The 144179-nt window shown below is 35.8% G+C and overlaps 2 pseudogenes; one reads left to right on the top strand and one right to left on the bottom strand.

Annotated features, from left to right (window-relative positions):
- Window positions 1-44940: 44940 nt before the first annotated feature.
- On the bottom strand, window positions 44941-45373 carry LOC102162395 (small ribosomal subunit protein uS15 pseudogene; annotated as a pseudogene).
- A 1-nt stretch (window position 45374) lies between these two features.
- LOC100519046 (pyruvate dehydrogenase E1 component subunit alpha, somatic form, mitochondrial pseudogene) lies at window positions 45375-92984 on the top strand (annotated as a pseudogene).
- Window positions 92985-144179: the final 51195 nt, after the last annotated feature.

Below are 144179 nucleotides of genomic sequence, written 5' to 3'. Positions count from 1 at the left end.
TGCCTATGTTCTCTTCTAGGAGTTTGATGGTGTCCTGTCGTATATTTAAGTCTTTCAGCCATTTTGAGTTTATTTTTGTGCATGGTGTGAGGGTGTGTTCTAGTTTCACTGCTTTGCAGGCAGCTGTCCAGGTTTCCCAGCAATGCTTGCTGAATAGACTTTCTTTTTCCCATTTGATGTTCTTGCCTCCCTTGTCACAGATTAATTGACCATAGGTGTCAGGGTTTATTTCCGGGTTCTCTATTCTGTTCCATTGGTCTGTCTGTCTGTTTTGATACCAGTACCACACTGTTTTGAGGACTGTGGCTTTGTAGTATTTCTTGAAGTCTGGGAGAGTTATGCCTCCTGCTTGGTTTTTGCTTCTCAGGATTGCTTCGGCGATTCTGGGTCTTTTGTGGTTCCATATAAATGTTTGGATTGTTTGTTCTAGTTCTGTGAAAAATGTCATGGGTAATTTGATAGGGATTGCATTGACTCTGTAGATTGCTTTGGGTAGTATGGCCATTTTTACAATATTGATTTTCCCAATCCAGGAACAGGGAATATCTTTCCATTTCTTTACATCTTCTTTGATTTCTTTGATTAAAGTTTTATAGTTCTCGGCATATAGGTCCTTTACCTCCTTGGTCAGGTGTATTCCGAGGTATTTGATTTTGTGAGGTACAATTTTAAAAGGTATCGTATTTTTGTATTCCTTTTCTAATGCTTCATTGCTGGTATACAGAAATGCAACTGACTTCTGAATGTTAATCTTATATCCTGCTACTTTGCTGAATTTATTAATCAGTTCAAGGAGTTTTGGGGTTGAGTCCTTAGGGTTTTCTCTGTATAGTATCATGTCGTCTGCATACAGTGACAGTTTGATCTCTTCTCTTCCTAGATGGATGCCTTTTATTTCTTTTGTTTTTCTAATTGCTGTGGCTAGGACTTCCAAAACTATGTTGAAGAGCAGTGGTGAGAGTGAGCATCCCTGTCTTGTTCCAGATTTGAGTGAGAAGGCTTTCAGTTTTTCCCCATTGAGTATTATATTTGCTGTGGGCTTATCATAAATGGCTTTGATTATGTTCAGGAATGTTCCCTCTATACCCACTTCGGCAAGGGTCTTGATCATGAATGGATGTTGGACTTTGTCAAATACTTTTTCTGCATCTATTGAGGTGATCATACGATTTTTGACTTTTTTTTTTTTGTTAATATGGTGTATGATGCTGATTGATTTGCGTATGTTGAACCACCCTTGTGAACCTGGGATGAACCCAACCTGGTCATGGTGTATGATTTTTTTTGATATGTTGTTGGATTCAGTTGGATAAGATTTTGTTGAGAATTTTTGCATCTCTATTAATCAAAGATATTGGCCAATAGTTTTCTTTTTTGGTGGTATCTCTGTCTGGTTTTGGAATGAGGGTGATGGTGGCCTCATAGAATGTCTTTGGGAGTATTCCTTCTTCTTCAACCTTTTTAAAGTGTTTAAGGAGGATGGGCACCAATTCCTCTTTATATGTTTGATAAAATTCTCCTGTGAAGCCATCTGGTCCTGGACTTTTATTTGTAGGGAGTGTTTTTATGACCTCTTCAATTTCATTTCTAGTGATCGGTCTGTTCAGTTGGTCTGTTTCTGCTTGATTCAGTTTTGGCAGGCTGTAAGATTCTAGAAAGTTGTCCATTTCTTCCAGATTGTCAAACTTGTTGGCATATGGTTGTTCATAGTATTCTCTTATGGTTTTTTGTATTTCTGCAGTATCCGTTGTGATTTCTCCTTTTTCATTTATAATTTTGTTTATTGAGGTTCTTTCTCTCCTCTTTTTAGTGAGTCTGGCCAGGGGTTTGTCAATTTTGTTTACCTTTTCAAAGAACCAGCTCTTGGTTTTATTAATTTCCTCTATTGTCTTTTGAGTCTCTATTTTATTGATTTCTTCTTTGATCTTTATAATTTCCTTCCTTCTGTTGCCTTTAGGTCTTTTTTGTTCTTCTTTTTCTAATTCGTTTAGGTGGAGGGTTAAGTGGTCAATTTGGGATTTTTCTTCTTTTTTGAGAAAGGCCTGTATTGCTATAAATTTCCCTCTGAGCACTGCTTTTGCAGCATCCCATTGATTTTGAGAGGTTGTGTCTTTATTATCATTTGTCTCAAGGTATTTTTTAATTTCCTTCTTGATTTCCTCATTGACCCATTGGTTTTTTAGTAGCATATTGTTTTGTCTCCATGTAGTAGGTTTTTTCTCATTTCTTTTCTCATGGTTTACTTCTAATTTCATGGCATTGTGGTCAGAGAAGATACTTGAGATAATTTCTACGCTGCTAAATTTATTGAGATTCGCTTTGTGTCCCAATATGTGGTCGATTCTTGAGAATGTTCCATGAGCATTTGAGAAGAATGTGTATTCTGCTTTTTTTGGATGTAGTGTCCTGAAGATATCAATTAAGTCTAACTTTTCTATTGTTTCCTTCAAGATCTTTGTGGCTTTATTGGTTTTCTGTCTAGCGGATATGTCCTTTGGTGTGAGAGGGGTAATAAATCTCCTACTATGATTGTATTCCCATCAATTTCTCCCTTTATGTCTGTTAATATTTGTTGTATGTATCTGGGTGCTCCTGTATTTGGGGCATATATGTTGACTATAGTAACAACCTCTCCTTGGATGGATCTCTTAATCATTAAAAGTGTCCTTCTTTGTCTTTCTTTATGTCTTTTGTTTTAAAGTCTATTTTGTCTGATATGAGTGTTGCAACTACTGCTTTCCTGTCATGTCTATTGGCATGAAATATTTTTCCCCACCCCTTCACTTTTAATCATATGTGTCCTCTGTCCTAAGATGAGTTTCTTGTAGGCAGCGTATTGAAGGTTTTTGTCTTTTTATCCACTCAGCCCCTCTGCGTCTTTTGATTGGCACATTCAGTCCATTGACATTTAAGGTGATAATTAATAGATGATTATTTACTGCCATTTTGAACCTCATGTTCCAGTTGATTCTATGGTTCTCCCTTTCTTCCTTTCTTTTTTTGGTTGGATGGTCTCCATTTATTTTCTGCTTGAGTGTTTATTTTTTCATTTTTTGCAAATGCAAGGTTTGGTTTTGGCTTGTGGTTGCTCTGTCTTCTAAGTATATTAACCCCTTCCCATAATTGTGTGTTTTAGCCTGATGGTCCTGTAAGTTCAAACACTTCATTATTATATTAAAATTAAGAAGAGAAACAAATAAACAAAAAGGGTCTATTTATTTCCTAACATCCTTTGCCCACATTTTATGATTTTGATGACTCTTCTTTTTTTCTTTTTAATTTTATTTTGTTTGAAACATGTTCATGATTAAATCTGTATGCTGGCTTATTTGAGTGACTGCTCTCTGATTGTGGTTTCCTCAGTCCTAGTTCTTCCTCTTCCTTTTTTTTTTTTTTTCTTTTTCCTCCCTTTCTTTCCTCCCTCTCTTTTTGGTTTAGAGAAGCCCTTTCAGTATTTCTTTTAGAATGGGTTTTTGTATTGCTGCATTCTTTTAGCTTTGGTTTGTTGGAGAAAATTTTTATTTCCCCTTCTATTTTAAATGATATTCTTGCTGGATAGAGTATTCTAGGTTGCATATTTTTTCCTTTTAGCACTTTAAATATCTCTTGCCATTCCCTCCTGGCCTGTAGTGTTTCTGTAGAGAAATCAGCTGATAATCTTATGGGGGTTCCCTTGTAGGTAACATTCTGCTTTTCTCTTGCTGCCATTAGGATCCTCTCTTTATCATTAACTTTTGCCATTTTTATTATAATATGTCTTGGGGTGGGTCTATTTGGGTTCAACTTGTTTGGGGCGCTCTGTGCTTCCTGAATCTTGAACCCAGTACCCTTTAGATTTGGGAAATTTCCAGTGATAATGTCTTCAAATATATTTTCCATCCCCTTATCTCTTTCTACTCCTCTGGAATTCCTATTATGTGTAGATTGGCCCACTTTATATTATCCCATAGGTCTTTTATATTGCTTTCTTGTTTTTTCATTTGGTTTTCTGTCTGCTGACCTGATTGGATGATTTCCAGTGTTCTATCTTCGACATCACTGATTCATTCTTATGCATTATTCCTTCTGGTTTTTACTGCCCTTATTTCAGTTTGTATCTCTGCAAATGAACTTTCTGGTTTTTCTTGGCTCCTCCTTATATTTTCTAGTTCCTTTCTGAGGGTATCTGCATTGCTGATCATATCTTCTCTTAATTCCTTCAGTATTTCTCTTTTGAACTCCAGGTCTGTCTGACTGCAGACATCTGTTTCATTGGTGACTGCTTTAGGTGAGTTCTCCTGTTGGTTTGACTGGGGGTGGTTTCTGAGCTTTTTCATCTTGCTTGTTGTTTTCTTTTTCCTGGTGGAGTTGTACTCTCCGTGGCCGGGCAGTGTTTGCCTTGTCACTGCTGTGGAATGTTTCCTGAGGGCTGACATTGTTGGTCAGTCTTTTTTGATGCAGTGTAGCTTTTCTGCAGGGTAGGTGGGGCTGGCAGGGTCTCTCTGAAGCAAAGGAGGACTTCCTGAGGGCAGACAGGATTGGTCGGTCCACACCACGATGGGAGGAGATTTCACTTGGCCGGGCAGAGCTTGCTCTGATGTTTTTGGGCTGTGGGGATCTTGCAGGGGCCTAGCAGTGCTGGGCAGCTGTTCCACAGGAGTGCAGCCCCCCCCCCACTCCAGGGCTGGACCAGCTATCTGGGTCACTGAGAACCCAAGAGGCTCCTTACCAGGGCAGCCTGACTCAGAAAGACTGTCTGAGAAGGTAGGCAGATCTTTTCAGGGCCCAGCCATGCTTGTTCTAGCTTTTCTGGGCTGTGGTGGCTCTTGCAGGGGGCTGGTGGTGCTGGGCAGGTGTTCTGTGGGAGTGCAGCACCCCCTAAGGGCTGGAGCAGCTAGCTGGGCCACTGTAAACCCAAGAGGCTCTTCCCCAGGGCATCCCAACTTGCAAGGACTGCCTGAGAAAGTAGGTAGATCTTTTCATGGCCTGGCCAAGCTTGTTCTAGCTTTTCTGGGCTGCAGGCCTTTTCCTGAGGGCTGGTGGTGTTTGGTGCTGCTCCACGGGGGTGTAGCCCCTCCAAAGGGCAAGCAGGCCAGGGCAGGGACAGCCCCTGTGGTGATAGGTTTCTGGAAATTGTTGAGGCCATCCCTCCCTGATGGCAGGCAGCCCCAGGTCTGGCATGTGCATAAGGGGTGGCATGGGGGATGCACTGGGAAGCACAGCTTTCTGATAGCTGGCAGGCCAGTAAGCTTGCTGTGGTGTGGGGAGTATTCTATGGGGCCCACCCCTTCTTTATTCCCCTCCCCAACAATGGCACAATCCCCAACCAGCTCTTCTCCCAGGTTCCCTCTGATGTGGCTTTCCACTTCCCCACCCTTAGCGTATTGCTCCCTCCCCCAGTGATGCTCTGCTTTCTAGTCTCCTAGGAAGTCTCTGCCCTGTCAAACTTGACAGTCTGGTTCCTAGACCTCCCAAGCAGTCTCTGCTCCACCTCCCCCACTCCTTTCCTGGGGACTAACCTCCAGAGCTGAGGTCTTGGTGCCCAGCCCCCTCCCAAGAGTCTCAGTTTTTGGTGGCTGTGCACGTAGGTCAGATGATCTGTTTGGTTCTCGCTCTGCATTTAGGAACTTCGACTTACTGCTACACTCTTCTCTGCATCTGGAGATTCCTCCAGTACAGTTGATCTTTCCGTCGAGTAGGTAACGTTCCAGGGTGTGGGATCACTTTCTCTTCCACAGTTCCCTTTTGGGAGCACCCGTCCAGCTCGAATTCACCTTCTCTTACTCTCCTCTTTTCTCTTGTTTCACCTAGTAATGTCATGAGAGTCTTGCCATTATTGGAGTTTAGGTTCTTTTATTTATTTATTTATTTATTTATTTTGTTCACACTGTGGTTTAGGTTCTTCTACCAACGATTGATTGCTGTTCTGTGTGAGTCGTTTATCCTGTAGATGTTTTTTTTTTTTTTTTTTTTTTTTTGCGTTTGTGGGAGAGGGCAAGAGTGTCCCCATAGTCTTCTGCCATCTTGCCTCCAAGCTGCTCTATTTTTTTCAATCCATTGTCATTAGGCAACATTTTGATCAATTATTAATTTCCTTACATAATTCAAATAAGCTGCCCTAAAGATGTGATGATTGCAGTAATTGATATTTTTGAAATTAGATTTACCTTTCATAAATAAATCTTGTAAGATTTATTTATTTACAAAATAAGTTTACTTTGTAAATAAATAAGGTTTATTTATTTACAGAATATATTTTGTATTTATTTACAAAAAAACTCCCAATCTTTTGGAAGTTTAGTTAGCATCAACCCATATTGGCTTGAGAGGTAAAAAAAATCAAATTGTATAAAATTTCAGTTACTGGACTTTTTTTTACCTTTTTTTTTTTTTTTTTCTACTATACAGCCTGGTGACCAATTTGCACATCAAAGTATACATTCTTTTTTTCTTACATTAACATGTTCCATCATAAGTGACTGGACATATTTCCCAGTGCTACACAATAGGGTCTTATTGCTAATCCATTCCAAAGGCAATAGTCTGCATCTACTAACCTCAAGCTCTGAGTCCATTCCACTCTGTCCCCTTCCCACCCCCACCCAGCAACCACAAGCCTGTTCTCCAAGTCTATGATTTTCTTTTCTGTGGAAAGGTCCACTTGTGTCTTATATTACATTCCAGGTACAAGTGATATCATATGGTATTTGTATTTCTCTTTCTGACTTAACTTCACTCAGGATGAGTCTTTAGTTCCATCCATATTGCTGCAAATGGCATTATTTTGTTGTTTTTTATGGCTGAGTGGTATTCCATTGTGTATATATACCACTTCTTCCTAATCAAATCAGGTATCAGTGGACAGTTGGGTTGTTTCCATGTCTTGGCCTTGTGAATAGTGGTGCAATGAACATGCGGGTGCCCGTCTTTTTCAAGGAACTTTTTGTCCAGATATATGCCCAAGAGTGGGATTTCTGAGTCATAGGGTAGTTCTATGTATAGATTTCTAAGGTATCTCCATACTGATCTTCATTGTGGTTGTGCCAGCTTATATTCCCACCAATAGTACAGGAGAGTTCCCTTTTCTCCACACCCCCTCCAGCATTTGTTATTTTTGGACTTATTTTTGGCCATTCTGACTGGTGTGACGTGGTATCTCATGGTAGTTTTGATTTGCATTTCTCTAATAATCAGTGATGTTGAGCATTGTTTCAAGTGCTTGTTGGCCATCTGTATATCTTCCTTGGAGAACAGTCTATTTAGGTCTTTTGCCCATTTTTCCATTGGGTTGTTGGCCTTTTTCCTGTGAGTCATATAAGTTGCTTATATATTCTAGAGATTAAGCCCTTGTCCATTGCATCATTTGAAACTGTTTTCTCCCATTCTGTAAGTTGTCTTTTTGATTTCTTTTTGGTTTCCTTTGCCATGAAAAAAGCTTGTCAGTTTTATTAGGTCCCGTTGGTTTGTTTTTGTTTTATTTCTACTGCCTAGGGAGACTGCCCTGAGAAAAACTTTGTAAGGTTGATGTCAGAGAATGTTTTGCCTATGTTCTCTTCCAGGAGTTTGATGGTGTCTTGTCTTGTATTTAAGTCTTTCAGCCATTTTGAGTTTATTTTTGAGCATGGTGTGAGGGTGTGTTCTAGTTTCATTGTTTTGCATGCAACTGTCCAGGTTTCCCAATACCTGCTGAAGAGACTATCTTTATCCCATTTTATGTTTTTACCTCCTTTCTCAAAGTTGATTTGACCAAAGGTGTCTGGGTTTATTCTGTCCCATTTGTCTGTATGTCCATTTTGGTAGTAGTACCACACTGTCTTGCTGACTATGGCTTTGTAATATTGCCTGAAGTCTGGTAGACTGATGCCTCCTGCTTGGTTTTTGTTCCTCAGGATTGCTTTAGCGATTCTTGGTCTTTTGTGGTTCCATATAAATTTTTGGATTGTTTGTTCTGAAAAATGTCATGGGTAATTTGATAGGGACTGCACTGAATCTGTAGATTGCTTTGGGTAGTATGGTCATTTTTACAATATCAGTTTTTCCAACCCAGGAGCATGGGATATCTTTCCATTTCTTTACATCTTCTTTAATTTCCTTGATTAATGTTTTACAGTTCTTAGCATATACGTCCTTTACCTCCTTGGTCAGGAGTATTCCCAGGTATTTGATTTTTGGGGGTGAAATTTTAAAAGGTATTGTACTTTTGTATTCCTTTTCTAACATTTCACTGTTGGTATACAGATATGTGAGTGATTTCTGAACGTTAGTCTTATATCCTGCTACTTTGCTGAATTTGTGGATCAGTTCAAGTAGTTTTTGGGTTGAGTCCTTAGGGTTTGTATATATAGTATTGTGTCATCTGCACACAGTGACAGTTTTACCTCTTTTCTTCCTATTTGGATGCCTTTCATTTCTTTTGTTTGTCTGATGGCTGTGGCTAGGATTCCAGTACTATGTTGAATAGCAGTGGTGAGAGTGGGTATCCTTGTTTTCCAGATTTTAGTGAGAAGGCTTTAAGCTTTTCTCCATTGAATATTATATTTGCTGTGGGTTTGTAGTAAAAGAATTTGATTATGTTAAGGTATGTTCCATCAATACCCACTTTGGTAAGAGTTTTTATCATGCATGGATGTTGGACTTTGTCAAATGCTTCTTCTGCATCTCTTGAGATGATCATGTGGTTTTTTACTTATCATTTGTTAATGTGGTGTATGATGTTGATTGATTTACTTATGTTGAACCATCCTTGTGAGTCTGGGGTGAATCCCACCTGGTCATCGGGTACAATCTTTTTATGTTGTTGGATTTTGTTGGCTAAAATTTTGTTGAGAATTTTTGTGTCTAAATTCATCAAAGATATTGGCTTATAGTTTTCTTTTTTGGTGGTAGTGTTGTCTGGTTTTGGAATTAGGGTGATGGAAATATCATAGATTGTTTTGGGAGTCTTCCTTCTTCTTCAACCTTTTGAAAAAGTTTAAGGAGGATAGATATAAGTTCCTCTTTGTATGTTTGGTAGAATTTGCTTGTGAAGCCATTTGGTCCTGGACTTTTATTTGTAAGGAGTGTTTTTATGCCATATTCAATTTCATTTCTAGGTATCGGTCTGTTCAGTTGCTCTATTTCTTCTTGATCCAGTTTTAACAGGCTGTAAATCTCTAGAAAGTTGTCCATTTCTTCTAGTTCATCAAGTTTGATGGCATACAATTGTTGACAGTATTCTCTCATGGTTTTTGGTAATTCTGCAGTATCTGTTGTGACCTCTCCTTTTGCATTTCTTATTTTGTTTATTTGGTTTTTTTTCTCCTCTTCTTGTTGAGTCTAGCCAGAGGTCTGTCAATTTTGTTTACTTTTTCAAAGAACCAGCTCTTGGTTTTATTGATTTTTGTCTATTGTTTTTTGAAAATCTATTTTTTTCCTCTTTGATTTTTATGATTTCCTACCTTCTGCTGAGTTTAGGTTTTGTTTGTTATTCTTTTTCTAATTCATATAGATGGACGGTTAAGTTGTTGATGTGAGATTTTTCTTTTTTTTTTTTGAGGATGATCTGTATTGCTATGAATTTCCCTCTGATCACTGCTCTTGTGGCATCCCATATATTTTGAATTGTTGTGTCTTCATTATCATTTGTCTTGAGTTTTTTTTTAAATTTCCTTCTTGATTTCCTCTTTGACACATTGTTTTTTTTGTTAGCATGTTGTTTAGTCTCCACGTAGTAGGTTTTTTTCTCCTTTCTTTTCCTGTGGTTGTGTTCTAGTTTCATGCCATTGTGGTCAGAGAAGATACCTGAAATAATTTCTATACTCTGAAATATATTGAGGTTAGCTTTGTGCCCCAGTATGTGATCAATTCTTGAGAATGTTCCATGTGCACTTGAGAAGAATGTGTATTCTGATGTTTTTGGATGTAATGTCCTGAAAATGTCCATTAAGTCTATTTTTCTATTGTGCCATTTAGGATCTCTCTTGCCTTATTGATTTTCTGTCTAGAAGATCTGTCCGTTGATGTGAGTGTGTTGTTAAAATCTCCTAATATGAGTGTATTCCCATTAATTTCTCCTTTTATGTCTGTTACTACTTGTTGGAGGTATCTGGGTGCTCCAATATTAGGGGCATATATATTGACAATTGTAATATCCTCTCCTTGAGTGGGTCCTTTAACCATTAAATAGTGTCCTTCTTTGACTTTCTTTATGGCCTTCATTTTAAAGTCTATCTTGTCTGATATGAGTACTGCAACTCCTGGCTACTCCTAGTTGCAGGTCCCTGGGAAGTGGTAATAAGCTATAGGCAGATCTTCAAGGTGACCACAGCATTTGGCTGTAGTAGCAGCAGGGTGTGTGAGTTCCCCAGGGAATGAGAGCAATAAGAGATTGTGTTTGATTGCAGTGCCCTCTCTGAGGTGATTGGAACCACAGGTAGTGCCAATTTAGGGACTCCTAGTGGTAGTGGGACCTGACTATGTCTAGAATCAGTGATAGCTCTGGTGGTTTGCCCCCACCACCTTTAGACCATTCATGAAGCAACCCATCTCACTTAGCCCACATAGGAGGTGCTGAACATTCTGCTGCTAGTTTCAGGATCCTGGGAAATGATAGAGATCAGGCATGTGGCTACTGCCTGGAATGTCTGGCAGTGGCAGCAGCAGGGAGGTTGTGTACCCAGGAGTGTGAGAGCACCAACAGGTGGTGTTTGGTCACAGTGCCCTCCTCTGTGGTGCCCTTGAGGTGAATGGGGCTGCAAATGGTGTTTGTTCACAGATACCTAGTTGTGGCAAGCCACTCCCACCTCTGGAGCCAGAGACAACTGCAGTGGTTTGTCCCCACCTCCTGTAGACCATTCCAGAAGCATCTCATCCTGCTTAGCCCCCACAGAAGGTGCTGCAAAAGCTGCTTCTAGTTATAGATTCCTGGGAGTGGACAGATATCAAGCATCTGGGCACTGCCCATAGTGTCTGGCAGTGGAAGCAGCAAGGCAGGTGTGCTCCCAGGGGAATGAGACCTACAACAGGTGGTGTTCTGTCACAATGTCATTCTCTGCGGTGCCCTCTGAGGTGGTTGGGGCTTCAACTGATTTTTGTTTATGTTTCCCCAGTGGTGGTGGGCCACACTCACCTCTGGAATCAGGGATAACTGGAGGTTTGCCCCCACCACCTGCAGACCACACAAGAACACCCTGTCCCACTGAGCCCATGAAGGAAGTGCTGCACCAGCTGCTCCAAGTTGTAATGTCTTGGGTAGGGACAGTGACCAAGTGACTGGGTGCCACTCAGAGCATTTGGCAGTGGTAGCTGCAGGGCAGGTGTGGTCCCAGGGAAGTGAGAGCAACAGCATATGGTGTTTGTTTGCATTTCCCTCTTTTTTTCTTTTTTTGCCAACCCCTGAGGTGATTGGGGTCACAGGTGGAGCCCACTGACATTTCCCCAGTGGTAGCAAACCATGCCTCTGTCTGGCCTCTGAGATGACTGCTGCAATCTGTCCATGCCACCTGTAGATCGTGCAAGAAGCACCACACTTAGCCCCCTGATTCCCTTAGCCCACACAAGAGTTCCCCGGCCACCAGTAGCCTGCACAAGAAGCAGCAATCTCCCCTAAACAAGCAAGAGGCTTCTCACTGCCTGTAGCCTGCACTAAAGCAGCCCTGAGCTCTGAGACCCCGAGGGCATGTGCATGCTCCAGAGCAGGGTGTTTACTGTGGCAGTCTGTCCCTCCTGCTCTCCCCTTCCAACAATGGTGCCTTGCCTATGCTGTGGGTCCAGACATTCTCCTGGGTTCCTTCTGCCATGGTGTTCCCCTCCCCAGCCCATGGCATACCACTCCTCTGCCCATGGTGCACAATGTTCCTTAGCCCCTTAGGCTGTCTCCACACCATCAACTCAAGTCCTCCCCAGGGCTGATCTCCAGAGCCTAAGTCTCAGTGCAAGTCTCAGCCCACAGCCCCCCTCCAAGCATCTCAGGCTGTGGTGTCTGGGCTGGTGGTGCAGATGATCGGTACAGCTCTCACTCTGCTTTGCTGTTCTCCATACAGCTGCTGTGCTTTTCTGGGTGACTTTGATGTCCCTCTGAATTGGCTGATCTTTCTGTCAGTTAGGTGGCTTTCCAGGATATGGGTTCCTTTTCTCCGTCACAGCTCCCTCTTGGGAATGCTAGTCCTGTCCTGATTCCTTTGTTCTCTCTCTTTTTCTTTTGTCCTACCCAGTTATGTCAAGAGTTTCTTGTGCTTTTTGGAGGTTTAAGTTCTTCTGACAGCATTCAGTTGATGTTCTGTATGAGTCATGTTATGTGTAGAAGTGTTTTTTTGATGTGTTTGTGGGAGAAGTTGAGTGCGACCCCTTATTCTTCCACCATCTTACTCTGATTCTTAGTTTTTAAGGGACCCCCACACTGTTCTCCTTCGTGGATATAACAATTTATATTCAAACCAACAATGTAGAAGCATTCCCTTTTCTCTACACTATCTCCAGGATTTACTATTTGTAGCCATTTGGGGGTTCGCCAGTCTGACCAGTGTGAGACAATACCTCATTGTAGTTTTTGATTTGTATTTCTTAAATAATTAGCAATGCTGAGCATATTTTCTGGTGCCTGTTGGCCATCAGCATATCTTCTAAAGAGAAATGTCTAGTTATGTCTTCTACTAATTTTTGATTGAATTTAGAGAGAGAGAGAGCTGTATGAGCTGTTTGTTTGGGGTTTTTTTGAAAATTAATACCTTATTAGCCACATTAATTGCAAATATTTTCTCCCATTTATACATTGCCTTTCTGTTTTGTTTATGTTTTTCTTTGATATGCAAAAGCTCTTAGGTTCAATTAGATCCCATTCATTTATTTTTACTTTTATTTTCATTACTTTGAGAGGTGGGTATAAAAACATATTGCAGTGATTTATGTCAAAGTTGTTCTGCCTATGTTTTTCTCTAGGAGTTTTATAATATCTAGTCTTACATTTAGGTCCTTAATCAATTTTGAGATTATTTTGTATATGATAATAGATAATGTTCTAACTTCATTCCTTCAACATGTAGCTGTCCTCTTTTCCAAACACACTACTTATTGAAGATACTGTCTTTCTTCCTTTGTATATTCTTGCCTACATTGTTGTAGATTAATTTACCATAGTGTGTGGGTTTATTTGGGGGCTATATCCTATTCCATTTACCTGGGTGACTATTTTTGGTCTAGTACCATACTCTTTTGATTACTATAGCTTTGTAGTACAGTTTGAAGTCAGGATGCCTGATTTATCCAGCTTAATTCTTATTTCTCAAGATTGTGTTGGCTGTTCAGGATCTTTTGTGTTTCCATACAAATTTAAAATTCTTTGTTTTATTTCTGTGGAACAAAAGTGGTAATTTAAAAGAAATTGAATTGGGTCTACATATTGTCTTGAGTAAAATACAGTTACTTAAACAATATTGACTCTTCCAATCCAAGAACACAGTTTATTTTTCCATCTATTTATGTTGTCTTCAGTTTCCTTCATCAATATCTCACAGTTTAAAGGTATAGGCTTTTTGCTTCTTTAGGCAGGTTTATGCCTCAGTATTTTATTCCTTTTGGTGTCCATGTTCAAAAAGCTCAGAGAGCCCCATACAGGATTAACCCAAAGAGGAACATGCCAAGACACATAGTAATCAAACTGACAAAAAGTGTCAAGGGAAAATCAACAAGCAACATACAAGGGAATCCTCATAAGACTACCAGCTGTTTTTTTTCAGTAGAAACTCTGAAGGTCAGAAGGAAGTGGAAAAATATCCTTAAAAATCTCTACCCAACAAGGCTTTCCTTTGGATTTGATGGAGACATCAAAAGCTTTACAGACAAGCAAAATCTAAAGGAATTCAGCACCACAAAACCAGCTTTACAACAAATGCTAAAGGAACTTATCTAGGCAGAAAAGAAAAGTTAAAAACTAGAAACAAGGAAATTATAAAATGTGGGAGCTCACCAATAAAGGCAAACATATCAAATGCAGGAAGTCATTCACCCACATATATGGTATCAAAACATGTAATTGTGAGAAGAGGAAAGTAAAAATGAAATATATTTTAGATTAAGAGATTAGCAATTTACAGCAACCATCTACACACACACACACACACACACACACACACCCCTACCTCATGGTAACTGCAAACCAAAAACCTACAGTATATATACACACAAAAAAGAAAGAAGGAATCCAAACACAACACTAACAATACTCATCAAATTATAAGAGAAAAGAACAAAAGAAGGGGAAAAAAAAGACCTAGAAAAATTAACCCAAAACAAAACAATGGCAATAAGAATATACATATTGATAACTATCTTAAATGTAAATGGAATAAATGATCCAATCAAGACATAGCCTGGCTGAATGGATTAAAAAATATACCAATATCCATATATATGCTGACTACAAGAATCCCACTTCAGATTAGGTTACTTGAAAATAGTTCCAACCTTACATAGGATTAGAGTAAATCTTTAGTTTGGGGCTAATTTTATTCAACTAATGAGGAAATCACATTCTGAGAATTCTCCCCTATTGCTCATGATTAACATCACATTCTCATGTTAGTGAAACATAAAGTATTAATTGCTCTGTTTGAACTCTGTTTGAAACTTTTTTCTAAACATGCTTCATGTGGTTCTTTTTCTAACCTCAAGTATTTCCCACAAACCCCTATGTTGATCAGTACTCAGAGCATACTCAAGTGGTAATCTATAAGGACCTCTGAAGCTCTCTTTCTGTACAGCTTACTTCTTACAAATATTCCTTTCTAAAAACTCTAGTTTTCTTGGTCTCCACAGGCACTAGGTTTCTTCTCAACTCAGGGTGACAGGCAGAACTGCCTGGGTTCCACTATTGCCACTGCCAGGATAGTCTCTTTAAGCAGTTAGTGGTGACAGTTTTAGGGCTTATTTGCTTATTTTCACTTTCTCAGCATTGACTGTTTTGCACTGCCTCAAGTCCAATATCTGAAACTATTGATATTTGTTTCCACATCTGCACTTCTTTGTTACTCTATCTTGACTTGAAGAGTTAGTTCTTTAAATAAGAAATTTTTACATCATCCTGAAATGTAATAAGTATCTGTTTTGAGAACAAATATTTTTATAATGTTCAATACTTTCATATGCATTTCTGTTTAGGGTGCATTACTCTACAAGGTCAAACACAGGCAAGGTCTCTCTCTCTCTCTCTATCTCTCTCTCTCCCTCTCCACTCCCTGAATGCTTGTTGCATGGCCAACCCAAGCTTGGACACACTTGGATGCAGTTCTGAAGGTATTTCTAATCTAAATCACAGCTTGGTTCACTGTGGATTGATGACCCTGGGCTGCCAGAAGTACTTTATTCAGAGTGTCTGTCTTCTCTTAAATTTTTCCCTAAACTTAGGGGCTTAGATCCAAGAGGTAGACACAAATGGGCATGAGAGAGTAAATCTTCGGATACACCACTATGCTAATAGGACTGTGAACAGTGGTGGGCTGACTTACTGCATACCCTACACTTGTAAATCCAACTGGATTGGCTGTTGGAATTGGAGTAAGTGAAAGAACTGCTGCCCTGAAAGGATCCTTAGCTATCCTTTTCCAGATTACTTCCCCACTCCAATGACTTGTTTGAGAAGATTTGGCACAACTTCTTCAAAGAAAACCCTGAGTGCAGGAATGGTGGCAGTGTCTCCAGAAGTGGTTTAAGCCTGAACCTCAAGAGGCCTTGGCCTGGCCCTTTTCTGGTCCTGTCCCATTCTTAGAATTTTCTTACCTTTTCTTGGCCTTATCTCTGTTCCTGTCATCCTTTTCAGAGCTTCCTTCTCCCACCCACTCTCCTGTACTCCTACTAGCTATGGGTCAGGCTGGGCTATAGTAGCCTCCTCCTTTAGGCCCTTCCTTAAAAGGAACAATATAGGCTGGAAGTTTGATGGGACATTTAGGCTGCAGGACCTTATGTCTGTGCCTTGCACATTGAGTTGTAGGCCCCCTCCGCTGCTCTGATCTGCTTTTCCCTGCCTATGGGCAGCAGGATCTGGGAGTGCCAAGGTGACCCAACCTCTCCTGCCTTTAGGGATGATGGGGCTATGATGTGGGTTGCCAGGCACTTTCTCAGCAAGTATATACCCACGTCTTTCCATGGTAGAGCTGTTGGTGACAATCCTGGCCTCTAGTCCCATGATGGTGCCTCTGATAAAATGACAGTTGACCTTAATTATTTTTTCCTTTTTAAAATGGAAAATAGGAGTTCCCATTGTGGCTCAGTGGGTTGAGAACCTGACTAGTATCCATGAGGTTGTGTGTTTGATTCCTGGCCTTGCTCAGTGGGTTAAGTATCCAGCATTGCTACAGACTGTGGCACAGATCACAGATGCAGCTTGGATCTGGCATTGCTGAGGCTGTGGAGTAGGCCTGAAGCTTCAGCTCCAATTTAACCCCTAGCCTGGGAACTTCCATGTGTCATAGGTATGGTCATAAAAATGAAAAAAAAAAGGCAAATAAATAAAGATATATTCTGGCCAAAAATGGTCAACTTGTTTTATCCTAAAGAAAGTTTCATGGTATTTCTTACTTGATAGGGGAAGTCTTAGAATCATCATAAAGCATAGCGTCAAATTACAATAAACTCAAAAAATCTATGTCCCAACTGTGAAATATATTAGATTTATTTGTCTTTTTTTTTTTGGTTCATATTAGGTGGTATATGGAATTTTCTGGGCCAGAGATCAAATCCAAGCCTCAGCTGCACCCTATGCCACAACTGAGGCAATGCTGAATCCTTAACCCACTGCACCACAGCAGGAACTCCTTTCATGCAGTATTAATCCTATCAGACTAGATCTACTTTGCTGAATTAATATTGCTAATTTTAATGTTTTTTAAAATTTTTGCTTGTATAAATTTTCTTTGATAGTAATAAAAATTTAAATCACAGTAACTTTTTTTATTTATATTTATTTCTTTTTCTGCTGTACAGCTTGGGGACCAAGTTATACAGACATGTACACATATTTTTCCTCCTATTGTTGTCTTGCAATGTAAGTATCTAGATGTAGTTCTCAATGCTACACAGCAGGATCTCATTGTAAATCATTCCAAGAGCAATAGTTTGCATCAATTTAAGTCCAAGCTCCCGATCCCTCCCACTCTCTCCCTCTCCCTGCAGGCAGCCACAAGTCTATTCTCCAAGTCAATAATTTTCCTTTCTGTGGAGATGTTCATTTGTGCTGGATATTAGATGCCAGTTATAAGTAATATCATATGGTATTTGTCTTTCTCATTCTGACTTACTTCACTCAGGATGAGAGTAGTTCCATCCAAGTTGCTGCAAGTGACATTATTTTGTTTTCTTTTTTTATGGCTGAGTAGTATTCCATTGTGTATATATACCACTTCTTCCTAATCCAGTCATCTGTCAATGGATATTTGTGTTGTTTCCATGTCTTGGATATTGTGAATAGAGCTGCAATGAACATGTGGGTGCATGTGTCTTTTTTAAGGAAAGTTTTGTCCGGATATATGCCCAAGAGTGGAACTGCTGGGTCATATAGTAGTTCTATGTATATTTTCCTAGGGTACCTCCATACTGTTCTCCATAGTGGTGATACCAGTTTATATTCCCACCAGCAGTGCATGAGTGTTCCCTTTTTGCCCACACCTCTCCAGCATTTATTATTTGTGGTCTTATTAATGATGGCCATTCTGACTGGTGTGAGATGGTATCTTGTGGTAGTTTTAATTTGCATTTCGGTAATAATCGGTGATGTTGAGCATTGTTTCATGTGCTTGTTGGCCATCTGTATATATTCCTTGGAGAAATGTCTATTCAGGTTTTCTGGCCATTTTTCCATTGGGTTGTTTGCCTTTTTTCTGCTGAGTTGTATAAGTTGCTTGTATATTCTAGAGTTTAATCCCTTGTCAGTTGCATCATTAGACACTATTTTCTCCCATTCTGTAAGCTGTCTTTTTGATTTCTTCTTGGTTTCCTTTGCTGTGCAAAAGCTTGTCAGTTTGGTTAGGTCCCATTGGTTTATTTTTGCTTTTATTTCTGCTGCTTTGGGTGACTGACCTGATTAAATATTCATAAGGTTGATATCAGATAATGTTTTGCCTATGTTCTCTTCCAGGAGTTTAATGGTGTCTTGTCTTATATTTAAGTCTTTTAGCCATTTTGAGTTTATTTTGGTGCATGGTGTGAGGGTGTGTTCTAGTTTTATTGATTTGCATGCATCTGTCCATTTTCCCGGCAATTCTTGCTGAATAGACTTTCTTTTTACCATATTATGCTCTTGCCTCCTTTGTGAAGATTAATTGACCATAGGTTCTCTATTCTGCTCCATTGGTCTATCTATTTGTTTTGGTACCAGTACCACACTGTTTTTATTTCTGGGGTTTGTAATATTGCTTGAAGTCTGGAAGAATTGTGCCTCCTGCTTGGTTTTTGTTTCTCAGGATTGCTTTGGCTTTTCACAGTAACTTTATACTTATATTTATATTTGTACTTAAGACACAGCATTCAATTAAACACCATGGACAATAGTAATTTATTATTATTGTCATTATTAATATTATTTCTATTAAAGTGGTTTTAGTTATGCATATTTGAGAAATATAGTGCAGTAGGAAACTAACTGGTGTCTGGAGCAGTGTTGAAGTTGACTACAGTCCTACTGGAGTTTATGTCAGAAGACTTAAGATGTAGACAACCTAAGAGACTATAGCATAGAAGTTTTTCAGTTATTAGTATTCATAAGAATCACCAGAGCCAAGTCCCTGGTTTCAGTGTTTCTGATTTAACAGGGTGAGATCCAAGGATATATACTTTTAAATTGCTTCCCAGGTGAAGCTGATGCAGTGGGTCTGGGAATTACACTGTGAGACACTCTAGTCCAAAAAATCAAGAACAATGAAATGGGGATTTAGAATAGGATTGAATATAGTGATATAGAAGTAAATAGAAAGATCACCTGACCCAAATTCACAAAGAAGAACAGCTTCCATGGGGAGTTAATTTGAAGAATGTTTAGGAGATGGAGAGGCAAAATATCATGGTCTTTACAAGAAATGCTATAGTGATAGAGAGGCATGGCATTAGTAGAGGCAAACATGAAATACTTAGGAAATCAGAAAATCATTAAATATAGCTGGAGATTCATAAACATAATCTGATTAAATACTACACAAGGAGAGTGCTAACAGAGAGAGCAGCATTATTACAGATGAATCACACCCTATATTCAGCTGCTATCCAATGAGGAGTGTGAGTTCCTTATTTAGATTCCTTTTGAATGGTGACCATATCCTTTAATAGGTACTTAGATATCCTTTTATGAAAATATTCAATTTTGCTATAACCTGAAATTATTTAAATTTTATATGTGTACATAGAGTCATTAATTACAGTCATAATCTTTTAAAACCAATGTTACTTATTTTTTTAAATAATCATTTTCTAATGATTGTAATGTAATGGTTAAAGTTTTTAGGATATCACACCCAAATGTATTCTAATCCTTTAGGTCATAACCTACATAATATGTATTTATTTGATCAATAAAATTTTGCCAAAATTTGTTATATACTGTAACCAGGGGAGAGATTTAAAAAGTCTTCACACCCGTTCATATGGTATCATTTTCCATTCCTTCTCTACAGTAATGGCATGTCTAATGCTTGCAGTTGTACCATTGTTGAATTTTAGATTCCTCTAGTTCTAGAGACAACTGTGTCTTAGACATGACAACACAGGATTTTCCCAGCACAGGCTTTCATGTATCATTAAGCAACACTCCTTATTCAGCCCCATTGAGAGGGCACAATATTGTTCCTCCATTCTTGGCATGAATGAAAGTTAATCGTAACAATTAAAAGGGCTCACTCTTGAGTAATGCTCTTTATCTTTTTTTAATTTCAGAGATTCTTAAAATTAGTTGAATGTTTTTATCATAAGATTCTGTAATCAATGGTTGAGCAACAGCATTTTTATATCTTTTAATACTGATTTATCTTTAGACCTCATTCAAATACAAGTCTCAGGACCTGCGGATAGGGTCCAGGTCTAAATGAGAGATGTTATTCAACAGAACCCAAATTATCCTTTTAGTTTGTGTACTTCTAATTTTGGTATGGGGTAAGTAAAAAATAATAATCTATTTCTAGAGTTCTATTGTGGCTCAGTGGAAACAAATATGACTAACATCCATGAGGAGGTAGGTTCTATCCCTGGCCTTGCTCAGTGAGTTAAGGATCTGGCATTGCAGTCAGCTGTGGTGTAGGTCACAGATGTGGCTTGGATATGCCATTGCTATGGCTGTGGCAGAGGACAGGAGCTATAGCTCCAATTTGACCCATAGCCTGGGAACCTCCATATGCTGTAGGTGTGGCCCTAAAAAGACACACATGCACAAAAAGGCAATCTGCTAGTTTCTTACAAAACTGAAAATACTTTTATGATCCAGAAATCATGCACCTTGAGGGGTTGAAAAATTGTGTTTACCCTCCAAAAAATAATAACCAATTTCTCACTTTTGAAGAGATACTTCTGTCCATTATAATTGTCCAACATTTCACAGACTCAGCTGGATCTTGAATGTCATCTGATTAAATCATCCAGTCTTAATTTTTTACTTGGGTGACTACTGTCCTATCTTCCTGTCTCTCTAAGGAAGCAATTATCACTATATTCTCAACTTGATGCATCAATGAATTCTAATGATTTTATAGTCTAAGTACAGTGTGACAAATATCTCTTTTGGAGAATCATGAAAATGTACTGAAGCATATTAATGTGGATAATGTTTGGCTATATTACAAAAAATAATGGGTACGAAGGGGCTAGTCAAATTTATTGGACATATCAATAACTGTTATATTTTTTAAATCATATCTCTTCCAGAAAGATTTCTTAGTAGCTTCCCAGTAACCTTACTGTCAATCTCTATGGAGCTACTGCCTGTGTATCTACCAGATGGAATTGAGAAGTAGTCACTGGAAATCAATATAGTCACTTTTCTTAATCAGAGGAATAATCTCTAATTGTCTTCTCAGAATTCAACATTTATTGATATTTATTAGAGAAGAGGACTAAGGAAATTTCAAAGGTTTCTAAATGCTCAATTTTAATCAAGAGTAAATTTGGCTCACCCCCAATTTAAAAAACTGATAGGTTCAGGAATTCCCTGGTGGTGCAGTGGGTTAAAGATATGGTGTTGCCACTGTAGTGGCTCAGGTCGCTGCTATGGTGCAAACTGTGTCCCTGGCCCAGGAACTTCCACAAGACGATGGCCTGGCTAAAAATAAAAATTAAAAAATATAAATAAAGGTAGGTTCAGATCTCACCATTTTCACACAATACTACCTCAATTATATTTTAACACATGGTGACAAAAACAAAGCTTATTCTCCTTTCATAGTTTTTAATCTTCTACCTGGCTCCCCTCACATTTTACGTTTGTGCCATTGGAAGGGCCTCTCTATCTCTAACAGACAAGAAAATTCATGTCTTTTAGTTAATCATGTTCAAATTACCTCCTGTATAGTCAAGGAGAAATATCTATTATTTTATAAGTAAATAACATTTCTACTTGAGTAGCAACAACAACAGAGGCATCAGAAGGTTTTCCAGTAACTAGAAGAATAGGTAATATTTACTTTCTTTTTAGTTTCTCTCTTTATCCTACCATTACCATTTTGTTCTTGTATTTTATTTACCAGAGCTCTTGCATAACTGGAAACTAGTGTAACTAATTTTGCCTTTATTTGATGCTCCTTGTTTCACATTTTAACCAATTCCTAGGTCTATGTTATTCAAATTTTATTAATATATCCCAACAAATCCTCTATATTTGCCCACATCTAAGCTCTGCAGAGATGATGCATAGACAGATAACCTAGAAACAAAATATCATGTTTTTTATATCTTTGTTTTTGACAAAAAGTAAATTAGTAATTTTGATTCATGAGTCTGAAATAAATCCCATTGCTGTAACCAATGTATATGATCACAAATTGTTAAATTGTAAAAATGAATGAAAGACAAAAATGTGAGAAGAAAGGGAGGAAGAAAAGAGGGAAGAAAGGAAAGAGAGAAAATAAAAATGGAAAGAAGGAGGGAGAGAAGGAAGGAAAGAAGAAGAAAGGAAGAGAAGGAAAAAATCCCAAGTTTTAAAAACATTGAGCTTTCTTGTTGATTATTGGGGGATACAGTCCCATCAGTTCTGGTAGATGATAATTACATATAACTCCTTAAATTTCCCATTTCCTGCACTGGAACGCATTTTGGACTTGAGGTACTACAACCACTTCTGATTCCTGACTCTCAAATGGCAATATCTCTGGACAAGTTTCACCATAAATCCCTTAGAGAAAGAATCAGAACTGGAAGTATTTGACTGTAATTCAACAGCTCTGAGGTAGAAGCTGGTTCTTTCCTTAGCAATCTTTTATTCAGCTCTGACAATTTCATGCCAACATGAAAACGGTGGTTTGCATTTATGTTAACATGTAAGAACAGAACTTAAAAGTTATCCCCCAAACTCTATCCCCACTGCTTATCAGAGGTGCTCTATCATCAGTTACTAACCAGTCTAAACAGGTACACAACATCCTTGACCTACCTTGTAACATTGTACTGTTTGCCTTCATTATTCAGTAATGAAATACTGAATATTTCTCTCCCTCTCATATCTGAGGTTTACTTAGGTTTGCTATTGAAGAAAGTTCTTGCTAATTCACTATTTTATGATGAACAGAAAGAATGTATATTTGAACTTTCAACTTATTTGCATATTTGTGTGAAGATTTTAAAATTGCTAAAATTATCAATTCATTAATAATATAACCAAAAATAATTTAGTTTGTTTAATAAGCAGTTAAAAGTAAGCAAATTGATTTTTAGTTGCAAGTTTAACTATTTGGAAAAAAAATGATGATAAGGACTATACCTGCTTTTTATGTTGTGTATGTGGTAATTATAAAAACAATTCATTACAGATGCACTTTTATTACGCAAGTGGCCTGCACTCTTCATAAAATTTAATATCGCAAAAGTAACAGCTGAAGCATTTGTCTAGATTTCAAGAGATTAAAGTCCCATGAAAACTGAAAGCAACTCACATTTATATCTTGGATCCCAGATTTTAAAATATCTATAAAGAACACTTTGGTGACCATCATCAAAATTTTAATATTGATTTTCTACTACAAAATAATTAATATTTAATGATTAGTATTATTTTAACCAAGATGATTTTAACATTTCCTTTAGTTTGACTAAAGTTTAGATGGGCCTCTCCCTGCCTCTAGGTCCTGCCCAATCTCTTGCACCAAGTCCATAGAGACTCCATATGGCTGAACCAAAAAAATCCCTCCCCTTCTTTTCTTTAGAGGATTTCCTTTAGACAACTTGTCTTTGCAAATTCTTTCTTATCTTCTTTGAATTGTAGATATTTTTTATTTTATTTTATTTTATTTTAGTTGTGCCCATGGCATGTGGAGGTTCTGGGGTCAGGGCTCAAACCTGTGCCATAGCAGCAACCCAAGACACAGCAGCACATCACTGGATTCTTAATCTGCTGATCCACCAGGAAATACCCAAGATGTAAATATTATTTAAATCTCTCATCAGTTTTAAAATGAGGACTAATCTTCTCATGGACTTTTGTGCCATCTCTTTCAAATTCTCTCATCAAGGAAGTTAGATCTCCTCTCTTCCAGTCTCTGTGAGAAAGTAGAAGCCAAACCTTGGTGGGCATCTTACTTCAAGCTATAAAACTGTGTCCTCTGATGAAGATAAGAGAAACTTTCCCTTTTTTGGTAAGGCTAATTAACAGAGAAGGCCTACCCTAGATCTTAAAAACTCTCCAGTTCTTTATTTTATTAGAGTTGAATTCAGATTGTGTTCTGGTTTCTCTCCACTATTCCAAAATCCTTGAATAATGTTTTTCTTACCATATTTATTTTTGGCTGTTGCAACTTTTGGTTTGATAGTATTAATGATAAATTTTCTGAGGTTGGTAATTGTATTATGATTATATAGGAATGTATCGTTGTTATTGAGATAGCTGTCTGGTAGTAAAATATCAAATAATATCCAATAATCCAATGGTTTAGCAAAATGATGTGTGTGTGTGTGAGTGTGTGTGTGTGTGTGTGTGTGTATAAATTTTTTTTTTTTTTTTTTTTTTTGGCTGCATGTGGAAGTTCCCAGGCCACAGATTGAACTGGCACCACAGCAGTGAACAGAGCCACTGCAGTGATGACACCAGATCCTTAATGCACTGTGCCACAAGGGAACTCAATTTTTGTTTGTTTTGCATAAGTCTTAATATAACTATTAATACATGATGAGCAAGCACGAGAGAAAGGGAGGGTAAAATAAATAGAGATGGAAAGAGAGGGCAAGGGGAGGGGGGCTAGTTACTGATCATAAGGTGAGGAATAAATGGAGTGTTAGCAGGCTTTATGGGACAGGCTTTTCAACCTACTATCACATCTGCTATACTGATTCTTAGGACATAATTCACTTTACCCATTATTAATTATAAGAAATTTTTTGTTTTTATTTAGGAGCTGTTTTTTGTTTTTTTATGATAGAAAAAATAAGCTGATTAAAAAACTTCCATCAAGCTATTATAGTATATGATTATGTTACCCTTAATTTATACCTTAGGGTTATTAACATTTCCAATAAATTTTTAGAATAAACACAATGGATTTGGTTTTCTGGTCATATCATATATCGTTATTGAAATCTGGACCAGAGTATATGTCAATTAATGTGAGAGATATTAGAGGTAAATTTTCATTTGTGAAATAACGTTGTTCAAGGAAAATGACTGGGATTCACTGTTCTTGTTTTTATGGGTTTCACAGTTTTATGGGACCCACTCCTGTTATATGAATGAGTTACAAGAAAATTGGGACTCAGATCAAGATGACAGAGGAGTAAGACATTTTTCCTACAGAAACCAAAAAAAAAAAAAAACCAAAAACTAAAAAACTACACGTAGAATGATGTGGCACAGAACATCTACTGAACACTGGCAGAAGACCTTAAACTTCCAAAAAGGGCAATAAACCCTGCACTTAACTAAGTAGAGTAACAGGGGGAAAAAAGAAAGAGATGAATGAATCAGTATGAAACCAGCACTCCTAAGAGGGATCTGTGAAAGAGGAAGGAATCTGGTAGGGCACAGTCCCAGAGGGGGAACCTCAAAGCCTCAGAGAAAAGTATAGCATCCAGGCTGAGAAGGACAAAGCAGAAAGAGAGCCACATAGACTATCATTAACTACCAGCCTCTGTTAGCACAGCCTGACAACACACAAGTGGGTGTTGGGAGCTGAAACTCAGGCTCTGGATATCAGTTCTGGGGAAAGGACTGAAGTTAGTTGTGTGGGACAGCATGGGGGGCTAAGGAGAGGTGTGTCATGATCTGGGGAAGAGAGTGCCACAGCTGAGGGAACACAGGAGGAGGCTTTGTCCAAGGAGAAGCAAGGCATCATGTTTGGGAAGGGCAAGAGGGAGGAGTGGGCTGCCATAGGCATATCTTTCTCTGCACACACACAGGCTCTTGGGTGGCAGGGTACCTCTTGCATAGGCTCTCGGTGGCAGGGCAACTTTTGTGTGGGCTATAGGCAGTGCAGGTAAGACACCATGGGCATCTCTGACTCCAGAGTTGGATGTGTCCTGCCACCAATAGAGGTCCATTAAAAGGCACCACCTATGTACCCAGTCATTTCTGTGGTCACCACAGAGGAAGGCACTGCATCTGAGTGCCACTTGTTGGCCTTACACCCTTGGGAACACACATTCCCTGCTGTTGGCATTGCCAAAAGCTCTGGGCACTGCTAACACCTCCCTGAGGGTCACTGCCACTTCCCAGGACCCTAAAACCTGGAGCATCTTGTGCCACCTCCCAACAGGTCCTTGCTATTTTCAAGGGACTAGCAAACAAGCACTGACTACTAGCCCTACCCATTGTCTCAATCTTCATGGAAGCAAGCACAGGCCTTAAATGGCACACTGTCTATCAAGGGGATAACAGCCTGCACACACAGAGGAAAATTACAGAAAGCATCCAAACCAAAAGGAGCCCTCAAGCCAAAAAAATAAAATTAAACCTCCAAAACTACCCAGGGGCACTCTTACATAAATAAAGACCTCCAAGACTACAGTTGTTGTCTTCCCTAAACTCACAGAATAAGAAAAATGAAGAAGCTCAGAATCCATTCCCAGTTAAAAGGAAAGGAGAATTCCCCTCAAGGAGGAAACGATGAACCAGACCACTGCAGTCGAACAGACACCAAGTTCAAAAAGGAGATAGTGAAAATTCTGAAGGAATTAAGCTCAAACATGAAGGAATTAATACTGGATATGTAAAGTAATGCAGTTACGTTAGAAAGTAACTAGAAAATATAAGGAGGAGTCAAGAAAAAATAGAAAATTCATTTAAGAGAGCCAAGCTGAGTTAAAGGCACTAAAGCAGACTATTGCCTTTGGAGTGGATTAGCATTGAGATCCTGCTGTGTAGCACTGGTAACTATGTCTGGTCATTTATGATGTAGCACAATAATGTGAGAAAAAAGAATGTATTCATGTATGTATAACTGGGTCACTGTTGGGAGACATGTTTCTACAATCTTTTCTTAGCTTCTTTGCTTCTATTTTCTATGCTGAGTAACTCATCCTGTCCTGTTTTACTTTACCCCATATTCCCGCTTGAAAAATAGTCACCGTGCTGTTAAATAACTTAAGCTTAAGAACAAAGACCAAAAGGCATAAGTTATTCATGTGGTCAGCTGAATGAGGACATGTGTTGGTCTAGGCATGGCGGACCTGTGCAGATCGGCACGCCATTTGCACAGCATGATATGTCCTGGTAAAATAAAGAAAGAGGAACCTCATGGCCCCAGGGGGTTTATGAGCAGTTGTTAGCAGAATATGCATCAGCAAGGAGTATGAGGTGCAAACCTAGACATGCTGGGTTGCTGCAGATAGGCATGCTATTTGTGGAAGCACAAATGATGATTCTCTAGAAGCTATGCATAGATAGCTGACACCAAGCTTCCTCAATGCTAATGATTGTTAAATGCGTAAAGGTCAGAATAAAAGCTTAACTATCTACCAGCTATGTGACTTTTAAAATAATAAAAGATCTTTTTAAAATAATAAAAGAACTATATCCTGTACCTACAAGCCCTTCCTCACTTGATGTAATCCTAAAGAGCACAATAAAGGCAGTATGGTTTCTTGAGGCAGTGCTTTTAGTCCCTGAGACCTTGAGTCCCCCAGCTCCTACCTTTAATTAAGATAAATGTCTCTGTATCTTGTTTTATGTTAACTTTTTCTTAAATTTCACAGCACCTGTTCTTCAGCCCTCACCTGCTGAGCTGGTCTCAGCAGGTCACCATGCTGAACAGCAGAAAATTGAGAGAACACTGTAAACCAGCTATAATGGAAAAAAATGAAAATCATTATATATATATATATATATATATATAATGATTTTCATTTTTTTTATATATATATATATAATGATATATATATATAATGATATATATATATATATAATGATTTTCATTTTTTTTTATATATATATATATAATGATATATATATATATATAAAAAGGCACAGAAGAACAGAATAAATAATGCAGAGGAATGGATAAGTGACTTGGAAGATATAATAATGGAAATCACCCAATCAGGAGAGTAGACAGAGAACCAAATGAAAAAATTTAACAGCAATATAAGAGATCTATGGGATAATATAAAGGGGGCCAATCTGTGCATATTAGGGATTCCAGGAAGAGAAGAAAAAGAAAAGGGAATTGAAAACATATTTGAAGAAACTATGCCTGAAAACTTTCCAAATCTAAAAGAAACATATCAAGATACAGGAAGCACAGAGGACCCCAAGCAAGGTGAACCCAAACAGACACACACCAAGATAGACTGTAATAAAAATGGTAAATTTAAAGATAAGGAGGGGATTCTAAAGGCAACAAAAGAAAAACAAAGAGTTAGTTATAACAGAACCCCAATAAGGGTATCAACTGATTTCTCTACAGAAACAATGAAGGCCAGCAGAGAGTGGCAATATACACTCACAGTTATAAAAGGGAAAAATGTGAAGAATAGCAAACTCTACCTAGCAGGAATTTCCTTTAAAATAGAAGGAGAAAAGAAGGAGAAATGAGTTTCCCCAACAAACAAATCTAAAAGATTACAGCAATACTAAAGCCATTTTAAAAGAAATACTGAAAGTTCTCCTCTAAATAGGAAAGAAGTAAGAAAGTATAGGATTGAAGTAATCACATAAGTAAGCCAGAATACAAATCTAAATGAAAAATTAAAAACAAAAACAAAACTGGGTGTACTTGTCCTGGCTCAGCAATAATGAACATGACTAGTATTCATGAGTACATGGGTTTCATCCCTGGCATCACTCACTGGATTAAAGATCCAGTGTGGCTATGGTGTACTCCAGCAGCTACAGCTCCAATTTGACCCATAGCCTGGGATCTTCTATATGCTGCAAGTGTGACCTAAAGAGACCAAAAAAAAAAAAAAAAACAGAAAGAAAAAAGAAAAATAAAAAGATTTGTAAAAGTGATGATAAACTCGAGGAACAGAAAAAGGATAAACAAAAATATGTAAAAAAAAAAAAAAAAAAGACATCAAAACCATAAATCATGAGGAAGGAAAGTGAGAAAAATCAAGAAAAATTTAAACTTTCTTTTTAAAATGTGTTTGAGCCTTTATCGTTCAGCAAAGATATAGGAAGGGGTTAGCATACTTGAAAAAGAGGGCAGCTACAAATCAACACCAAACAATACATTCACAAGAACTAAAAAGAAGAGGACACAAGCATAAAAAAAGGAAATCATCTAGCAAAAAAAAAAAAAAAAAAAAAAAAGGAGAAAAGGAGAACAGCATCAACTGGACAACAAGGTTTAAAATGGCAATGAATACATCAGTGAATAATTACCATAAATTTCAATGGACTGAATTCTCCAATCAAAAGACATAGAGTGGCAGACTGGGTAAAAATAAATAAATAAATAAAATTAAATTAAATAAAGAAAAAACTAGAATCTACATTGTGCTGCCTAAAAGAAACTCGCATTAAGCAAAGGACACATATAAATTGAAAGTGATGGGATGGAGAAAGATTGTTCATGTGAATGGAAAAGACAGAAAAGCAAGAGTAGCAATACTCATAGCAGAAAAATAGACTTAAAGCAAAGCCCATAAAGAAAGACAAAGAAGGACACTATTTAATGATAAAAGGATCCATTCATGAAAAGAATGCAACATGTGTCAATATATATGCCCCTAATATAGAAGCACACACAACAGATACCAACAGATATAAAAGGAGAGATTGATGGGAATACAATAATAGTAAGAGACTTTAGCACCCAATTCACACAACAGACAGATCCTCTAGACACAAATCAATAAGGCAACAGAGATCCTAAATGATATAATAGAACAGTTAGACCTGATAGATATTTTCAGGATATTACATCCAGTAAAATCAGAATATAAATTCCTTTTAAGTGTACCTGTAACATTCTCAAGGATTGACCACAGACTGAGGCACAAAACTAACTTCAACAAATTTAAGAGGATAGAAATTATTTCAAGCATTTTCTCTGACCACAATGGCATAAAAATAGGAACAAATTACTGGAAAAGAAATGAGAAAAAACTGACTACATGGAGACTAAACAACATGATACTTAAAAAAAAATGGGTCAACAAGGAAATCAAAAAGGAAATTTAAAAAATAATCTCCAAAGAAATGATACTGAAAGCACAACAATTCAAAAATCTATGGGATGCCATAAAAACAGTTCTTAGTGGGAAGTTCATACTGAACTTTCTCAAAAAATAAGAAAAATCTCAAATCAACAACTTAAACTACTACCTGAAAGAATGAGAAAAAAGAATGAACAAAACCTAAAATTAGCAGAAGGAAGGAAATCATAAAGATTAGAGAAGAAATCAATAATATAGAGATTTGAAAATAATAGAAAATAATAAAACCAAGATCATGTTCTCTGAAAGGGTAAACAAAATTGATAAACCTCTGGCCAGACTCACCCAGAAAAGGATAGAAAGAACTCAAATAAGTAAAATACGAAATGAAAAAGGAGAAATTTCAGATATTGCATTTAGAGTGGATAAACAACGAGATTCTGCTCTATAGCACAAGGAATTATGTCTAGTCACTTGTGATGGAATAAGATGGAGGATAATACAAGAAAAAGATATTGTGTGTGTGTGTGTATACATAATTTGTACATATATATGTATATGACTGAGTCATTTAGCTATATAGCAGTAATTGACAGAGCATTGTAAATCAACTATAAAAATAACTTAAAAATAAAAAAACAATTTAAATTAAAAAATGAAAATTATAGGCCAATATCTTTGATGAATATGGATGCAAAAATTCACAAAAAATTTTAGCCAACTGAATTCAGCCACACATAAAAATGATCATACACCATGACCAAGTGGGTTTCATCCCAAGTTCACAAGGGTGATTAAACATTTGCAAATCAAACATCATATACCACATTAAAAAAAGAAAAGTAAAAAATCACATAATCAGGAGTTCCCATCGTGGCACAGTGGTTAACGAATCCAACTAGGAACCATGAGGTTGCGGGTTCAGCCCCTGGCCTTGCTCAGTGGGTTAGGGATCTGGCGTTGCCGTGAGTTGTGGTATAGGTTGCAGACACATCTCAGATCCCATGTTGCTGTGGCTCTGGCGTAGGCTGGTGGCTACAGCTCTGATTCGACCCCTAGCCTGGGAAACTCCATATGCCATGGGAGCGGCCCAAGAAAAGGCAAAAAGACAAAAAAAAAAAAAAAATCACATAATCATCTCAATAGATTCAGAAAAAGCATTTGATAAATTCCAAAATTCATTCATGATAAAAACTCTTACCAAAGTGGGTATAGAGGGAACATAACATAATAAAAGCCGTTTATGACAAACCCATAGCCAATGTAACACTCAATGGAGAAAAGCTGAAAGCCTTCCTGCTAAGATCTAGAACAAGACAAAGAATGCTCACTCTCACCACTTTTATTCAACATAGCATTGGAAATCCTAGCCGCAATAATCAGACAAACAAAAGAAATAAAATATATCCATACTGGAAGACAAGAGCTAAAATTGTAACTCTATGCCAATGACAGGATACTATATGTAGGAAACCTTAAAGCCTCCACACAAAAACTAGTGGAACTAGTCAATGAGTTCAGCAAAGTAGCAGGATATAAGATTAACATTCAGAAATCAGTTGTGGTTCTGTATATCAACAATGAGATATTAGAAAAGGAATATTAAAAATACAATACTTTTTAAAGAAAATGCCCCAAAATTAAATAACTAGGAAGAAACCCGACTTGTGGTTGCTATGTGGGAGAGAGAGGGGGACTGACTGGGATGGAACTGGAGTTTGGTTTTAATAAATGCAAACTGTTCCATTTAGAATGCATAGACAATGAGCTTCTGGTCTAAAGCACAGGGAACTATATCCAATCACTTGTGATGGAACATGATGAAACATAATATGATAAAAAGAGTACATATAGTCTGTGTCACTTTTCTGTAGAGCAGAAACTGAGAGAACAATGTAAATCAACCATAATGGAAACGATAAGGAAATTGGAAAGCAGAATATCTAATACCATTTGAAAACAGGGCTCATGTCTAAATCTTATTATTCCTGGCTTTTCCTCTCATTCACAGAGGACACTGTATATTGACCTGATTTGTGATCCCAGATAAAGTGTAGGACGTTCACTAACCTTTCAAAAGTGAGTCTAATGCATTGTTGCCAGGATTTAGGATATGACTTACTTTTTTTTTTCTCCTTTTATTTTATTTTCCCACTGTACAGCAAGGGGATCAAGTTATCCTTACATGTATACATTACACCCCCACCCTTTGTTCTGCTGCAATATGAGTATCTAGACATAGTTCTCAATGCTACTCAGCAGGATCTCCTTGTAAATCTATTCTAAGTTGTGTCTGATAAGCCCAAGCTCCCCATCCCTCCCACTCCCTTCCTCTCCCATCAGGCAGCCACAAGTCTATTCTCCAAGTCCATGATTTTCTTTTCTGTGGAGATGTTCATTTGTGCTGGATATTAGATTCCAGTTATAAGTGATATCATATGGTATTTATCTTTCTCTTTATGACATTTCACTCAGTATGAGATTCTCTAGCTCCATCCATGTTGCTGCAAATGGCATTATGTCATTCTTTTTTTATGGCTGAGTCCTAATCCAATCATCTGTCGATGGACATTTGGGTTGTTTCCATGTCCTGGCTATTGTGAATAGCGCTGCAATGAACATGCAGGTGCATGTGTCTCTTTTAAGTAGAGTTTTTTCCAGATAGGTGCCCAAGAGTGGGATTGTGGGGGTCATATGGAAGTTCTATGTATAGATTTCTAAGGTATCTCCAAACTGTTCTCCATAGTGGCTGTACCAGTTTACATTCCCACCAACAGTGCAGGAGGGCTCCCTTTTTCCACACCCTTTCTAGAACTTGTTATTTGTGGACTTCTTAATGATGGCCATTCTGACTGGTGTGAGGTGGTATCTTGTGGTAGTTTTGATTTGCATTTCTCTTATGATCAGCGATGTTGAGCATTTTCTCATGTGTTTGCTGGCCATCTGTACATCTTCCTTGGAGAAATGTCTATTCAGGTCTTTTGCCCATTTTTCCGTTGATTGATTGGCTTTTCTGCTGTTGGGTTATATAAGTTGCTTACATATTCTAGAGATTAAGCCCTTGTCGGTTGCATTATTTGAAACTATCTTCACCCTTTATGAATGTTGTCTTTTTGTTTTCTTTTTGGTTTCCTTTGCTGTGCAAAAGCTTGTCAGTTTTATTAGGTCCCATTGTTTTATTTTTGCTCTTATTTCTATTGCTTTGGGAGAGACTGACCTGAGAAATTATACACTTTTTTTTTTTTTTTTTTTTTTTGCCATTTCTTGGGCCATTCCCGCGGCATATGGACGTTCCCAGGCGAGGGGTCGAATCAGAGTTGTAGCCACCGGCCTACAGCAGAGCAACAGCAACACGGGATCCAAGGCGCGTCTGTGACCTACATCATAGCTCATGGCAATGCCGGATCATTAACCCACTGAGCAAGGGCAGGGATCTAACCCACAACCTCATGGCTCCTAGTCGGATTCGTTAACCACTGGGCCACGATGGGAACTCCTATTCACTTTTTTTTTTTTTTTTTTTTTTGTCTTTTTGCCATTTCTTTGGGCCACTCCCGTGGCATATGCAGGTTCCCAGGCTAGGGGTCGAATCGGAGCTGTAGCCCCCGGCCTACGCCAGAGCCACAGCAACGCAGGATCCGAGCCGCGTCTGCAACCTACACCACAGCTCACGGCAAGGCCGGATCATTAACCCACTGAGCAAGGGCAGGGACCGAACCCGCAACTTCATGGTTCCTAGTCGGATTCGTTAACCACTGCGCCATGACGGGAACTCCCTATTCACTTTTATTCTCACATACTACATGTAGGGATACCCTTTGTATTGTCTACCACTAAATTTGCCAAAAGAACTTGATGATTGTGAGCCACCATGAGATTGACTTTCATTAGTTTGCAACAGTAATTCATAGGACTACTGGGAGTATTGAAAGACAAAATGTATACACTGCTCATAATATTACCTATTGCATTTTAATAGTCAATAAATTTCCTATATGATTTTTTATACTACAATATGTTCTAGTTAACAGAAAACATCTTGATATTTATGAAAAAATTTGTAATAGTCCTGTCATCAAACAAAAGTTTCAGTAATATACATTATCTGTTAGAATTACTGCAACGAACAGAATTCTCCCAGATAATTCAAATGAAAAGACTTACAGATTTCTGGGCAATATCAGGAAAAGACTAAATGGATGATAAAGTATCTAGATAAAAGCACCCTTGTGATGAAATTCTAGCACTCGAATCTGTAGTGTAAGGGAGAAAAACAGTGTTATAAGACTGTACTGAGAAACGTCTTGGAAGAGCTATAGCCCTGAAGGAAAATAACTATTGTCTGAGATATTATGCAAACATCAGAGGAGAATAGGGAATAAATGGCTGTCCTACCCCTCCCCTGTCCTCTGATCTCCCATGAGTAACTTTGATCACCTCAATACAACAGGAACCAGAGGGTAATGGAGCCCAGATGATACAGGTCAGAGAGCTCATTCTTCAAGACCTCCAAGCAAGACAAAGAAAGATGGATAATAAAGGTGTAAAGGAGTCCACATAATTTTTTTTATCATATGCAAATTATAGCAAACAATATTAAAAATTCTAAACAGATGATAAATTATATAAACTATTCTCCATTTTTTTTGTTTGTTTAATGATAACATACATAAAACTAGTATGACTGACATTGTTTTGTGATTCTTGGTTAGTTGAAACCTCAACCCAAACTCTTATGCACCTCATAACTGTAAATAGTGTTTTCATGCACCAAGGCTCTAAATTTCTATGACTATAGAAACGTCTTCACTATTATAAACTTTTTTTTTTGCTTCAGTTTCCCATTTTACAATGTCTGGTATTTTTCTACCTAAAGCAAACGAGTTCTCATTTGATAAGTGATAAAAATAAATGTTCCATTTGCCACTGCATTATGATAAGTTGACAAAAGTTCTTTATGGCTATTTTCAGGTACCATTTCTGCATCAAGGACATTTTTCTTCTTTCACCCCAGTATGAGAGCAATCAGAATGCTCTGGAAATGTAGTAAGCTTTATACTTCTATTTTTTCTGATACTTAACCTATAGGAGTTAGTATTTTACATAGATTTGTATTGGTTACACAGAAATAAAAAGTAGTGCATTTAGGGAAGGGACATTAGCCACAGATAGAGCATCCCAACAAATGCACATGTATTCTGTACTGAATCTTGCTAACAATACTTTTAGTGTATGTTTTAAGCATTATAGTGTAATGCACCAGTTTGAGTATGATTAAATGTTAGAAAAGGCAAGAAGTAGAAAACCTTTCAATATTAAAATAATGTAATATATATTTTCATTGTAAAGAAAAAAATAAAATATAGACCCCTAGCACATCAGTTTCCACCCCTGAAAATAATGATCATGGCTATTAGAAAGTTGTAAAGAAACATATTCTAAATGCCTGCATGATACAAATAGAAACACTTTTATTGGATAGACTTGTTGATATTGTTAGTCCTCCAAATTTACTCTTTTTTTAAGAATATGAATTGGTTATTCTAGGACCTTTACTTTTATGTAGGGATTTTTGAATCAGTTTTTCAATTCCTGCAAAAATTTCTGCTGGATTTTGATGGAAGTGTGACTGTAAAGATAAATTTGAGAAAAACTGACATTTTAAAAATATCATGTCATCTGTCACTTATTTAGGTCTTGATTTTCTTTTAGCAGTATTTAGCTATTTTACAATGTGAAAACTGATACAAGTGGTTTTCAAATTGCCATTGTTTTCTATTTGTCTCATTTGTTGTTTTTTCCCCTTTTCACTTTCTCTGTCTCTTTCTGGATTGAGTGATACTTAGAATAAACTTTTACCTTCATGAAATATCATCTGTAACTTTATTTTGTTATTTTAGAAGTTGCTGTAGTGTTTACACGTCTTTAACTTATCATTGGTTTCCTTTGAAGTGTAGCATTATATCACATCACTATAGTATAAGAGAATTTGTATGCTGCAATAGATAACTAACTGCTTATTCACAGGTGACATGTTAGCTGAAGCTTGACAGATAAATAGGATTTCAATAGGTAGAAATGACAGGATTTAACTAGTGCAGAAAAAATGATATGAATAAATGAAGGCAATAAACTACAGGACACATTTTGGAGAAAATCAATGGCTATATGGAACTCTAGTTGTAGGTACAGGAGTTAAATTAGATCTGCACAGACTTTATATAAACCCTGAAATTTTCTTTGTGAAGTAGCTACCAATTTTATATACCCTTTGTAATTTTCTCATAAAATCTGAGGACCAATAAAAGCACAATAGAGTTATTTCAAACTTCTAACTGCTTAAATTCTGTAAAATTTTGAGTTTATAAATTTTTTAAAAAATTAACCTTTTTTCTCCTCAAATATACATTTTACTTCAAATGTCAAATATAACAAATTAAATATATACATATATCAGTATAAATATTTAAATGAATATTTTAATTAAAACATAATCCCAAATTTGCATTGTCAAGAGTGAATTGTTAACATTCAAATAATTTCCTTGAAAATTATGAACACTGAAAAGTCAACAAATATATAACAAAATGTGAAAAGCATAGCCTATATTTTGTTTGAAAGGAGTTGTTAACATTGTGTTAGCATTAAAGAAGTGACCATCCTAGTAAAAAAGTGGTTCTCAAAAGTAGTTCCGGGACCACTCAAGAATTAAGAGACAGATGTCAGTTAAAAGTAAGAGTACTTTAGAAGCAAAGCGTGTTTTTGGTTTTATGACACAAAGTTGCAAAACCATGTCCTACAATAATAATGTCTACATTTCACACAAAATTAAAGACCCTGATATCAGCAAAGTTGTAATTATTTTTATCCTCAATGGTTTGAAATACAAATCTCTTAAAATTATAGTGATCTTTTAGGCTCTCAGTTGTATTCTTCTGGGCTGTTTTAATTGTTGTTGTTGTTATGTTATATGATTTATTTCTTTATTTACTTTTAGAATCAAAGAAAATCTCTTTCCTAAGTCTTGACAGAGATCATAACATCTTAGGAAACTCAAAATTGACAAAAATATATATTTACATTTATAATATATATATTATACTTATATTTATAAGATAAAATTTTGCTAATTTTATTTTTATTCTGTTTTATAAACCAATAATATCTACTATTGAAATATATTAAACAGATATATTCCATTATTACTTCTGGTAAAATAAATATTTGATATGGTCAGTGTATATTAATTATATGAATCTATCTTATTGAGTATAACAGAAAGCTGGCTACTGGTATGACATAAAACTCCAATTTCACAGCTAGAAAAGAGGCTCTGTCCACAATTCAAATGTGAGAAAGAGATGAAAGTCATGAGTTACTTGCCTAATTTTTTCATTCTTCATTAGAAGTTATTTTGATTGGATTAAAACACGATTTTTTTTAAGTCAGCGAAATCTTTATTGTCATCTCTCTATTTAGCCATGCAAAATCTGAGGCTAAGTAAAAGAAAGGAGTATGAGTTTTATTTTCCCTGTTACTCTAAAGTGTCTTTTACTAGGGACCATGTGGTCCTTGGGCTCTGAATAGACTTTATGATAATTATTATTCTTGCAAATTTATATGCATGAATGCAGTATTGAAGCAACAATGAAAAACTAAATTTATATGAAAGATGGCAATTATTTATCTGATCTGAAGTTGAATTAAATACATTTTCAAAATCATGGGGCTAAAATTGAACTCTAAATCATCATGTGGATATATCTATTTGAATATGTTTTGATTTTATATAAATTAAAGATTTATAAAATAAAAAATGGCATCCTACATAGTTTAATCTTAATACAAAAATTGCAAATAACACATATTAATGGGATTTTCCCTTAGATTCACAGACAATTTAAAACATTCTAAGCAGAATTGGATTGGCCCTACAAAAATGTTGAAAAATTCCCAAGATGGCAACTCACTGAAGTGACCCAGGACAGAATATTGCTGCTTCCTTTCTCATTCCACAAAACTGAAAAGAAAAAGGAAATATATTTCATATGTAATTAGTTAATTGCCCAGTCTTAATTTTCAAGTGTGTTAACTTTAGTATAATTTTAAATAAAATTATACTTAAATTTAATTAAATCAAACACATTTTTATCAGTGAAGCCTCAAAGGAAAAGAAATTTTAAAAGAGGAAATAAAAATAGTAAATATAATTTAAAATAAAAAAGTAAACCATAGCTATAAAATTCCTAACTTATATGTAATTTTATTTACTACTTTTTTTTTTTCCCAGGCTAGGGTTTGAATCATACATACGGCTGTGGGCTTACACTACAGCCATAGCAATGTGGGATCTGAGCCACTTCTGTGACACTTCTGACACACTTCTGTGTGGATCCTACACAGTTTTCCACATAGGCAGCTGGCTCTGATATTTCCCCAATGCAATTTTTTTCTACTGTACAGGACCAGTTACACATACATGTACACATTCTATTTTTGCACATTATCATGCTCCATCATAAGTGACTAGACATAGTTCCCAGTGCTACACAGCAGGATCTCATTGCTAATCATTATTGTGCATTTTAAATACTCATTTTGAAAATCTCTACCCAAGCTGAATTGCCAGCATAGGCAGATTAAGTTACCTCCAATTATACATTATTGTTTTTGTTAACGTTTTGCAACAATATTTAGGGAGGCATATATAGGATTATAGCTGAAATGTCTATGTTGCCAAAAATCAATTATGATTTTATGTATGGGTTTTGAGAGTGCAGTTAAATTAAGATGACTCTGGAGAAATGGAAGGATTCCATGTATCATAATGAAATTACATTTTGAGCCTGCTTGTCTTAGATGTACTTCCTCAACTGTGGCAAAATCATCAAGAAAATAGTATCCTATTGACCTTTTGGAAGCCAGCCAAAAAACCTTAATCTGGTTCATTTTCATTCAAGTCAAATCTTCCACTTGCAAAAGTATGTGAACTAATGGAAATGGTATACTTCTCTATTCAATTAATAAGCTCATTTCATAAATAGGTAACCTCATTTTATATTGACTGATATGTTTTTTTTTGCTTATTTAGGGAATATTTTATTACAAATTTACTATTATGAAATCACAGTTCTATTTGACATCAGTATATATATATATATCAGGTCCATTTTAAGTGAGGAATAGATATATCTAAAGTGTTACACTAAAGTCAAGTCATACGAACATAAAAATCACATAAAAAACATAAAAGTTTAAAAATAAAATGAGGTATTTAAAAAACTCAATAATAAAAGTAAAAAAGAAGCTGGCAAAAAATAGAAGAAAAATGCTGCTGAAATAATCTATTTCTATTTTACTTTAAAATAAAAATATCAGTAGACTTTGTTATTCTAGCACCTGTAAGGGCGGCCGAAAGGACGAGACCCAAGTTCAGGCATAAAAGACTTTATTAACAGGGTATACTGGGGCTGACTCACAAAAGGAGGTCAGCAGTCAGCCATTTGAGGAGGGAGGTTATATGTTGGTGCCAAGAAAGGAGGTCTCTGTGCAGAAGCTGATTGGCCATTTCTTATGTAAAATAGGGTGAAAGGAACAGACCAATCTGTGTACTTTCAACAAACTATGTAAATAGGGTGAAAAAGAAACAGACCAATCGGCTTGGGAGAATTGTTAGTGGGATATGATCAGAGGTTTAGACACTCCTGGGTATGGGTCACATGATTTTATGTCTTAGTTATGTTTCTCCAGAGTGAGCACTCTAAGGTGAGAGCCTAGAGCTAAGTCTTGTTTTTCCCGGGAGGAACCTGTTGCACTCTTAATCCCTTCTCCTTTTATAGTCAATAAGTAATATGAACCTAAATGGAAATGATTTCACAGCTATAATTTATTATACAAATCTCTTGCAACATTAGGACTAGATTGAAGTGCATGATATTGTAACTGTTGATATTTCTACTGGAGAGAATACACTATGACAGTGTTTCACTGCTTCTTTGAAGAAGTGGATGTTGGCTATATTCTTAGGTTTTATCTTTTCATATTATGGCAGGACAGTAAAGATTTACTCTTCACAGTTTTTTTTTGTTTTTTTTTTAAGATCTTACTACATTTGAGTCAAAGTTAATAAGAAAAATAAACCATTCTATTAATTGGTTTATTAGTCATTGTTATACATTAGGAAGTATCCTAAGAGAAAGTAAAGAGTTCAAGTAAAGGTCATATTTGGTTGACCTAGCAAAGAAACAGGTTTAATCTAATTAAATAAATACATGATACATAGGCCTAAAAAGAAATTCTATAATCAAAAGAAAAAACTCTCTTCTATTAAATTTTAAATTAGGGAATGATGTTTTTTAAGAGACTGATCACATGCTTCATTAAGTCAGGTATGTATAATCCTTCCACTGATTATATTTAATGGTTTCCCATGGATTGCTCCAAAATTTGAGCTGAATCTTTGAAAATTGCTCACTATGCATCCAGTAATTTAGTTATGCTGTCAATTCCTCTTTCTCTAGCAGAATATTGAGAATTATGAAAGTTGCTTCTCAGAGAAACAGTTTTCTTAAATTGCTTTATTTAATAGAATCCCTTGAATTCCTCAGTGGAAAAAATATTTAGTTGATAACTATTTGAATCATATTTATTTCATCTTGAAGTTTACAAGTACTTCTAAGTTGCTGAAATTTAAAATGGTAGGATATCTGATAATCTCAGATCTTGAACTGAAAATGCAACATGAAAACACTTTTAGTGGATGAAGAACCAAGACAATGACATTTTAAGCACAGAAAATTTGAGTTGATAATCTTTTCAAAGTCAATATTGTGTTTTATATATAAGTAAAATGAAGTTAATTTTTGTAGCATGTTAATATGCAATTAGAGTAAATATACTAGCATAATAAATGTTTTACTTCTAATGTAGAAAATAATTCCTCAATGAAATATAGGTGCACATGTATATGCATACTTTTTTTCATGCGCTATAAAACTTTAATGTATATTAAAATTAAATACCTATGACTTCATAGCTTTTGTATTATATGATCAGAAAACAAAAGAAGTTCATAAATGAGATCAAGATTTATAAGTAGTTGTTTCTTTCAGAACAGAACACTTCAGTTAGAACTATACGGTAAGAAACCACTGGATCCTTTGCTGGGAAACAGTCCATTATTGATATTTAGCTAACATTGAGCATCTTGAAATTCCCATGTAATGTTTATCCCAACACAGGTGGACCATCTGATGAAAGTGGTAAAGGTACTTTTTTGGGCAGAGTCTGGGCTAATAAATACTTTGAAATAATAAATTACCAAACCTTGTCTATTGAACATCAATAGGCAAAGTATGGTAAGTGAAGAAATAAATGCACTAAATTATGAATTGTCTCATATTTTTCTTAACCCATTTCCCAACCGGTTCTTAAGGGTATTCTCACCCAGTTATATTTTTACATTTTGAATAACATTGCCATACACTGGGACTCTGAAAATTTAGCCATGTGTTCCTTCATCTCTAATAACTCCAGAATTGTACTTTAGAGCACTTAACAAACAACCAAAAATGATTTCAGTAAAAACACCTCTCTCCATCTCTCTAAGTTAGTGAAAGCTGAGCTACCTTCTGCTGGCACCACATAATGTGCATTGCAATGGAAGGCATTACAAGACCACGCAGATGCATTTACCTTATTCTTTTCAGGAAATCCTCCAATCATCTATTTAAAAACTCCTCAATCGCTGCAGATCATCCACATGTGAGAAAGCCCCTCTACCAGCCCTGCAGTGCACACATGCAGTGCAGGCCACTCCCACCCTGGCGACCTCTGTGCTGGCCACGACTCTTTTCTTGTCTTGGTCCTACTTTCAGCCACTCGTCCATCCTGCAACAGCCAGCTGGGTCTCTGGTAGCATGTGCAGCTGGGTCTGCAAAGATACCTGCCATAAGGAGATGCAGCTCTTCCAAATGGTGGCTGAGAGGGTCTTTGGGCCCTCTGCTGGAAGAAGCTGCTGCCCCTGGAGGAGCAGTGCAGCTTGCCAGAGTTCCATGCACCAGCAGTGGAGGATTCTGATCTGACCAAAGCCCAAGCTACTCAAATTGGGCCAGTACTATATGAGCAAAACGACCTTCAAAGGACACCCGAAGAAGAAAGGCATCCTAGAGATGTGTTTCCAGCCGAGCACAACAGACTCCCTCCTCATCACCAAACACAGCCTTACCAGAGGATGCACTGACGTGCTTGGTCCTGGGCCTCTGGCACCTCCCTCAACATCTTCTGATACAGATTCCCCAACAGGTTCATGTGCAGCCAGCTGCTCAACCCAATCCTGTCTGGAAAGAAATAGCACTTTGGGAGTGTTTATGACTTTGTGGAGGTCCTGGAGTGGTTTCCCAGGTGTGTGGACCCTCTCCTCCTGCTCTCTGATACTCTTAAAATGGACAGCTCTGAAGAGTTCTCAGAATACGTCAAGGCCCAGAGGGCAAAAATGCATTGTGCTGAAGTTCCAGGCCTTGAAGTACAAGTGCTGGACATGATGGACTATATGCTGGTGAACAATATTTCCCAGAAGGAGTTTGTGGTGCCTGGCCTGGGTGTGAAGGGCTGTGCCTCGTATGGCTCCAAGAAAAGGCATTTGGGGCTTTATTGTGCCAAGGAGGGGCGATGAGGAAGCTGATGATGTTGAGTGGGTAGTGGACCAGGAAAAGCCCACCTACTTTGAGATGCAGTCACCTCTCAATAGTCATATGTTGAGCTAAGTAGGAGATGGTCAAATCCATGCTTCACAGTGCTGAGGAAGGTCTGGAAGCTGGGAAACCAGCTGTTGGATGATGAGGAATTAGGCCTGAACAGCCACCTTGCCAATGTCAAGCTCAAGGGCCACATGGTACCTTGCCAACCTGCCCCCTCTCGTGATCTCCTCCTGCAAATGGATGCTTGGCTGACCCAACCAGCCCCAGTGGCCCTGCACTTCTTGTCTTCTCAGCATCCAGCCAGGCAGAGACTGAGGAGGGGAAGGGTCCCCAGTTTTCATAGTCCATAATGAAGTTTCCTTAGCTTTTGAAAAGGTAAGGAAAAAAAACTTTCTTTTTTCTTTTGCATGAGTATGAAATAATATCTACCTACTCCTCACTTGAAATTAGTTTACTATGAGCCAGGTACTCTATTAAGCACTTTAATATGTGTCATACCATTTCATAATTACTAAAGTTCAACGAGAAAAGTTACCTCAAATGACTGTTATAGAATTTTGAATCTCAGTAAGCCATGATTACTTTCTAAAGAGTGTGCAGCTAATACATGATAGAACTAAAATTTAAAACTGAAATTCAGGTGTCTTGATTTCCAAAACAATGTTTTCTTTTTTGAGTTTCAGTTGTAATATACAAGTTCAGGAAATATAATCTCCCCAGTCTACTTATCTAAAAACTATCATTACCTCCATAATTAAGGCTTTTCTTATCAAGCCATCTAAACAGTCTCCTTTTACCTTAATCAATATTTGCTCACAGATGTGTTTTCTATAGTTAGTTTTGCTGTTTGGAATTTCATGTAATCATGTTTTCTTATGCCTGCTTCTTTCATACAACATAATGTTCTTGAAGATTTTTGTGTAGCTGCATGAATCACGGTTGATACTTTTTTTTATTGCTGAAAAGAATAACACTGCATAAGTATTCCTCCATCTGTTTATCTAGTCTCTTGTCTATTGATATTTGGGTTGCTTCCAAGTTTGGGCTACTATAGATCATTGGTTATCTAGGGCTAAAGATGACTGAGTTTGATTGCAAGGGGTCATTAGGGAACATTCAGGGTGATGACATTAGTTATGCAACTGTGCATTTTAATGTGTGTAAATTATATCTCAATAAACTTAATAGAAAGTCTCTTCACTGTATGGAAGTGTTACTGAATGCAAGTCCTGGTGCTTGACCCACAGTGAAACCAAGCAATACTGAAACTTTGGAGTTTGGATCAGAGAAATGTTTATTATAGGGAATGCGAGGAGACTGGTGCCTTGTGCCCCCCTCCCAAAACAAAAGCCCTAAACACCCTTAGGGACTTCAGCAAAACATATTTAACAGCAAGGTGAAGGGGTGAGGTTGGTTATTGCCAACTTCTTGGTGCAGGAAGGCTTTGACCATCTAGGTCAGGTCATGATGTTCCTATATACCTCCAACAAAACAAAATGTTATTCTCTGCCAACTTTTTAATCTCTGTGCTAATGGAAAAGTGTTATACCCTTGAAGCTCAGAGCCTTGAGAATGGGCTATTTTGTATAATTCAGGCTATAGGCAACATTCTTAACTTGTATCAAAAGCAAGAAAATACAAAGGTTAAAGTCAAAGAAACAGATCCAATATGGAGTAAGATTTATTCTTCACTATTACAGAAGAATGAGGTGTAAACACAAATATGATCACCTCACCACCTTTCTTCAAGCACTTCAGTGATTTCCTGTATTCTTTAGGAAAATATCAAGCTTCATGAAATTTATGCATAGATCTGATTATTCCAAAATTGACTATTTTACTCTCTTTTTTTTATTACTCAATGGATTTTATTACATTTATAGTTGTACAACAATCACCACAACCAAATTTTATAGCATTTCCATCCCAAACCCCAGTGCATCCCCCACCCCAGCATTTGAAATGTTTTACTTCTAATGCAGAAAATAATTCCTCAATGAAATATATGTGTACATGTATACACATACTTCTGTGTACTAAAAACATTGTTTCCAGCTAAACACCAGCCTGACCTTATTATTCATGGTTGATGTCATTCTCATTATTTGGCACCCATGTTGTTCTGGTTGTTGTAGCTTTGTTTTTGTTTGTTTGTTTCATTTAATTTTTATGGCCACACCTGCAGCATATGGAAGTTCCCAGACAGAGATCAAATCGGAGCTGCAGCTGAGGCCTATGCCCCAGCCATGGCAACACCAAATCTAAGCCAATCTGCAATCTACACCACAGTTTGTAGCAATACCAGATCCTTAATCCACTGACCAAAGCCAGGGATAGGACCTGCATCTTCACAGAGACAATGTCAGTTCCTTAATGTGCTGAGCCAAAATGGGAACTCAATTTAGTATGTTGTAAATATAACCTTGTGTTAGGTGAAATAACACAGACAAAGATAAATATTGTATGGTCTCATTTATTTATTTATTAAACAATGATTTTATTGTTTGAGTACAATAAAAGTTTATGCAGTCAGGGCAGAGGCTATGGATGACTCGTATTTCCAATTTGGGGCAAGTACTCGTTCGGTCTTATAATATCAAGCCAACAGGTGAATACTGCTCTCAATCAGAATCAGATGGAATTTAGCATCTTTATCCTTTCTGTTCCTCTCAAGATGCTTTTGAATAGCAACAGCTTTCTCAATTAAATGGTGGAGATCCTCAGGAAGATTAGCAAGTCCTTTGGACTTAAGAATCCTCAAGATTGCCTGTCACAACACCGTGTCAGTCTCTCAGGATCACACCAATCTGTGAGGGGGTCAGGTCCTTCTTGGCCAGTTTGTAGATCTACTCCTTCACATCATCAGAGGTCAGCTTCAGCCAGGTGGGGATGCTGCGGCGATAGGGCAGAGCCAACTGGGACAGGCCCTTCCTGGGAGTATACATGTGACTCATGATGGCGGCGGTCAGGCAGCCTGTATGTTCTCATTTATAAGTAGAATCTAAAACAAAGAGTGGAACTCACAGAAACAGTGGAAAAGTGGTTGCCAGGGGCTAGGGATTAGGGGAAATAGGAAGAGGTTGGTAACAGGATACAAATTTTAAATTTTAATATTACTACTGCTGGAGGATATAGTATATAACATGATGGCTATAGTTAATAACATTGTATTTTAAAATTGAAACTGTGCTAAGAGGAGTTCCCGTCGTGGCGCAGTGGTTAACGAATCTGACTAGGAACCATGAGGTTGCGGGTTTGATCCCTGCCCTTGCTCAGTGGGTTAACGATCTGTTTGCCGTGAGCTGTGGTGTAGGTTGCAGACGCGGCTTGGATCCTACGTTGCTGTGGCTCTGGCATAGGCTGGCGGCCACAGCTCCAATTAGACCCCTAGCCTGGGAACCTCCATATGCCATGGGAGCCGCCCAAGAAATAGCAAAAAAAGACAAAAAAAAAAAAAAAAAAAAAAGAAATTGTGCTAAGAGAGTAGAACTCAAAAGTTCTCACCCACACACAGAAAAGATAAATGTGTGAATAGGAGAGATCCTTTTAAAAGGTATACATATATCAAATAATTACATTTTTTACTTTAAATATCTTTTTTCAGCTTTTTTTTTACTAAGGTATAGTTGATCATTATGATCAAGTTGGTTTTATCTGGGGATATAACATTTTAAAAGCTATCAATGTGACTACTATAATAATAGACTATAAAATAAAATACATGTCATCATCTTAGTATACCCCCCAAAAAATACATTTGCAAAGTCAAACATATATTCGTTCTAAGTACTCTCAGCAAACTAAAGATTGAAAGGTACTCACTCAATCTGATAAAAGTTATTTCTGAAAAGTTTCCGTATAATATTAAAGCAAGGATATAAAGGCCAGGATATCTACTCCTACCACTTCTATTCAGCATTTAATTGGAAGTCTTAGCCATTACAGTTGGGCAGCAACAATAAATAAAATATATATGGTTAGGGACAACAGACTTGTAGTTGACAAGGTGGGAGGGAGAGGGAATGGAATGGACTGGGAGTTTGGGGTTAATAAATGCAAACTGTTACATTTGGAATGGATAAGCAATGAGGTTATCCCTACTGTATAGTGCAGGGAGCTATATCCAATCTCTTGTGATAGATCATGATGGAAGAAAATATAGAGAAAGAATGTACACATCTCCCCAGTTATATATGAATGTATGTGTGTATATATATATATGACTTTGTTCCACAGCAAAAATTGGCACAATATTGTAAATCAACTATACTTTAATAAAAAAGCAAAGTGAAATAAAATAAAATCTATCCTTCTGCTGTAGGGAAGGTTAAAAAAAAAAACAAAATCAAACTATCACTTAAGATTCATCAATAATGCTTAAGAATCATATATACAAAAAAGTACAAAACATTATGAAGAAATAATAAAGATGACATCTTGGAGAGAGATACTGTGTTTAGGAATTGGAAAACTCAATCAGTTAAGATGTCAATTCTGTCCTAATTTTTATATAGATTCAATGAAGTCACATTCAAAATTCAATGAAAATAAAATATTGAAAAAATAGTTAAAAGGAAGAACAGAGTTGGATATCTAAAATACTTGATATCAATGCTTTTTAAAGCTACTGGAATCAAGATAGTGTGGTTTTAGCATAAGGGCCAATATTTAGTAAATGAAACAGGATATAAAATCCATAAATAGACCCACATTTATATAGTTAAGTGAATACAAGGTAATTCAAAGGGGAAATAATAGCGTTTTCAGCAAATCAAAATTTTAAAAATCACATTTATTAAGAAAAAAGATTGCCAGTTTTTTACACTGCAAGTCATTTATCTAATCTATTTTCTAGAACAATGTAAATATTGCTTACAATATTTACAATGTGTAAGACTGCTTACATATCTTAAATTTGGTAGGTCAATAAAGTTAGGGTGAAATCTTTTTTTGATGCAACAGAAAAATAAGTAAAAATTAAATACTTTAACACAATATTTGGTATTGACGAATCACTAATATCAGTTTCACATATGAAGGACAGCACAGACTGTTTTTTTAAAAAAAGTCTTCAATGTCATAGTATTTGAGATAAAAATATTTTGGATATTAAATGTTTCCTTTTTGCTTAAAATAATATAATACAATCACTGTCAAACTATGACCTTTGTTCATTTTTGGTTGGGATAAAGTGACCACTTAATCCATGACACAAGTTATATATATCATACTTCTGTCAAACTGAAACTGTCAAACCTTATAAACTTAGGTTTATAAGATTTCATGTTTATAATCTACAATACACACTGACTAAGCAGTCAGTCCCTCACAGTTTTTAAGAAAAATATCTACATTTGTCCATCTAGATGTCAGAATCTTATACCATTGTTTGTTTTTTAATAAAAAAAAGAATACGCACATTTATACTGTGAAGTCATTCAGAAAATACTCTTAAAATAAACTGTATAAGGACAGTTTAGCCATTCAACAAAGTCAAGGTCCTTTAGTTCTTCCTCAAGGACTATAAATATTCTGAGCCACATCCTTGGAGCTGTGTTTCAGGTGCTGAAGCACCCACAAGGTGGAAGAAGTCAACCCTATGCTGTCTGCCCGCATGTAGACCCCAGACTAGCTGGAACCAGAAGGTTGATGACCCTGACTCCCAACCACCTCACCACCAACCAACCAGTCAGGAAAATGTCCATGAGTTAATCACATCCTGCTCCTTCAACATTATAAGACTCCTCATTACCGCCTCCAAGTGGGAGCATAGTCCTTGAGGCACTAGCCTGCTACATTCCCTCTTGGCCTGGAAGTTAAAGCTACTTTTTCTGTTTCCTCCAGCTCTGCCTCCAAGTTTCTATTTGGCATCAGTGTACAGAGGCAGCTTATATTTCAGTAACATGACTGCTCTGGAGACTAACACATCTGTACTGGATTCTGGAACAGAAAGATGATTTTAATGGAAGAACGGGTAAGATTCAAACTAATGGAAATGTTCTGTATTACGATTTCTTTGGTGGTTACATCATTATATACACTGTCAAAACTAATCGAATTGTGCCCTTAAACTTGATGAAACTCTCTATGTCAAACTCTTGATGTATACTTCAATAAAATTGAATAAAAATTTTAAATACTCATTATTTTAAGGATAAGGAATACTTTGAGACTGAGATTTTTTAAATTTAGTAGTAAAAATCAAATAACAGAGTAATGTTGATTAAGTGATTAGATTATAATTAACTTAAAATATTTTCTAATATTAAAACTAGTAATTAAAAAATAGTAATTAATAAAATTAACACTTTTTACCAACAGCTAAGCCAGGCTTATGGAGACATATTTATTTGCTTATGTTTTATAATCAAAGAGGAATGATGTTATTAGGGAAAAAGGCCAAGAATACTATGGATTAGTTTGAAGAGAGAGTATTAATGTGTCTTTATCACAGGCACTGTGATAATATTTCTTTTTTCTTTTTCACCATGAAAGAGAAAAAGGGAAAAGGGTTATGTATCAAGGCTGAGAGCACACACATTCATGGCTGAGGGTATGAATATCCTATGCCTATGTTCACTGCCTCCCCAATTCAGCACAAATACATGCATTATGTGTACCAAGGTGTCCACAAGTTAGAGGCCACAAGTTATATTATAGTATAAGAACTTGACCTTGTTTAAGATACCAATACTAACTAATGGGATGCATATTAAATTCATAAATAATTTTCAAAAACATCTTTCTCCAACAAAAGCAGAGAAGACATATGTAAGTGCATTTTCACTGAAGAAAGTATCACAGGGTGACTCACAAAACACTAATTATGACATATGACCAAAATAAGTTAACTAAAAGGCAAGTTTCACTTTTTTTCCCTTGGATTTTGCTATTTATCAAGAGATGAATAGCTAAATAAGTTGTGGCATAAAGATGTAAGGGAAAAACTAATTCAAAGTCAACAGAAACTCAAAAAACAATGTAAAGCAAGTTACAATTTAGTTGATGGTTTCAGGTTTATTTGATGTATATTAAAACATGGGAAAATTGAAATAATAAACTATCTACATGTGGTATGTAAATGAGATAAAAATTTAATAAAATGAATGAATGATGGGCTTAAAATTTAAGTAAAGTATCAATTCCAGTGAGCAAGTGAAGTAAACATAGGGAAGAGCTTCCCTGAAAAATTCAGATTCTATTCTTTTTTGTTTGTTTGTTTGTTTGTTTGTTTTGGTCTACTTTCTATTTGTCTGCAGGATGGTTTCATCAAAGGCTAAAGGTGGAAATCTACATATTTATTTTTAATCTTCAAATTTATGTAGTTCTTTAATTAATGATATTGTTCGTAGGTTATAAATAGAAAAGTCACCAATCAATGTGTCTTTATATTGTTTATCTTTATTATTTTAAAAATTATATCTGTGTTAGCTACTGAGAATTAAGTTCTGACTTAGCTGAGTTTTCTTTCTTTTTTCCTTTCCCTCTCTCTCTGCCTCCCTCCACCTCACTCTCCCTGTCTCTGCAATAACGCACTGCATTTTATGGAAGAGCGATTTCAAATCAAAACCACTATGAGGTACCACCTCACACTGGTCAGAACGGCCATCATTAACAAGTTAACAAATAACAAATGCCAGAGAGAGTGTAAAGAAAAGGGTACCCTCCTGCACTGTTGATGGGAATGTAAATTGGTATAACCACTATGGAAAGCAGTATGGCGGTACCTCAGAAAATTAAATATAGGACTACCATATGGCCCAGCAATCCACTTTTGGGCATATATCTGGACAAAACTTTCCTTTAAAAAGATACATGCACCCCTATGTTCACTGCAGCAGTATTCACAATAGCATGACATGGAAACAACCTAAATGTCCAATGACAGATGAATGGATTAAGAAGATGTGGTATATATGCATAATGGAATACTACTCAGCCATCAAAAAAATAAATAACAACATTTGCAGCACCATGGATGGAACTAAAGACCCTCATACTAAGTGAAGTAAATCATAAAAAGAAAGACAAATACCATATATCACTTATATCTGGAATCAAATGTATGGCACAAATGAACCTTTCTACAGAAAAGAAACTCATGGACTTGGAGGACAGATTTATGGTTGTCGGGGGGGGGGGAGTGGGATGGACTGGGAGTTTGGGGTTAATAGATGCAAACTATTGTATTTGGAGCAGATAAGCAATGATATCCTACTGTATAACACAGGGAACTATATCTAGACACTTGTGATGGAACATGAGGGAGGATAATGTGAGAAAAAGACATACATATATATATATGTATGACTGGGTCACTTTGCTGTACAGTAGAAATTTACAGAACACTGAAAATCAGCTCTAGTGGAAAAAATTAAAATAATAAAAAATAAAATAAAAAATTAAAAAAAATTGCAACCTCTTGCAGGAGGCGAATCCCTTTTATCTGGTTTCCAGTAAACTATAGCTTGTATATATTCCTTCCAGCCATCAATTAAACTACCCAGGATAAGAATGTTTTCTTCTACTTTTTCTCATTAGTATTTTTGCTATATTTCTGATAGAGAGGTTTGTAAAGCACTTTCTTTTCTTGTCAACTTCCATTTCAAAGGGTACAGGGTAGCTAGAATAAGATAACAAAATTTATAATAAAAAATAAATGCAGAGACAGCAGGAAACCAAATAAATAATTTCTAGGACAGGAAAGGATACAACATTCAACTTTTGTCAAAGCAAAACAACAAATATTATGAAACACAAGTCCTCTGTATGACAATGACATTGGAATTCATTCTAATTAAAGTTCTCATGGGGCAATGATTTTGGAGTTAAGAGTTCTGCTGGAGGGCTTTAGTCAGTCCTTAGGATGGTTCCAGAGAACAATTGCCATTTAATACCGATGCTACTGGCAGGAAGAATTCACCATAAAGCCCAAAGAACTGATCTGAAACTTCCCAGTTACTCTCCAGCAAAGAAAATAGAGGTCTTTTCTGTTTCCTGTTTAAGGTTGGAGGTGAACCTTGAAAATAAAGTGGGAAGTTGCTGGAGTCTTGTTTTCCCTCAACACTTTTCCCCAGAACCAGTTCTAGATCTGAATGTAAGGACTGATAGAGAAAATTCAGTTAAAAGTTGAAGGACATATTTGGTTTTGATTGTTCTTGATCAATGTGTTTTTAATCTGACTTGTTCTATTAAATAATTTGAAACATCAGTCAAACTCAGAAAAAGAAATTCACCATGCTAGCTTTGATTCAGATGTTTAAATCACAAGAATAAAAATTCCAAGATATTTTCATGTTTCAATATATTATGATTTTTTTCTAGGTCCTTAGAAATTCTCATTTCTTTTTGCTATATCCACTCGTAATTCTCTGCAGCATGTCTCTTTGCTAGGATCAATTAATGGATTGAGAACAGTATTTCAGCGATTGACTACAGAGCTCTTTGTGTGCAAAACAAAGAAATTCAGAACACCTGTAAAAGAAAGGATTTTTCTCAGCGTCTTAGGACCCACAAATAACCTTGAGGACCAGGGAGTTTAGTTTGTCCTAGAATGGCTTTTGAATTGCTGAAACTACAAAATAAAAACAAAAGTGAGTAAACATTGCCACCCAGTGTTCAATTCGAGGTACTGTATAGATTACACCAGCTATCAGGGATTTTTCTTTGTGTTTTTTCACTACGTTCAAGGTTAAGTTTTTAATCATTTATATCCTGAAAAACCCTGTTCCCTTATTCTGAAAACCTACTTTAAGGCAGTCAATTTGTCTATTTCAATCAAACATTCTTTTCAACATTTCAGTTGGCCCTGTCTCTCAGAATAGCGAGAACACGTGCAATGTTCTATTCAGAATTCTCAGTTTTTTATAGAACAATGGATAAAAAATTATGTATGTGTATGTATCAGTGTGCATTTCCCCTAAAATAATGTGCTATATTTTTTCATCTAGAAATAGAAATAACTACATGTTTATTTTTAGATGACCATTATTTTTAGTTTCCATTACTCAGTATGCATCTATACGAAAGAATTTTAAAAGTAAACTAAGATGCCTCAATGTTTATGTTCTATGATAAAAGTAAACACACACATGCTCAATGGCAATTTCAAACAAACAACACATTTCAGATTCTGAAATGTTAACCCTAGTTACTGACCTCATAATAAACTCAGACATGTAAAGAAATTATACCAAAAGTTACATTGCTTGTGATGATCATTTAGATTCTTTTGCCTGAAATAATATTCTAATTTTAAGGCTATATTGTAGGTATCTATAAAAGGAAAATATGAGTGAAGCAGACTTGGAAAGAGATCACTGAATTTTGAAATATTTATTAGAAAGGAATATGGAGAAAGACATGAGAGAAAACATGTCCTTAGGAGAAAAAGACTGGTGCAATGGGGAAAGGAAAAACTATTTCTGAAATTAAAAATTGCCTAAATTCCAAATGGTGATGTATCTCTTCATTTTCTTCTTTTTAAACCATTTAAATCTCAGTATGTTTCAATACCATATCTTCTTTCATGCTCTACTTTCTTAAGAATAGTTGAGAAAGAGTTAAAAGCACACACACACCCCAAAAAACCCCTCCAACTTCTTTTTATTTATAGACACATTCAAAGAGACTTTTTTTTGTGTGAATAAATTCCTTACTTTACTACCATCATGTCATGTTAAACTGCTTATTTAATTTAAATAAGACATACTTTCAGTTCTTTTGCATTGTGACTAAATATTGTTTATTGATAAGATTCATATTATTTTTCCCTGCCTGTGAGAACTTGAATTGGAAAAGCTACATATTTCAAAGTCTGAGAACTTATTTTTGGTCCAAAGTAGCCAGATAGTTCATATCCAATGAAAATTGCATAATCCAGAAATTTAAAAAAATCTTTAAATTACATTTTGAAAAATGAATAGCAATTATATGATGGTACACAGATACATTTATCATTAAAATTTTTTGTGAGAAGGAAAACAACATAACCTTAATGTCCAAGATTACCATTAAAATTTCATTTTTAATGAAAATTTCAGAAATTGTACATTTGTGTATGGTTCATAAAATGTTCCACACCTGTTCAGAAGTAAGTCTGTAAAATTCAGTTCAAGAATTTCGTTCTCAACTCCTGGCAGCAGGAACTTTCCAAAGTCTCCACAGCCCAGCCAGCTCCAAACACAGGGACTCTGGGCTCTGGAGAAGAATGCCTCAAAGAGACTTTTTAAAGTAAATGGTACTTTTGTAATAGAAGTATTATAATCAGTTAGGAGAGAAAAGCCCAAGGACTTAAATTGAGATAGAGCTAGTACCTATTTATTGAACAAGATGAAGAAAAGGAATAGTTGGGAGTGAAGAGAATTCTGTGAGATAAATGAGGAAAACCAAGTTGAGCGGAAAGTAAACTAGGAAAAGAAATAGTGTTAGTAATGCTATTTAAAACAAAGATCATTGACATTCATATTTTCACTATTTAGAATGTATCAGTCAGAAAGAAAAATCTTTTGCGTTGTCACTAGGGAGGAGGAAAATGAATAGGCAATATATTGAGCAGAGAACAACCACTATAAATATTTAGCCAAAAAAGCTTGGAAAATAAAAATACTTTTGATGAGTTCCCATGGTGGCTCAATGGTAAAAAAAACCAACTAGTATCCATGGGGACAATGGTTTGATCCCTGGCCTTGCACAATGGGTTAAGGATCTGGTGCTACCATGAACTGTGGTTTAGATCACAGACATGGGTCAGATCTGGTGTTGCTGTGGTGTAGGCTGGTGGCTGCATCTCCAATCTGACCCCTAGCCTGGGAACTTTGATATACCATGGGTATGGCCCTAAAAAAAAAGAAAAAACACTCTTGAGCAGTACTCTTCTCAATACTAGAGAGTTAAGGTTTTAAGAACAGCTGCTCTATCTTGCTTTTAGTCCAAATAAATGATATTTTTGAGTTCTTAATAAAAGAGAGATGTCATGGTATTTTAACTTTTCCTATATGTTATATTCTTTATTGGTTATAAATTAATCACTTTATAAGTAATAGCTTATAAAACTATAATTACCTCATATATGTGAAAGGTCAATGTATGTAGTAATTAGGGAGAAATTTAGTCTTTTCCTCAGAATTTCACTTCAGTTTTATCATCTCAAAATAATGGAAAAAGTGAAAAAAAAATATTTGCATATTTGAAAACAAATTTATGCAGGGGAGGCTAAAACTATCAGTTCAAATAAAGTTTTCAATTTCATAAATTTCACCTGGATATGTTTATATTCCCATTGCTTCAGGAAGAATTACCAACAATAAATGTAGAGGATTATATTCTTATATAACCACCCAAATTTAAAAAAAAAAATCCAATTTGATAAATATTTCCTTAGATTCTTCAAAAATGAAAGTAGATATTGATTGCCTATGCTTTATCATTAAAAGAAAAACTAGTTCATAGTAAGTATAAACAAACCTATGTCTTTTTTGATGGGATTTCCAAAATTAAGACACTAAGACATTTATCATCCAGAGCTTTTGTATTTGTAAAGTAAATATACAGCTAGATATGCATATATAAACATAAGGATTTTTATTTTTTACTACATTTTGTAATTAAAAAAAAATTCAGGTTTGTGAGGAGACAACATTCTTTATGAGCTCAAATGATAAAGAACCAACAATTATAGAATTTTCTATTGAATTCCACCTCCAGAGAAATGTTCCTCACCTTCTCTTATCAGATATTGGGCCCAAAATTATTATACTCCAAGTCTGCATCTTAATGGGGGGGGGGTAACTCACCCAAGAAGCTAACCTAAAAATGAGTTACCTAGAATGAAATTCCCAAAATGATTCCCACAGCCAATGGAGTTCATAAGCCCACAAAGCAAGAAGCCCTTGAGGTTATAATGAGTCTTTTGGTTGTTTACCCATCTAGAGACATGTCAGACTCATCACTTGGGGGTTGAAAATTAATTATAAATGACATTTGCCGCAGAATTGAAACTGAAAAGCAGGACGGTATTATGGTGCTGAGACAGTGATTTATTTTCGTGTCATAGAAATTTACCTCTCCATCTTTTTATGGTATAAGCTAAATACTTTTTATTGAAGAATGTAAATGGATGTCACTCTCTACACTTAATGCTAAAAGAGTGAAAAGACCACAAAGTTGGTTCTTTCCCTTTCCTCCTTTTGTCCTTCTTCTTGCACATTAAAATGGAAAATAAGAGGGCTTGCTGTATTTTGGGGTGTATCTCAGAGAACAGCTGGAGGCTCCTCAGAAAAACTCAAAAAGTGCAGTAAGGTAATTTTAAAAAATTTGGCCCATTGCTTTTGTATTTTATGAAGTGTGAAACAATGAAATCAGTGAGAAGGATAAGATTCTTCTTCCTAAAACTTAGCCTTTTAAATTTGAGGTTTACAAAATAAGATTTAATTTACTTATTTTCCATTATGAATGCTCAAAATTTAAAAAAATCCAATATATGTCTTTTAATATATCTAAACTACATCATACTCTTATACCTATCAGACAAACACAGATTTCCTTGTGATGGGAGGAGAAGGCCATAGTACTTTAACCTTTAGATAGGTTTTTACACTGGTTCATTTGTCTCCTTCCAGGTGTGGGTGCTCTCTCTCCAAGTGGTTTTGTGGTGACTGAATGTAGTACAAGGTTTTCAGAGTCTTTGACAATATATTCAACCTTGTAATATTAGCTGGGGAGAGATATATGTGCCTCTGTAGCAAAAACAGTTATTAACTTTATATTTCATGAAACATGATATGTTAGTTCTGGATGTGATTAGCACATAAGCTACCTCAACCCATATGTTTGAAATTTTTCATATTTGTAAATTATACAAACACTGGTCTTTGATGTGACAAGTGCATATCCGACTCTGCATGCATAGTTTAACATGCATGCAAATTGGGCAGTAAATTTCTTTAAGATGTCGAATCCTTCCCTAGACTTAAGCAATTCTTCTCTATTGGTAGTGATAAGGTGTTGTGGCCAGATATATACAAACATTCTACAGAGTGGGTTTAGATTTAGCTCTCACTGACCTGTCCTGAAAATGTGAGAAGGCTACAAAGTAATTTAAGCTATGTACAGTTGAGTACTTGCTTAGCTCAGAATAACATTCCATAAAGAGTTTCCTGTGGAATACCAGATCTATGGGATGCTTAGAGAGGTTATATGAAATGTAGTTCTCTGGTGAAGCGCACTTGAAAAACTAGGATAAACAAAGCTAAATTTTTTTCTTTACTGCAGGATTGCTCAGAACTCTGGATTTGTGGGTTGTGATTCTTCATATGTGGGACATTAGGGAGGCTCCATTTCCTAAACTTCCTTAGTTCTGACACCTTTCTTCATAGAAGTCTAATAGAGCTAATGAAATGCAAATAATTAGACTCAATCACAGAGAAAACACTGAAGAGGATTTCCTTATGTTTTATTATTAACACGGTGTTTCGGTACATTTACTGTAGTTTTGTTTTGTGTTGGAGGTCTATTAACCAAATAACAGGATAAGTTTTTAAAAAACTAAAAAAGTATTTAACTCTAGAGCAAAATAAATCACTATCTCTAATATTCACTCTGATTCACTTTATAATTCATTGCTTGTCTTAAGTAATTGTTATTTGGTAATGTGCATCTGTGTAAAATATACGGATGAAGGGATATACGGGTAGCCTATTCAAGGACTGCATAGTGAAACTTTTTCAAGTACATGTAGGGCTAGATGGTGTACGTTTTGTACTGTAAACTCTTCTCATCTGGCATAATGGAATAATTTTTAGTCATTTCTAAAAGATTTGATTTTTTCTTTATAGGTATTTTCTTATTGAATCATAATCAGTGTATTCTAAGGATTTTAATGAAATGTAAGGACATTTAAAATCCAAATCCAGTGCTACACAGCAGGATCTCATTGCTAATCCATGTCCAGTCACTTATGATGGAGGCTGATAATGTGAGAAAAAAGAACATATACATGTATGTGTAACTGGGTCACCATGCTGTACAGTAGCAAATTGACAGAACACTGTAAACCAGCTATAATGGAAAAAATAAAAATCATTATATTAAAGAAATCCAAAACCATGGTAATTCAAAGCAAATCACAATTACTTTGACAACTGTTTCCATTATTGAAATGTCTGCAAGTCTATTCTTCACAAGTAGTTTTTTTTTCCAGCTATTTAAGGCAAAATACTGGGCCTCCGGAGCTACAGGATGAAGGATATGCATTTTGGTTACTTCCAAATTATAAGAATATTGGGATCTCATATGTAGTAAACACACTCAGTTGCAACAGAAAAAAGAGAAAAAAAGTAAAAAGCATAGTATTTATTTTAGAATGCATGTAGCTAAATTCCAAAAACAAATTTTGGATACCACTGAATGCAGTAGGTAACACAATGCTTTTTAACTGTTATGAAAAAGACATTCACCAATGAGAGATTTTTATTTAGTACTAAAGTTAATCTTGAATAAGCAGAGATGATTAAGATAAGTTACACACACACACAATTTTATACTAAATTCTGTAAGTATAAAAGCTGAAGATGATGCACACCTGACACTTAAAGTTCCATGGGCCATGTATTAATGGAAAAGAAGGAAAAAATAAAAGAAAATTAAATGGAAGGATATGATAGTAGAACAAATGCATGGATCCCTAGGAGACATACTTTTAAGAGGTACATGTGATTTTCAGACACTAAGTGAAACTCCAAATCCATATTGATTAATATTGTTTACTACTTTTCCTAAAAGCTTAAAAGTTTTGTAGTGTATCAAATAATTGAGACAAAATATCTTCAAATTTTTAAGAAATTCAATGACCAAGTCTCTCAGAACTATAAATTCCTTACAACTCTCTCTTATGCTCTTGAATAATTTAAAAATGTAGAACACGTGAAATAATTTGTGTATGACTACAAATACAAATACTTAATACTCTACTAGGAATATTGTCAGAATTTTATTTAAAAGAGACACTAATATCAAATTATAGAAGAATACATGGAAAAAATTTTTCACATCTTTATCTTTGTTTAAAGAGCTTAATATTGGGCTTGTTAAATGATTAAAGTGAATTTTCCAACCCAGGACATGGAATATCTTTCCATTTCTTTACATCTTCTTTAATTTCCTTGATTAATATTTTCTAGTTCTCGTCATATAAGTCCTTTACCTCCTTGGTCAGGTGTATTCCCAGGTATTTCATATTTGGGGGTACAATTTTAAAAGGTATTGTATTTTTGTATTCCTTTTCTAATATTTCATTGTTAGTATACAGAAATGTGACTAATTTCTGAATGTTAATCTTATATCCTGCTACTTTGCTGAATTTGTGGATCAATAGAAGTAGTTTTTGGGTTGAGTCTTTAGGGTTTTCTGTATGTAGTATCATGTCATCTGCATATAGTGACAGTTTTACATCTTTTCTCCCTATTTAGATGCTTTTTATTTCTTTTGTTTGATGGCTGTGGCTAGGACTTCCAATACTATGTTGAATAACAGCGGTGAGAGTTGGCAACCTTGTCTTCTTCTAGATTTTAGTGGGAAGGCTTTCAGCTTTTTTCCATTGAATATTATATTTGCTGTGGGTTTGTGGAAAATGGCCTTTATTATGTTAATGTATGTTCCGTCTTTACCCCCTTTGGTAAAAGTTTTCATCGTGCATGGATATTGGACTTTGTCAAATGCTTCTTCTGCATCTATTGTGAGGATCATGTAGTTTTTTTAGTTTTCTTTTGTTAATGTGGGGTATAACTTGATTGATTTGGCGTCATAGAATATCTTTGGGACTGTTCCTTCTTCTTCAAACTTTTCAAAACGTTTAAGGAAGATGGGTATAAATTCATGTTTGCATGTTTGGTAGAATTCACTTGTGAAGCCATCTGGTCCTGGATTTTATTTGTAGGGAGTGTTTTTATGACATTTTAATTTCATTTCCAGTGATCTGTCTGTTCAGTTGATTTATTTCTTCTTGATTTAGTTTTGGCAGTTTTTAAGTCTCTAGAAAGATTTCCATTCTTCTAGGTTGTCAAATTTGTTGGCATACAATTATTGATAGTATTCCCTCATGGTTTTTTGTATTTCTCTAGTACCCCTTGTGACTTCTCCTTTTCCATTTCTTACTTTGTTTATTTGGGTTTTTTTTTTTCCTCTCCTCTTCTTTTTTTATTTTTTATAGTTAATTTAATTTAATTTAATTTTTAATGGATACATGTTTTTATTATATATATATGTTTATTTTTTATTAATCAGTGACTTTATTTCATTTATAGTTGTACAATGATCTTCAAATTCGAATTTTATAGGATTTCCATCCCAAACCCCCAGTGTATCTCCCCATCCCCCAAACTGTCCTCTTTGGAAACCATAAGTTTTTCAAAGTCTGTGAGTCAGTAGCTGTTCTGAAAAAAGTTCATTGCGTCCTTTTTTCAGATTCCACATGTCAGTGATAGCATTTGATGCTGGTGTCTCATTGTCTGACTGACTTCACTTAGGATGATAACTTCTAGGTCCATCCATGTTGCTAAATATGCTTGTATTTCATTCTTTTTAATGGCTAAGTAATTTTCCATTGTGTGTATGTTCCACATCTTCTTGATTCACTCCTTTGTCGATGGACATTTAGGTTGTTTCCATGTCTTGGCTATTGCAAATAGTGCTGCAATGAGCATTGGAGTACATGTGTCTTTGCCAGTCATGGTTGTCTCTGGATAGATGCCAAGGAGTGGGATTGCTGGATCAAATGGGAGTTCTATTGTTAGTTTTCTGAGGAATTTCCATACTGTTTTCCACAGTGGTTGTACCAATTTACAATCCCACCAACAGTGTAATAGGGTCCCATTTTCTCCACACCCACTCCAGCACTTACTGTTTGTAGACTTTTTGATGATGGCCAGCCTGGCTGGTGTAAGGTGGTAACTCATAGTGGTTTTGAGTTACATTTCTCTAATAATGAATGATGTTGAACATCTTTTCATGTATTTTTTGGCCATCTGTATGTCTTCTTTGAAGAATTGTCTGTTTAGATCTTCTGCCAATTTTCTGATGGGGTTATTTGTTTTTTGGTATTGAGTGGTACGAGGTATTTATAAATTTTGGAGATTAATCCCTTGTCAGTTGATTCATTTGTAAAGATTTTCTCCCATTATGTGTGTTGTCTTTTCATTTTGTTTAGGGTTTCCTTTGCTGTGCAGAAACTTTTAAGTTATTTAAGTCCCATTTGTTTATATTTGTTTTTACTGTCATGACTCTAAGAGGTGGATCTGAGAAGATGTTGCTGCCATTTATATTGGAGTTTTTGGCCTATGTTTTTCTCTAAGAGTTTTATAGTGTCTGGTCTTAGGTCTCTAATCCACTTAGAGTTTATTTTTGTGTATGGTGTTAGGGAGTGTTCTAATTTCATTCTTTTCCATGTGGCTGTCCAGTTTTCCCAGCACCACTTATTGAACAGGCTGTCTTTTCTCCATTATATATTCTTGCCTCCTCTGTCATAGATAAGTTGGTTGTAGGTGCATGAGTTTAGTTCTGGGCTTTCTATCCTGTTCCACTGATCTATATTTCTGTCTTTGTGCCAGTACCGTATAGTTTTGATGACTGTTACTGGGTAGTATAGTCTGAAGTCAGGAAGCCAGATTCCTCCAGCTGCATTTTTCTTTTTCAGGATGTCTTTGGCTATTCTGGGTCTTCTGTGCTTCCAAACAAACTTTAAAATATTTTGTTCAAGTTCTGTGAAAAATGTCCTTGGTAATTTGATAGGGATTGCATTGAATCTATAGATTGCCTTAGGTAGTATAGTCATTCTGCTAATATTGATTCTTCCTATTCAGGAGCATGATATGTCTTTCCATGTATTTGTGTCATCTTGGATTTCTTTCATCAGTGTCTTATAGTTTTCAGAGTATAGGTGTTTTGTCTTTTTAGGTAGGTTTACTCATAGGTATTTTATTCTTTTGGAAGAGATGATAAATGGGATTGTGTCCCTAATTTCTCTTTCTGATCTTTTGTTGTTAGTATATAGAAATGCCATCGATTTCTGTGTATTAATTTTGTATCCTGTGACTTTGCCAAAAATCATTGATGAGCTCTAATGGTTTTCTGGCAGAATTTTTAGGATTCTCAAATTATAATATCATGTCATCTGAAAATAGTGATAGTTATGCTTCTTCCTTTCCAATTTGGATTCTTTTATTTCCTTTACTTCTCTGATTGCTGTGGCTAGGACTTCCAAAACTATGTCGAATAGTAGTGGTGAGAGCAGACATCCTTGTCTTGTTCCTGATCTCAGCGGGAATTCTTTCAGCTTTTCACCATTGAGCATGATGTTAGCTTGAAGTTTGTCATATATGGCCATTATTATGTTGAGGTAGATTCCCTCTATGCCTACTTTCTGAAGGGTTTTGATCAGAAATGATGTTGCATTTTGTAAAGGCTCTTTCTGCATCTGTTGAGAGGATTATATGGTTTTAATTCTTTGGTTTGTTAATGTGGTGTATCACAATGATTGATGTGTGGTATTTAAGATTCCTGCATTCCTGGGATAAACCCCACTTGATCATGATGTACAATCCTTTTAATGTATTGTTGGATGTGGTTTACTAGTATTTTGTTGAGGATTTTTGCATCTTTGTTCATCAGTGAAATTGGCCTGTAGTTTTCTTTTTTTGTGGTATATTTGTCTGGTTTTGGTACCAGGGTGATGGTGGACCCATAGAATGAGTTTGGGAGTGTCCCTTCCTCTGCAATTTTTTGGATCAGTTTCATAAGGATAGGTGTTAGCTCTCATATAAATGTTTGATAGAATTCACCTGTGAAGCCATCTGGTCCTGGACTTTTGTTTGTTGGAAGTTTTTTAATCACAGTTTCAATTTCAGTACTTGTAATTGGTATAGTTATCGTTTCTATTTCACCTTGGTTTAGTCTTTGAAGATTGTACTTTTCTAAGAATTTGTCCATTTCTTCTAGGTTTTCCATTTTTTTGGCATATAGTTGCATAGACTGGTCTCTTGTGATTCTTTGCATTTCTGTGATGTCCATTGTAATTTCTCCCTTTAAATTTCATTTCATTGATTTGAGTCCTCTCTCTTTTTTTCTTGAGAAGTCTGGCTAAGTGTTTATCAATTTTGTTGATCTTTTCCAAGAAGCAGCTTTTAATTTCATTGATCTTTTCTAAGGTTTTCTTCATTTCTATTTCATTGATTTCTGCTTTGATCATCATGATTTCTTTCCTTCTACTAACTTTAGGTCTTGTCTGTTCTTCTCTCTCTAGCTGCTTTAGAGGGGAACTTAGCTGGTTTATTTGAGCTTTTTCTTGTTTCCTGAGGTGGGCTTGTTTTGCTATAAACTTTCCTCTTAGAAAGGCTTTTTTTGCATCCCATAGGATTTGGAGTGTCATGTCTTTGTTGCCATTTGCTTCTAGGTATTTGTTAATTTCCTCATGGATTTCTTCAGTGATCCATTGGTTGTTTAGTAGCATGTTGTTGAGTCTGCATGTGTTTGTGTTTTTTGCAGATTTTTTCTGGTTGTGGATTTCCAGTTGTATCACATTGTGGTCAGAAAACATGCTTGATATGATTTTAGTTTTCTTAAAGTTACCAAGGTTTGATTTGTAGTCCAGGATGTGATCAATCTCAGAGAATGTTCCACGTACACCTGAGAAGATTGTGTATTCTTTTTCTTTTGGATGGAAAGTCCTATAAATATTTATTAAGTCCATCTGGTCTAATGCTTCATTCAGGGCCTGTGTTTCCTTATTGATTTTCTTTCTGGATGATCTGTCCTTTGCTATAAGTTGGGTGTTAAAGTCCCCCACTATTATTGTGTTATTGTCCTTTTAAGGTTGTTAGCAGTTGCCTTATAAATTGTGGTGAATCTATGTTGGGTGTGTGGATATTTAAAATTGTTATATAGTCTTCTTGGAGTGATACTTTCATCATTAGGCAGTGACCTTACTTGTCCCTTAAAAATTTCTTCATTTTAAAGTCTATTTTGTCTGTTATGAGTATTGCTACTTCAGCTTTCTTTTGATTCCTGTTTGCATGAAATATTTTCTTCCATCCTCTCACTTTTAATTTGTATGTGTCCCAAGAAGTGAAGTGAGTCTCTTGAAGACAGCATATATAGGGAACTTGTTTTTGTATCCATTCAGCCCGTCTACGTTTTTGGTGAGGAATTTAGTCCATTAACATTTAAGGTAATTTTTGAAATGTATGTTCTTATTGCCATTTTATTAATTGTGTTAGATTTGTTTTTGTTGCTCTTTTCTCTTCCCTTCTTCTCTTGTTCTACCCTCTTCTGGTTTGATGACTATCTTTAATGTTATATTTCAGTTGATTTTTCTTATTTGTGTATCAGTTGTAGATTTTTGGATTGCAGTTATTTTAAAGATTTGATATGAGTATATATATATATATATATGAGTGTGTGTATATATATATATATATATATATATATATTTATACACAAGATTGTTTTTAGTTGTTGGTCTCTTAATTGCAAGTGCATCTCCAGTGTCCTGCATTTGTACCCTCCTCTTCTCACCATATGTGATTTTGGTGGCATAATTGTGCATGGATAATTTCATACCTGTAATGTATATATACCTTTCCTGGTGATCCTTGTCCTTTTTGTTATTTTTGTTTTTGCTTGCTGCCTTTTATTTTCTGTCTAGAGAAGTTCTTTTAGCATTTGTTGTAAAGCTGGCTTAGTGTTGCTGAATTCTCTTAGCTTTTGCTTATCTGTGAAGCTTTTGATTTCTCCTTCAAATCTGAATGAGAGCCTTCCTGGGTTAAGTAGTCTTGGTTGGAGGTTTTTTCCTTTCTTCATCTTAAGTGTATCATGCCACTCCCTTCTGGCCTGCAGCATTTCTGCTGAAAAATGTGTGGAAATCCTTATTCGGGTCCCCTTGTATGTTATTTGTTTCTTTTCCCTAGCTGCTTTCAATATTTTCTCTATGTCTTTAGTTTTGGCACTTTGATTAAAATGTGTCCTGGGGTATTACTCCTTGGGTTTATTTTATATGGTACTCATTGCACTTCCTGGATTTGAGTGAGTGGTTTCTTTCCTATGTTAGGGAAGTTTTCAGCTATTATCTCTTTGAATATTTTGTCCCTTTCTCTCTCTCTTCTCCTTCTTGCACCCCTATAATACAGATCTTGGTGTGTTTAATGTTGTCCCAGAGTTCTCTGAGGCTCTCTTCACTTGTTTTCAATATTTTTTCTCTTTTCTGTTCCACATCCATGATTTCCACTTATCTGTACTCCACCTTGCTTTGTCATTCTTCTGCCTCGTGTATTCTGCTGTTGGCTGCTTCTAATGAGTTTTTTTATTTCAGTTATTGTATTTTGCATCTCTTCTTGCTTAAGTTTTATATCTTGTATCTCTTTGCTCAGTGTTTCCTGTAAGTTATCCATCTTTACCTCCAGTTTATTTCCAATGTCTTTCATCATCTTCTGTATCAATAGTCTAAAGTCTTTTTGCTGGAGGCTGAGAATCTTCTAATCACTTAGCTGTTTTTCTAGGGTTTTTTTCTTTCTCCCTCATCTGAGATATAGTTCTCTGTCTTAATTTTTGTAGGTTTTTGGTGTGGTGACCTTTTTACCAATAATAGAGTAGTAGCCTCTCTTACTTCTGGTGTCTGCCCCCCTTGTGTCTGAAGTTGGTACAGGGGCTTGCTGTAGGCTTCCCGATGGGAGGTAATGATGCCTGCCCACTGGTAGGTTGAGGTGATTCCTATCCCTCTAGTGGGTGGGGCTTTGTGTCTAGGTGAGACTAAAGTTGACTGTGTGCCTGGAGGTCCTTATAGGCAGCTAGTTTACTGATGGGTGGGGCTGTGATACCACCTGGATTGTCATGTGGCCTGGGGCTTCTCACTGCTGATGGGTGGGGCCAGATTTTCCCAAAATAGCCACTTCCAGAGAAAGGCAAGCTGCTGAATAGTCCCAAGAGTTTTGCTTCCAATATCCTTTCCCTATAATATGCCACATTTATCCCTTTTTTTTCCCAGGAGGTCCTCTAAGAACTGCAGTCAGGTTTTACCCAGATTCCTATGGAGACTTTGCTTTGCCCTGGTACCCAGTGCATGTGAAACTTTGTGTGTGCCTTTTAAGAATGGCATCTCCATTTCCCCCAGTCCCATGGAGCTCTTGCACACCAGTCCCACTGGCCTCAATGCCAGATGCTCCAGGGGCTCTTTCTCCCAGAATCAGATCCCCATACTTGGGAGTTTGATGTGGGTCTCAGAACTCTCACTCCTGTTGTGTTTCTCTGTAATATGGTTTCTTTCCAGTCTGTGGGGCCTTCCACCTGGAAGGTATGGGGTTGCTTATATCATGTAATTGCCCCTCCTACCTCTTGATGTGGCCTCCTCTTTGTCATCTGGAGTAGGATATCTTTTTGAAAGTTTCTGGTCCATTTGGTTGAAGATTGCTCAGCATTTGGTTGTAAATTTTACTGTTTTTAGGAGAGAAGTTGAACTCCAGTCCTTCTATTCTGCCATCTTAGTCCCATCTTTCACCTCTCTCCTCTTCTTGGTGAGTCTAGCGAGAGGTTTGTCAATTTTGTTTACTTTTTAAAAGAACCAGCTCTTGGTTTTATTGATTTTGTCTATTGTTTTTTGAATCTCTCTTCTATTGATTTCCTCTTTGATCTTTATATTTTCCTTCTTATTGCTGACTTTAGGTTTTGTTTGTTCTTTTTCCAATTCATTTAGCTGGTGGTTTAAGTTGCCGATTTGAAATTTTTCTTCTTTTTTGAGGATGACCTGTATTGCTATGAACTTCCCTCTGAGTACTGCTTTTGCAGCATCCCAAAGATTTTGATTTTTTGTGTCTCCATTATCATTTGTCTTGAGGTTTTTTTTTTTTAAATTTCCTTCTTGATTTCCTCTTTGACCCATTGTTTTTTTGTTAGCATGTTGTTTAGTCTCCATGTACTAAGTTTTTTTCTCCTTTCTTTTCATGTGGTTGTGTTCTAGTTTCATGTGATTATGGTTAGAGAAGATATCTGAAATAATTTCCATACTCTGAAGTATGTTGAGGTTACCTTTGTGCCCCAGTATGTGATCAATTCTTGAGAATGTTCCATGTGCACTTGAGAAGAATGTGTATTCTGATTTTTTTTTTTTTTTTTTGGTTGTAGTGTCCTGAAAATGCCCATTAAGTCTATATTTTCTATTATGTCCTTAAGGATCTCTGTTGCCTTATTGCTTTTCTGTCTAGAGGATCTGTCCATTGATGTGAGTAGGGTATTAAAATCTCCCAATACGATTGTATTCCCATCCATTTCTCCTTTTATGTCTGTTAATATTTGTTGGAGGTATCTGGATGGTCCTATATTATGGGCATATATATTGATGATTGTAATATCCTCTCTTTGAATGGATCCTTCAACCATTAGTGTCCTTCTTTTTCTTTCTTTATGGCTTTTGTTTTAAAGTCTATTTGTCTGCTATGAGTATTGCAATTCCTGCTTTCCCCTCTTGTCAATTGGCATGAAATATCTTTTCCCATCCCTTCACTTTCAATCAAGCCCTAAGGTGCGTCTTTTGTAGACAGCAGATTGAACGTTTTTGCCTTTTCATCCAGTCTGCAACTCTCTGTCTTTTGACTGGAGCATAGTTTTTCTATGTTTCTCTTTTCTTCTTTTAGTTGGATAGTTTCCATTTATTTTATGCTTCAGTACTTTTCTTTTCAGTTTTCATGAATGTAAAGTTTGGTTTTGATTTGTGCTGGCCCTGTTTTTTAAGTATGTTAACCCCTTCCTATATCCGCTTGCTTTAGCTTGAAAATCAGATAGGTTCAAACACATCATTAAAGTAAAAAAATAATATATATATTTTTCCTTCCCTTACTCACATTGTATATTGTGATTTTTTTTTTTTTTAACATCATGTTTAGATTTATATGCTGGCTTGTATAATTGACTGCTTTCCAATTCTGGTTTCCTCCATCCTAATTCCTCCTTTTTTTTTTTTTTTTTTTTTTTTTTAATTTAGAGAAGCCCTATTAGTATTTCTTTTAGAATGGGTTTTGTATTGCTGTACTCTTTTAGCTTTTGTTTGTTGGAGAAATTCTTTATTTCCCCTTCTATTTTAAATGATGTTCTTGCTGGATAGAGTGTTCTTGGTTGCAGATTTTTACTTTTCAGCACTTTAAATATATCTTGCCACGCCCTTCTGGCCTGTAGTGTTTCTGTAGAGAAATCAGCTGATAGCCTTATTGGGACTCCCTTATAATTAATGCCTTGCTTTTCTCTTGCTGCCTTTAGAATCCTCTCTTTCTCTTTACCTTTTACCATTTTTATTATAATTTGCCTTTGTGTGGGCCTGTTTGGGTTCAACTTGTTTGGGGCCCTCTGTGCTTCCTGTATCTTGCTATCAGTCTCCTTTAGATTTGGAAAGTTTTCAGCCATAATTTCTTCAAATATATGGGAAATCACTTTTCCTTTTTCTTCTCCTTCTGGAATTCCTCTTATGCATAGATTGGCCCACTTTATATTATCCCACATGTCTCTTATACTTCTTTCATGTTTTTTCATTTGTTTTTCTGTCTGCCATCCTAATTGGTGATTCCCATTGTTCTATCTTTCACATCACTAATTCTTTCCTCTGCATCATTCATTCTGGTCTTTATTGCCTTTAGCTCAGTTTGTATCACTGCAAATGAATTTTCTAGTTTTTCTTGGCTCCTTCTTATGTTTTCGAGTTCCTTTCTGAGGGAATCTGCATTACTGTTCATATCCTTTCTTAACTCCTTCAATATTTTCATTATGTCCCTTTTGAACTCAAAGTCTGTCAGACTTCAGATGTCTGTTTCATTGTTGACTGCTTTAAGTGAATTCTCCTGTTGTTTTAACTGGGAATGGTTTCTGAGTTTCTTCATCTTGCTTGTGTGTTTTTTTTTTTTTTTCCTGTGAATTTGGGGAAGCCAAACTGTAGTCTTGTAGGCTACTTCTATGCAAGAATACCCCTTTGCATTTTTTGGGGGGGTTACTATTTATTTTTGGTGTGGGAATTTGAATTTTTCCTGTCTCTTTTTTGGTGTGAGCAGGCTGTTATTCCAAGGATGCTCAGTGTGTTTTCAGGGAGAAGGAGACAATGGGTAGGGTGAGCATGCAGTGCCTGCTTGTTGGGCTCTCAACAGAAGCAAATACCTCTAGGAGGTTGGCACAGGCTACTCCTATTTGCAGGGCCCTGAAAATGGTAAAGAACTCTAAGAAGATCTGCAAGGTGACCAGAGCATTTGGCAGTAGCAGCAGCAGGATTCATGAGTTCCTATGGGTTGAGAGCAACAAACACTTGTGTTCAATTGCAATGCTCTCCTTTGTGGTGATTGGAACCACAGGTGGTGCCTGTTCAGGGACCCTTAGTGGGAGTCTGCTATGCCCATCTCTAGCATTAGTGATAAATGCAGTGGTTTGCCTCTGCCATCTGTTGACCATGCATGACATGATCGATCCATCTCATTTAGACCACATAGGAGTTGCTGCACAGGCTGTTCTTAGTTGCAGAATACAGAGATTTGGCATATGGGTACTGCCTGGAACATTAAGCAGTGGCAGCAGCAGTGCCAGTGTGTTCCCAAGGGTGGGAGAGCACCAACAGGTTGTATTCAGTCACTATGCCCTCTTCTGTGATGTCCTTGAAGGATTGGGTCTGAAAGTGGTGCCTGTTCACTGACCCCTAGTTGTAGTGAGCCACTGCCACCTCTGAAGCCAGAGATTACTTTGGTAGTTTTTGCCTGACTCCTGTAAACCATGCAAGAAACACCTTATCCTGCTTATCCCCCATAGGATGTGCTGCACAAGGTACTCTTAGTTTCAGATTCCTTGGAAGGGACAGTGATCAAGTGTCTGGGCACTTCCCAGAACATTTGGCAGTGGCAGCTGCAGGTGGGTGTGCTCCTAGGGGAGCGAGAGCAACATCAAGTGGTGTTCCATCATTATGTCCTTCTCTGTGATTCCCACTGAGGCGGTTGGGTCTGCAAATTATTTTTATTCAGGTATCTCCAGTGACGGTGGGCCACACCCACCTCCGGAGTCAGGGATAACTACAGTGGTTTGCTTCCACCACCTGCAGGTCCAGTCTGCCATGGGCTGTTGGAGATGCGCAGTCCATGGCAGGCTAGCAAGCAGCTTCTGGCCATGGGGGGCTGTGCAGGTGACACACGGTCCACAGTGGGCCATTAAGTGGCTTCCCTTGGCCAGAGAAGTCCTGTCTTCCATGGGCCAGCAAGCAGCTTTCTGCAGCCAGAGATGCCCAGTCTGTGGTGGGCTAGCAAGTGGCTTCCCTCAGCCAGAGATGCCTGGTCTGCAGTGGGCCAGCAAGCAGCTTCCAGCAGCCATAGATACCTTGTCTGTGGCAGGGCAGTAAGCATCTTCCAGTGGCCAGAGACACCTGGTCTGTGGTGGGCCAGCAAGTAGCTTCCCACGCCTAGAGATGCCCAGTCCATGACTGGCTAGCAAGCGGCTTCTGGCCATGGGGTGGCTGTGCCAGGGATGCTCTGCCCTCTGTGAGCTGGTGCGCACATGCACATGTTTTGGCACAAGCAGTTTCCTGTGGCAGCCTGCCCTTCCTCCTCTCATCCTCCCCAACATTGGTGCCTTGCTTCTCCTATAGATTCAGACCTCCAAGGTTCCCTCTGCCATGGCTTTCCACTCCCCAGCCCTTAGCATACCATTCCCCCACCTGTGGTGCACTGCTCCTTAGCCCCTTAGGCTGTGTCCACACTGCCAACCCCAGCCCTCTCTTGGGGACTGACCTCCAGAGCCTAAGTCTCAGCACCTGAGCATCTCAGGCTGTGGTGTCTGTACCAGTGGTTCAAATAATCTGTGTGGCTCTCACTCTTCTTTTCCATTCTCAGACCTGCTATCACACTTTTCTCAGCGACTTTGACTTCCCTCCAACTCAGCTCATCTTTCCATTCGTTGGATGGCTTCCCAGGGTGTGGGTTTCTGTTCTCCTTCACAGTCCCCTCTCTGGAATGCTAGTGAAGTCCTGATTCCTTTTCTCTCTCTCTCTTACTTTTTTCTTTTGTTCTACCCAGTTATGTCAAGAGTTTCTTGCCCTTTTTGAAGGTTTAAATTCTTCTGCCAGCACCCAATTTATGTTTTTTGCAAGGAGTTTTACATGTAGGTGTGTTTTCTTGATGTGTTTATGGGAGAGGATGAGCGTGACCTCTTCTGCCATCTTGCTCTGCCTTGATGCATGTGTTTTCAACTGGTACGATTTAATATTATGTAATGTAATGTAATGCAATGGTAATCTTTCTAAACCACCTTTAAGTCTCTCTCTCTGCCTTTTTTTTTTTTTTTTTTTTTTTTTGCTTTTTAGGGCCACACCCACAGCATATGGAGGTTCCCATGCTAGGGGTCCAGTTGGAGCTACAGCTGCTGGCCTATACCACAGCCAAAGCAATGCCAGATCCAAGCCATATCTGAAATCTACACCAAAACTCACAGCAGCACTGGATCCTTAACCCACTGAGCAAGGCCAGGAATTGAACACACAACGTCATGGTTTTTAGTCAGATTTATTTCCACTGCCCCACAATGCGAACTCCATAAACCAACTCTAAGTCTTTTAGTTTAACCATTCTAACAAATAGCTATGCAACCTGCACAAAATAAGCTAGATAATCATGAGATCTGCAGTTATTACATGGGGGTAAAATTGTTGTTACTTTACTTTCTAAATTAAAAGATATTTAAAATCCAGTATCCTTCATTGGGAGAGTTAATTCATTGAGTAAAATTCACATTAATGTGTCAACAGCTGATATACCATCCATTCATGAGGACAGAAGATAGAATGCAAGGTTTGTGTGTCTGTCTGTGCATTGCAAAGGGGAACCACTGGAGAGGTGGAGCCAGTTTATGGTAATGTGTGAAGCTGATTTTTAGCAGTTCTTACCAACTCACACTTGGTAGTTTGAAATTGGCTATGGTAGGAGTATTATACTGTGGAAATGGGCAAATAATAAACTAAGAGATTTTTTTTCCTCCTTTTTTCTATAGAGTTAATTTTTCAACAACCACTGATTTGGGGGCTAAGGAGTGACAATGAAAAGAATAAGTTAAAAAAAAGAAAGACAAAATCAGGATAGTATGTATAATCAAAAAACATGATTTTTATCTCCTTCACTGTTTTAATCAGAACCCTGCATTTCTTTTATATTTCTATCTACAGATTATTTTTAACAATAGAAATTGGTGATAGAAATCATCTGTTCTAGGCATTAATTTATGCTCTCCTCTCTCTACCTTTGCCTGTGATATGAATTAAAGCAAAGTTCATTTTCCTTTTCTTTCCCTTTCTGCTTTTTAGGCTTACCTGTAAATGAAAGATAATAATTAGCTGAAGAGTGTGGAAGAATAGTGTTACTAGCTTAACTACAAGATATTTAAATCCCTCTATATCCTGAGGTTCCTAAGGGTAGCATTTCATCTTTCCTATAAATGGCTTGCAAAGGATCTGTCACATGTAGATGCTCAGTGAGTATCCATTAACTAATTGAATTCAATGTTAAGTTGTATGACCAATAGGGGCATATTCTAAAGATAGTGAACCTTCAAAAAGTTTTAGCCAACATTGTAAATATGTCAAATTTTTAAAAATGTTAGTTTGAATTCTCTAATAGGTATGGAATAAATATATTTGGCACTGATGCATTCTTTTAAAAAAAAGAGGGAGTAAAAAGCATGTTATTTTCATTTACCACTAGGGACAAACAAGTATCTTTGTAGAAGACGTATGTTTTGTGTGTTTAGGAGAGTGTTCTTTCTGCTTATCCATTATAACTATTGTTTATTGAGGAGAGTAGGAAAAAAAACAGTACAAGTCTGGAAGAGTAACAGCAAAGAAACTGTAGAATAAAGAGGAGGTCCTCTTAGTGACAGCCCCATAAAAAAAGGGAAGGAAAATTAATAATAAAGTGAAATTATGCTGCAAGAATATGTAATTGCTTTTTATGAAATGATAATCCCTTAATAACTCATTCTGAGAGAGTTTCCCCAAAAAATACATAATAGAAAATAGATCCTTATGGAAAAGAGGCAGCTTATCATAAAATCATCCACCAAATATTTTGACTGATTTCTCTATGTCAAATACTATGCTGAGTACTATGAAAACAAAGATAAATTGGATACAATCTATGACTGAAATATACAGTTTTGACTTTGATGTTCAGGGTCTAGTGAGAAGAGCTAGGCATGTAGAGAAAGAGTTTAACCACAGTGTATGTTATATATATACACATATATTTATGGGATTACTATATATATATATTAATGTGTATGTGTGTATACGTATTATGTATATATTACATATAGTGAAATGTGTTCATTATATATATTATGTATAGTGAAATGTGTTCAGAGAGGTAACACTTGTGTTAGGTCTTGAAGGATGAATAGGAATTGCCCAGAGGTAGATGGAGTGACATAGAACAAGTCATGGAAGTGTAAGGGTACATGCTATCTGTACACTAAGAAATTTGAATGAAGGGAAGAGGTGACATACAGCTGAGGGGCATTTTTGATACAGAGTGCTCAGGACTTTGAAGGTCCTACTTTAAAAATTTCATTTCTAAGCAGTGGAGCAACCCCATAGGTTTTAGAGGAGAGAAGATGTGTGGCTATAGACATATGATTTGTGTTTTTAACAACTATGACGTATCAGTTCAAGTAAAAAACGAAAAGTTTGTGGTTAATAGATGCAAACTATTGCATTTGGAGTGGATAAACAGTGAGATCCTCCTGCACAGCACAGGAAATTATACAGTCATTTGTGGATAAGCATGATGGAGGATAATGTGAGAAAAAGAATATGTATGACCAGGTCACTTTGCTGTACTGTAAAAATTGCAGAACACTGTAAACCAACTATAATGGAAAAAATAAAAATCATAAAGTAAAAAAAATTCAAAAAGAAGAGGAATGGGGACAGACCCAAGTGACATTTAGCAGGCATAAGAGGCTTTACTAGCAATTGCTCCAGAGATTGGGGTACAGAAGTTATCAAAAATATATGGGTTTTTTTGAGTTCCTGTTGTGGCTCAGTGTTTAATCAACCTCTCTAGTATTCCTGAGGATGCGAGTTCAGTCCCTGGCCTTGCTCAGTGGGTTAAGGATCTGGGGTTGCCATGAGCTGTGGTGTAGGTCACAGACATGTCTTGGTTCCTGCATTGCTGTGGCCCTGGTGTACGTGGGTGGCTGCAGCTCCAATTGGACCCCTAACCTGGGAACCTCCATATGCTACAGGTGGAGCCCTAAAAACACCAAAAAAAAAAAGTATGGATTTTTGAGTAACTGATAATATGTGGTAAAAATGACCCCAAAATGAGCAAACAAAGATGAGGGGTTTTGCTTTGAAAAACCGGACAGCAATGAATCACAGAGATTGAGTGTTGGCAAAGGGATAAGATGCCTTGGGTTAGTATGGAGCATTTTATATGACTTTGTAATTTAAATCTCTGAATTTTGTCAACCAAAGCCTATCAGATCCTTCACATGTCTAATACAAAATGTACAGATTATAATAACTCCAATTCATATAGGGTTGTTGTAAGAATTAAAAGAGTGGATACACATAAATTTTAACTCAGCCTGGTACTTGTTTGGTGGTTACTATAACTGCTGATTTGTCAGAGTGTTACATGCCAGGCACATTTTAGGACAATTTAAACTTTTTTGGTAATTTTTCTTTAAAACTTATGAAATATTCCCCAAATTGTTATTCAAACTTAGTAGTTTGAGAAAAAAAAATAAAGTACTTCTAATATTCCAGTTAAGCTTTTTCTTTTACAAATTTCTTAACCTAAATTTAATAATAGAGTCATGAAAGAATTACTGATTTTGTGCTTTATTAGTAATACTATCTAGCTTCTATACTAAAATCTTGTTTTTTAAATATGATTTTACTTCAATTATGGGAGTAAAGTCACCTCTGTTAAAGCTGTCTTGGTCATTAGGTTTCATCACAGATGACACAGTATAACATATATGGCTTCCTCATTTCCTGTTACAGGTTGCTGAATCATAAGAATTGTGTTTCAACTCCAGGTTAATCATAATCATGGCATCCTACTGCTTCATTTTACCTTATAACTTATTCTTATATTTCCTTTCTTTAGTATACACATGATTCAGTCTGTCTACCTCTCTGAAATATTTTTTTAATTGAAGAAAGCCTGGTGTTTTCTTGTTGTGCGGCAGGTTAAGAATCAGACACTGTTGCTACAGTGGCTCTGGTCACTGCTATGGTATGGATTCAATCCCTGACCTGGGGAACTTACACAGGCCATGGGTCTGGCCAAAAAAAATAATAAAAATTTAAAAATAGATTAAAGAAGGGCAATACTATTTCTTCCGTAAATTTCAGATGAAGGGACTCTATGCATCTATAGTGATACGCAAAAAGAAAGTCAGAGAAATAGATAAAGGGGAAAACAAATGTGCAAGTTCTGCTTTACACAAGTGTACCAACCATTTCCAATAATGGAATTTTAAAAACACCACTGTACAACTCCCAAAATAGTATTTAATTTAAAATATCATTAATGGATGAGAAAATTATTTATTAAAAGGTCACTGACTTTCAACGTATCATCCAAGAGATTAATTTTTAATTGTATAGAAGAAATTTACTTTTAAAATAGAGAAACATGGAAGACATAATTTTAACAAAGTGTCCATATTTTCACTAGTAGTGGCAAAAACTAATAGTATGTGCTTCCTGATGTGAGATATTGGGATACATACAACAGTAAGAATGAAGTATTTTTGCAGGTATTTTTAATTTGAAACTAATTATTAAGAAACAACTGGATAAATAAACAATTTAAGATATACCACAAGGTAACTAGTTTTAACCTTTCAAGAATATTATGACCTGGAAAACTAGGAGAGACCTAAACCCAGGTCTTAAGAACTTTGCTCAATAAAACTGACTTTCCCCTGACCAAAAAAAAAAAAAAAAAAAAGAAGAAGAAGAAAAAAATAGGACAAACAAAATGTGGCATAGACTGTTTTGGATTAAAAGAGACAAAACAGTGTAATTCTGTGCCTCAGATTTGTTTAACTGAGGGACAGGCAACTATGTTGTCAGTTCTCAAAACTTACTGGTAGTGTTCAGGCTCTTACATTGCATAGCTGATTCATGAGCATTTAATTTATTGTTATGTCTTGACTTTCATATATATAGTATTATTCTTTATTACTCTTACTTTAAAAAGTAGTTTCACCTTTCAAGAACTATAGAATTTAATACCTCATTTAGATTTTTGTAGTTAATAAATTTGTATCAATGTCTTATTGTCTAGCCTTTTCTAAGTATATGTGTATTATATAATCTCACTTAATCTTCAAAATGATTTTATAGATTAGAGGCTATTAATTTTCATATTACAGAAAAGTAATTGTGTTACAGAGAGGTTTAGTAATCTGCCTCAAGTCACATAGCTTGATAATGAATCTAACAGTTAAACTCCAGAGACCCTCTTCTTAATTACTTAGCTACTAATTAAATTTAACATCAAATCTATTTTTTAAAATTGATACTCCTTCCCTAATATACCTCTAGGGAGGAATCCTGCCCTATGTCAAAGCCAAGGACATAAAAGGGCCATGTTATAGGACTTGGAATAGAGGGACAATTCTATTCATGGCCATTAGTTTTGTTTTCCTCTTAGTTTTCCATGCTTTCTTTACTATTTATCAGTATTTTTTCCAAAAATAAGTGTATTTGCCAATCATTCTTCTTAGGCATTTGCATATTTGAGCAGTATATACATGGTCCCTGACCCACAGAGTTTACAGAGCTTACTAGTTATATAGAGATAGAAGGACTAACAACTGGGGTACTCCCATGTGGCTATAATGAGAAAAGTACAGGAACGTAGTGGAATTACCTAACAGTTTGTTAAAATGCCGTTTTAGTGAAGTTTTCTGAAAGATACTAATGTTCATGATGAGAGCTGATTGAAAGATGAACAAAGAAAAATAGTCCAGTACAGAAGCAGCATTTGTAGGGTGTGGAGCAAAACAAAATGACTAAGAAAACCTGATGGCAAAATAAAAATCTGAAAGGAGAAGTCATTGAGAGTGGATTGGCTGGTACAAAAGAGGAGGTGGTAGGACTATGTAGGAAGTTGTTGAATATTCTAAGTAGAGAATGTAATGACCTGGGTAAGATTAGTAGAGGTAATAAGAACTGAGCAGATTATGGATATTGAGAAGGGCGACTTTGTGGGATTTGATCTTGATCAGATGTAGGAAGTGGTAGGTAGAATGAGGGTGTTTCTGAGGAAAGAACATTATTCAGTTTTATCTCTCTGGGCTTACATATTTGGCCTGCTTGGTCCAAAGCCAGCTTAGCATGACCTGGGTTTTATATTGGGATTTGAAATTGAGAGTTTATGTTAACAAATTATGCATATCTTTTTTTCCCATATTCCACTTCTCTCTAGGGATTCTAAATAGTGATGGAGGTTTGTTCTAATGATTGAGCTACCCTTCTTTTCTTCAAAAGAAACAAAACAAAATAAACTAAAATAGTAACATAACTTTATTTATTTTTATTTTTTCTTTCTTTTTTCTAATTATTTCCCCAATTTTAAAATTCATAAACTCTTAGATGAGAGTGACTAAATGACTAATTACAATTATTTGCCTTTGAGAGCTGGGAACATAGCTTTGAAATAAAGTAAATACTATTGAAGTAAAAGAAGAAATAATTTGAAATGTTGCACTGCTACAGAATTTTATGTTTTAAAATAAAGCACTTATTTCTTTGAATAATGCATTTATTTAATAATGGTAGCCTTTCAACAGTCTTGTGCACAATTAAGTGCAGATAGTTGTGAAAAGGGAAATTTTCTTATTACCACACCCACATGAAAGGTAGCAGTGCCAGGAATGCTGCTGGATACAAAAGGCATAGAGGTGACTGGGGCTTCAGTTTCTTGCTCTTATGTGTAAACTCTTCTTCTGAGATGAAAAAAAGATTGCAGAGAAACCCAGCTTAGGACCCTTGTAAAAATTGCATCTTTTCTGGAGTAAGATATGAGTTCTAGAGAATATAATATTTATGGTTCTAAGTTAAGAGAGTATTTTAGATACTTTTTTTTTTCTAAAGAGAACATTGATTATAACCCCTAACATTAGATTTTTGCAAATAAACTACAAGTCACCGTGAATTGTAGTTTTGAACTTTTGTCCTATTATAATTATAATGTATATATTATAACCATAATGTGTTATATATATTATTGATAATATATGAATATTACAACTATAATATATTACATACCTATACTAGAACATCTAATACCTTTGACATGGATGAAATGGGCTGTATGGTAATCAGATAACTTGTAGTGTCTTGATACTCTTTATCCTCACAGTATTAAATTATCATCTCAAATATCTGAATAAGTTAAAGCTAAAAGGTCAGAATAAATTTTTAACCTCACCTTCTTAAAATAAGGAAAATACACATTTCTCAGTTTTCAATAAAGATGTTTTATGCTTTCTTCTAGGTCTTTTTATTTAAAAAATTAGTATGAAACTTTTCATCATTGTTTCAAAGCTCAACACATAAAATAAAATTATTATTTCTAAAGAAAAAAATTTTGCAGCTTTTGGTGTTTGTTCTGTTTTGTTTTATTTTTAATACTGAAATCCCTGAAGTTGCATGGCCAAACCCACTGTTTCATTTTCTGGTGCTATAATGACAGAGTAAAGAACAAAAATCCACTCTTAACAGCAATTTTTTTTAAAATGCATCAAAGCTCCAAAGGGAAAAGCACACTGAAATTATAAGTTCTATTAGGTGCTGTCTCACTTGTAGGGCAACATTTATTTTCATGTTTACATCGTCTTATTCCTCACAAGACACTGAAGATTGCTTTAGAATCATCAGGGTCTCAACCACTAAATCTAGCACCAAGGAAGAATTAACATTAATTTTTAGAGCTGTCCTTCTAGATTTTAAAATTTGACCTTCAAAAGTGGCATGCATTTTCACCACTAGATCTAAAACAGAAATATATGTATATATACATATTGTTTGAAATATTTAATTAACTTCATAAGATTAAACTTTCACAAGTTTCCCTGGAAGAAATACAACCCAAATGATTTAAAATGCAGGTAAACATTAAACTATTTTTGTTTGTTTATGTCTTTTTTTGGGTCCCTTGCCTTTCCTTCTCTCTCTCCCTGAATGTTCCTTTGAGCGCAGTGTTCCACATTAGTGAGACTGAGTATCCACAAGGGATGTAAAGCATGGCATTTGGAAAAGGCTGTCTTTTAGGGTCCCATGAGCACTGACAGCATGATGAAAAGTTAATAGGCCACATGTACTTGCCATTTACAGGTGTATGAGCCTTAATAGTGAATTCATTTCATGGCTGTCACTTGGTGCCCCAGGATACACCCAGTGTCACAACCTGTTTGCTTAAAGTTTTTAACCTCTTCAGAGTCAGAACTTGGAATTTCAACCTATAGAGAGCAAGATTTTTAAATGACAAGGATTTAACAACTAAAACTTGTGAGATATTTCCTTAAGGCAGGGACAGAGTCAACAACAACAACAAAACAGGATTATGTATGATAATCCTGGAGAAGTCTAGTGACCTGACAGCTCATGTAGTTCTCCCAAAGATTAGTCCCTGTTGGTGTACACCAATGTTGTCAAACTTGCCTAAACATGAAGATCAATTGTCGGCTTCTGGTTAAATACCGATTCTCAGGGTCCCCTGGAGACTCTAATTTAGTAGCTATGAAGCATGATTCAGGAAACTTATTTATTAACAAGTACCCCAGGTGATCCTATTGATTCAGTAAGTGTGAGTCATACTGATTAGTCAATGCAAGCCATCAACAACAATCTTCTTGCTGCTTGCAGCTTATTCTAGTACACCATGAGAGTTCACTTCCTGAACTTCCTGTCAGGCTTTAGAGAGGATTCTGCTCCCTGCTTATACCTTATCACTGAGGAGCTCCACATATACTTGCATGTAAGTTTTCCCTACTCTAACAGAGTCTGCACGTGCAAACCCTGAAATCTGTGGCTATCACCTAAGAAATAGCTCTCTGCTGTCCCAATTCTCACATACCCGTTCCTTCCTTTCATATAAAATATCACATTCGGTGGACTCTATTTATTTAGAGTTGTTTACCTATTCTCCATAGTAGTTAAGTAACAGTGGTTTATTGAAAACAAACACATAGAATTTTTTCCAATGTGGCTTTTCTCTAAGAGATGACATAAAAGTCCCATCTTCTCCCATTGTGGGTGTTCTGTAATTTGACTTTTTGTTTTCAGCCCCATTAACAGGAAATAGAGCAAGAGCTGTGGCTCCCTAAGGATATTTTAAGACTACATATCTCCTTAGAAGAGCTAGTCATATGTCCCTAACAAACTGGAGGTATGTAATTTTGTATCCAGTTAGTGGAATGAGGAGCAAGGAGGATGCTGCCAGCCTGTTCCACTTCTCCCTTCATGTTGATTTATATAGTTTCTCTTTTTCATGCTCACCATATACACTTATTGTACTAGATTTTCAACCTCTGAATATGCTCTTAATGTGTTTCATTTTTGGATATTAATTTAAAAAAAAATGGTATAGACTACAATAACATTAAGGACATAGAAAGGAAGGTAATTAAAACATCAGGTGTTTTTATTTGCTTATTCATTTTTAGAAAGGAAAGCTTTTGAAGATGCACATTTTAATTGTATTTTGTTTTTTGTGTGTGTGCTCAAAGCTTAAATTTAGTGTAATTGTTTAAGAAAATAATGTTGAGCTTTAATCCTCTGAGGACAAAGAGAGATTACATATTCCTTTCATACAGAGAAAAAAAAAAAGACACAATCCTCCTAGAACACACTAGCATCTCATTGTCAAAATCCAAAATACACTCCGGAAGAAAGCTGCATGCACACAATTATAATATTTCTTTTTCTCTTTAGACCTTTAGAAATGCAACCTGGCTTTTATTTCCCTGTTCCAAACTTAGTTTCAGCCATTTATCCATAACATAATATTCAAGGTAACACTTTAATTTTTGGATACTTCATTCAGATAGAGGACATTACAGATCCTTGAAAATATTTTGAAAGTTGTTTGTCGTTTCTCTAAAAACAAACTGGGGTGATATATAAATAATACTGGGGTCTTATACAAATAATACAAACTGGGCTCATATATAAATAAAAGTATTTTTGCAAAGTTCAAGCCTCTGAAAATTCATGAGCCACAGATACTTAGATATAAATTAAATAATTTTTTATTTAGGATGGAAAACTAGAGTAATAATTTTAAAACTTTGTAGAATGCTTGAAAACAAAAGGAAAAATTTGCAGAAATGGCAGATGATCAATATGTTCAAGCAGTGTTAGCATACATCTCTTGTTTGCAATTAGCTCTATTTCTCTGTTCCCACAGATAATTGGGAGTGTTCTTCCCACATCCAATGCTTGAAGAAAATAAACCAGTGCTCCTTGACTTCCAGACATATGACCTAGTTTATACCAAAATTTATCCCCTGTACAGTCTGCCCTTCTAAATTGTGTGCTTATTTCCACAAATCCTTTTAACAGAAAAAAAAAATGTTACAGTATTTTTTGTTTTGCTATAGGTTTCCTGATTGAACAATTTTAACAACAATTTCTTCAGTCAATCTTAACATTAATCAGTTTTGACATTCTGACTGCCCTGTTTTGGGGAAGGTTGATTACTTCATACTCTTTGACCTAGAAGTGATATCTGACTATATTTTTATACATCCATATCCCAGATTTTAAATTTTTTCTTGATGCTGTCTTTATTGTTTTGAGCATCTCAGTAGAAAAAAAAATAGCATTCTTCAAAATGCTATACATTATGATTTGCATATTCAGCAAAAATTGGGAGCAGATATGTTAATTAATTCAGGTATTACTGTACACCCTACAATAATTTTTATTTATGCAGTGAAATCTAGATTTGTTTATGAAGGTAATGTGTGTGTGTGTAGGTATGTACAAATATCTATTTGTTTCAATTATTGCCAGAAGAAATTATCACAAAATTATAGGCTTAAAATAACATAAATGCATTACCTTGCAGTCCTGCAGGTCTAAATTGAGGGTGAAACCAAAGTGGGCAGGGCCATGTTCCTTTGGAAAGTTGGGGGAGAATCCTTTTTCTGGCCTTTTCCAAACTCTAGAAGCTTCCAGTTTCTCCTCTCCTCATCATTAAAGCAAGTGGAGTTGTAGACCCTTCGCTATTATATTTTCCTCTGACCACAACTGGAAAACATTCTCCACCTCTAAAGACGCACAAGATTGGATTTGGCCCACTCCACTATTCCTGGATATCTTCCCCATCCCTAGCTCCTTCCTTAATCACAAATGCTAAATTCTTTTGTCATGTAAGGTAACTTACTTATAGGTTTTGTGCAAAAGGAGGTGGACATTTTAGGGTTCATTAATCTACCTACTACAATATGATATTTTATGATATATGACATGCCATATTCATATATATATAAAATGTATATTACTTTTTATTTTGAAGTATATCATACATTCAAAAGTATATGTATCTACATATTACATAATAATCATTAAATGAAAACACATTTACTCACTACATAGACTAAAAGAAAGGAATATTTCTGACAGCTTAGAAGCCTCCCTCTCTGATTTGCTCCTCTCCCATATACTTACCCCTAGCATTTTCCCTACTTCAAATATTTATACAGGATTTTGTGTTATTTGCTCTGTAGACATTGATACTGCTCATAAATTTCTTGTGCACCTTTTCTACCTGGACACATGAGAGACAAAAGTTTCCTGTCCCTCCCCAAACTCAATAGGTAGGAAAGACTATGTTCTACTGAAAAACGAAATATGACTGGCAATGAAATTTCTTACTTCTCTGTGAAGCAATGTTAAGTTCTCTGCAGTACTCACTCAATTCTCTTTGGTATCCTACTAGGAGAAAGTTGTAGAGCACAAGATCAAGCAGCCTGAATTCATGTCTCGCCATATAGAGAATGCTTTCATTTGCACCGAACTTTGCATTAGTAAAAAATAAGCTTAAATTCTGTAAGGACACAAAGACATTTTTTGCAGTGAAATACCTTGCCTATTTGATTAATATAATTATTTCTTCATTTTATTTAGCATTCTCACAACACTGCAAAAATTCCTAAACAATCGGTTATTTAGTTTCTCTGTTTTTCAAAATAATACAAATGACATAAGATGGTATTTTTTTTGGTTTGCATCTTTTATTCATTTTTTGAATATTTTTCCATGTAAATATTTGTGTTTTTTATTAATTTTCATCTGTGTATAATATTTCATCACATTAATATATCACATTTTAAACTTTCCATTGCAATTAATGGGCATTTGCTTTAGATTAGAGGTTTGCTAGTATGAATGACTTTGTACAGGCATTGTTATAAATATGTCCTGGTACATATGTAACATGTCTAAAATTTCGTTAGAATATACAGATAAAAAAAATTGTAGGGTGTACAGAGGTACAACATTTTAGAATTTTTTTAACCTGATCCAATTTGTAGTTTCCCCAGTTCGAATGAGAACTGCCATTCCTCCACACCCATGACAATATTTTGTATTAATCATATTTTTTATTGTTCCTAGTTTGGTAGCTCCGATATATTTTTTAATTATGGTCATCCTAATTTGTATTTCTAATTAGTAATGAGATTGAGCATCCTTTTGAATATTACAGACCACTTGGGATGATTCTTTCTGTTAATTCCAGTCTTTTGTCCATTTTACAAGTGGCTTGTTTGTTTCTTATGGTTTTATTAGAGTTATTTATAGATTTTAAATCACAATCTTTTGTCAAAATACATATGCAATAAATAAACTTCCATTTTCTGGCAGTTATTATAATCATTAATGTGTCTTTTAATTTACAGAATGTATTAATTCTAATGTGATGAAATGAATCAGTCTTTTTCAATATACATACCAACTTTTGTCTTATTACAAAAATTGTTGTCTATACCAAGATCATAAGGATATTATTTCATGTTTTCTTTAAAAGCTTTGTCTTTAAATCATCTGTAATGCACTTGCAGATGTTGCATGATATGGAGATCTAATTTCACTTTTTCTCCTTCTTTGTGCCCAAATGCCTTAGCACCATTTACTGAATAGTTTCCATGTATGTGTAAATCTCTTTCTTGTCTCTCTATACCATTGGTTTGTCTTCCTTCACTGTAACATCAACTTAATTTCTCACTTTTCCTTTTCAAGAATGTCTTGTTTTGGCTAATTTTGGTTTTAGCTCTTACATATAAACCATCTTATTGAATTCCACATTATGTCCTATACCTGACATGCAGTGCTGGCTTTCAAAAATTATCCATGTGCAATCCACTGAATACTTCCACTGTGGAGAATACAGTCACATGACCATGCCCCTAGACAGAAATCTAAATGTTGAATCTGGAAAGAAGAGGAAAAGATTTATGTAAACATCTAGCCAATTTATACCACAATCTTATCTTTTTGATATCAATTCTTTAACATTTTCCGATACATGAAAAAAAAAAAAAAAACCATGATTCAAGTCGCCATCTAATCATTGCAGCTTAATCTCAGGCATAATCTCTTATGCATAGTCCTCTCTATTATATTGAATCTGACTTCATTGCTCTAGATACACATGAACTAAAAAGACAAGTTTTCTACTGACCCTTGACCAAATAACAGAGATGGAAGTCCAGGGCAATTATAATAAAGGCTTATTCATAGAAGGGAAGCATGTTTGAGATACATAGTAATCATTGGTCATGGTGTTTATGAAATTAAGCTTAACTAGCCCTGTGAGATTTCTCTGTTACTTCAAGGCACCAATTTCTTTATTCAATAGCTAGTACAAATAAACTTCTCAATCTATGAAAATTTAAATAGCAAAGAATGTTAGTACTTGTTTACATAAAGCCCAAAACATATGTTTCTATTTGATGGGTGTCTTTTCTCCAAATAGACTCCTTCGATCTTAAGGTTTCACCATTTTATCATATAATTTTCAGATTTGCTGTGTTATCTCAAACTTGCAAGAATAAGAAGAGTATGGAGGATAATGAATGAGAGAATTTTATGAGCTTGGCCTGAGAAGGAGACCACATAAATTCTGCTCAATTTCTAGTGAACTATGGTAGTTTTAATTTAATGAGAAGCAGGGAAACTTAGTCAAGCTGTTTCTCAAGAAGAAAATGAAATTAGTTTCACAAACATATGCTTATAGTTGCTTATATTTGTTCATATTATATAATTTTCCTTGGAGAGCAAATCTGGGATCCATGCCACAGGGAAGCAAATGTGAAGACAGAATTATATAATTTAAAAAATAATATTAATAATTATACTCTATATTTTATTCAGTTGGTGGTTTCCTATGTGTCAATAGATGTGATAAGATATTTAAATACATAACATTTAATTATCATGACATCTGAAATAAGTACCTTTGGTATTTAAATTTACAAATGAGAAAACTAAAGAAAAAGAAAGTATCTTGCCCAAATTCACATGACCAAAAACATGATTTTGGTGTTTTGCATCTTGTTTATTTGATTCTATAACTCTCACTGATAAATATTACACATTGTATCCAACAGTCATGTACAGATGAAGGTGTCTGCTGAGTAGCAAGGAATGAATTAAATGGGAAAAAGAATGATATGTTTTACATGTTAAGGGTTGAGGAGACCAGGTATGTGCTAAAATGTGTAAAATTAGGAAGAAATAACATTTAAGGTTTTGGCACATGTAAAATAAAATATTACATTGCACATGATATATCTTCAATACATAAAATGGTGTATAATGTGATGTTTTCCTTTTGTATTGTGATAAAAAATATTCATAAGTAAAACTTACTATCTTAACCATTTAAGTGTGTAGTTCAGTAGTATTAAGTATATTCACATTGTTGTTAGATAAACCCCCAGAACATTTTCATCTTGCAGACTTAAAACAAATAGAAAACCCATTAAGCAACTCCCCTAGACCCTGGTAACCACCATTCTACTATAATGTTTTCAAGGTACTGTAAGTTTGGAATTTAAAAGAAGTGAAAAGTTCATTAGAGAATGATCTTCCTTTATATATGGAAATCAACTCTGTCAATATATTTTCCACGTATATTCAAAGATCCCCATTATGTCTTTACATATGAGAAATACCAATATTTACCTAGGTTGTAAAAAAAGGGGGGGTTATGATGGATAATAAGAGTCTTTGAAAATTAGCACTCTTCTTTATGGGTAGAACCTTAATGATTGACTTATAAGAATTATGTGCAGATATGGAGCAGTAAGTTTCTGACATAGGTGCTGGAAATGTGCCCAAGCAGTGAATGTCTATGCAGGATTTTAAAAATTTTTAAATTTTTTTTAGGACTGCAACTGCATCAAGTGAAAATTTTCAGCCTAGAGGTTTAATCAGAGCTGCAGCTGCCAGCCTACACCACAGCCACAGCAGTGTGGGATTCAAGCTGTGAGCTGCATCTGTGACCTACACTATAGTTCATGGCAACATAGGATACTTGACCTACAGAGCAAGGGATCAAACCCGCATCCTTATGGATACTAGTTGGGTTCTTAACCTGCTGAGCCACAACAGGAACTCCTTTTTAAAAAATTTTATTGAAATATAGTTCATTTATATAGAGAAATTCTTTATACAGGCATGTCACTTAGTGGTTAAGAGTATAGATTTTAGAGTTAGTGCAACATGAGTTCAAATCCAGGTTGTACCATATAGCCACTATTTGTCTTTAAGCATGTTACATTACCTCTCTGAGCCTGTTTCCTTTTTATAAAATAGGGTGAATTACAGGGCCTATCTCATAAGGTTAATCCACTCAATTATTGTCAAGGATGTTGTTTATTGCTTCCAGTGGCCGGTTGGATAGAAGATCTTAAGTTATTAGAAGCGGGTATGGAAGGGGCTTAGAGATGCAAGTAAAGTAAGGGAAAATGAAAAATACCAAGTAGCATGTAGAGAAAAACAAATCTGACTCTCTATTAGATCTGTTTCTCTGACTTTAAGCTTTGTATTCTATCATTTTTGCTACAAGTTAATTGCTAAATGGATGTTGCCTTTAGCTTAAAGGAAACATAATGGCCCATCTCCAAGAACCCTGCCCTCCCATGCCTGAATATTACCTTTGTTCAACTCACAGGAAACATTCTGACCCAGCCTACCTGTGAATGTCTGCAGGTAGAAATAAATTAATAAATTCCCTCCTGGAGTCTCGCCACCAGGAGATATTTGTAACAATTTTAGTCGTTTTATTTACCTCATCAACTCCTCCTCTCTTTGTTCTATAAAAGAAACTGGTGTCCAAATCCTGGCAAGATGATTCTCCGGGACATTAGTCTGCCAATTTCTGAGACTCCCAGCTTTCAGAAAGCAGTTATTATTCCTTGCCCCAACGCCTTGTCTCCTGACTGGCCTGTTGTTACAGCAAGAAGAATGAACTTGGAATTCCATAACAAAAGTTGCAGTTCATCTTAAGCCTGATGAAATACGATCTGCTTCCCTGATGCTCTCACATAGTTCTTATCCTGGGATTTGGGAATATCCTGGTCTCTGTACAAAAATTCTCTGAAAGACCATTTATTTCATCTATAGGCAATCCTATATTCTAAGAATGAATGTTGGAATATAGTTAATGCTAAGGTAGAGCAATATAAATCACTGAAATCTTAAAATTATCTTTTATCATAGACAAACCTGTCCATACAAATTAAGAAATTTAGCTTGTCACAAAGTTTCCAACTTGTCTATTTTTGTATTAAAATAAAAATCAGATTTCTTTAATTAAAATGATACATGACATATCTATATTTCACAAAAAATTTTAAAAAGATATTTCCTTCAGCAGTTTTATTCAACATTTAAGTTAACCTATCAAAGTATAGATGACATTCTTCAAGAAACAGAGAATTGGAATCTTGATTCTAAATATTTTGTGTAACATTGAATGAAGGAAGGAGAGATAAGTATCTGCTCGGGAGGAAAATTTTGAATAACGTACAATATATAAATATGTTATACAAAGTTAAAAAATGAAACCATATATGAAAGTAAAATATAAAATGCATATGAAATTTTATAATTATGTATTACATTGCATAATGTATATAAAATTACACTTAGGATAAATACATAATAATAAAAGCATGGAATATGACTATATAATTATGTAATTATATAAATATGCTAAAGAAATAAATATATATCACTTTTCGGCTCAAAAATTAGTCAATATATAAATAGCATGTATAAACAAATACAAATATAAACAAATACAATTTTGAAGATTTTCTTTACTGCTAAGCAGCTTTGAAGAAATTCCTTCTCACCTCCAAACCCTCCTCTTTGTTGTGATATCTGAGAACTGATTGAACCTATAGTGGAATAGTGTTTACTGTATCAGTATGATTCTTTTCCTTATTGGATTATAGAAAAGGTAGAAGTATCTGTGAGAATTTTGTGATAAAATGACTAAGAAGATTTTCTTCTACAGGGAGATTATAAATTTTGGTTTCTTAATAATGCTTAAGCTCACAGTAAGTCAAGCCTTAGTTATCTAGGAATGACTTACAATAAGAATCTCTATAAGATTGAACTTCTGCTGAATAGGGAATTCAGCAATTATTTGAGAAACATGCTAGTTGTCAAAGATGAAAGCAAAATTAAACTGAGTATTCTATCACACTGATGGGGGAAGAAGTCATCACTGACTTTAAATACGTATTTTGTCTAAAGTCAGTGGCTTAGGATTGACAGTTTTAAGGAAATTAAATATCTCTGCCTAATATATGTTCACCAGTCTTAATGAGACAGAGTTCAAATCCAGTTTCTACCCCATAACAACTCTCTTTGTCATTTTTTTCACTGTAAATTTACACTTAATATCGAAAAGAAAGCTGTTTGCTATAGCAGTTTCCTCTCCATGACAATATAACATGATTAGATTTAAATTGTAAAAAGAGTAGCAAATTATCAAAGAATGACTCCAGCAACTCCTGAAAGCATCATTTTTGAATAAGGCTGCATATGAAAATCTATTGCCTACCATATCAATAAAGACAGGATACTGCAGCCATCAAGCCACTACAACTGCTCTCTACTGTGAGCCCTGTGGGAGCTCAGGCTAGAGACAAATGGGCTGCCTGATTCCAAGCCCTCAGCTACTACAGCCAGCCCCAACTATGTACTGTGACCCCAGAGAGCTAGGTTCATATCAAATAAATGATTTCAGGAGTTCTCTTGTGGCTCACTGGGTTAGGGATCTGGTGTTGTCACTGCAGTGGTTTGGGTTGCTACTGTGGCTTGGGTTTAATCCCTAGCTGGGGAACCTCCACATGCTACAGATGCAGCTAGGGATAGAAAAAAATAAGAAAGTAATGACTTCAATGAGCATCTTCACATACATAGAAAAGTGTTAAATTCATTAAACTGAGATGTCTAATTTTCTTTTCATAGAAGTAATCTTTTGATATTCCAACTACTTGCTCTTTGTTGTAGAATTTTATACATGCCGACTCCTTCCTTACCTCTTCAGAGCAGTCTTTCTGAGCTATCTGAGAAGCTACCTCCCATCCTTGATGTCCTCAGAAAGTCCATGAGATAAAACATAATTCTCAACTTTTAGGTTGTGCATCTTTTTCAGTCCACAGTACTTCATAAAAACACTGAAAGGACACAAATTTCTTTTTTCTAGAGTGATATTAAAACTTCATAATGGATTCCTTGTCTTTAAAGGATTTTAGAGTTATAAATAAGAAAATCATGTCTTTTTCTGTAATAAAAAAAATTTCAGCAATCCTTGGGGATATGCTCAGAAACTTGGCTGCTGCATGACTGACTCATAAATTTCAGAAAAAAACAAAGAGTGATCAAAGACTAAGAATATATAGCAGCAACTCATTTGAAATATGCGCAGAATTGGCATTAATAAGCATCCTGTTTTTACAACTTACAGTTCATTGTGGTCTATGACATCACTCTTTTAACTGGGCAGGTTATCCTTCCTAAAAGCCAGCAGGAGGACTTGTCCTGACTCAGGACTTGAGCATCTGCCTGTGCAGAGCTCCTCATCACCACACCTGAACTGCCATGGTGTGAACTCATTTAAACTGATCTATCATTAACTTTTGTCTTTATGAGTCCAATTCTTGCCTTTGTTAGATACTGTCTTCCTAGGGGTTTCTCTCCTTCATATACATTTAAATATAAGAAATAACTAATTCTCCCATGGTATTGTGTTATCCTTTGATGATCAAACTCAGAGCCTAAACCACAAAGCATGGTTCTTTTGGGTGGGGTCAGTTTTTCCTTAATTAAGGAGGACTTTCAGCTTAACAGTTATTACATTTAAAGGCTTTATTTATCTATTATTAAAACCTTCTATATATCAAAAATACCCAACAAATGAAAGAAAAAAAATTTTAAGCATCTCCTTTGCCCTTTTTCTGTTTGCTCATCCCTGCTTTCCTCAGACCTTAATCATAAAGATGAGATCACTAGGGAACATTTAACCTAGCTTCTGATTTTGCTTTACACAATGTACACAATGCTTTGCCTAACCTGTTGATTCCTTTCCTAGATTAAAAGGAGTAGGAATGAAGAATTAAGTAGCTAAGGAATGACTCACTCTCTACCCCCAGCTTCCTTCTTTAGCAAACTTGCAGGTGGACCATGCAAGTAAGATAGTTTTCAGGAGAAGACCAAAAGTCAGCAGGTCTGAACACAATAGAAAAATTAGCAAGAATCTGACCTCCTTCCTTAATTGTTAACTGACATTTTTCCCCTTCTTCCCTTAAAAGTGGTCATAGCTGAGCAGAATCTTCAGAGTCTGGACATGAATCCACCTTTTCCCCTGATTGCAGGCTTTTCTAAATAAATCATCTTTCCTTTCTACTGACACTTGCCCCTCTATTATTGGCTTAAAAATATATTGTATTGAAGTATAGTTGATTTACGATGTTGTGTTACCTTCTGGTGTACAGCAAAGTGATTCAGTTATACATGCTTATATATTATGTTTTTTCATATTCTTTACTATGATGGTTTATTACAGGATATTGAACATATTTTCCTGTGCTGTACAGTAGGACCTTGTTGTTTATCCATGCTATGTAAAAGAGTTTACATCTACTAATCCCAAACTCCCAATCCATCCCTCCCTCACCTCCTTCCCCCTTGGCAGCCATAAGTCTGTTCTCTATGTCTGAGAGTCTGTTTTTGTTTCATAAATAAGTTTATTTGAGTCATATTTTAGATACCATATAGGGTGATATCATATGGCATTTGAGTTTCTATTTCTGACTTATTTCACTTAATATAATAATCTCTCAGTCCATCCATCTAGCTACAAATGGAATTATTTCATTCTTTTGTATGGCTTAGTAGTATTCCATTGTATATGTATATACCTCATATTCTTTATCTATTCATCTGTTGATGGACATTTATGTTGCTTTCATGTTTTGGATGTTGTAAATAGTGCTGTTATGAACATAGTGGTGCATGTATATTTTTGAATTATGTTTTTTCCAAGAGTGGGATTGCTGGGTCATATGACAACTCTGTTTTTAGTTTAGGTTTTGTCTGATTTTGGTTTGGTTTGGTTTGGTTGATTGGTTGTTTTTCTATGGTGTAGTGCAGTGGTTTGAGGTGGGATTTCAGTTACCAGACCAGGGACTGAACGCAGGCCACAGAAGTGAAAGTGCCAAGTCCTAACCAGTAGGCCACCAAGGAATGCCCCTATTTTTAGTTTTTTGAGGAACCTCTATACTGTTTTCCATAGTGGCTACACCAATTTACATTCCCACCAATAGTTTAGGATGGTTCTCTTTCCTCCACACCCTCTCCAAACTTTATTTGTAAACTTTTTAATGATGGCCATTCTGACCAATATGAGATGGTACATAGTTTTGATTTACATTTCTCTAATAATTAGTTAAGTTTGGCATCTTTTCATGTATCTATTTACCATATGCATATCTTCTTTGGATGTGTGTCAATTTAGGTCTTCTTCCCATTTTTGAATGGGTTATTTTTTTTTTTTTTTTTTGGTCATTGAATTGTTTGAGCTGATTGTATATTTTGGAAATTGAGCCCTTTTTTGTCACATCACTTACAAATATTTTCTCCCAGTCTGTAAGTTGTCTTTTTTTGTTTGTTTTTGTTTTCTATACAATAGCTTATAAGTTTGATCAGGAAGGAGACTTGAAGACATCCAGGCTGCATTGTTTGTGTCTTGAGAGTCACAGCTGCTGCCTCTGCTTGCACTCCCTGTGGAAGATACTCAGGCAGTCTCATACATGTTGTTGGGTGTTCCCCAGAAGCTGGCAAGCCGAGTGCTGGTAGCATCCTGTAATTTTGCAAATAATGCTACATTTGAAATGAAGACATGTGATCTTCACCTGCTGGAAGAGGACCCTCCCTTCACTAGGGTTCTCACCAGGGAAGATAAGCTCAAATACTACAGGAAGCTGCAGACCATTTGCCAAATGGAGTTAGAAGCAGATCAGCTCTATAAAGAGAAAATTATTTGTGGTTGCTGTCACTTTTGTGGTGGTCAGGAAGCTTGTGTGGACATGAAGGCCAGCATAGACTCCAAAGACCAACTGATCACAGCCTCATGGTTTTCACTTTACTCATGGACTTTCTGTGAAAGAAATTCTTGCAGAGTTTATAAGATGAATAGGAGGTTGTGCTAAAGGAAAAGAAAGATCCATACACATATACGCCAAGAATTTCTATGGGAGCAATGGCATCTTGGGAGCTCAGGTGACTCTGGGGGCTGGGCTTGCTTTGGCCTGTAAGTATAATGGAAAAAATGAGGTCTGTTTGACTTCGTATGGCAATGGCACTGCTAATGAGGATCAGGTATACAAAGCTGACAATATGGCAGCTTTGTGGAAATTACCTTGTGTTTTCAACTTTGAGAATAACCACTGTGGGATGGAAACATCTGTGGAGAGAGCAGCAGCCATCACTGACTACTACAAGAGAGACAACTTCATTCTGGGCTGAGAGTAGATGGAATGGATATCCTGAGTGTCTGGGAGGCCACAGGGTTTGCAGCTTCCTATTGTAGATCAGGAAAGGGGAACATACTGACGGAGCTGCAGACTTACCATTACCATGGGCATATGAGTGATCCTGGTGTCAGTTATGGTACCTGAGAAGAAATTCAGGAAATAGGAAGAGGGACCCTATCATTGTTCTCAAGGATAGGATGGTGAACAGCAGTCTTATCAGTGTTGAAGAATTAAACAAAATTGATGTTGAAGTGAGGAAAGAAATTGAGGATGCTGCGGTTTGCCACGGCTGATCCTGAAGCACTTTTGGAAGAACTCAGCTATCAGATATACTGCAACGACCTGCCTTTTGAAATCCAGGGTGCAAACCAGTGGATCAGTCCATCAGTTAACTGGAGCTGGTTACAGTTTCAGTGGGCTATGTGGCAGCAACTGTGAGGACTGCTTTGTGTTACCAAATTTGCTAAGGAGGAAAAACCCATGGAAAAAAAAATGTGTAGATTAAGATTGTATAATTGCATGTGGTTTGTAAACTGTTGATTAAAAAATGTTATTGCACACTTAAGAATTAATAAGGATATAATAAATTTTATTGTAGATTTACATAGGTCTAAAATAGTTAATATTTTGCTTAACCCTCTTTCAAATTTTTTTTAATCAATCTATATGATTTCATTGTATACTATTTTAACCATTATTTTTTAGGTTACTGAAAGGAGAAAAAATTCCTTATAATGCCTGTTCAACTCTGTCACCTTTTTGTTGGTGTGGAGGGATTATTTTCCTGTCTCTTTAAGTACCCAATAGCTAATGCAGTGTACCTTAGTGAGCATGTTGGTGCTAAATCCTATTCACACTGAACCATCATTTCTTCTTAATGAAACACAATTTTTAATTATAATGAGGCAGAGGGTGGAAGGACAATTCCATTTTTAAATAAGCCTACTTTATTTCACAAACCAAATATCCTAGTTTTCTCCATTTTTTATATTCAATATTAATATGAAGCTATTTTCTTAATAGTTTTCTATTTATATTCATATCAAACATTGAATTCAAGGCATATTCTTATCAAATTTTCTTTTTCAAATTTTAAGTTCAATGTCAGTTAATAGCAATATATGTAATTGTATAATCTAAAACAGTGGTTCCCAGCCTTTTTAAAATATTAAACATCAATTTTTTCACAGCTCCAGCTAGTGATTTTTCATTGAAGTAACTTAAAATTCATTTTTATGAATTTAATAATACTCTGGGATGTCAAGACTAGGTTTTGCAATCACTGTTCTCACCATACATACAATTCTATTCACCCTTAAAATGTGATGATAAATAAAAGGTTAAAAAGATTTTCCATAATTCTTTAAAACTTCAGATTCTTTAATTGTTTGTTGAACAAAGATATCTCTTTTGGGTAAGGCAGCATTATTCCTGTGGAGGCCAACAGAAGCCTTAACAACAAAGGTGTCAGCTCTTTGATCCCTCTGTCCCCTGGTTTAGCTGATTAAGCCTAATTTTAGTTTGCTGGGGCCCCCTGAATCTGTCTTCTACACTAGGAGACTGCAGTTCAGAGCCTTCAGAGGAGTCCACCACTATGAAACAAACAGGAGTCTCCTTTAGAGTTATAGCAAAAGATAATTTTATTTTTTTAAATTTATTTTATTTACTTATTTTTTTGGGGGGCTGCACCTGTGGCATATGGACGTTCCCAGGCTAAGGGTTGAATTGGAGCTTCAGCTGTCAGCCTATGCCACAGCCATGCCAGATCCTTTAACCCACTGAACAGGGCCAGGGATAGAACCCATGTCCTCATGGATACCAGTTGGATTTGTTACCCCTGAGCCACAAGGGGAACTCCAGGAAAAGATAACTTTAAAGTGACATCATAAAATACGAATTTAGGAGCCCTTAAAGCAAAAGCTATATAGTATATACTTCTAGACTTGTCTAGATTATCTGCCTAGTCTTAAATACATAACTAAAATAAGAAGTTCCTATTGTGGTTCAGGGGTTAAGAACTCTACATAGTGTCCGTGAGGATATGGGTTCAATCCCTGGCCTTACTCAGTGGGTTAAGTATCAGGCATTTCCACAAGCTGTGATGTAAGTTGCAGATGCAGCTCGGATCTGGTGTTGCAGATGGCTGTGGCCTATGGCTGTGGCATAGGCCTGCAGCTTCAGCTCCTATTCAACCCCTAGTCCAGGAATTTCCATATGCCAAAGGTATGGTCCTAATAAGGAAAAAAAAAAACTTAACATAGGAATATATACTCTTAACATATGGAGGTGACAGTTGTGCCCTAGTAGGAGTGAGACATGGCCTTAGAGATAAGTATAGAAATGCTGATGGATATGTGCAGAGCAGGCTACTTAAGATGACAAGGGCAGGGCCGATCTATGCATAATAGGACTTCCAGAAGGAGAAGAAAAAGAAAAGGGGATTTAACGTATATTTGAAGAGATTATGGCTGAAAACTTTCCAAATCTAAAGGAGACTGGTATCAAGATACAGAAAGCACAGATGGCCCCAAACAAGTTGAACCCAAACCGGCCCCCACAAAGGCATATTATAATAAAAATGGCAAAAGGTAAAGAGAAAAAGAGGATTCTAAAGGCAGCAAGAGAAAAGCAAGGCATTAATTATGAGGGAACCCCAATAAGTCTATCAGCTGATTTCTCTACAGAAACACTACAGGCCAGAAGGGAGTGGCAAGATATATTTAAAGTGCTGAAAAGTAAAAATCTGCAACCAAGAACACTCTATCCAGCAAGAACATCATTTAAAATAGAAGGGGAAATAAAGAATTTCTCCAACAAACAAAAGCTAAAAGAGTACAGCAATACAAAACCCATTCTAAAAGAAATACTAAAAGGGCTTCTCTAAATTAAAAACAAACAAACAAACAAACAAACCACGATGGAGGAAACCATGTTGGAAAGCAGTCACTTAAATAAGCCAGCACACAGATCTAAGCATGAAGATGTTAAAAAAAAAAAAAAAAAAAAAAAAAAGAGAGAGAGAGACATCAAAATCATACAGTGTGGGGAAGGGAAGTAATAAAATATATATTATTTTTTTACTTTAATGATGTGTTTGAGCCTATATGACTATCAGGCTAAAGATGACATGGGCATGAAAATGTAGGGTGCAATTTAAAGAAAGAAGGGCTTGGCTATAGCACACTGGCATCTCATATCTTTCCTCACTCTACTCCCAGCCAGGGACTGACTGGCAGTCCCTTAACTTTTCCTATTGGACATTTAGCTTCTGACCCTTGGCTTTTTCCTAATTTTAACCTTGGAAAACTCCAAACTCAGTTTGGAGTGAGGTTGGGTAGTTTTTGTTTTCTGACTAAGTCATAGAAAGGGAACTAACTTCAGTGAAGGAGTGAAAGTTACTGGCACTTTTTCTAGCTTGTACTTTAAAAGCCTAATCCACCAAAAAAGTCATTTTCTGTTATACAAAGTATTTAAGGCCATGCTTACTATATTAGCTTAGGTCTTCTTTAGTTATATCATTAAGAATATCAGAAAATGTGTAACCCTCTTCAAGAATCTGAAACAACTCTTCAAGAATCTGAAACAAGGGAGTGCTCATTATGGCATAGCAGAAATGAATCTGACTAGTATCCATGAGGATATAGGTTCTGACCCTGATTCCTCAGTGGGTCAGGGATTTGGTGTTGCTGTGAGCTGTGTAGGTCGCAGACACAGCTCAGATCCCACCAAGTGACTGTGGTGTAGATCGGCAGCTAAAGCTCCAATTTCACCCCTATCCTGGGAATTTCTTTATGCCCTGGGTGTGGTCCTAAAAAGCAAAAAAAAAAAAAAAAAAAAAATCTGAAACAAAGATCACCTACATCAGGAACTAAGCAGCTCTGTAATAATAGCATATGAATTTTTTTTTGTTATATACTTATCTTTCCAATTGTCTTTGTATCTGCTCCTTGCAGATGCAACTAGTCAACAAGATTTTTTATCTGTTCCTGGTCCTTGAGACCCAGGATGGGACACTGAGTTCTCTATAATATTTGTAATGATTAGAAATTTATTTTGTTGTATATTGATGTATAACAGTAGAATTCTTCAAAGAACAAGTTAGATGAAATAAACCCAGAATTAAAGAAAAAAAGAAAAGAAAAAACCTTTTAAATTTGATTTGGTCCCATTTGTGTATTTTTGCTTTTATTTCTATTGCCTTAGTAGACTGACCTAAGAAAACATCGGTATGATTTATGTCAGAATATGTTTTGCCTATGTTCTCTTCTAGAAGTTTTAAGGTGTCATGTGTTATATTTAAGTCTCAGTCATTGGATTTTGACCAGTGAGCAGTGGAACCTGAGTTTAGCAACAAAATCACAAGACAAACAGTTCATAGGGCTCTGAAAAATATAGTCCAGTTAAGGAATAAACTGAGAAGTAATTTATATTGCTAAATGGATCAAAATTTGGAACAAACTGCATAAGGTTGCATTATAACCTAAGTCTTCCAAATAATCATTAGCAAATACTTGGTAGACAGACCCAGAGGTGGATGTGGATATTAAAAGCAACGAATTTTGGAACAGGAGTTCCCGTTGCGGCAAAGCAGAAATGAATCTGACTAGGAATCATGAGGTTGTGGGTTTGATCCCTGGTCTCAGTGGGTTAAGGATCCAGTGTGCTGTGAGCTGTGGTATAGGTCACAGATGTGGCATGGATCTGGCATTGCTGTGTCTGTGGTATAGGCTAGCAGCTACAGCTCCAATTAGACCCCTAGCCTGGGAACTTCCATATGCCTCAGGTGTGGCATATGGAAAACAAAAACAAAACACCAAAAAAAAAAAACAAAACACCAAAAAAAAAAAAAAAAAAGAAAACCAACAAAAAAGAATTTTGGAACAAAAAGGGGGAAAGTGTATTCTAAGTTGATTTACCAGAGCCATTTCAATCATGGGATGTGTTTGATAGCTCTCCAGAAGCTTGAGGCTGGCCACATCTCCATCCATCAGAGGATGGTCTGGAAGAAGGGCTTATGAAGGATTTATGGTATACTTATGTTTTTGTAATTTGGAAAAAAACATATTCTGAATAAAGGACAGAATATTTTAGATTAACTTTAGGGAATTTCTCTGTTAAAATTGAGGAATTTTATTATATCAGAGTGGTATGTTATTGTTGATATTATTTTCCTGATCTTTCTTTTACTGATACTTGGGCTAAAAGCTATCCTCTGAGTAACCCCTGGTATTGCTATTTGAAAAGGAAATTTTCAGACCCAAGGAAACATCCTCCCTTTCAATGGAAGATGGAAACATGGACCAAAAAAGGAATTATAGCTAATGCCCAAACTGGTGCTTACGGAAGAGCTAAGACATGAGAACCTCAGCTATGACTACAATATTTTCCCCTACCCCCCCTCTTTTAAATTCATGAAATGTGCCTTTTATGAATGTACACATTCCTCTATTACTTCAAAATTCACAGAAAATAAAATCAGGAAGTTTAAGTACTTTTAATAATCAGAGTCCAGCTCTCAATTGAGCACTTTTTCTCATACAGAGCAACAAAGGCAATAGGATTTTTTTTTTTTTTGTCTTTTTGCCATTTTCTTGGGCCGCTCTCAGGCATATGGAGGTTCCCAAGCTAGGGGTCAAATCGGAGCTGTAGCCACCAGCCTAGGCCAGAGTCACAGCAATGCTGGATCCAAGCCGCGTCTGCGACCTACACCACAGCTCATGGCAACGCCGGATCGTTAACCCACTGAGCAAGGGCAGGGACCGAACCCGCAACCTCATGGTTCCTAGTTGGATTCGTTAACCACTGTGCCACTACGGGAACTCCGGATTTTTTAATTAATCAAAACAAAAGCATTTAAACTCTTTCAGAACACAATTTGCATGTGAGTTATACCATCACATCAGTTTATCTGATTTATGCTTTGCTAAGTACTATTATCTCATTTGGTCTTCACAGCAGGAATTATTATCCACCTTATACATATACACTTATATGACCTTTGACAAAATCCATTAACCCCTTGGTGCCAGGTCCGCCTTTTGTAAATAATATGAGTGGCTATTCTTTACCATTGTCCCTTTCTATTACATTTTTATAATTTATTTGGCCACTGTAATTCTCAGGCTATAAAAACAAAAATGACAAGCAAAATATTACTTCCCAATTATTCACTACTCTTCTTTCATACATAAAAAATACAGTAGAAATGCCACAAATGTTGAAATGTCTTACAAATGCTGAAATCCACTTCTCCATTCCATCTAGGAACTGAGAAATTTAAATATGACCTATATTTGAGAGACAACTGTTAATAGAACAATACATAGATTTTCAGGGAGTGGATTTACCTCACCTTAGTATTCAATGCTGTATAGGAAATGCAGTCAGGATCTGAAATAAGAAACAAAATTTTAAACAAAAGCCATGCATTCATTTTCCACCAAGTTTTCATTTGTTTTGCTTAATACTCTATTTGTAAGTAGACCTGACAGGTAAAAATATCCCCAGTGGTAAACCTTTGGTCTCAAAGTGTTTATCATTCGCCATGAGTGATTTTATAAATATAGCTTACTTTGGAGTGAAGTTGTAATGACAGCTATCATCAATAGGCTTTCACAAAGCATTTGCTGACCTTTAGACGCCACATGTAACAAGTATAGTCTTCAGCGTCTTGCTTAGAAGTTTCCTACCTCAACACAATTTTCACGTGGTTAACTCTTAATATACTAAACAAAACCTGATATTTCATGTCTTTTATTTCCCTTATGGTTATCTTATCCCATTCATTGAGTTCCTTTTATAGAACTCTCCTCTTAATCATTAAGTTTCAGGAAATATGTTAGGTTTTGAATATACAATGATGAAAATCAGTCATGTCCATAACTACTTGAAAATTACCACCTGGGGTTATTAGACAATAAAGAAGCAAGCATACATATAGAGTATAATTATAATTACTATTATTATTGGTTTTAGGGCCATACCCATGGCAAATGGAAGTTCCCAGGCTAGGGATCTAATGGACGTGCAGCTGCTGTCCTACACCATATCCACAGCCACACCAGATCTGTGCTGCATCTGTGACCTACACCACAGCTTACAGCAATGCCAGATCCTTAACCCACTGAGCAGGGCCAGGGATTGAACCCACATCCTCGTGGATACTAGTTGGATTCACTACCACTGAGCCACAACAGGAACTCCCCATATTATATTTTTGATAAACATCATGAAAAAATGTGGGATTCACTGAGGTGACGTGGGAGAGGGGGCTGTTTTAGAACCAGGAAACTAATAAGGCCAAGACTTGTTTGAGAAGTAAATGCCTGAAGGAGGGAAAGAAGCTGCCAGGTGAGAGATAGGCAAAGACCACCCCTTCTGTGCAGAATGGATTGCCAGACACAGAAACACCAAAGAAGGGGAGATGAGGTGCTTTATAAAACTCAAATTTGTATAGGTTTCAGAAATTTTGGTCAGCTCTAATTGTATTTCAATTGATGCTCTTGAAGTAAACCTTAACCTTGGTGTTTTTAGGTGCTTCAATTCTAAAGATTATGTCAGTTAAATTTTATTTTATTTTTTAATTGTTTAACTCTAAATTTTAAAAGATAAGGTTCAGATCTGTTGACTGTCTCAGATTTTAATGTTGAAAATTAATAAATCCTAAATGTTTACCTCTTAGAAAAGAATCTGCATTTTTCCACAAGACTGAATAGCTGTCTAGTCCACTATTGTAATGAAGAAATACATTCTCTAAGAGGCAGAGTTAATGTTGTTGACTGACATGCTGTAATTCAATGTTACTAAAGCATTGTTTACTATTAAGATCACAAAGACCTAAAGAGTGGGTAATAGTAAAGCAGGAAAATTTTAATTCCTCTCCTATGAGCAAAGGTGTTCTATGGAATGTCTTTAGAAGATAGTTTCTATCACGTCCTTGAATAGCTAGGAGATTCCTTCCCAATTCCTATATCATTACATTAGTATTGTTTTTACCTTTATTTAAAAAAAAATGTATAACTTCTCAAGTACCCCAGAGTGATTGGCAACTAATATCCATTGACGGTAGGAGAAACGCTGACATTATAAATGCTGTGGGTTCGAGATCCTCAAACTGTATTTACCAAAATCCTGGGTAGGTTGATAGGAAATTACATTTTTTTAACAACTTAAAATTTCTGATAACTATAATCTTAAAAAAAAATTTAAATAACTTGATAACCTTGATGTCCAAAATAGAAGCAATTATGTGAGGAGTATTTCAAAATGCATGTTTATGTTTGACATTATAATTGTGTTTTTACACTTACTTTGTTGCATGGTGATCATATAAAGTATCAATCTTTAATATTTAATACAGTGTTTTCTAAATCAAGATTTCATTCTGTATTATTTGGTAGTTGTTAGAAATAAATAGACTATACTAATTTTAAAATTCATTTTCCAGTCTTTCCTTTTAATTTCATGTACAAAGTAACATATCCATGAAAGCTGTTGAGGAGATTTCATTTTCATTTTTTATAAGGTATGCTTTTCCCAGAAACTGTTTTCACCTGGCCACAAGAAAAGGTTTTCATAATAAAGAAAATACTTGGAGAAGGAAATGAGCCAGAAAAGCTTAGAAGGCTCTGCTCAAATTATGCTAGAAAATACAATTGGGGAGTAGTGTTATGTTAATTTAACTATCTTATGTATGATCTATTTGGCCAGATGTTTAAAATATTCCTGAAAAAAATTGTGACACATATGGGAAATTAAATTGCCATGTTTTTAACCTAAAGTAAACTTTATATGGCTCTTTAGTCCTGATTTGTCTAATTCCCTTCACCCAAGAGGCTCAGTACAGAGTTTCCAGCTCTATTTCATACTGAATCAGTTCAGTATCTTCCCAGGCCTCATGTGAACAAATATGAAAGACCAGAAAAGTCAAGCTGCTCAATACAATAGGGGCTCATTAACATTGTTTTAACAAGCCTTTGCTTATTCAAGCTGTTGTCTAACATGCAGCTTTAATTTGAATCCACACTTCTCAGAATGGTAATGAAGACTGCTGAACATCAGTGTCTGCGCATATACAGGAGCACTCTGCATTTAATGCAACTAAGAAAACAGAAACTTTCAGACTCAAGCTTAATTTGACTTTGGATTAACCATTCTGACAACACTAAAGTTCTCTGTGAACTCATACAACTCAAAGAGAGATTAAGAGTACACAATAAAATAGTATATGCTTGACATTTACTTTTTAAAAAGAAATATTTAAATTTCTGCTTTGAAGGGAAGGTCATATTTTCTGTTCCATCACTGCATTAGAGATGTAACTGAAGGGAAGGTCATATTTTCCGTTCCATCACTGCATTAGAGATGTATCATGTGCTAATATGTGGTTTAAGAGAAAGTGCACAGAGCAAGATATGAATCTGTTTTGCTACGTAGAGCCACATGGCCTTAACCAGTTACTAGTGAATTTTGACATCTGTAAAATGTCCCCCTACAATAAGATCAGAAAATAAAATGTACTTTGAATGATTAAAATAAATATTAATAGTTTTATTCATAATTAATAAATCTGTGATGTTGCAGAGCTAATGTTGTGCACAATATTTTGAAATGTAAATTTTACAAATAATAAATCAGGGAAATATTAAAAATTACTATGCAGGAAAACATGTTTCTAGATTGTTTTTACTAAAATACAAAATAAAACATTTTATTAATTCTGAAAATGTGTTGCTTAAAAAGAGATTTTTCAGAAATTGAGTACAATGGTAAATATCTTAAATATGTATCTTTAGGCTTAGAATTATAAAAAGAAATAATTCCATTTGCTGAGAAACCAGTCTACTTAGATAAGACTGAAATTCTATTAAGGCAAAAAATAATCTGAAGTTTTCAAATATTTATACTAAAATTTCATCTTTGCCTGTCTTAATAACATAAAATATATTGTCAAGCTATTTGATTTTTTTTTTCCTTTGCTTATTTGCTGGTGAGCTCAATTATAAATTTTATTCCATACCCAAGCCACATTAAAACAACTAACAGCTAAAAGGTACATTCATTTTATTTTCCATAATTATCATCTTTTCTTAAAACTTTGCAATGACTTCCCATTTTATTCACAAGCAAGATTCTTGTTAATGGCCCATGAGCTTCTCCCAGTTATTCTCTAGTTACCAACCCAACCCCCATGAAGCTCTATTGATTATCCTCTAGTTCTCCAGTTACCTCTCTCACCTCATCTTTTATTTTCTTGTTACTGTCACTGGCAGTTCCTTCTGCCTCAAAAGTTCTTCCACCAGCTATCCTCTTGGCCAACTGCTTACTCCTTCAAGGCTTTGGTCATATGCCACTTTACCATGATGTTTGTTTTTGAATAGAAATTCAATTGGGATATCATATTTTGAAAAATCTTTTTCGTACTAACTGGTTCTCTGCTCTCTCACCTGGTTTTATTGTTTTTTTGTTTTTGTTTTCTTTTTATTTATTTATTTATTTATGGCTGTGCCAAGTCTCAGCTTCTATACACTGGCACCAAACTGAGGCAGACACAGTTGTGGGTGAAGCAGCAAAGAATAGCTTTATTGCTTTGCTGGGCAAAGGGAGCTAGTGGGCTAATGCCCTCAAGACTATGTGTCCTGTCCTGGAGGGATTAATGAAGAGCCTTTTGTTGTTGTTGTTATTGTTTAATTTTATTGGAGTATAGTTGACCTACAATATTGTATTAGTTTCAGGTGTACAGCAAAGTCAATTAACTGTACATATGCATATATCAATTCTTTTTTTCTTTATAGGTTATTACAAACTTAGCGAGGTCTTAGAGTAATTGTTCAAGAAGCAGAGTTGCTGATAAAGATCAAGGTTCATATTCTTTCCATTCAGAGATCTTCTAGAGATAGTCAAGGCTGACTTTGGGGGGTCTCATAATGGGCTCAGGTGGTTCTGGAGGTTATTAGAACTGTGACTTTATTTGTGGAACAAAGAATGCTTGTAAGAAGGGAGTATAAAGGAGTGTTCTTAAAAGAGAATAATACAAGGTATAGATATGCAACTAAGCAGAAAAACAAGTCATCTGCAAAAAGCAAGTCAGATTGAGTTTAAGTAGTTCAGAACATGAGGGAGGCATTTTAACTAAATTTTGTAAATCTAGTTGGTACAAAATCAAGACCCTTCCTCAAGGCTACACTATTGTTTCTTGACTGCTCTTCCCTGGGCTCTGAGCAGTGCCTTCTTTCTCTGATTAGCAACTGTTTGAACCTACCCTTTGGAACTCAAGGAATGTCATGAAGGCTGAATGAGGCCTATTTCCTGAAAACAAGAAACAGAGGACACAGAAAGGATTTTGTACCTGGGAGCCCCACAAAGTCCTGCTCTGTTTCAATTACTAAGCAGTGTAATTAATTTAGTTATATGTTTAATGAGTATAAACACTTCATATCCCTAGGTAGAATGCTATATTAAATATTAGATTAAATAATGTATTTATTAGTTTTGCTAACTTACTATTTTCCCAACAAAAATAAAAGTTTCCTACAGGTAAGAAATACTTTGTCTTTTATTTACTACCATATTACATATATTTTTATATTAAGTCTCAGTGGTTAACAAATCCGACTAGGAACCATGAGGTTGCGGGTTCGATCCCTGGCCTTGCTCAGTGGGTTGGGGATCTGGCATTGCTGTGAGCTGTGGTGTAGGTTGCAGATGCAGCTCCGATCCTGCGTTGCTGTGGCTGCGGCGTAGGCCAGTGGCTACAGCTCCAATTCAACCTGGGAACCTCCATATGCTGCAGGAGTGGTCTAAGAAATAGCAAAAAGACAAAAAAAAAAAGTTTGTCTACTGTTATGATTATTGAATTTTCCCAGGGGAAAAAAATTCCAAAAATTTAATATCAAGTATATGCTTGAATTTTTAATAGATTTCTTTATAATTTTAACTATGATGTCATTTGGTTCATGTCATATGTTGCATAGATTTCTTTATATTTTAATATTTTTATGTTTTCCTGTTAAATTCCATCTCTTGATTTCTCAATTATTACATTGTAGTTAGTAAGATCTAGCTGTATACCATGTTTGTTCTTAAAACTGTGTTTCATATAACTGGAATGTAGACAGGGTTTTAATTTTTAGGTTAACCAAATAACCTCAATTTTAATGGAAGACTTTAATGAGTTTCCCTTTGGCATAATGACTACTAAAATTAATATTATTAGTTTTATTAAATTTATGTTGTAATTTATTATTCATGTTACATTTTCTTTCTCCCATCCTCAATGAAATTTGTTAAGGTGATTTATTACTTATTTGTCTTTCTTTTAGGGAATAGTTCTTTTAATTTAGAGCTCTGATTTAGAACTTACATTAAAATTCTCTCGTTAACATGTTCATATTCATTTTATTTATATATATATACATAAATTTAAAATAAATTGATACATATATTTAAGATGTTTAAATATATATCTCATTATTTACATGTAAATAGAATTTGTATTTGAAACCTCGTAGTAAACTGCATCCTCCTCAATTTTTCATCTTCCTCTATATTGAGGTAATTATATAGTGCTGTTTTTTTTTTTTTTTAATTATTATTTGTGGGGGCTCTGAGGTAGTACATAGACAACTTACTTTCTAAATTCTTAATATCCCTAGTTTGGCTGGCAACAGCTTTTAAGAGTTGTAGTCCTCTCCTTTTTTTGGCTGTTTTCTTGTATCAAGACTGGAAAAGGAGTAAACTTATGCCAGTCTGACATTTTTTCTTTGTATGTAACTTGTACTTTCTGCCTGAAACCTCATTAGACTATGGTATTTTTTTTTTCTTTTGAGATCCTAAATCTTACCAATATATGCATAGGGATTAATCTTCTGATAAATCTAGTCTGGCATTTAATAAAAATATTTTCATTTAATATTTTTTGTTAATTGAGTACTTGTGATTTCTTCACTTTATGAGTTTACATGAGTTCTTTTTCTTCTTTTTCCTCCTCCTCCTCCTTTTTTTCCCAAACTGATAAGATTGTGTAGAAGTGATAGGACATCCAGCTAATGTGTCTATTTGTTTTCCTTCTTGAAAAGACAGAATTATGTGAATTTAATGAGACAAAATTAAAAACTAACATTTCTCAGCATCTCAAATTTGTAAAATCCTTCTAACTTGTAACTTTTAATATCGTAACAATTTCAAAGCATATATGTACAAATATACATATTTTAAAATACAGTGAACATCTTGTTTTTATGAAAAGAGAAGCCACCAGCCTCAGCTTCCAAAATGGAGGGTCTTTTGACATTTTTCATATTGATGAGTCTAGTGAGGCCTATTTAAAGAATGGTGCAGCTGTTAAGTTTAAGAGAACTTCATAAATTAGAATCATTTGACTATGTCTAATCAGAAAAGTTTTTTTGGGAGTTCCCGCCGTGGCGCAGTGGTTAACAAATCCGACTAGGAACCATGAGGTTGAGGGTTCGATCCTTGGCTTTGCTCAGTGGGTTAAGGATCCGGTGTTACCGTGAGCTGTGGTGTAGGTTGCAGACGCGGCTCAGATCCTGTATTGCTGTGGCGCTGGTGTAGGCTGGTGGCTACAGATCTGATTCGACCCCTAGCATGGGAACCTCCATATGCTATGGGAATAGCCCTAGAAAAGGTAAAAAGAAAAAAAAAAAAGTTTTTTTGGTAATATACAGAAGTAGTCCAAGTTGAATTTTGAACACCAAATGTTGCATTGTCATATTTGTATAAATTTTTTATCCCATCTAACAAGATAAATTTGACATAATTTATGATATACCAGTAAAAAGCTAGATTATATTTGTCTCCTTTGGAATTTAAAATAAAAAGTTATTACTATTTTGCTTTGCTTAAGATAATACAAAGAAATGTGTGAGTTATTTATTCCCTCAGAGGTTTATTAAAGATAATGTTTGAACTCTTTATAATAAATGGTGCTGATAAAAATTTTAAAGAACAAAAGCTAAATAAGCTTACATAATAAAAAATGTATCTCACCCATATGGTTGTCTTGCATGTATGAAAATAGTTCATTACATTACTCAAAATACTATGTCTTTATATATACAATGCTGTGGCTTAGTGATGCTTATTATAAATCATGCATAATATACTATGAAGAAAAGTCATCACTATTCCTAAAAAAATAGAGCTCAATTTTATTAGGTTGAATCTATAATATTATAGTCATTGGTGACAAATTGCGCATATATTTTTAAGACATTCTATTAACAATAGACTAAACTTATTCTTTTAAAATCCCTTTTTCCTTTGTCTTTAGCTCTGAGAGAGAAGCATTAGGAAACAGACTTTTTGTTACCTATAAGTCAGCACTGATCAGGGAAAAAGTGGATAAGAAAGAGTCATTATTAACTTCCGTGCTTGGTAAGCATATATTTCCCAGATTGCAAAGATTGTAATAGATTATATTATCCAAATTAAAATTTTTTTTGGCCACATCCACAGCATGTGAAAATTCCAGGCCATGGATCAAACATGCACCATAGCTATAGCCAGAGCCACAAGAGTGACAAAACTGGAGCCTTAACCCATTGGGCCAAAAGGGAACTCCACCAACTTTTAAATATTCACAAATATTAATGAAAAAGTTTGATGCCTCTGAAAAATAATACAGCAACTTAAAAAGTTTTTCATTGCATGAGCTACTATTTTACTATCTATCATTAATTCCTAGGTTTTTGTTTGTTTGTTTGTTTTCCGAGAGAAACTGAATCAAAAATACAGATACTGAATGTTCTGAGGCTTGATATTATAACAGATGTTTTAAAGTCAGAATTATAGACTCCGAAACCATTTGCAAACCAAAGCAAAGTACATTGCTTTTGTACTAAATACTATTCTTCTTTTAAAATTTTATTGAATGTATAAAGGTGCTGCGTCCTGCATTTCAGGTCAAGGGAGATCCTGAAAGAGGGACAGCAGGGCATATAAAACAGAAGAGACTCTTTTACATTTTAAAAGTGGGGGACCAGGAGGCACTCTGTTTCTCTGAACAAAGGCCCCAGGGCTTTAGCCCACAGGACTTTTATTAGGGAAAATAGTGTGTTTAGGTTAGTGAGCAAAAGCAGGCATAGGGAGTGTCAAAGCTCTCTCTTAGTGAGATTTGGGGAGAAACTACTAGCAATAAAAGTCACAGGTGTATACATTTATGATATAGTGCAGTTGCCTAAAGAACAACAGTTAGTGTATAAGCCTCTGATTTTATTTTGACAGGAGACCCTGCACTTTAGAACTCTGCGTCAGCAAACATGCTTATCTGGCTTTTGCCATCACAAGCATTCCTTGGCTTCTTGTGCCTTTGTACTACCAAGTTTGCTTTCTGCAAAGTTCAGCAGTTAAGTGGTCTCCAACATAAAGGACTTTACCATCGGAAGCAATCTACAAAGGAAGGTTATTATATGGAGGAGGAAACATGCTATTCTATATCTTCAATTTAAACATGTAAAAATAAGGTAAATTTCCATTTTTTAAATTAAGTATATGTAGCTAAAGGAAAAACAATACAGCTGACCCTTGGACAATGTGAGGGTTGCGGCACTGACCCCCCTACACATTTGAAAATCTGCCTATCACTTGTACTCCCCCAAGACAAAACTACTAATAGCTTGGAAGCCTTATCTGTAGACTGGAAGCCTTAGCAATAACACAAGTGGTCAATTAACACATATTTTTTATATTACATATATTATATATTGTATCAGAATAAAGTAGACAAGAGAAAAGAAAGTGTTATTGAGACAATCAGGAGGAGTAAAAACATTTACCATGTTTTTTGATAAATTTGTGACTATTTCTAAGATAAATTGTAGTACTTACATCAGTATTGTCTTATATGATGCAAAGCACTGTATTGTATATATTACTAGCAGTATACATGAAAAATGAAGAGATAATGTGAAAAAGAAATACATACTTATTTTTAAGTTTAACTACTCTTATACTAATGATGAAGAAGCAGCAATATGCTTGCTTTATGGTAGCCAATAGGGTTATTTCAAGATAACCTAACCCATACAGTAATGAATGGTTATAAGATTTTTATTGTATGTAATATTGCAGGCCTATTCATAATGTAGCATTAGAAAAAAAAAAGTTGTTACATTTAAAAAAATCTGCATAGTTGTGATGATAGGTTGGCATGCAGTTTCTTCAATTAATAGAGAGAGGCATACTCTATGGTAATATAATTATTTGAGAGTAAAGTTATAGAACAGTAAGAAAACTAACACATTATTAATCTCATATTAAATATCACTCTCCTTATACCTATGTAAAGATAGGCTATCATTTTAATATAACCCTTGCACATGACTTTTTTTTTTGTCTTTTGTCTTTTTAGGGCTGCACCTGCAGCATAGAAGTTTCCCAGGCTAGGTGTTGAATCTGAGCTGTGGTTGCCAGACTACACCAGAACCACAATGACATAGATCCTAGTCATGTCTGTAACCTACACAACAGCTCATGGCAATCCTGGATCCTTAACCCACTGAGGAGGGCCAAGGACAAACCCCAGTCCTCATGGATCCTAGTCGGGTTCATTAACCACTGAGCTACTTCTGCACATTATTTTTTAAGTGATGAATACTAGGCAATGATAATGCTGACACAAAAATGTCTCATACAGTTCTTGCCATACAGTTATTATATTTCACACCAATATACATACAACAGAGAAGTTTATTAACTGTAGGGCATGGTAACTATATGCTATTCATTAAATGGAAGTGTATCATCAAATATGTCTTCATCCTTGTTGTATTCATGTTGAGTAGGCTGAGGAGGAGGAGGAAGTTGAGGGGTTGGTCTTACTGTCTGAGGAGTGGCAGAAGTGCAGAGAAGGATGTGAAAGAGGAAATAGGAGAGGCAGGTACACTCAGTGTAAATTAATGGAGATATAATTTTTGTTTGACTTTTTTGTTCTTTCATTTCTCCAAAAATGTTTTATGTGGTATTAATACTTCCACCATTTTATTTAGTTTCAATGCTTATATCATAGAATGAACATTTCATAAAAGAAGTCAAAGCAGTCTTGAATAATCAGAACCCTTCTACCAGATTGTCTAATGTCAGTATGTTTTCTGCCACTGCTTCTCCTGTTTTCTTCTTCTTTGTCTGCCACTGGTTTGGAAGCACTAAGTTGTCTTCTGTTAATCCTTTGATGTATTGTCTGTTAGCTTTTGAATTTCTCCAAGATCTATATTTTGAAAATTTCACCCTCCACCTTTTTTGCCATATCCACAATCTCTTTCATAAATTCCTTGGTTGGCTCTTTCCTAAATCCTATGAAGTCAAGCATAACATCTGGATACGGTTTTATCCAGCATGAATTTATTGTATAGGCTTGATCGCATTCATAGATTTTTCTGTAACAATGAGGGAATATTCCAGACTTTCATAATGTTCTCTCTATTGGGTTGTCTTTCATAGTGTTAACCATCCTTTCCATAGAATACTTACTGACTGTGTGTATGAGCCTCATGATCCCCTGATCCAAAAGCTGAATTAGAAACATTGTTCTGGCAGCAAGTAAACCACTTTGATGCCTTAGATTTTGAACTCATAGGGTCTGGGAGGCCAGGTACATTGTCCAATATCAAAAGAACTTTAAAAGGCAGTATCTTTTTGGCAGGGTACTTCCTGACTTCAGGGCCAAGCATGGAAGGAACTAATGCAGAAAATATGTTCTCATTGTTATTTTCCAAGCCTTCTTACTCTACAGTCTGAAAAAAGGCAACCAGAGTTTTCTTTTCCATTCAAGATTCAGGGATTAGCAGCATAACAGATAAGGGCAGTCCTGATCATAAACCAGACTACGTTTACACAAAACAGTAGAGTTATGCCATCCCTTTCTGTCTTAAATCTTAGTGCTTACTTCTCTTCCTTACTAATAAGTATTCTATATGACCTTTTATTTTCTCCAAAATAGGGCACTTTTTGATCTCCATTAAAAATTTCTTTAGGCAGATATTCCTTCTCCTCAATGATTATCTTAACAGTGTCTGGGAACTATGTTGCCATTGGGCAGACAAAATCTGCTTCTCCAATTATATTGACATTTTTAAAGTCAATTTTCTTTCTAAAATTATCAAATCATCCTTTGCTGGTATTAAATTCCCTAGCTTTAGATTCATCACCTTCCTTAACCTTTAAGTTGTCATATAATGATTCACTTTTTCACAAATCATAGTGGTCTGTATTTATGATACTGGTAGTGATCACATGACTGAACATATTTATAAAACTAAAAGGGTAAATTTTACTTGATATAAATTTTAACTAATTTGAAAAGGAAATATATTTATAAGTAGTGATGTTGCAAAGAGCTAATAACATAAGTTCCTTCCAATTTAAATCAAAGCTAATTCTGATTTAACAGTAAGCATTGTGATGTCTATCCTAGATTATACAACAAATGAATTAATAAATGAGAAAAAATCTAGCCAATTCTTCTAATGAATATATTTTTCTATTGCTTTGAAATATTTTCACTACTGATCATTAATTTCATTTTAACCAAATATATAAAATTAACTTTTTATAAAAGATCATTAAAAATAGCTCTTTTTTGAGGCTACAATCATGAATCTTCCCATTGTAATTTTGAGAGCTTTGTGAATACTGACTTAATTGAGCCACATGTATTTTAGATTACACAGTCAATATATTTAAAAAAATACAGAGTAAGTGTTCATATATCCTTTTTAAGTGACTTGACAGCTTATGTCTTGCAAATGTTTATTGTAATTTACATAGAAAAACTTGGTGTGTTGAAAAATGTATACTAATAGGCCCAAGTTTCAAGATTTATAATATTTCACAGTATCATTATAGCTAAAATTCATAATACTTTGACAGTGGGAATAAATTACACATGGAAATATTTGTATAGACACATTTTATTCTAACATTCTTTGCAATTCTGATGCAGAATTTCACCATTTGTAACATGAGGGTAGAAAGCAATAGATGGATGGTAAATTGATTGCAAACTGATCATATCTATAACTTTGAAAAATCACATTAACTATAAAGTGAATTCTAAAAGTGGAATGACTTGGAGCAGGGAAAGAATGAAAGGGCCAGTATAGTTTTCCTGATACAGATAATGATAGTTTTTACTAGTGAACAACAGTGGACTGAAGAAAACCAGAAAAATACAGAATATTTATTTTACAAATGTAACTGAAATTAATATTCAAACCCTCATTGTAGCCATTTTCCTAAAACTTCAGTCTATGAATTCTTTTGTGCAAACTGCTAAAAACCCTGTATGTAAGTGGGAATTTCAGTGTGTTATATAATCTTTCTCCTGGTATTGTTCTGAAAACCCACAGGAAAGCTGACTTATATAACCTGAATTTTCAACAAGTGGTGTGATTTCAAGATCCTGCAATATGGTACATTCAAGAATAGGCTAGGAATTGGAGCAAAAGGAGAGTGAGTGGCAGATAGTGGAGGCCAGTGGAGACCTTGACCGGGGGGGGGGATGGCTGAAAAGACCCTAGAAATTGTGGCATAATGAGGGTTGAGAGGGGAGGAGCAGTGGGTGAGCAGTTTTGCTCTGTAGTAAAGCAGAGAAGAGGGGAAGGGAGCTAGAGGGTCTAGGGCTAAGGTTTGGAGTAGGTAAGGGGCTAGGAGAAGGGAAATCTTGCATTGTGTAAGCAAGGAGGGGCTTTATGGGGTGCAAAGATGTTGCTATAGGAGACAGGGTTGGAGGACCAAATATATGCTATCAGGGTCAAGCCCTTGGAACAGTGTTGCAAGCTGCTAGAGAGACAAGCAGGTGGGGTGAGTAAAGAACCCTCTAGACCAGCCTCAGGTCTCACTAATCCCAGGGCACTCCTTGAGGTTACATTTGCTTCCACATGCCTTTTCAGACAAAAACAATGAAGTGCAGGGAAGTTAAGTTATCTTTCCCAGGGTCACACAGAGTTGAGTTTGGACTAGAAGGTAGAGTTTGAGAATCAGCTGGCTCAGGAGCCAGGAAGGGAGAGACAATATTCTCTCTGCTTGTCCTTCAGTGGTTCTGGCTAGGAGGTGGTATGAAAAGCAGTCATGCCTAACAGCAGGTTAGGCTGCCCAGGGAAGGGGAGGTTGGAGGCCAGGAGGTCACCCACCAAGTTACTCATACATGCAGACTTGCAAACAAGTTAAGTGGGCTTCCAGACCCACTAAAAAGAAATGATCTATCAAACCATGAAGAGACATGGAGGAACCTCAAATAAGCTGATTTGAAAAGGCTGCCTATTGTATGACTCCAACTGTATGACATTCTGGAAAAGACAAATCAATGGAGACAGTAAAATGATAATTTTCTAGGTAGTGAAATACTCCTTAGGATATTATGACATCATTATATTTTGGTCCAAACCTATAGAATGTATAACATCAAGAATGAATCCTAAAAGAAACCAAAAAGAAAACAAAAAGACAACTTACAGAATGGGAGAAAATACTTTCAAATGATGCAACTGACAAGGGCCTAATCTCTAAAATACACAAACAACTTCTACAACTCAACAACAAAAAACTAACAACCCAATTGAAAAATGGGCAAAAGACCTGAATAGACATTTTTCCAAGCAAGATGTACAGATGGTCAACAAGCACATGAAAAAATGCTCAACATCACTGATTATTAGAGAAATGCAAATCAAAACTACCATGAGATACCACCTCATACCAGTCAGAATGGCCGTCATTAATAAGTCCACAAATAACAAAAGCCTGAGGGGGTGTGGAGAAAAGGGAACCCTCCTACACTTTTGGTGGGAATGTAAACTGGTACAACCACTATGGAGAACAGTATGGAAGTACCTTAGAAATCTATCCATAGAACTTCCATATGACCCTGCAATTCCACTCTTGGGCATATATCCGGACAAAACTCTACTTAAAAAAGACACATGCACATTGCAGCACTATTCACAATAGCCAAGACATGGAATAAACCCAAATGTCCATCAACAGATCATTGGATTAGAAAGAAGTGGTATATATACACAATGGAATACTACCCAGCCATAAAAAAGAACAAAATAATGCCACTTGCAGCAACATGGATGGAACTAGCGACTCTCATCCTGAGTGAAGTAAGCCAGAAAGAGAAAGACAAATACCATATGATATCACATACCTGGAATCGAATATACAGCACAAATGAACCTTTCCACAGAAAAGAAAATCATGGACTCGCAGAATACACTTGTGGTTGCCCAGGGGGAGGGAGTGGGGTGGAGTAGGGTTAATAGAGCAAACTATTGCCTTTTGAATGGATTAGCAATGAGATCCTGCTGTGTAGCACTGAGAACTATGTCTAGTCACTTATGATGGAGCATGATAATGTGAGAAAATAGAATTTGTACATGTATGTGTAATGGGTCACCATTTTTTTTGTAGGAAAAAAATGTGTTGGGGAAATAACAATTAAACAAACAAACAAACAAAAAAGAATGAATCCTAAGATAAACTATGGACTTTGGATGATTATGATGTGTCAATGTAGGTTTATCCTTGGTAAAAAATGTACGATATTTTATTTATTTATTTTGCCATTGCTGTTGCCTCCAAAGTTCCTGGGCCAGAGATCAGGCCCACACCATGGCAGCAACCCAAGCTGCTGCAGTGACAATGCCAGATTCCTAACCCATTGTGCCACAAGGGAACTCTTGTACTCATCTTCTAAATTGAGTTAGAATTAACTCAATCCAATACTACAGAGATAATATGTGATACTTATATATTACTTTAGTATCAGTGTACAACATAGTGATTTGATATTTCTATACATTATAAAAGGTCTCTGAAATAAGACCAGTTACCATTTGTCACCATACAAAGTTGTTACAATATTATTGATTATATTCCCTATGTGTACATTATATCCTAGTGACCTATTTATTTTAAAGCTAGAAGTCTGATGAGTGCTGCTGATAACAAGGAGGCTGTGCATCACAGGGGAATTTTGTTTAAAATCTGGTTGAATAATTCCTAGGTCAAAATGAATGACCTAAAAGGTAATTGCAAATCTAAAGTGGAGTGGAACTATAACAACAAGGTAAAAATCATAAAGATTTTCACTGGAAATAAATAAGATGTATTTCAAATGAACATTAATAAAATTGCTGGCAGAACTGGAAAAAAGTGAAAGAAAAGTGCAATCTCAAAATCTATCAAATTTTATTTGACACTACAGTGCTTTTCCAATTAGCCATATTTTAATTTTTAAATTATTGGTAAAAAATTTCTAGAATTTGTCAGAAATTTTGCATTGAAATTCTTAAAGAGCAGCTTTCCATCAGAGAAAATATCTGGATAATACGAATTAGAATTTGTATCACTTGATAGACATATTAGCTTTAGATCTGTGCTCTGCTTTTTCTGGTTCATTCTTGCCATTCTGTTACATTACTAACTTTACCTATTCATTGTCATTTTCAGCATGTTCATAGCCCACAGCCTTCTTTGAAAATGAGTCAAGAAACAACAAAAAGTTATCAATATAGTTCCCTTTACTTTGTAACCACCATAGGTCTCCAGCAACTCAAACCAATTCCACCACCATTACCGCCCAAATAATTGGCTATCCTCCAAATTGTGAAAACTTTAATGATTATCCATACTTCCTTCTTTCTAACTTTTAACTTTTACCTACCAAAAAATGATTGACTTTTCAAAAGGGCTATTTTTCTCATGTCTGTGGTGACCACTGTGGGGTTGGGAGGAAGATATTGTCAATTCTTGTTACCACAGGAAATCATTAACTTATTTCTAAATTCGTTACTACAAATCCTCAATTAGCTTTCCTACATGATACATGCACCCTAAAATAAATCTTTTTGCATATGATTTTCAGTTACATGCTCTACCTCCCCAAACAGCTATGAGTACACATTCCACAGCAAGAAAATGTCAGGTTAGTCTATTATAGGATAATAACTAATATGGTGATCACATATTTTGGCTTATTCCAATGATCATTTTGTTTTTTCTTATTTTTAGGGCTGCACCTGTGGCACATGGAGGTTCCCAGGCTAGGGGTCAGATCAGAGCTGTAGCGGCTGGCCTATGCCACAGCCACAGCAATGCAGGATCCTAGCTATGTGTGCAACCTACTCCACAGCTCGAGACAACTCTGGATCCTCACCCCACTGACTGACGCTAGGAGGCAAACCTGTTCCATATGGATTCATTTCTGTTGAGCCTCAGCAGGAACTCCCTCCAATGATCATTTTTTAACACATCTTAATTTTAATTTCATTAAGTTTTAGTTCCTTTCTCAAGTTATGTTCCCTGTTTATTTAGTGTATTTTTGCCTGTTCTTATCTATTCCTTTAAGGGATATCTGAGAGAACATTTTTCCATGCATCCTTGTCTAATTAATAGGTAATAAGATATTTTTCCTTTGTTATTCCTGTTACCATATATATTAAATGTTTTATTTTGAACACAACATACATATATTAATTTTGAAAAATCCCTATTTTGCTTTATTCTCCTTCCTTAGATCTATATATATGTTTATGTATTTTTTATTATTTTATTTTTATTATGTAAGATCCCAGTTGGTCAGCATGGAATCTATAGAATTTCTTTTGCATAACAAATGTGAAAAAGCTCAGATTTTTGTCTTATTTTCATTTAATTAATACATAAATGTAAGTAATCTCTGTTATTTGTCATTTTAACTTCTGACTTATGCTTCTGAATATTCTTTTTTTACTCATTTTTAATAAAAATAACTAGACTATAACTTTTCCATAGGCAGTGATGGATCAAAGGATTAATTATGCCTGTTACCTCAGTACTTTATACGGTTGTTGGGCTCAATAAAATTAGCATTTATTAAATAATTATTGTATGCATTAATAAAGCAGCTACGAAAATTGGTTTTATAGCAAGACTTAACCAGTTTTGGGAGTTCCCGTCGTGGCGCAGTGGTTAACGAATCCGACTAGGAACCATGAGGTTGCGGGTTCGGTCCCTGCTCTTGCTCAGTGGGTTAACGATCCGGCGTTGCCGTGAGCTGTGGTGTAGGTTGCAGACGCGGCTCGGATCCCGCGTTGCTGTGGCTCTGGCGTAGGCCGGTGGCTATGGCTCCGATTCAACCCCTAGCCTGGGAACCTCCATATGCCGCGGGAGCGGCCCAAGAAATAGCAACAACAACAACAACAAAAGACAAAAAGACAAAAGACAAAAAGAGACAAAAAAAAAAAAAAAAAAGACTTAGCCAGTTTTATTGAGCTCATTTTTCTCTTCACTGAAATGACAAGTTTTGTATTTTCCTCTGCCCTAGACAGTTGTACTAGCAAAGGGCTTTGTCTCAAGAAGGAGCAATATGATCTTAAATTTTTGCCTTTTAGAAAAATATTTGTTTCTACCTGAGATATGATATTTATTGAAAGTCTAAATTAAATACAAATAGAAGCACTTTTATGTAATTCTATTATGGCTCAAAATTGAGGTCTGATAAGAAAGCCCATCACCGGACACTACAAGGTGGTAATTGATGAGTTCCTGACATTTCAGGTTTTACTACTTAATGCATAGGAAACCAATCATTATCCAGATGGACAATATATTTCTGAGTATCTATTTCTGAGAAAAACATTTTCGATCATTCAGCTTTTGATGGTTCTATGGCTTTCTTTTGGCCCTTTTTGTGTATCCAAACTGTCATTTGTGCTCATGGGAGAAATAAATGATTCATTCTTGATCTGTTATTTTAAGAAATCTACTTCATCTAAAAAAATGCTTGTTGTCCTCCAAATGGTAGTAGAAGTTAATTGGAAGCAGTAAAATAGTATTTTAAAAAAATGTTGGAGTTCCTGTCATGGCTCAGTGGTTAACAAATTCGACTAGGGACCATGAGGTTACGGGTTTGATCCCTGGCCTTGCTCAGTGGGTTAAGGATCTGGCGTTGCTGTGAGCTGTGGTATAGGTTGCAGAAGTGGCTCGGATCCCGCGTTGCTGTGGCTCTGGCGTACGCAGGCTACTACAGTTCCGATTAGACCCCTAGCCTAGAACCTCCATATGCTGCGGAGGCGGCCTTAGAAAAGGCAAAAAGACAAAACAAAAAAAAAGTTACTCTTGAGTAAGAGTCCAGTGTTTTTTCTTAAATTTCCTACATTGTGTATTTCATACCTGTGCAATTCAGAATTTATACCTCTTAATCTTCCTCACCTATTCTTTTCCTCCCCCACCTCTCCCCTCTGTTCTGTACCTGTAATTCATTTCATGTTTTGTTATTTTTGTCCATTTGTTTTGTCTTTTAGATTCCACATATAAGTGAAATCATACAGTATTTGTCTTTCTCTGACTTAGTTAGCATAATGCACTCTAGATCCATCCATGTCATTGCAACTGGCAAAATTTCAGCCTTTGTTATGGTTGAGTTATATTCCATTGGATGCACCCACCCACACACATTTGTATATGTCACTTTTTCTATATTTATCTGTTTATGGGCATTTAGTTGTTTCTATAGTGTGGCTATTATAAATGATGCTGAAAAGAACATAAGAGTGCATAACTTTTTTAGTTAGTGTTTTTGTTTTCTTAGGATAAACACTCAGGAATGGAATCCTCTGGCACAAAAACAGAAATAATGATCAGTGGAAGAGAATTGAGAAGCTAGAAATGAACCCACACTAATACGAGCAATAAATCTTTAACAAAGTAGGCAGGAATATACAATGGGGAAAATACACCATCTTTAATAAATTGTGTTGGGAAAACTAGACTGCTACATGAAAAAGAATCATACTGGGCTACTTTCACACCACGCACAAAAATAAATTCAAAAAGAATTAATGAATAAAATGTAATAGCTGAAATCATAAAACTTCTAGAAGAAAATGTAAGTTGCATGCTCTTTGATATTGACCTTAGTAATATTTTTTAGGATATGCCTTCTCAGGCAAGGGAAATAATAGCAAAAATAAACAAATGGGACTACATCATACTAAAAAGCTTTTGCACAGCAAAGGAAAATATCAATGAAACAAAGAGGCCAATTACAATTAGATGTGTTTTAAAGAATGTTAAATAAAAAAGTTTAATATGCTTGTGTAATAGATATCTGGTAGGGAACAAAAATCAATAGCACAGTTTAGAATTGTGTTTTTCAAAATTTATCCAAAGAACTTAGCGTCTTTAAAAATGTAGATATCTGGGCTTAACCTAGCTACTTCGTTAATGTCTTGTCAAATAGGGACTCAATTTGTTAACCATTTTTTTTTTTTTTTTTGCTTTTTAGAGCTGCATCTATGGTATATGAGAGTTCCCAGGCTAGGCATCAAATCTGAGCTGTGGCTGCTGGCCAGAGCCACAGCCATAGCAATGCCATATCCAAGTCAAGTCTGTGACCTACACCATAGCTCACAGCAATTCCAGATTTTTAACCCCCTGAGCAAGGCCAGTGATCAAACTAACATTCTCTTGGATACTAATTGGGTTCATTACTGCTGAGCCACCATGGCAATTCCCTGTTAATGGATTCTTAAATTAGAGGTTAGAACTGCTGTTTTATGCCATTCTTCTGGTTTTATTTGTTTGTTTTTTTTCTGTGGAATTTGGAGTTATTATGCTTGGGAAAATGATTTTCAATATACCCAGTGTTATACTATACACTTAGGAATAGTCTAGGATATTTTTCTACCTGGTATTTGCACATTGTAAACTAATAGCCAGAGTCTAGAAAATTGTGAGGAAAGGTGAAATGTTTAGGAAGCCCTGAAAATAGGAGAGTGTTATGCTTTTCAATGAGCTATTGATGTCTGGATAGCCTATGAGTTATTGTGTGATATAAAAAAAGTCTATATAATTATCATTCTACATTTCTTTAAGTGACTTTCCTTTCATTAAAAGATGCATGTTATTATCTTTCAATTAATAGTTGATATCATGTTAAAAAATAAATATTAAGTAGCTAAAGGCAAAGCCAAATTTATAAAGAAAGCCTAAAATTAAACATGACTAAAGAGATATTATAATGACAGTTTTGTCTTTACCCTGTGTCTGACTATCAAGAAAAATGTATATGTGTAATTAAGGTGTTGATGTTGCAATAGTTTAACAATTAACTTTAAAATAGAGTCAGGTTTTTTTAAAAGGTAATGAAGTGTTTGCTAAATTAATTAGGATACTAGCAGGAAATAGCATAGACCACTTAAATGTAGCATATGACAAATGGCATAGTGCATGGTCTTTTAATGCACTATTAAATTGCAACTGTCCTGGGTAAAAGAAATATACATAAAGGCTGTCAGGAGAACTTAAAGTAATATATCATATTCTCATAAATAATAGTAACCTGTCAACATGGAATTGCTTTGTGTGCAGTAATTCGAGTTAAAGAATAGTGTTTCAATAGTGTACATGCACTGTTTCAGTATATTTTTTATCATTTACATATATATTTTTTTTCTAGTGTATAGCATGGTGACCCAATTACACTTACATGTATGTTTTTTTTTTCTCACATTACATGTTCCATCATAAGTAACTAGACAGAGTTCCCATTGCTACACAGCAGGATCCCATTGTTAATACATCCCAAAGGCAACATTCTGCATCTCTTTACCCCAAGCTCCCAGTCCATCCCACTCCTTCCCCTTCCCCCTTGGCAACCACAAGTCTATTCTCCAAGTCCATGATTTTCTTTTCTATGGAAAGGTTCATTGTGTTGTATATTATATTCCAGATATAAATGATATTATATGATATTTGTCTTTTTCTGACTTTTACTTCATTCAGGATGAGTCTCTATTTCAATCCATGTTGCTGCAAATGGCATTATTTTGTACTTTTTATGGCTGTGTAGTATTCCATTATGTATATATATACCACTTCTTTCTAATCCAATAAACTATCAGTGGACATTTGAGTTTATTCCATGTCTTGGCTATTGTGAATATGCTGGAATGAACATACAGGTGCATGTGTCTTTTCTAAGGGGAGTTTTGTATGGATATATGCCCAAGAGTGGAATTGCTGGGGCATATGGAAGTTCTATGTCTATTTTCCTAGGGTACCTCCATACTGTTCTCCATAGTGGTTGTACCAGCTTACCTTCCCACCAACAGGGCAGAAGGGTTCATTTTTCTCCAAACCCCCTCCAGCATTTATTATTTGTGGACTTATTAATGATGGCCATTCTGACTGGTATGAGGTGGTATCTCATGTTAGTTTTGATTTGCATTTCTGTAATAATCATTGGTGTTGAACATTGTTTCAAGCGCTTGTTGGCCATCTGTATATCCTCCTTGGAGAAATGTCTTTTGCCTATTTTTCAGTTGGCTTGTTGTCCTTTTTGCTGTTGAGTTGTAGAAGTTTGTGTATTTTAGAGATTAGGCCCTTGTCAGTTGCATAATTTGAAAGTATTTTCTCCCATTCTGTAAGTTGTCTTTTTGTTTTCTCTTTGGTTTCCTTTGCTGTGCAAAATCTTGTCAGTTTGATTAGTTCCCATTGGTTTATTTTTGCTCTTATTTCTGTTGCTTTGGGAGACTGACCTGAGAAAACATTTGTAAGGCTGATGGCAAAGAATGTTTTTCCTGTGTTCTCTTCCAGGAGTTTGATGGTGTCTTGTCTTATATTAAAGTCTTTCAGTCATTTTGAGTTTATTTTGGTGCATGGTGTGGGGGTGTGTTCTAGTTTAATTGATTTACATGCAGCTGTCCAGGTTTCTCAGCAATACTTGATGAAAAGACTGTCTTGTTCCCATGTTATGTTCTTGCCTCCTTTGTCAAAGTTTAATTGACCCTAGGTGTCTGGGTTTATTTCTGGGTTCTCTATTCTGTTCCATTGGTATGTCTGTCTGTTTTGGTACCAGCACCACACTGTCTTGGTGACTATGGCTTTGTAATATTGCCTGAAGTCTGGGAGAGAGATGCCTCCTGCTTGGTTTTTGTTCCTCAGAATTGCTTTGGCAATTCTGGGTCTTTTGTGGTTCCATATAAATTTTTGGATTGTTAGTTCTAGTTCTGGGAAATGTCATGGGTCATTTGATAGGGATTGCATTGAATCCGTAGACTGCTTCAGGTAGTATGGCCGTTTTACAATATGAAATTTTCCAACCCAGGAACATGGAATATCTTTCCATTTCTTTACATCTTCTTTAATTTCCTTGATTAATATTTTCTAGTTCTCAGCATAAAAGTCCTTTACCTCCTTGGTCAGGAGTATTCCCAGGTATTTGATTTTTGGGAGTGCAATTTTAAAGGGTATTGTATTTATGTTTTCCTTTTCTAATATTTCATTGTTAGTATACAGAAATGTGACTGATTTCTGAATGTTAATCTTACATCCTGCTACACTGCTGAATTTGTGGATCAGTTCAAGTAGTTTTTGGGTTGAGTCCTTAGGGTTTTCTGTTTATAGTATCATGTCATCTGCATACAGTGACAGTTTTACGTCTTCTCTTCCTATGTGGATGCCATTTATTTATTTTGTTTGTCTGATGGCTATGGCAAGGACTTCCAGTCCTATGTTGAATAGCAGTGGTGAAAGTGGGCATCCTTGTCTTTTCCAGATTTTAGTGGGAAGGCTTTCAGCTTTTCTCCATTGAGTATTATATTTGCTGTGGGTTTGAGGTAAATGGCTTTGATTATGTTCAGGAATGTTCCCTCTGTACCCGCTTTGGTAAGGGTTTTTATCATGCATGGATGTTGGACTTTGTCAAATGGTTTTTCACCATCTTTTGAGATGATCATGTGGTTTTTGGATTTTGTTTCGATAATGTGGTGTATGATGCTGATTGATTTGCATATGTTGAACCATCCTTGTGCACCTGGGATGAATTACACTAGATCGTGTTTTATGATATTTTTTTATATGTTGTTGGATTTGGTTGAGAATTTTTGTGTCTAAATTCATCAAAGACATTGGCTTATAGTTTTCTTTTTTGGTGGTATCTTTGTCTGGTTTTGGAATTAGGGTGATGGTGGCATCATAGAATGTCTTTGGGATTGTTCCTTCTTCTGCAACTATTTGAAAAAGCTTAAGGACGATGGGTATAAGTTCATCTTTGTATGTTTGGTAGAATTCTCCTATGAAGCCATCTGGTCCTGGAGTTTTATTTGTATGGAGTGCTTTTATGAAGTATTCAATTTAATTTCTAATCATCATTCTGTTCATTTGATCTGTGACTACTTATTTCAGTTTTTGCAGGCTGTAGGTCTCTAGAAAGATGTCCATTTCTGCTAGGTTGTCAAATTTGTTGCCATATAACTATTGATAGTATTCTCTTATGCTTTTTTTTGTATTTCTGTAGTATCCATTGTGACTTCTCCTATTTCACTTTTTATTTTGTTTATTTGGGTTTTTTCCTCTCCTCTTCTTGGTGAGTCTAGAGGTTTGTCTATTTTGTTTACCTTTTCAAAGAACCAGCTCTTGGTTTGATTGATTTTTGCCTATTGTTTTTTGAATCTCTATTTTATTGATTTCCTCTTTGATCTTTCTGATTTCCTTCCTTCTGCTGACTTTAGGTTTGTTTGTTCTTCTTTTTCTAATTCATTTGGGTGGTGGGTTAATTTGTCAATTTGAGATTTTTCTTCTTTTTTGGGGAAGGCCTGTATTGCTATGAACTTCCCTCTGAGCACTGCTTTTGCAGAATCCTATAGATTTGAGTAGTTGTGTCTTCATTATCATTTATCTCAAGGTATTTTTAATTTCCTCCTTGATTTCTTTATTCATCCATTGGTTTTTTAGTGGCAAGTTCATGTAGTAGGTTTTTTCTCACTTCTTTCCCTGTGGTTTATTTCTAGTTTCATGCCACTCTGGTCAGAGAAGATACTTGAAATTATTTCTTCATTCTTAAATTTGTTGAGGTTAGCTTTGTGCCCCCATATGTGATCAATTCTTGAGACTATTCCATGTGCATTTGAGAAGAATGTGTATTCTGATTTTTTTGGAGATAATGTCCTGAAAAATGTCCATTAAATCTAACTTTTCTATTGTTTCCTTTAGGATCTCTGTGGCTTTATTGATTTTTAGTCTAGAGGATCTGTCCATTGTTGTGAGTGAGGTGTTAAATTCTCCTACTATGAGTGTATTCCCATCAATTTTTCCTTTTATGTCTGTTAGTATTTGTTGGAGGTATCTGGGTGCTCTTATATTCGGGACATATATATTTACAACTGTAATATCCTCTCCTTGAATGGATTCTGTAACCATTATATAGTGTCCTTCTTTGTCTTTCTTTATGGCCTTCTTTTTAAAGTCTATTTTGTCTGCTATGAGTATTGCAACTCCTGCTTTCCTGTCTGGTGCATTGGCATGAAATATCTTTTCCCATACTCTCTCTTTCAATCTATAAGTGTCCTTTACCCTAAGGCGAGTATCTTATAGGCAACAGATTTAAGGTGCTATTTTTATCCAATCTGCTGCTCTGCGTCTTTTGATTAGAGCATTCAGTCCATTGACATTTAAGGTGATTATTGATAGATACATATTTATTGCCATTTTAAACCTTGTTTTCCAGTTGATTCTATGTTTCTCTTTTCTTCCTTTCTTTTTTTTTTTTTTTTTTTTTTTTGGTCTGATGATTTCCATTTATTTTATGCCTGAGTATTTTCTTTTCATTTTTTTGTTAAGGGAATGTTCTGTTTTGATATGTGTTTGCCCTGTTTTTAAATATGTTAACCCCTTCCTATATCTGCTTGCTTTAGCCTGATAATCATATAGGCTCAAACACATCCTTTAAAAAAATGAAAAATAATCTAATTTTTCTTTCCTTCCCCACGTTGTATGAACTTGATGTCTTTTTTTCTTTTTAATATCTTCATGTTTAGATTTGCATGTTGTTTTTTTAAATGACTGCTTTCCAATTGTTGTTTCATCCATCCTAGATTTTCCTCCTTTTCTTTTTTTTTTTTCAATTTAGAGAAGCCCTTTCAGTATTTCTTTTAGAATGGGTTTTGTATTGCTGTACTCTTTTAGCTTTTGTTTATTGGAGAAATTCTTTATTTCCCCGTCTATTTTAAATGATGTTCTTGCTGGATAGAGTGTTCTTGGTTGCAGATTTTTCAGCACTTTAAATATATCTTGCCACGCCCTTCTGGCCTGTAGTGTTTCTGTAGAGAAATCAGCTGATAGCCTTATGGGGGCTCCCTTATAATTAATGATTTGCTTTTTGCTTGCTGCCTTTAGAATCCTCTCTTTCTCTTTACCTTTTGCCATTTTTATTATAATATGCCTTTGTGTGGGCCTGTATGGGTTCAACTTGTTTGGGGCCATCTGTGCTTCCTGTATCTTGACACCAGTCTTCTTTAGATTTGGAAAATTTTCAGCCATAATTTCTTCAAATATATGTGAAATCACTTTTCCTTTTTGTTCTCCTTCTGGAATCCCTATTATGTGTAGATTGGCCTGCTTTATATTATCCCATAGATCTCTTATGTTGCTTTCAAGTTTTTTTCATTTGGCTTTCTGTCTGATGTCCTGTTGGGTGATTTCCATTTTTCTATCTTCCAAGTCACCAATTTATTCCTCTGCATTATTCATTCTGGTCTTTATTGCCTTAACTCAGTTTGTATCTCTGCAAATGAATTTTATAGTTTTTCTTGGCTTTTCCTTATATTTTCTAGTTCCTTTCTGAGGGAATCCGCATTTCTGTTCATATCGTCTCTTAATTCCTTCAGTATTTTCACTATCTCCCTTTTGAACTCAGTATGTCAGAATGCAGAGGTCTGTTTAATTGTTGTCTGCTTTAGGTGAGTTCTTTTGCTTTAACTGGGAATGGTTTCTGAGCTTCTTCATCTTGCTTGTATGTTTTTTTTTTTTTTTCCTGTGAATTTGGGGAAGCCAAACTGTATTTTTGTAAGTCTATTTTTATGCAAGAATACCTCTTTGTATTTTTTTGTGGGGGTTACTTTTTTTTTTTTTGGTGTGGGAGTTTGAATCTTTGCTGTCTCTTTGGTATGAGCAGTCCATTATGCCCAGGTGCCCAGTGTGTTTTCAGGGAGAAGGAGGCATTGGGCAGGGCCAGCATGCAGTGCCTGGTCATTGGGCTCTCAACATAAGCAAAGACCTACAGGAAGGTGGCACAGGTTACTCCCATTTTCAGGGCCCTGGGCAGTGGTAATGAGCTCTAGAAGGATCTGCAAGTTAACAGAGAATTTGGCGGTAGCTGCAGTAATGTGGGTGAGTTCCCAGGGGGTTGAAAGCAACAGAGACTTTGAAAGGTGTTCAATTGCAATGCCCTCCTTTGACGTGATTGTAATTGTAGGTGGTGCCTGTTCAGGGACCCTAGTGGGAGTGGACCATGACCGTCTCTAGCTTCTGTGATAACTGTGGTTGTTTGCCTCCACCACCAATATACCATGTATGAGGTGATCCATCTTACTTAGCCCACATAGGAGGTGCTGCATAGCATGTTACTAGCTGTAGGATCCTGGAGGTGACAGAGATCTGGCATGTGGGTACTGCCCTGAACATTCAGCATTGGCAGCAGCAGGGCTGTTATGTTCCCAATGGTGCACTTGCACCAATAGTTGATTTGGTCACAATGCCTTCCTCTGTGTTTCCCTTGAGGTGAATGGGACTGCAAGTGGTGCCTGTTCATTAACCCCTAGTAGTGTCAGGCTCCTGCCACCTCTGGAGCAATAGATAACTGTGACAGTTTGCCCCTGCCACCCGTAAATCATGCAAGAAACACCTGGTCCTGCTTAGCCCCCACAGGATGTGCTGAGCAAGGTGCTCTTAGTGCAAGTTCCTAGGAAGGGGCAGTGATCAAGCATCTGGGTCCCTCCCAGAACATTTGGCAGTGGCAGCTGCAGTGTGTGTGTGTGCTCCCAGGGATCAAAAGCAATCTCAGGTTGTGTTCTGTTGTAGTGTCCTTCTCTGCAATGCCCTCTAAAGTGGTTGGGGCTGCAAGTGATTTTTGTTCAGATATCCCTAGCTGTGGTTGGCCACTCCCACTTCTGGAGTCAGGGATAATTGTGGTTTGCACCCACCACCTGCAGGTCTGGTCTACCAGGGGCTAGCAAGCATCTTCCCGTTGCTGGAGAAACCAGGTCTACAGTGGGCTAGAAAGCAACTTCTGGTCATGAGCGGCTGCTCCTGAGAGGCACAATCTAAGGCTGGTAGTGTGGCTCCCTGTGGGGTGGGCTGGCCAGAGCACTGTGGAGTGGTGCTTGTTTACCACAGTCTGGGGCGGGGCAATGTGGATCAGTGCATGGCTACCCATGGTTCAGGGCTGGGCCTGTAGTGCTGCAAAGCAGCTGGAGGCTTCTCATAGGATGGGGCAAAGCAGCCCTGAGCAATGCAGAGAGGATAGGCCGGGCTTCTCCCGGGTTGGGGGGAGGCCGGAGCAAGGCTTTTAAGCTTCGCACAGTGCAGGGTGCTGCACTGGGGATGCTCTGCCCTCTGTGATGGAGGGGGCAAGAGCACACATGCTGGGGTGCAAGGAGTTTTCTATGGTAGTGGTCACCCCCTTCTCGTCTCCCCTACCCAACAATGGTGCCTTATCTCTCCTGTGGGTCTGGACCTTTTCCCAGGTTCCCTCTACCATGGCTTTCCACTCCCCAGCCCTTAGTGTACCACTTCCCCCACTAACAGAGCACCTCTCGCTAGTGCCTTAGTCTGTGTCCACACCACCAACCCCAGCCCTCTCCTAGGGACTGACCTCTGGAGTCTAGAGTCTCAGTGCCCAGCCCCCACCTGAGCTTTTCAGGCTGTGGTGTCTGCACCAGTGGTTCAGATGATCTGTGCTTTTTTCACTCTGCTTTTCAGTTCTCAGACCTGCTGCTGCACTTTCCTTGATATCTTGGAGCTGATTTTTCCATTGGTTAGGTGGCTTCCCAGTGTGTAGGTTCCCTTTCTCCTTCACAGCTCCCTCTCAGGAATGCTTGTCCCATCCTGATTCCTTTGGTCTCTCTCTCTCTCTTTTTCTTTTGTTCTACCCAGTTATGTCAAGAGTTTTTGCCCTTTTTGGAAGTTTAAGTTCTTTTGTCAACATTCAGTTGATGACCTGTGCAAGTTGTTTTAATGTAGATGTGTTTTTTTAATGTGTTTTTGGGAGAGGGTGGGCATGTCCTCTTGTTCTTCTGCCATCTTGCCTTCTCCCTCCATACATATTTTTTTAATTCAGTTTCAGAAGCATTTAGCCACTACATATGACTAACAATAAAATATATATATGTGCTTTGAACAGTCAAGTTTGACTATGAGATATTTTTTTAAAAAATCGTATTCCCTGATTTAATGCATTTTATTTAATTTCTTTGTAGTCATCTGGTAGACAATTATGAAATTTGGAATTGTTTCATTTTATTTTTAATAATAGTTCATTTTATAACATTGGAATTTATTATACACCTATTTAATCCTTACAATGACTTTTATGTGAAGTACAGTTTTACAATAAATTGTAATGACGTTTTTGTTGATGACAGTGACATTAATAAAGATTCCAAATCTCACCCAATGTAACAGATCAAATATATTTTGGAGGATGGATTCAAACATATTTATATTTCATTCCAAATGCTTAGATATTTCCAAAACATTATATGCTCAATTCATGTCTTATATGGAGTGATTATTCAATAATTTTCAATAAAAGTGAACCTTTTAAAGATTCTGACTGTAGCGTTTGAACCTACATTTTTAAAGTTATTGTGATTTGAAACTTTATTGGTTAATTGAAACCTGGAGAAATAGAAATATGAAAGAAAGTTTAGAAACCTCTTGATGTAAAAGAATTTAAAAATTAATTTGATAGAAATATTGAGTAGATTTATCATAGCAATGTATTCTGATCAGCCAATTTTTTTCCACAAGACAGTGCAAATGATACCCTTTATTTTGTTATGTTGAATCATATATTGGTAAAGTGTCATTGAAAAGAATTTTAAGGTTAGAAATGGAAGAACTATATTTCCATCAGAATGGACTCCCTGATTTCATGATGATGAGCTCCCAGAGTACCAGTACGATGTAGCAACTACGGACATTGTCATAGTAAACATCAGAAACAGTTTAGTCATCAGAATGGTAGAATAATAGGCAGATACAGTATTGACCAATTGATCTTGATATCCCAGGACAAAAACTACATAGATTTATTAAAGTGTTAAGCTAGAAAATTTCCTCCCCTATTTTTGGTCAACCAAAAAATTTTAAAACAAAATAAATAAGATGAAAAACAGCAAAACCTTTAGTCATTCCAAAAATTTGTGGTCCCTACTAAATTTCTTAATTTTGAGTCAGATCTTACACATGCATACCCTTGAATGATGGGGAATTATCCTTGAACAATGACTTTACATATTCAGCAAAAATTTATATTATAAATCTCATTTGAATTCATTCAGGGTACCAAGTATTTAGTACTTACCAAGTATGTAGTACTTATGATGAAGCTAAGAGCACCAGGAAAAGGAAAATGGCTATTATTTCAGTAATCAATCATCAAAACAAATATGGCAGCTTAGGATCCAAATTGCTACTTGGATAAATTGAATTTGGTCTATTTTAATCTCTTAGTGAATCCAGAAGTACGATAAATACAAACTATGATTATTTTTTCAGTTTCTAAATGCATAGTTCGAATGGGTATATAAAGCCACTGGCAGAATCCTCCTATTAGCTCTCTGACAAACATAACAATCTAGCTCATCTTACCTACCAACATAATTAACCAAAATAAATATTTTGGGAATTCTCTGGTAGTCTAGAAGTTCATCACTGATGCATCCTGTATTCAATTCCTGGTCTGGGAACTGAAATTCCATATCAAACCACTGCATGTCACAGCCAAAAAAAAAAAAAAGAAAAAAAGAAAGAAAGAGAAAGAAAAAAAGAGAAAAAACATTATCAAAGAAATTGAGAAATGCAAAAACTGTAAACTTTTATCACATTGACACAAATCTGATTTATTATAAACAAATAATGACTGTTTACAGTGGTGGTTAGAAATGTGGTTTCTGAAAAAAAATTTGAAACAAAATTACAGTTCTAGCATCTTGTCTGTAGCAGATGATTTGAAATTTTTAAACAAAGTACATAGTACCAACAAGGATAGCAGTATATCTTCCACATTTGGCCCAAGGGTCCATAATATTTCTGGATTAGTGGCTTATTTACACCAGAGAGTGCTTGAGCATCTCATCATCCCATAGATCATCACTCATATCCAACACTTGAGACATCATGCCAATATAATATGGTAACCTTTAAAAATTGTATAATGTTATTGAAGAAACATTAGTACTAAATTCTGAGTGAAAAATTCTGCCAAAAGTGAGGGGTTTGCATTTCATAGTAGGTTGGAATGTTGTGATAATGCAGTGTGTTAGAATATGGCCTCCACAGGGAAAGGCAAATTGCTTAATTTGAATCACTTATCCAGAGAACGTTGCATAGTTTTAAATTTTGTAGCAATGCCTAATTCTAATCACCTTAATGTATTACCTATAAGGCTACTAGATTTGAATAGCAAAACTGGAAAGAATGGCTATATGACCTGTACTAACTTATATAACACACTGATACACAAAGCATCAGCCATTGACAAGTTCTGCTGGAAACAGAACAGTTGATTTTGGTGCAAGTTGATGAGTTTTACTCTTCTTTCAACACAGAGTTCTGACTTATTATTCAATCATCATTGAGATTAAAACAAGGGCATGGAATAATAATTAATTATGTTATCTAACTCTCCATTACAAATTACATGCTATCTGATTTACCAAGCCAGAAAAGAATGTGGGCAACATCGTTTCATTTTCTAGTGTATATGGCTTGACCCAGAAGACATGCAGCAGCGACATGAAAGTTACATGAAAGAGTGACCCAGTTACACCATCAGTTCCTCTTGTCATTCATATCAATGTATTTACCATAATTCATAACTATAAATTGATGAGGATCATCCTAAGCCTAATCTACTCAGGAAGAATAATGAGTCTAGTTTATAGAGCATGTTGCATGATCAAAATATTCACATTTTCATACTACATATTCTAAAGGAAAGAGCAATTTTAAAAATAAAACAAAGCAGTATATATATGATTAACTTTGTCTAGAAGCATATATGGCCTTAAGTACATATCTGTGCTGATTCATGATCTGCTATTAATCACTTGTTTATTTGGTCAGGGATTTGTAGGAATAAAATTATAAAATAAAGGACTAGAATAGATGATGAAAATACCTAAGCACTCTCGATTATCTGACTAAGATCTGCTACCTTGGTGAATGTAAGTTGACTTATTTTCCCAACCAACACAGTATTCACATAATTGTTGTATAAAGAAAGAAGGCACAGCATTGGAAATTAAGTTGCATGTGCAAAAAGTGATAATTTTTCTCACCAAGCTTTTCACTATTGAGTATCCTACTGACATGTAATAGTGACTCCGAACAAATATATTGGTGTCAAGTTTATGATGTTGGATGTATGCTATTATAGAAATGGAATTGGTTTACCATAGTGGAATGGAATATTGATTTAACCTTCTTTGTCATCTATGCTCTTCTAGGACCATGAATTGGAAACTTATTGAAAGCTTTTTTCAATCATCTTATTCCATCCACCATTGCTTCTGACTGTGGAACATTTTCTGATATTGAAGTAAAAAGATTATTGAACAAACTCAAGGTTATAGAATATGGGTTTTCCTCCCCCTTCATGATCAGAAATAGCTAAACAAAAATAACGGTCCTCAGACCTATGAAGATTCCATTTTATGTTCCACATTGGAGATACTACCTGATGTGTATAGGATGCTGTCCTACAGAATGGAGTCTATGCCATTAGCTGGTACACTCTATAAGTCCTATTACCACTATAGCCAATACACTGAATTCAGGAAACAAGGAGTAGATGTGGAAATAATGCTACATACTATTTATGCCTTATGAAATTAAAAGTTTTCTTTCCATCACTGGGACTTTGTCCTCTGCATTTTCTAAAACTTGGTAACCTATGGAGCAAAGTTTTTTATTACACAGGTTAATAGATGTATCCATCAAAGTAAAATTTGAGTTTGCTTTCTGGCATTTGATATTTTTCATGCCACAGATGAATCAGTCAAAATGTGTGGTTAATATGTTAGATGAGATGACTGATCTTGATTAGCAACAGAAACTATAATTATATGCACAGTGAAGCTTAACAGAATTTTTGTAGGAGATTCTCTTGGTTTCTTCCTGCACTGTGTTAAAAGGAATTGATCTGATCTTTAAGGTTTCTCTTTAATTTATTTCACTGAATAAAATATTAAAAATAAATCTATGCCTTAAACAAGGTATTTTCCCATTGTTATAATGCTATGGGCTCTCTTTTGAGAAAGACATAATATCTTTTTGAGATCTGGAACTATATTGTTTTCAAAAATCACATAAAACCATTCAAACCACAAAAACTATTTTTGTAATCATATATAGTATATTACAAAAGAGGCCACAACACTTTGAAAATCATCTCATAGGTAGATGAAATTCATTTCTCTAAATCTTGATTGGAAACTGGCTTGCCACATGCTTTGGGCAATCAGATACAGAAGGAGTCACATTGTGAAGTTATGCCAAATTCTGATCCCAGGTCACAAGGCTTTCCATAGATCCTTTATCACTTTGAGTCCTATGACCACCATGTAAACAAGACAAGAATAGCCTGCCTACTGGAGGATGAGAGACATGTGGAAAAGGCCCAATTTGTCCTAACTATCCTTTCATCACAAAACAACCTCCCCAGACAATTTAGGAGTAAGCCCAGAAGTAACTTGAATGAAACTGATGGAATTCTGCCCAGCCCATAATAGAATAGTGGAACTGCTGTCCTAAGACTCCTGAGTTAAATACATCGCTTTTCTTTAAGACACTAAGTTTTGAGGGGTGGTTTTTTTACACAGAAAAAGTTTACTGATATACCATGTATCAATATATCAATATGGAAGAAAGAAGATTGGCTTAAATTGGGAATCAATGAGTCCTTTGTCTTATAGAGCAACTTATAATATGCAGAACAGTTATTATAACTGAGATTTCATGTTCTTTTATCTTTTTAAATAGGAACAAATGTAATTGTATAGTTTGTAACTGTTTTCCATCTCCATTGAGTAAAAGCCCAGATAATGTTTTCTTAAATTGGAAAACCAAATAGAGGTGGGTTTATGTCATTTATAAATTACTCAATTTAATAAAGAGAAAAGTATAATATGCTCTTAAAGCCTGGAATGACTGAGGTAAACTTTTCTGAGAGTATTAATAAAATGATGTTTTGAAAGCACCTACCATTTATTTGTGATTTATTCTAAGGAAACTTCATGTTACAGAATTTGACAGCAAATAACTTTCTAACTGCTGTGCGTGTGTGTGTGTGTGTGTGTGTGTGTGTGTGTGTGTGTGCGTGCGAACGTGTGTTGTATTTCAGGATTATGGAGAAAATAGAAAGAGAAGTAGGCCATGGTAATGTCCTTGGATTCTGAGATTGGAGCACTACAGACTAATTATAATTGTCCATTATGAATAAGGTACACTGCAAGTATTTATTAAATGTGTATGTAAGTAATGCAGGCATAAGTTTTCCAAACTTATTTTCATATCTCAAAATCTCTTCAATGGTTGCTCAGTGAGATAAAAAACTCTGGGACCCTAGATTTCTTAGGAAGATAATTTTAGGTGATATTATAAAGATTAAAAATACTTCTACCTTCTACCTTGCAGCTTTTACCTCTCCTCTTTGAGGCAATCTTTAATACAAAATTTTCTAGACTTTACATTGCTGGATCATGTCCAGCTTCTTACATTTTTATGACTTTTTGGAGGTGGGATATGTGTGATACCTTATTTCCACTGAAGCATTTTATCTTAATGACATATAAATATCTCTTTTCCCCAGTTCAGGAATATTGATACTTTTTTCTATTTTAATTTTAATTTTTCACAATATTTTCTAAAATAATATGTCACCCAGAGATGCACACGAAACACAGGAACATTAAATGTAGGTGACTATATAAAGGGCTCTTAAAACACTCATTTAAAATTTACCAAAAAGACTTTCCATTAGGAGGAGTGGAGAACATTTGTGTTTCAAGCAGAAAATTTACCCTATCTCTCTTCCCCATTTGTAAACTTTCCCTAATATTAACATTTTTCACTATCCTGACAAAATTCTATAATTATTTTAGATTTTTCACTGTTTAGATATTTTAATGCGATGTTGCTTGCAATGGAATATATTTTGTCATTTCACTTTCATGGTAATTTTCCCTTGCAGTAATAGAATTAGGTTCATTTTTAAGTATTTCACCAGAATTGTTATCTTTGCTGTAGGATAACACATTCACACTATTTCTTATAAAATTTTTGACAGCAAAGAGTGACATTATCGGTGTTTAAAAATTAAAAGAACTTTGTTCTCATATCTTTTTTGGACAATCACTGAAGGAGTCATGAGGGGCCCAGGTTTAATTCATTTAAAATCATATGTATTCCTTTCACCCCAGTCTTATCAAGGTTGCACAGCTTGCTGCTGTTTGAGACACTGTTGCTGTTAAACAAAGTACCCATTAAAATAGCATTTAACTGGTAAGAAAGTGTCGAAAATAACACACTTCCAATTAGGTAATTTTTAAAAATGAATTTTTTCATTTAGGTCACTAATATTATTTTGCAGTTCCAATGTCAATTTGAAAAAAATATGCATCTTTTTTTAGGTAATATACTTCAATCCCTTTTATTTTGAATAAAAATGGAAAATGTACTAGCATTTCTGGGAAATTAGACTAGGAATCATAGTGTTAGATTCTTTTAAACAGACGAAAGTAAATCAAGGAAAATGTATGTGTGTGTGTATGTATACATGTATACATATGCAAGTAACACTCTATGCTTGAGATTAAATATGGTATATAGACTCAAAAGTTATATTTACTTGTATAAACAAATAAGTTCATATTAAGACTCATGCCTATGTAGCACTGAGAACTATGTCTAGATACAACGGAGCATGATAATGGGGGAATAAATTATGTATACATGTATATGTAACTGGGTCCCCATGCTGTACAGTGGAAAAAAAAATTGTGTTGGGGGAAATAGCAATAAAAAAAAAGACTCACACCTATGGTTATTCCCAGAAATGTATAAACTTAAATATCAAGAAATGCACTACTCAAAAAACTTTGGTGAGGGAATTGTCTTGTGGCACAGTGGGTTCAGGTTCCAGGTTGTTACTGAAGCAGCTTGGCTACTGCTGTGACACAGGTTCAATCCCTGGCCTGGGGGAACTTCCACATGCCACAGGTGTGGCAAGAACAAAACAAAACAAAGCAAAAACAACCAAAAACCTAAAAAAAACATTGGTGGGTTTGACTTCCACCTAGAGTCTATCAGTTTCTAGAACAAGTGTCCAGATTCCTTAAATGCTGCTCAAGATTATTTCATCCTATGATATAAGGACCCTAAGAGGCATTCCTGGAACAGACTTCTCCCCCATATCCGTTGCTTTTGTTCCTCTTTGAAGTCTCTAGAGAATAGTTCTGATGCATATTTCCTGAGTTGTTTTACAGATGCAAAGAAACCACCACCAAATAGAAAAAATTATCTATTTGATGACCATGAACACACAGACCTACTGGCCCCTAAGGATTGACAACATAAACCCCCTGTAACACCACCCAATTATTTCACCTTCAACCAGTCAGAGAATTGTGCACAAGCTGATACTTTGGGACTCCCAGCCTCTCACCTCACTTTTAAAAATGCTTTCCTAAAACCACTGGAGAGTTCCTGTGCCTTGAGCTCTAGCTGCTCTGGGCTTCTTGTTGGTGCCTTCCAATAAATACTGCATATTCTTTCACTCCAACTGATTGCCAGTAGATTAGCTTTACTGCATTCAGGCAAGTGGACCCAAGTTTAGTTTAGTAACATTCTTTCACCTTATTTACCTTTCTATCTGTCTTTGTCTATTTCTTCCTCTCCTGCTTCACAAATAAAATGAAAAACTTAAAATTCCCGCATGTGTTTCTCATAGCCAAGTCTTGGTTCATTCTCATTCCATCTGTATATCTCTCATATAGTATATGTAGAATATATGTGCATATTCTGTATGCATATTCACAAAAATGCTATTATATGCATAAAAATTCTGTATTTATTTTTAATTTATTCTTGTGCTTGTTTTCTCATCTTTATACATCCTAATTAAATAATCAGTTGAAATATTAATTTTCTAGACATTTTTATTTTGTAACTTTTTGAAATTATACCTGCACTATATCTCATTATGAGTATTTATTTCTTTTTTATGTAGTACTCAATGATTTTATTACATTTATAGTTGTACAATGATTATCACAATCCAGTTTTATAGGATTTCCATCCCCAAACCCCAGCGCTTCCCCCCCACCCCCAAACTGTCTCCTTTGGAAACCATAAGTTTTTCAAAGTCTGTGAGTCAGTAGCTGTTCTGAAAAAAGTTCATTGTGTCCTTTTTTTCAGATTCCACATGACAGTGATAGCATTTGATGTTGGTGTCTCATTGTATGGCTGACTTCACTTAGCATGATAATTTCTAGGTCCATCCATGTTGCTAAATATGCTTGTATTTCATTCCTTTTAATGGCTGAGTAATTTTCCATTGTGTGTATGTACCACATCTTCTTGATCCACTCCTCTGTTGATGGACATTTAGATTGTTTCCATGTCTTGGCTATTGCAAAGAGTGCTACAATGAGCATTGGAGTACATGTGACTTTTCCAGTCATGGTTTTCTCTGGATAGATGCCCAGGAGTGGGATTGTTGGATCAAATGGGAGTTCTATTTTTAGTTTTCTGAGGAATCTCCATACTGTTTTCCACAGTGGTTGTACCAATTTACAATCCCACCAACAGTGTAATAGGGTCCCATTTTCTCCACACCCACTCCAGCACTTATTGTTTGTAGACTTTTTGATGATGGCCATTGTGGTATCTCATAGAAGTTTTGATTTGCATTTCTGTAATAATGAGTGATATTGAACATCTTTTCATGTTATTTTTGGCTATCCATGTGTCTTCTTTGGAGAGTTGTCTGTTTAGATCTTCTGCCCCCTTTTTCATGGAACTGAGCCATAGAAGGTATTTATAAATTTTGGAGATTAATCCCTTGTCAGCTGATTCATTTGTAAAGATTTCTCCCATTACGTGTGTTGTCTTTTCATTTTGTTCAGGGTTTCCTTTGCTGTGCAGAAACTTTTAAGTTATTTAAGTCCCATTTGTTTATATTTGTTTTTACTGTCATGACTCTAAGAGGTGGATCTGAGAAGATGTTGCTGCCATTTATATTGGAGTTTTTGGCCTATGTTTTTCTCTAAGAGTTTTATAGTGTCTGGTCTTAGGTCTCTAATCCACTTAGAGTTTATTTTTGTGTATGGTGTTAGGGAGTGTTCTAATTTCATTCTTTTCCATGTGGCTGTCCAGTTTTCCCAGAACCACTTATTGAACAGGCTGTCTTTTCTCCATTGTATATTCTTGCCTCCTCTGTCATAGATAAGTTGGTTGTAGGTGCATGAGTTTAGTTCTGGGCTTTCTATCCTGTTCCACTGATCTATATGTCTGTCTTTGTGCTAATACCGTACAGTTTTGATGACTGTTACTTTGTAGAATAGTCTGAAGTCAGGAAGCCAGATTCCTCCAGCTGCATTTTTCTTTTTCAGGATGTCTTTGGCTATTCTGGGTCTTCTGTGCTTCCAAACAAACTTTAAAATATTTTGTTCAAGTTCTGTGAAAAATGTCCTTGGTAATTTGATAGGGATTGCATTGAATCTGTAGATTGCATTTTGATAATATTGACCCATCCAATCCAAGAACATGGTATGTCCTTCCATCTCTTTGTATCATCTTGTATACCTTCCATCAGTGTCATATCATTTTCCGAATACTGGTCTTTTGTCTCTTAGGTAGGTTTACTCATAGGTGTTTTATTCTTTTGGATGCAATGGTAAATGGGATCACTTCCCTAATTTCTCTTTCTGATCTTTCATTGTTACTATATAGAAATGCTATTGATTTCTGTGTATTCATTTTGTATCCTGCAACTTTGCCAAATTCACGGATGAGTTCTAACAGTTTTCTGTAGAGTCTTTAGGATTCTCTAGGTATAGTATCATGTCATCTGACAATAGCGATAGTTTTACTTCTTCCTTTCCAATTTGGATTCCTTTTATTTCTTTGTCTTCTCTGATTGTGGTGGGTAGGACTTCAAAAAAGATGTTGAACAGTAGTGGTGAGAGCAGACATCCTTGTCTTGTTCCTGATCTCAGTGGGAATTCTTTCAGATTTTTACCACTGAGAACGATGTTAGCTGTGGGTCTGTAATATATAGCCTTTATTATGTTTCCCTCTGTGCCCACTTTCTGAAGGGTTTTTATCAGAAATGGGTGTTGGATATTGTCAAAGGCTTTTTTCACATCTATTGAGAAGATCATATGGTTTTTATTCTTCAGACTGCTAATGTGGTGTATCACACTGATTGATTTGCGGATATGCAGAATCCTTGCATTCCTGGGATAAATACCACTTGATCATGATGTACAATTCTTTTAATGCATTGCTGGATTCAATTTGATGGTATTTCTTTAAGGATTTTCGCATCTGTGTTCATCAGTGAAACGGGCCTCTAGTTTTCTTTTTGTGTGTGTGTGTGGTATCTTTGTCTGGTTTTGGTATCAGAGTGATGGTGGCCTCAAAGAATGAGTTTGGGAGTGTTCCTTCCTCTGCAATTTTTTGGATCAGTTTCATAAGTATAGGTGTTATGTCTTCTCCAAATGTTTGATAGAATTCACCTGTGAAGCCATCTGGTCCTGGACTTTTGTTTGTTGGAAGTTTTTTAATCACAGTTTCAATTTCAGTTCTAGTGATGGGTCTGTTCTCCTTTTCTATTTCATCTTGGTTTCGTCTTGGAAGATTGTACTTTTCTAAGAATTTGTCCATTTCTTCTAGGTTTTTCATTTTTTTTTGGCATATAGTTGCATAGACTGGTCTCTTGTGATTCTTTGCATTTCTCTGATATCTGTTGTAACTTCTCCCTTTAAATTTCTAATTTTATTGATTTGAATCCTCTCTTTTTCTTGAGAAGTCTGAAGTTGAGAAGTTATCAATTTTGTTGATTTTTCAAAGAAGCAGCTTTTAATTTCATTGATCTTTTCTAAGGTTTTCTTCATTTCTATTTCATTGATTTCTGCTTTGATCATCATGATTTCTTTCCTTCTACTAACTTTAGGTCTTGTCTGTTCTTCTCTCTCTAGCTGCTTTAGCGGGGAACTTAGCTGGTTTATTTGAGCTTTTTCTTGTTTCCTGAGGTGGGCTTGTTTTGCTATAAACTTTCCTCTTAGAAAGGCTTTTTTTGCATCCCATAGGATTTGGAGTGTCATGTCTTTGTTGCCATTTGCTTCTAGGTACTTTTTAATTTCTTCGTTGATTTCTTCAGTGATCCATTGGTTGTTTAGTAGCATGTTGTTGAGTCTGCATGTGTTTGTGTTTTTTGCAGATTTTTTCTGGTTGTGGATTTCCAGTTGTATCGCATTGAGGTCAGAAAACATGCTTGATATGATTTCAGTTTTCTTAAAGTTACCAAGGTTTGATTTGTAGTCCAGGATGTGATCAATCTTAGAGAATGTTCCACGTACACCTGAGAAGATTGTGTATTCTTTTTCTTTTGGATGGAAAGTCCTATAAATATTTATTAAGTCCATCTGGTCTAATGCTTCATTCAGGGCCTGTGTTTCCTTATTGATTTTCTTTCTGGATGATCTGTCCATCGCTGTAAGTGGGGTGTTAAAGTCCCCCGCTATGATTGTGTTATTGTCAATTTCTCCTTTTAAGATTGTTAGCAGTTGACTTATGTATTGTGGTGAACCTATGTTGGGTGCATAGATATTTAAAATTGTTATATCTTCTTGGATTAATCCTTTGATCATTAGGTATTGACCTTCCTTGTCCCTTAAAATTATTCATCATTTTAAAGTCTATTTTTTCTTATATAAGTATTGCCACTCCAGCTTTCTTTTGATTCCTGTTTGCATGGAATATTTTCTTCCATCTTCTCACTCTCAATTTGTTTGTGTCCCAAGAAGTGCAGTGGGCCTCTTAAAGACAGCATATATATGGATCTTGTTTTTGTATCTATTCAGCCATTCTATACCTGTCTTTTGGTTGGGGTGTTTAGTCCATTAACATTTAAGGTAATTATTGAAATTATGTTCCTATTGCCATTTTATTAATTGCTTTGGAATTTTTTTTGTTGCTCTTTTTTCTTCCCTTCTTCTCTTGTTCTCTCCTCCTGTGGTTTGATGACTATTTTTAGTGTATTTGAGTAGATTTTTCTTGTGCATCAATTGTAGATTTTTGGATTGCAGTTATTCTAAAGTTTTGATATAAGAGGCTATATATATATATATATACTAGATTGTTTTAAGTTGTTGGTCTCTTAATTGCAAGTGCATTTCCAGTGTCCTGCACTTGTACCCTCCTCTTCTCATGATTTCTAATTTTTGTGGCATAATTATTTGTCAATGATTTTGTATCTTTACTGTATATATGCCTCTACTGGTTAGCCTTGTCATTTGTGGTATTTTTGTTTCTGTTTGTCTAGATAACTTCCTTTAGTATTTGTTGTAAAGCTGGCTTAGTGTTGCTGAATTCTCTTAGCTTTTGCTTATCTGTGAAGTTTTTGATTTCTCCTTCAAATCTGAATGAGAGCCTTGCTGGGTAAAGTAGTCTTGGTTAGAGGTTTTTTCCTTTCATCATGTTAAATATATCATGCCACTCCCTTCTGGCCTTCAGAGTTTCTGATGAAAAATCTGCAAATAACCTTATCAGTGTTCCCTTGTATGTTATTTGTTTCTTTCCCCTATCTGCTTTCAAGATTTTCTCTTTGTCTTTAATTTTGGTTAGTTTGATTAATATGTGTCTTGGGGTATTCCTCCACAGGTTTATGTTATATGGTACACATTGTGCTTCCTGGATTTGAGTGAGTGGTTCCTTTCCCGTGTTAGGGAAGTTTTCAGCTATTATCTCTTGGAATATTTTTTTCTGTCCCCTTCTCTTTCTCTTCTCCTTCTGGCACCCCTATAATATGGAAGTTTGTGTGTTTAATGTTGTCCCAGGGTTCTCTGAGTCTCTCATTTGTTTTCAATCTTTTTTCTCTTTTCTATTTCTCATCCATGATTTCCACTAATCTGTCCTCCATCTCACTTTAGTTGTTCTTCTGCCTCCTGCATTCTGCTGTTGGCTGCTTCTAGTGAGTTTTTTATTTCAGTTATTGTATTTTGCATCTCTTCTTGCTTAAGTTTTATATCTTGTATCTCTTTGCTCAGTGTTTCCTGTAAGTTATCCATTTTTGCCTCTAGTTTATTTCCAATGTCTTGCATCATCTTTAGCATCAATAATCTAAAGTCTTTTTCCTAGAGGCTGAGAATCTCCTGATCACTTAGCTGTTTTTCTGTTTTTTTATTTTTTTCTTTCTCCCTCATCTGAGTTATAGTTCTCTGTCTTTTCATTTTTGCAGGTTTTTGGTGTGGTGACCTTTTTGCCAATAATAGAGTTGTAGCCTCACTTACTTCTGGTGTCTGCCCCTCTTATGGCTGAATTTGGTATGGGGGCTTAGTGTAGGCTTCCTGATGGGAGGTACTGATGCGAATTTGGTATGGGGGCTTGCTGTAGGCTTCCTGATGGGAGGTACTGATGCCTGCCCACTGGTAGGTTGAGGTGATTCCTATCCCTCTGGTGGGTGGGGCTTTGTCTCTGGGTGAGACTAGAGTTGACTGTGTGCCTGGAGGTTCTTTAGGCAGCCTGTTTACTGATGAGTGGGGCTGTGATCCCACCTGGATTGTTGTTTGGCCTGGGGCTTCTCACTGCTGATGGGTGGGGCCATATTTTCCCAAAATGGCCACTTCCAGAGAATGGAAAGCTTCTGAATATTTCCAAGAGCTTTGCTTCCAATGTTCTTCCCCCATAACAAGCCACATTAATCCCTTTTTTCCCAGGATGTCCTCCAAGAACTGCAGTCAGTTCTGACCTAGATTCCTATGGAGAATTTGCTTTGCCCTGGGACTCAGTGCACATGAAACTCTGTGTATGCCTTTTAAGAATGAGGTCTCTGTTTCCCACAGTTCTGTGGAGCTGATGTGCACAAGTCCCACTGGCCTTTGATGCCAGATGTTCAGGGGGCTCTTTCTCCCAATGCCAGATCCCCAGCCATAAGGATTTGATGTGGGTCTCAGAACTTTTACTGCTTTAGTTGAGTTTCTATGATACAGTTACTTTCCAGTCTGTGGGGCTTCCCACCTGGAAGGTATGTGGTTGCTTATATTACATAATCACCCCTTCTGCCTCTTGATGTGGCCTCCTCTTTGTCTTCTGGAGTAGGATACCTTTTTGAAAGTTTCTGGTCCATTTGGTTGAACGTTGCTCAGGGTTTGGTTGTAATTTTTTTTTTTTGTTTTTAGGTGATAAATTGAGCTCCAGTCCTTCTATTCTATCATCTTAATCCCATCTCATGAGTTTTTATCTCTAACTCTGTTTTAGTCTTTGACAAAATTATGAGTGCCTTTAAATTAAGCACTCAATTTTCTGCACATTATAAATCTATATTGCCCATTCTCTCTCATTGATAATAGTTCTTTGATAATGTTATGACATTTGGCTTCTTGAAAAATCTGTAATTATATTGAGCTCATTTCATCTTTAAATTTTAATTGCTATATTCAATTTGTTTTGGTTAAAGCATTTCCCCAATTACTTGCTATTTTACTCTTTGAACTGTTTGTTTGAAAATGTCAAAGTAAACATTTTATCAATGGTATCTCAAAAATCTTTCCATCAAAAATATTTTAGAAATCCTAAATTAAATAGCCCATTATCCTATGGATTGAGTGCAAATAAATAATTAGGGGCAAAGCCAAAGAAAATCACAGGCAACAACATATGGCATTATTGGAAAATAAACCTATCATTGTTTAACTCTTTGGTTCTTACTTATTTGAATAAATTCTTTTACATTATTGGATTCTTTTAACAATTTACTGTATGGCTTCAACCCATTTTCACTAAATTGCATTATACAATAAAGTAATAGGCCATAAGAAACATATTTTTTACCTTTAAGTAGGTGGGAGAGATTATTCTAAAACAAATGTTAAAAATAAATACATGACGACATTTAAATAAGGGCTTGGACTGAAAGTAGAATGCTATTAGTGGGTAGATTGTCAGAACTTTACCAAGCCTGAAGGTCTGTGGAAGGATTCCTAAAGGAAGCAGAATTGATCTGAGAATGAAAGTGAATAGACGACAATGGAATTTGAAAGGGGATGTGCACTCAATATGTTCTGAAGGTATTTATCAAGTATGGCCATACAATATACCAAACACTTGGAAGATGCTGAGACTCTAGGGGTAGAAGAAAGCAGAGCTTATTTTCAAAGAAAACATCCTAATGAGGTAGACAAATTAGAAAGTCAGTGATTATTAGTGTTATAATTACCATTAGAGAGTTGTCACAAAAGTTTTTAAGATTTTGTGGAAAACAAAAGAGAAGTTAGATAAAGGCCAACTAATTTGTGCTGTGAATTTTATTTCAGGTTTTACTTATTCATTCCACAAACATTGTTGAACACTTACTAAGTGACAGGCACTAATTAAGATTTTGAGATGCCAGGGTTCTCAGGACAAACAAGATTCCTGTTCTGAAAGAACTTAGGCTAAGAACACTTATGCTTGAAAAGAAGTTCAAGGGTATTAATGGGTAAATTAGAAGAACAAACTAATGAAGAGATAATATCTAAAGCTTTCCATACACCGGGAACAAAAAAATGAGTTTGTAATAAAGATACCAAGTTGTACCTAGTGGGGAGCTGGCACAGCAAGATTTACTCATCAGCAGTACAGTACTGCTCATTGATGAAAAATGATTTAGAGACAAGTAGGAGGACTGCCATATATATTTTCCCCTAGACCAGTCATCTAGGGACAGATATCTGATTGCTTATGTATTTCTAATATTTGAATCCTTAAGTAGTCTTATTCAAAGTGTAGTCTACTTCCTGGAAAAATCTTCAAAATTTAGGAGCTTGTTAAAGACAGTATGGATGCAATCCAGAATTACAAAGTTGAAACCTCTAGGGTTATTCCCAGGAATTTTATTTAAGTTTATACAACTCTTATGCACCTAAATTTTGAGAATCATAAAATATATTAATTACTGCATTTATCTAAGAAAAACTTAAGTAAAAATGTTTTTGAAATAATATCTTATTTTATATATATATATATATATATATATATATATATATATATATATATTTGCCTTATTTTGTTTAGGTTGTTTATTCTTTCCCTATAAATTTTTTAACAGACTAAAAATCTCTTCTTGTGGTATCTATTCTAAAATTTTTCTTCATCAAGAAAGTAAAAGCTAGCTCTCAAACAGAAGCAGAAAAATAAACAAATACTCATTACCTATACATAACTTTGAAATTTTAACTTTGGAAATTTTCTTTCATTTAAAAAGTTTTACATTCTTGTCAATGTTTGTTTAAAATTTCTAGTCAAAAGGTAAAATGTTTAATTACACCAATTTGGCATCTCGAACTATTTGACAAATGGTATTTG

Source organism: Sus scrofa, chromosome 11 (assembly GCF_054392235.1).
Source record: "Sus scrofa isolate SSC_HxYL_T2T_F1_AM1 chromosome 11, Sscrofa_HxYL_maternal_Yorkshire_Landrace_v2.0, whole genome shotgun sequence".
Classification (NCBI taxonomy): Eukaryota; Metazoa; Chordata; class Mammalia; order Artiodactyla; family Suidae; genus Sus; species Sus scrofa.
This window is presented reverse-complemented; position numbering and strand designations above follow the sequence as displayed.